Consider the following 144179-nt stretch of genomic DNA (forward strand, 5'->3'; position numbering starts at 1 on the left):
GCTGAGTTGGAAGGATATTCACCAGGATAGGATCCTTTCTCAGGAGGGACCAATGTTTTTTGAAGATAGCTTCGATTTTTTGTTGATGAGGACCAAATTGGGTGATGAAGGCAAGGTCAGTTCTCCCATTTTTCTCCTCTTTTTCAGGTTTTTCTTCAAACAGGGACTGTCTATCTATGGTGGCAACCTCTTCTTTGGCCCTCTTGATTTGATTGAACTCATAGCCACGGGCTCTGAAATTCGTGGCCATTTCTGTTAGTTGTTCTTCGCATATCTCCTCTTCCGTGCAATTCCTCTTCACACGTAGAAATTGGCTTTTTGGAACACTATTAAGCCACCTCGGGAGGTGTTGACTTGCTTGACTTGCTATATGAATATAGGAATTCGTATCCGTCGGCTTTTTGAAAGTTTTAGTCTGTATTGCATTGTTTTTGATATATATAGTCAAGTCCAAAAAGTGAATTTCTTGTTGGCTCCTCATGAAGGAGAAATGGATGTTCAATGAATTAGTGTTCAGGTAGTTGCAGAAAGCATCGAGTTCTTCTTCTGGTCCCTTCCAAAAGAAGAGTTGCACTAAAATAGTTGGCATGGGTAGTTCACCAGACACACCACTGTCATTAGAATCACCAGTGCCTACTCCGCCTGCCACCGTAGCAGGCCAGTCGAGCACAATTCCAACACATACCCAGTCAACACCTACACAGCCTTCTCAACCCCCCCAGTACCGTCAATTCTACAGTTCTTTACTGATAGAAGATCCAGAGTCTGCTGTTTTTGAGGATCTGTCTTAAAAAATAGGCTATTTTATCATTTACCATCGACATGGTCTCAGCTGCAGGTATGTGATGGCCACTGCTCACATGGCGTATGGCGCACATCAATGGTGCCGGGACCATTGCATCTGCGCCATGTGGGCCGCAGCCTTTACATATCTGCAGCAGACATCCTCTGCCACACAAGGGCCACAGTATGTGATGGCCACTGCTCACATGGCGTATGGCGCACATCAATGGTGCCGGGACCATTGCATCTGCGCCATGCGCCATGTGGGCCGCAGCCTTGACATATCTGCGGCAGACATCCTCTGCCACACAAGGGCCACAATACGTGATGGCCACTGCTCACATGGCATATGGCGCACATCAATGGTGCCGGGACCATTGCATCTGCGCCATGCGCCATGTGGGCCGCAGCCTTTACATATCTGCAGCAGACATCCTCTGCCACACAAGGGCCACAGTGTGTTTTTTTGTTTTTTTATATGCTGCTACCTATACCTGCATTACCAGAGGGAGAACAGGATTCTCCTCAATCTGGATAGCAAACTCCATTTATTGCCCTTTTGTCTTTGCCAATAGTATGGGGTACTGTGCGGCAGACATGGTCTCAGCTGCAGGTATGTGATGGCCACTGCTCACATGGCGTATGGCGCACATCAATGGGGCGGGGGCCATTGCATCTGCGCCATGCGCCATGTGGGCCGCAGCCTTGACATATCTGCAGCAGACATCCTCTGCCACACAGTACCTTATCCCTACTGTTGTAAGTGCCTGTTCCAGAAGTTACCAGAGTGTGTTTTTTGTTTTTTTATATGCTGCTACCTGTACCTGCATTACCAGAGGGAGAACAGGATTCTCCTCAATCTGGATAGCAAACTCCATTTATTGCCCTTTTGTCTTTGCCAATAGTATGGGGTACTGTGCGGCAGACATGGTCTCAGCTGCAGGTATGTGATGGCCACTGCTCACATGCAGGTCTCCGGGATGATGAGGCCCAAAGCTTGGGGGGAGATGAGGGATCCAAACTTTAGGTCAGCAAGAGACCGTCCTGTCACCAGAAACCTCAGGGTCACCACCAGCCGTTCCTCAGCAGGGATAGCCATGCGATACTTGGTATCCTGCTTCTCGATGTGGGGAGTCACCAGACGCAGCAATTCCTGGAATGTGGCATCATCCATCCTCAAGAAGTTACGAAAATAATCTGGGTTATTTTCCCTGATGTCCCTGAGCAGTGGCATGTGCGAACGAGTCTGACGCTGAAGTAGCCACTGCTTTGTCCAGCATGATCTTTCTCTCCTGCGCTGGGCTCTCTGACGTCTGAGCTTCAACACTGCATAATAGAGCAGGTACTGTTGCTGGTGACTACCCATCACTGCATTCTCCATAGTGCAGGGTTAAAAGACACTTTGTAATGGCAGGCAAAACAAAGTAATATGTAAATAGCTATGTCCAGCGTTCAGCAGGTATAAACCAAGCCTCACTAGTAACAAAGCAGAAATACACTGGTTTAAAATGGCTGCTGCTATTCCTATCCCCCTCTGCTAGTCCAGCCCCTTCATTAAAATTTCAAAGGCCAATCTGACGACGGTCGCATGTGTTCTTGCAAAAAAACAAAAACCAGCGATCCGACCGTCTTAACGACCATCGCGGGCGCATCGGGATCGGATCTGGATCGTTCCGCCAAAAAACCACAATTTTTGCTAATCGTTTGCTGGGGACTGCCTGGGAGCTCCCGGGAAGTCCAAGGGAAATCGTTCCATGGTCGTCTATCGGTCGTATACGATGGTGGTCGTCCTGGTGTGTACCCTACATAAGTCATGTTTCCCATAATTTCCCTTCCCAGATACAAGGACTTTTGATTGTTGGGGGCACTTTTTAGCTAAAATCATCCTACAGGGCCTAACTGCATATGCTAAAGCCTGCCTATTTTGAATGGTGTGGTGGCCCCTGCAACCTCCAAAAATATCAGGACTTACTTCCCCAATAACCTGCTATGCAATGGGCAGCTTTCTGATTGGCTGCTGTATTTGATTGACAGATGGAAGCTGGCAGCTGATTGGATGTCTAGCCTAAAGTGCTTTACACACCTCACTGATGGTACCACTGGCTAAGACTCCACCTCAGCTCATTGGGTAATGAAAAATTTAGAACAATTGATGGATGAAAGCAGGAAGGGCCGGCCATTTTGGGACGCTCATTGGACTTGTTTAATGCAATGCACCTTTGTATTTTCACATGCATTCGCTTCATGCTGTAACCACTGTGCATAAAAATTTGGAAACATGGCATACAGTGTATCATTTGGTGTCTAAGTCATGTTTCCCATATTTTCCCTTCCCAGATACAAGCCCGTTTGAGTGTTTGGGGCACTTTTTAGCTAAAATCATCCTACAGGGCCTAACTGCATATGCTAAAGCCTGCCTATTTTGAATGGTCTAGTGGCCCCTGCAACCTCCAAAAATATCAGGATTTACTTCCCCAATAACCTGCTAACTCACCCCTGAAATACATACTTATTCACCCTATTTTGTTCATTGGACTCATTTCTCATTTGAAATGCCCATTTTTGGGGGGCCAGAAATGTGCGTCTTTAAAAGGTGATTTCTACGATACCCCACTTTTGCGCGTCGGACCTCAACTTTTCCCGTAAACGCAGAAAAAACACAATTTTCAGGAGAAACGAGACAGACATCCCCTCCCTCTGCCACCCACCCGCCCAACTGAAAGCCAGCCATTAGACATGCACAGATAGTTCTGAGGGTCTGTCTGTGATGTCATAAAGGGCCTGCTGATCAATGGGCAGCTTTCTGATTGGCTGCTGTGTTTGATTGACAGATGGAAGCTGGCAGCTGATTGGCTGTCTAGCCTAAAGTGCTTTACACACCTCCCTGATGGTACCACTGGCTAAGACTCCACCTCAGCTCATTGGGTAATGAAAAATTTAGAACAATTGATGGATGAAAGCAGGAAGGGCCGGCCATTTTGGGACGCTCATTGGACTTGTTTAATGCAATGCACCTTTGTATTTTCACATGCATTCGCTTCATGCTGTAACCACTGTGCATAAAAATTTGGAAACATGGCATACAGTGTATCATTTGGTGTCTGTCATGTTTCCCATATTTTCCCTTCCCAGATACAAGCCCGTTTGAGTGTTTGGGGCACTTTTTAGCTAAAATCATCCTACAGGGCCTAACTGCATATGCTAAAGCCTGCCTATTTTGAATGGTCTAGTGGCCCCTGCAACCTCCAAAAATATCAGGATTTACTTCCCCAATAACCTGCTAACTCACCCCTGAAATACATACTAATTCACCCTATTTTGTTAATTGGACTCATTTCTCATTTGAAATGCCCATTTTTTGGGGGCCAGAAATGTGCGTCTTTAAAAGGTGATTTCTACGAGACCCCACTTTTGCGCGTCGGACCTCAACTTTTCCCGTAAACGCAGAAAAACCGCAATTTTCAGGAGAAACGAGACAGACATCCCCTCCCTCTGCCACCCACCCGCCCAACTGACAGCCAGCCATTAGACATGCTCAGATAGTTCTGAGGGTCTGTCTGTGATGTCATAAAGGGCCTGCTGATCAATGGGCAACTTTCTGATTAGCTGCTGTATTTGATTGACAGATGGAAGCTGGCAGCTGATTGGCTGTCTAGCCTAAAGTGCTTTACACACCTCCCTGATGGTACCACTGGCTAAGACTCCACCTCAGCTCATTGGGTAATGAAAAATTTAGAACAATTGATGGATGAAAGCAGGAAGGGCCGGCCATTTTGGGACGCTCATTGGACTTGTTTAATGCAATGCACCTTTGTATATTCACATGCATTCGCTTCATGCTGTAACCACTGTGCATAAAAATTTGGAAACATGGCATACAGTGTATCATTTTGTGTCTAAGTCATGTTTCCCATATTTTCCCTTCCCAGATACAAGCCCGTTTGAGTGTTTGGGGCACTTTTTAGCTAAAATCATCCTACAGGGCCTAACTGCATATGCTAAAGCCTGCCTATTTTGAATGGTGTAGTGGCCCCTGCAACCTCCAAAAATATCAGGACTTACTTCCCCAATAACCTGCTAACTCACCCCTGAAATACATACTTATTCACCCTATTTTGTTCATTGGACTCATTTCTCATTTGAAATGCCCATTTTTGGGGAGCCAGAAATGTGCTTCTTTAAAAGGTGATTTCTACGATACCCCACTTTTGCGCGTCAGACCTCAACTTTTCCCGTAAACGCAGAAAAACCGCAATTTTCAGGAGAAACGAGAAAGACATCCCCTCCCTCTGCCACCCACCCGCCCAACTGAAAGCCAGCCATTAGACATGCACAGATAGTTCTGAGGGTCTGTCTGTGATGTCATAAAGGGCCTGCTGATCAATGGGCAGCTTTCTGATTGGCTGCTGTATTTGATTGACAGATGGAAGCTGGCAGCTGATTGGCTGTCTAGCCTAAAGTGCTTTACACACCTCCCTGATGGTACCACTGGCTAAGACTCCACCTCAGCTCATTGGGTAATGAAAAATTTAGAACAATTGATGGATGAAAGAAGGCAGGCCGGCCATTTTGGGACGCTCAGTGGACTTGTTCAATGCAATGCACCTTTGTATATTCACATGCATTCGCTTCATGCTGTAACCACTGTGCATAAAAATTTGGAAACATGGCTTACAGTGTATCATTTGGTGTCTAAGTCATGTTTCCCATAATTTCCCTTTCCAGATACAAGCACTTTTGAGTGTTTGGGGCACTTTTTAGCTAAAATCATCCTACAGGGCCTAACTGCATATGCTAAAGCCTGCCTATTTTGAATGGTGTAGTGGCCCCTGCAACCTCCAAAAATATCAGGACTTACTTCCCCAATAACCTGCTAACTCACCCCTGAAATACATACTTATTCACCCTATTTTGTTCATTGGACTCATTTCTCATTTGAAATGCCCATTTTTGGGGAGCCAGAAATGTGCTTCTTTAAAAGGTGATTTCTACGATACCCCACTTTTGCGCGTCAGACCTCAACTTTTCCCGTAAACGCAGAAAAACCGCAATTTTCAGGAGAAACGAGAAAGACATCCCCTCCCTCTGCCACCCACCCGCCCAACTGAAAGCCAGCCATTAGACATGCACAGATAGTTCTGAGGGTCTGTCTGTGATGTCATAAAGGGCCTGCTGATCAATGGGCAGCTTTCTGATTGGCTGCTGTATTTGATTGACAGATGGAAGCTGGCAGCTGATTGGCTGTCTAGCCTAAAGTGCTTTACACACCTCCCTGATGGTACCACTGGCTAAGACTCCACCTCAGCTCATTGGGTAATGAAAAATTTAGAACAATTGATGGATGAAAGAAGGCAGGCCGGCCATTTTGGGACGCTCAGTGGACTTGTTCAATGCAATGCACCTTTGTATATTCACATGCATTCGCTTCATGCTGTAACCACTGTGCATAAAAATTTGGAAACATGGCTTACAGTGTATCATTTGGTGTCTAAGTCATGTTTCCCATAATTTCCCTTTCCAGATACAAGCACTTTTGAGTGTTTGGGGCACTTTTTAGCTAAAATCATCCTACAGGGCCTAACTGCATATGCTAAAGCCTGCCTATTTTGAATGGTGTAGTGGCCCCTGCAACCTCCAAAAATATCAGGACTTACTTCCCCAATAACCTGCTAACTCACCCCTGAAATACATACTTATTCACCCTATTTTGTTAATTGGACTCATTTCTCATTTGAAATGCCCATTTTTTGGGGGCCAGAAATGTGCGTCTTTAAAAGGTGATTTCTACGAGACCCCACTTTTGCACGTCGGACCTCAACTTTTCCCGTAAACGCAGAAAAACCGCAATTTTTAGGAGAAACGAGACAGACATCCCCTCCCTCTGCCACCCACCCGCCCAACTGACAGCCAGCCATTAGACATGCACAGATAGTTCTGAGGGTCTGTCTGTGATGTCATAAAGGGCCTGCTGATCAATGGGCAGCTTTCTGATTGGCTGCTGTATTTGATTGACAGATGGAAGCTGGCAGCTGATTGGCTGTCTAGCCTAAAGTGCTTTACACACCTCCCTGATGGTACCACTGGCTAAGGGCTGTTTCACACAGTACGGTTCCTGCCGCACGGTGAAATCCCGTACGGTCAGGGAGCCGCGCCGCACTCAGAATTTTATAATGGCAGGGATGGCCACAGCCCGGCAGCCGTCCCTTCCAGTGGGGGGATCCGGCTGCAGCCGTGCGGCCGGGCCGTGGCCGTCCCGTGTGAATGGACACAATAGTGTCCATTCACAACTGCTGAGTGCGGCGCGGCTCCCTGACCGTACGGGATTTCACCGTGCGGCAGGAACCGTACTGTGTGAAACAGCCCTAAGACTCCACCTCAGCTCATTGGGTAATGAAAAATTTAGAACAATTGATGGATGAAAGCAGGCAGGCCGGCCATTTTGGGACGCTCAGTGGACTTGTTTAATGCAATGCACCTTTGTATATTCACATGCATTCGCTTCATGCTGTAACCACTGTGCATAAAAATTTGGAAACATGGCATACAGTGTATCATTTGGTGTCTAAGTCATGTTTCCCATAATTTCCCTTTCCAGATACAAGCACTTTTGAGTGTTTGGGGCACTTTTTAGCTAAAATCATTCTACAGGGCCTAACTGCATATGCTAAAGCCTGCCTATTTTGAATGGTGTAGTGGCCCCTGCAACCTCCAAAAATATCAGGACTTACTTCCCCAATAACCTGCTAACTCACCCCTGAAATACATACTTATTCACCCTATTTTGTTCATTGGACTCATTTCTCATTTGAAATGCCCATTTTTGGGGGGCCAGAAATGTGCGTCTTTAAAAGGTGATTTCTACGATACCCCACTTTTGCGCGTCGGACCTCAACTTTTCCCGTAAACGCAGAAAAACCACAATTTTCAGGAGAAACGAGACAGACATCCCCTCCTTCTGCCACCCACCCGCCCAACTGAAAGCCAGCCATTAGACATGCACAGATAGTTTTGAGGGTCTGTCTGTGACGTCATAAAGGGCCTGCTGATCAATGGGCAGCTTTCTGATTGGCTGCTGTATTTGATTGACAGATGGAAGCTGGCAGCTGATTGGCTGTATAGCCCAAAGTGCTTTACACACCTCCCTGATGGTACCACTGGCTAAGACTCCACCTCAGCTCATTGGGTAATGAAAAATTTAGAACAATTGATGGATGAAAGCAGGCAGGCCGGCCATTTTGGGACGCTCATTGGACTTGTTTAATGCAATGCACCTTTGTATTTTCACATGCATTCGCTTCATGCTGTAACCACTGTGCATAAAAATTTGGAAACATGGCATACAGTGTATCATTTGGTGTCTAAGTCATGTTTCCCATATTTTCCCTTCCCAGATACAAGCCCGTTTGAGTGTTTGGGGCACTTTTTAGCTAAAATCATCCTACAGGGCCTAACTGCATATGCTAAAGCCTGCCTATTTTGAATGGTCTAGTGGCCCCTGCAACCTCCAAAAATATCAGGATTTACTTCCCCAATAGCCTGCTAACTCACCCCTGAAATACATACTTATTCACCCTATTTTGTTCATTGGACTCATTTCTCATTTGAAATGCCCATTTTTTGGGGGCCAGAAATATGCGTCTTTAAAAGGTGATTTCTACGAGACCCCACTTTTGCGCGTCGGACCTCAACTTTTCCCGTAAACGCAGAAAAACCGCAATTTTCAGGAGAAACCAGACAGACATCCCCTCCCTCTGCCACCCACCCGCCCAACTGAAAGCCAGCCATTAGACATGCACAGATAGTTCTGAGGGTCTTTCTGTGATGTCATAAAGGGCCTGCTGATTAATGGGCAGCTTTCTGATTGGCTGCTGTATTTGATTGACAGATGGAAGCTGGCAGCTGATTGGCTGTCTAGCCTAAAGTGCTTTACACACCTCCCTGATGGTACCACTGGCTAAGACTCCACCTCAGCTCATTGGGTAATGAAAAATTTAGAACAATTGAGGGATGAAAGCAGGCAGGCCGGCCATTTTGGGACGCTCATTGGACTTGTTTAATGCAATGCACCTTTGTATTTTCACATGCATTCGCTTCATGCTGTAACCACTGTGCATAAAAATTTGGAAACATGGCATACAGTGTATCATTTGGTGTCTAAGTCATGTTTCCCATATTTTCCCTTCCCAGATACAAGCCCGTTTGAGTGTTTGGGGCACTTTTTAGCTAAAATCATCCTACAGGGCCTAACTGCATATGCTAAAGCCTGCCTATTTTGAATGGTCTAGTGGCCCCTGCAACCTCCAAAAATATCAGGATTTACTTCCCCAATAACCTGCTAACTCACCCCTGAAATACATACTTATTCACCCTATTTTGTTAATTGGACTCATTTCTCATTTGAAATGCCCATTTTTTGGGGGCCAGAAATGTGCGTCTTTAAAAGGTGATTTCTACGAGACCCCACTTTTGCGCGTTGGACCTCAACTTTTCCCGTAAACGCAGAAAAAACGCAATTTTCAGGAGAAACGAGACAGACATCCCCACCCTCTGCCACCCACCCGCCCAACTGACAGCCAGCCATTAGACATGCACAGATAGTTCTGAGGGTCTGTCTGTGATGTCATAAAGGGCCTGCTGATCAATGGGCAGCTTTCTGATTGGCTGCTGTATTTGATTGACAGATGGAAGCTGGCAGCTGATTGGCTGTCTAGCCTAAAGTGCTTTACACACCTCCCTGATGGTACCACTGGCTAAGACTCCACCTCAGCTCATTGGGTAATGAAAAATTTAGAACAATTGATGGATGAAAGCAGGAAGGGCCGGCCATTTTGGGACGCTCATTGGACTTGTTTAATGCAATGCACCTTTGTATTTTCACATGCATTCGCTTCATGCTGTAACCACTGTGCATAAAAATTTGGAAACATGGCATACAGTGTATCATTTGGTGTCTAAGTCATGTTTCCCATATTTTCCCTTCCCAGATACAAGCCCGTTTGAGTGTTTGGGGCACTTTTTAGCTAAAATCATCCTACAGGGCCTAACTGCATATGCTAAAGCCTGCCTATTTTGAATGGTCTAGTGGCCCCTGCAACCTCCAAAAATATCAGGATTTACTTCCCCAATAGCCTGCTAACTCACCCCTGAAATACATACTTATTCACCCTATTTTGTTAATTGGACTCATTTCTCATTTGAAATGCCCATTTTTGGGGAGCCAGAAATATGCGTATTTAAAAGGTGATTTCTACGAGATCCCACTTTTGCGCGTCGGACCTCAACTTTTCCCGTAAACGCAGAAAAACCGCAATTTTCAGGAGAAACGAGACAGACATCCCCTCCCTCTGCCACCCACCCGCCCAACTGACAGCCAGCCATTAGACATGCACAGATAGTTCTGAGGGTCTGTCTGTGATGTCATAAAGGGCCTGCTGATCAATGGGCAGCTTTCTGATTGGCTGCTGTATTTGATTGACAGATGGAAGCTGGCAGCTGATTGGCTGTATAGCCTAAAGTGCTTTACACACCTCCCTGATGGTACCACTGGCTAAGACTCCACCTCAGCTCATTGGGTAATGAAAAATTTAGAACAATTGATGGATGAAAGCAGGCAGGCCAGCCATTTTGGGACGCTCATTGGACTTGTTTAATGCAATGCACCTTTGTATTTTCACATGCATTCGCTTCATGCTGTAACCACTGTGCATAAAAATTTGGAAACATGGCATACAGTGTATCATTTGGTGTCTAAGTCATGTTTCCCATATTTTCCCTTCCCAGATACAAGCCCGTTTGAGTGTTTGGGGCACTTTTTAGCTAAAATCATCCTACAGGGCCTAACTGCATATGCTAAAGCCTGCCTATTTTGAATGGTCTAGTGGCCCCTGCAACCTCCAAAAATATCAGGACTTACTTCCCCAATAACCTGCTAACTCACCCCTGAAATACATACTTATTCACCCTATTTTGTTCATTGGACTCATTTCTCATTTGAAATGCCCGTTTTTGGGGAGCCAGAAATGTGCGTCTTTAAAAGGTGATTTCTACGATACCCACTTTTGCGCGACAGACCTCAACTTTTCCCGTAAACGCAGAAAAACCGCAATTTTCAGGAGAAACGAGACAGACATCCCCTCCCTCTGCCACCCACCCGCCCAACTGAAAGCCAGCCATTAGACATGCACAGATAGTTCTGAGGGTCTGTCTGTGATGTCATAAAGGGCCTGCTGATCAATGGGCAGCTTTCTGATTGGCTGCTGTATTTGATTGACAAATGGAAGCTGGCAGCTGATTGGCTGTCTAGCCTAAAGTGCTTTACACACCTCCCTGATGGTACCACTGGCTAAGACTCCACCTCAGCTCATTGGGTAATGAAAAATTTAGAACAATTGATGAATGAAAGCAGGCAGGCCGGCAATTTTGGGACGCTCAGTGGACTTGTTCAATGCAATGCACCTTTGTATATTCACATGCATTCGCTTCATGCTGTAACCACTGTGCATAAAAATTTGGAAACATGGCATACAGTGTATCATTTGGTGTCTAAGTCATGTTTCCCATAATTTCCCTTCCCAGATACAAGCACTTTTGAGTGTTTGGGGCACTTTTTAGCTAAAATCATCCTACAGGGCCTAACTGCATATGCTAAAGCCTGCCTATTTTGAATGGTGTAGTGGCCCCTGCAACCTCCAAAAATATCAGGACTTACTTCCCCAATAACCTGCTAACTCACCCCTGAAATACATACTTATTCACCCTATTTTGTTCATTGGACTCATTTCTCATTTGAAATGCCCATTTTTGGGGGGCCAGAAATGTGCGTCTTTACAAGGTGATTTCTACGATACCCCACTTTTGCGCGTCGGACCTCAACTTTTCCCGTAAACGCAGAAAAACCACAATTTTCAGGAGAAACGAGACAGACATCCCCTCCCTCTGCCACCCACCCGCCCAACTGAAAGCCAGCCATTAGACATGCACAGATAGTTCTGAGGGTCTGTCTGTGATGTCATAAAGGGCCTGCTGATCAATGGGCAGCTTTCTGATTGGCTGCTGTATTTGATTGACAGATGGAAGCTGGCAGCTGATTGGCTGTCTAGCCTAAAGTGCTTTACACACCTCCCTGATGGTACCACTGGCTAAGACTCCACCTCAGCTCATTGGGTAATGAAAAATTTAGAACAATTGATGGATGAAAGCAGGCAGGCCGGCCATTTTGGGACGCTCATTGGACTTGTTTAATGCAATGCACCTTTGTATTTTCACATGCATTCGCTTCATGCTGTAACCACTGTGCATAAAAATTTGGAAACATGGCATACAGTGTATCATTTGGTGTCTAAGTCATGTTTCCCATATTTTCCCTTCCCAGATACAAGCCCGTTTGAGTGTTTGGGGCACTTTTTAGCTAAAATCATCCTACAGGGCCTAACTGCATATGCTAAAGCCTGCCTATTTTGAATGGTCTAGTGGCCCCTGCAACCTCCAAAAATATCAGGATTTACTTCCCCAATAACCTGCTAACTCACCCCTGAAATACATACTTATTCACCCTATTTTGTTCATTGGACTAATTTCTCATTTGAAATGCCCATTTTTTGGGGGCCAGAAATGTGCGTCTTTAAAAGGTGATTTCTACGAGACCCCACTTTTGCGCGTCGGACCTCAACTTTTCCCGTAAACGCAGAAAAACCGCAATTTTCAGGAGAAACGAGACAGACATCCCCTCCCTCTGCCACCCACCCGCTCAACTGACAGCCAGCCATTAGACATGCACAGATAGTTCTGAGGGTCTGTCTGTGATGTCATAAAGGGCCTGCTGATCAATGGGCAGCTTTCTGATTGGCTGCTGTATTTGATTGACAGATGGAAGCTGGCAGCTGATTGGCTGTCTAGCCTAAAGTGCTTTACACACCTCCCTGATGGTACCACTGGCTAAGACTCCACCTCAGCTCATTGGGTAATGAAAAATTTAGAACAATTGATGGATGAAAGCAGGAAGGGCCGGCCATTTTGGGACGCTCATTGGACTTGTTTAATGCAATGCACCTTTGTATTTTCACATGCATTCGCTTCATGCTGTAACCACTGTGCATAAAAATTTGGAAACATGGCATACAGTGTATCATTTGGTGTCTAAGTCATGTTTCCTATATTTTCCCTTCCCAGATACAAGCCCGTTTGAGTGTTTGGGGCACTTTTTAGCTAAAATCATCCTACAGGGCCTAACTGCATATGCTAAAGCCTGCCTATTTTGAATGGTGTAGTGGCCCCTGCAACCTCCAAAAATATCAGGACTTACTTCCCCAATAACCTGCTAACTCACCCCTGAGATACATACTTATTCACCCTATTTTGTTCATTGGACTCATTTCTCATTTGAAATGCCCATTTTTGGGGGGCCAGAAATGTGCGTCTTTAAAAGGTGATTTCTACGAGACCCCACTTTTGCGCGTCGGACCTCAACTTTTCCCGTAAACGCAGAAAAAACATAATTTTCAGGAGAAACGAGACAGACATCCCCTCCCTCTGCCACCCACCCGCTCAACTGACAGCCAGCCATTAGACATGCACAGATAGTTCTGAGGGTCTGTCTGTGATGTCATAAAGGGCCTGCTGATCAATGGGCAGCTTTCTGATTGGCTGCTGTATTTGATTGACAGATGGAAGCTGGCAGCTGATTGGCTGTCTAGCCTAAAGTGCTTTACACACCTCCCTGATGGTACCACTGGCTAAGACTCCACCTCAGCTCATTGGGTAATGAAAAATTTAGAACAATTGATGGATGAAAGCAGGCAGGCCGGCCATTTTGGGACGCTCATTGGACTTGTTTAATGCAATGCACCTTTGTATTTTCACATGCATTCGCTTCATGCTGTAACCACTGTGCATAAAAATTTGGAAACATGGCATACAGTGTATCATTTGGTGTCTAAGTCATGTTTCCCATGTTTTTCCTTCCCAGATACTAGCCCGTTTGAGTGTTTGGGGCACTTTTTAGCTAAAATCATCCTACGGGGCCTAACTGCATATGCTTAAGCCTGCCTATTTTGAATGGTCTAGTGGCCCCTGCAACCTCCAAAAATATCAGGACTTACTTCCCCAATAACCTGCTAACTCACCCCTGAAATACATACTTATTCACCCTATTTTGTTCATTGGACTCATTTCTCATTTGAAATGCCCATTTTTTGGGGGCCAGAAATGTGCGTCTTTAAAAGGTGATTTCTACGAGACCCCACTTTTGCGCGTCGGACCTCAACTTTTCCCGTAAACGCAGAAAAACCGCAATTTTCAGGAGAAACGAGACAGACATCCCCTCCCTCTGCCACCCACCCGCTCAACTGACAGCCAGCCATTAGACATGCACAGATAGTTCTGAGGGTCTGTCTGTGATGTCATAAAGGGCCTGCTGATCAATGGGCAGCTTTCTGATTGGCTGCTGTATTTGATTGACAGATGGAAGCTGGCAGCTGATTGGCTGTCTAGCCTAAAGTGCTTTACACACCTCCCTGATGGTACCACTGGCTAAGACTCCACCTCAGCTCATTGGGTAATGAAAAATTTAGAACAATTGATGGATGAAAGCAGGAAGGGCCGGCCATTTTGGGACGCTCATTGGACTTGTTTAATGCAATGCACCTTTGTATTTTCACATGCATTCGCTTCATGCTGTAACCACTGTGCATAAAAATTTGGAAACATGGCATACAGTGTATCATTTGGTGTCTAAGTCATGTTTCCTATATTTTCCCTTCCCAGATACAAGCCCGTTTGAGTGTTTGGGGCACTTTTTAGCTAAAATCATCCTACAGGGCCTAACTGCATATGCTAAAGCCTGCCTATTTTGAATGGTGTAGTGGCCCCTGCAACCTCCAAAAATATCAGGACTTACTTCCCCAATAACCTGCTAACTCACCCCTGAGATACATACTTATTCACCCTATTTTGTTCATTGGACTCATTTCTCATTTGAAATGCCCATTTTTGGGGGGCCAGAAATGTGCGTCTTTAAAAGGTGATTTCTACGAGACCCCACTTTTGCGCGTCGGACCTCAACTTTTCCCGTAAACGCAGAAAAACCATAATTTTCAGGAGAAACGAGACAGACATCCCCTCCCTCTGCCACCCACCCGCCCAACTGAAAGCCAGCCATTAGACATGCACAGATAGTTCTGAGGGTCTGTCTGTGATGTCATAAAGGGCCTGCTGATCAATGGGAAGCTTTCTGATTGGCTGCTGTATTTGATTGACAGATGGAAGCTGGCAGCTGATTGGCTGTATAGCCTAAAGTGCTTTACACACCTCCCTGGTGGTACCACTGGCTAAGACTCCACCTCAGCTCATTGGGTAATGAAAAATTTAGAACAATTGATGGATGAAAGCAGGCAGGCCGGCCATTTTGGGACGCTCATTGGACTTGTTTAATGCAATGCACCTTTGTATTTTCACATGCATTCGCTTCATGCTGTAACCACTGTGCATAAAAATTTGGAAACATGGCATACAGTGTATCATTTGGTGTCTAAGTCATGTTTCCCATGTTTTTCCTTCCCAGATACTAGCCCGTTTGAGTGTTTGGGGCACTTTTTAGCTAAAATCATCCTACGGGGCCTAACTGCATATGCTTAAGCCTGCCTATTTTGAATGGTCTAGTGGCCCCTGCAACCTCCAAAAATATCAGGACTTACTTCCCCAATAACCTGCTAACTCACCCCTGAAATACATACTTATTCACTCTATTTTGTTAATTGGACTCATTTCTCATTTGAAATGCCCAATTTTGGGCGGCCAGAAATGTGCGTCTTTAAAAGGTGATTTCTACGATACCCCACTTTTGCGCGTCGGACCTCAACTTTTCCCGTAAACGCAGAAAAAACGCAAGTTTCAGGAGAAACGAGACAGACATCCCCTCCCTCTGCCACCCACCCGCCCAACTGAAAGCCAGCCATTAGACATGCACAGATAGTTCTGAGGGTCTGTCTGTGATGTCATAAAGGGCCTGCTGATCAATGGGCAGCTTTCTGATTGGCTGCTGTATTTGATTGACAGATGGAAGCAGGCAGCTGATTGGCTGTCTAGCCTAAAGTGCTTTACACATCTCCCTGATGGTTCCACTGGCTAAGACTCCACCTCAGCTCATTGGGTAATGAAAATTTTAGAACAATTAATGGATGAAAGCAGGCAGGCCAGCCATTTTGGGACGCTCAGTGGACTTGTTTAATGCAATGCACCTTTGTATATTCACATGCATTCGCTTCATGCTGTAACCACTGTGCATAAAAATTTGGAAACATGGCATACAGTGTATCATTTGGTGTCTAAGTCATGTTTCCCATATTTTCCCTTCCCAGATACAAGCCCGTTTGAGTGTTTGGGGCACTTTTTAGCTAAAATCATCCTACAGGGCCTAACTGCATATGCTAAAGCCTGCCTATTTTGAATGGTCTAGTGGCCCCTGCAACCTCCAAAAATATCAGGATTTACTTCCCCAATAACCTGCTAACTCACCCCTGAAATACATACTTATTCACCCTATTTTGTTCATTGGACTCATTTCTCATTTGAAATGCCCATTTTTTGGGGGCCAGAAATGTGCGTCTTTAAAAGGTGATTTCTACGAGACCCCACTTTTGCGCGTCGGACCTCAACTTTTCCCGTAAACGCAGAAAAACCGCAATTTTCAGGAGAAACGAGACAGACATCCCCTCCCTCTGCCACCCACCCGCTCAACTAACAGCCAGCCATTAGACATGCACAGATAGTTCTGAGGGTCTGTCTGTGATGTCATAAAGGGCCTGCTGATCAATGGGCAGCTTTCTGATTGGCTGCTGTATTTGATTGACAGATGGAAGCTGGCAGCTGATTGGCTGTCTAGCCTAAAGTGCTTTACACACCTCCCTGATGGTACCACTGGCTAAGACTCCACCTCAGCTCATTGGGTAATGAAAAATTTAGAACAATTGATGGATGAAAGCAGGAAGGGCCGGCCATTTTGGGACGCTCATTGGACTTGTTTAATGCAATGCACCTTTGTATTTTCACATGCATTCGCTTCATGCTGTAACCACTGTGCATAAAAATTTGGAAACATGGCATACAGTGTATCATTTGGTGTCTAAGTCATGTTTCCTATATTTTCCCTTCCCAGATACAAGCCCGTTTGAGTGTTTGGGGCACTTTTTAGCTAAAATCATCCTACAGGGCCTAACTGCATATGCTAAAGCCTGCCTATTTTGAATGGTGTAGTGGCCCCTGCAACCTCCAAAAATATCAGGACTTTCTTCCCCAATAACCTGCTAACTCACCCCTGAGATACATACTTATTCACCCTATTTTGTTCATTGGACTCATTTCTCATTTGAAATGCCCATTTTTGGGGGGCCAGAAATGTGCGTCTTTAAAAGGTGATTTCTACGAGACCCCACTTTTGCGCGTCGGACCTCAACTTTTCCCGTAAACGCAGAAAAACCATAATTTTCAGGAGAAACGAGACAGACATCCCCTCCCTCTGCCACCCACCCGCTCAACTGACAGCCAGCCATTAGACATGCACAGATAGTTCTGAGGGTCTGTCTGTGATGTCATAAAGGGCCTGCTGATCAATGGGCAGCTTTCTGATTGGCTGCTGTATTTGATTGACAGATGGAAGCTGGCAGCTGATTGGCTGTCTAGCCTAAAGTGCTTTACACACCTCCCTGATGGTACCACTGGCTAAGACTCCACCTCAGCTCATTGGGTAATGAAAAATTTAGAACAATTGATGGATGAAAGCAGGCAGGCCGGCCATTTTGGGACGCTCATTGGACTTGTTTAATGCAATGCACCTTTGTATTTTCACATGCATTCGCTTCATGCTGTAACCACTGTGCATAAAAATTTGGAAACATGGCATACAGTGTATCATTTGGTGTCTAAGTCATGTTTCCCATGTTTTTCCTTCCCAGATACTAGCCCGTTTGAGTGTTTGGGGCACTTTTTAGCTAAAATCATCCTACGGGGCCTAACTGCATATGCTTAAGCCTGCCTATTTTGAATGGTCTAGTGGCCCCTGCAACCTCCAAAAATATCAGGACTTACTTCCCCAATAACCTGCTAACTCACCCCTGAAATACATACTTATTCACCCTATTTTGTTCATTGGACTCATTTCTCATTTGAAATGCCCATTTTTTGGGGGCCAGAAATGTGCGTCTTTAAAAGGTGATTTCTACGAGACCCCACTTTTGCGCGTCGGACCTCAACTTTTCCCGTAAACGCAGAAAAACCGCAATTTTCAGGAGAAACGAGACAGACATCCCCTCCCTCTGCCACCCACCCGCTCAACTGACAGCCAGCCATTAGACATGCACAGATAGTTCTGAGGGTCTGTCTGTGATGTCATAAAGGGCCTGCTGATCAATGGGCAGCTTTCTGATTGGCTGCTGTATTTGATTGACAGATGGAAGCTGGCAGCTGATTGGCTGTCTAGCCTAAAGTGCTTTACACACCTCCCTGATGGTACCACTGGCTAAGACTCCACCTCAGCTCATTGGGTAATGAAAAATTTAGAACAATTGATGGATGAAAGCAGGAAGGGCCGGCCATTTTGGGACGCTCATTGGACTTGTTTAATGCAATGCACCTTTGTATTTTCACATGCATTCGCTTCATGCTGTAACCACTGTGCATAAAAATTTGGAAACATGGCATACAGTGTATCATTTGGTGTCTAAGTCATGTTTCCTATATTTTCCCTTCCCAGATACAAGCCCGTTTGAGTGTTTGGGGCACTTTTTAGCTAAAATCATCCTACAGGGCCTAACTGCATATGCTAAAGCCTGCCTATTTTGAATGGTGTAGTGGCCCCTGCAACCTCCAAAAATATCAGGACTTACTTCCCCAATAACCTGCTAACTCACCCCTGAGATACATACTTATTCACCCTATTTTGTTCATTGGACTCATTTCTCATTTGAAATGCCCATTTTTGGGGGGCCAGAAATGTGCGTCTTTAAAAGGTGATTTCTACGAGACCCCACTTTTGCGCGTCGGACCTCAACTTTTCCCGTAAACGCAGAAAAACCATAATTTTCAGGAGAAACGAGACAGACATCCCCTCCCTCTGCCACCCACCCGCCCAACTGAAAGCCAGCCATTAGACATGCACAGATAGTTCTGAGGGTCTGTCTGTGATGTCATAAAGGGCCTGCTGATCAATGGGAAGCTTTCTGATTGGCTGCTGTATTTGATTGACAGATGGAAGCTGGCAGCTGATTGGCTGTATAGCCTAAAGTGCTTTACACACCTCCCTGGTGGTACCACTGGCTAAGACTCCACCTCAGCTCATTGGGTAATGAAAAATTTAGAACAATTGATGGATGAAAGCAGGCAGGCCGGCCATTTTGGGACGCTCATTGGACTTGTTTAATGCAATGCACCTTTGTATTTTCACATGCATTCGCTTCATGCTGTAACCACTGTGCATAAAAATTTGGAAACATGGCATACAGTGTATCATTTGGTGTCTAAGTCATGTTTCCCATGTTTTTCCTTCCCAGATACTAGCCCGTTTGAGTGTTTGGGGCACTTTTTAGCTAAAATCATCCTACGGGGCCTAACTGCATATGCTTAAGCCTGCCTATTTTGAATGGTCTAGTGGCCCCTGCAACCTCCAAAAATATCAGGACTTACTTCCCCAATAACCTGCTAACTCACCCCTGAAATACATACTTATTCACTCTATTTTGTTAATTGGACTCATTTCTCATTTGAAATGCCCAATTTTGGGCGGCCAGAAATGTGCGTCTTTAAAAGGTGATTTCTACGATACCCCACTTTTGCGCGTCGGACCTCAACTTTTCCCGTAAACGCAGAAAAAACGCAAGTTTCAGGAGAAACGAGACAGACATCCCCTCCCTCTGCCACCCACCCGCCCAACTGAAAGCCAGCCATTAGACATGCACAGATAGTTCTGAGGGTCTGTCTGTGATGTCATAAAGGGCCTGCTGATCAATGGGCAGCTTTCTGATTGGCTGCTGTATTTGATTGACAGATGGAAGCAGGCAGCTGATTGGCTGTCTAGCCTAAAGTGCTTTACACATCTCCCTGATGGTTCCACTGGCTAAGACTCCACCTCAGCTCATTGGGTAATGAAAATTTTAGAACAATTAATGGATGAAAGCAGGCAGGCCAGCCATTTTGGGACGCTCAGTGGACTTGTTTAATGCAATGCACCTTTGTATATTCACATGCATTCGCTTCATGCTGTAACCACTGTGCATAAAAATTTGGAAACATGGCATACAGTGTATCATTTGGTGTCTAAGTCATGTTTCCCATATTTTCCCTTCCCAGATACAAGCCCGTTTGAGTGTTTGGGGCACTTTTTAGCTAAAATCATCCTACAGGGCCTAACTGCATATGCTAAAGCCTGCCTATTTTGAATGGTGTAGTGGCCCCTGCAACCTCCAAAAATATCAGGACTTACTTCCCCAATAACCTGCTAACTCACCCCTGAAATACATACTTATTCACCCTATTTTGTTCATTGGACTCATTTCTCATTTGAAATGCCCATTTTTGGGGAGCCAGAAATGTGCGTCTTTAAAAGGTGATTTCTGACTTCCGCTTCCGGTCCCGATGTGAGCGGCCGCAGCTAGCGAGATCTCCGCTGCACCCCCGGCGTTTGCTGCCCCCCCAGCTCCCCTAAACAGACCTGGAAGCCATGGGATGATGCACTGCCACTGACGCCATGCCCCGCTGTGCCCAGATCTGACGGCACACAAACAAGCGCTCCCGCAGCCGGACTCCATCGCCGCGCCACGAGGGAGAGAGACCTGCCCGCTACCACGAGCTGCGCCTGACGGACGCGCTGCTGCGTCGGCGCCTGGAAGGAGAGACAGCCGAGCGGAGACTACACCGCTCACCCGCCGGCGGCCTCCCCCACTCCCATACCCACGGAACTGGTGAGTTGGGACATATATCACCGCACACCACCAGCTGAGCTCACGCTCCCACAGAGGCGGCGGCCATCTTAGAGCAGGCACACTAGCGCTGCCAGAACCAGACGCTCACCGCTCTCCCTGTGTCAAGGCACCCCACTTTAATATATCGGAGCTTATCTGCCCCCCCCTCTCCTGTTAGGGGGTACTGCTACAGCCAGGGACACAGGTGAGGAGGAGAGGAAAAAATAAAAAAAATAAAAAAAAAAATCGGCCCCCCCGGACAGCTAAGGGGGAAATACACCGGCGCTGACTCAGCTGAAGCAGACCTTAAAAAGGGCTGGCGGAGAGGACATAGCGGGGCACCTCAGAAATCCTGCAATCCCATACCTGTAAGCTACATTGGTCACTTCTCCACCCCACAGTGTTCAGCTAATATTGGGCACAGTAGACCCTGGCAGAGCCCTGGGCAGTGGAGGGACAGGCTCCCCATTCCACAGATGCCGAGGGGATCACAGAAACACAGCCAAGGGGAACAGAGATCAAAATCTACCACTAGATCACAGTCACAATCCAAATCCAAAATGGCTGCTTCACATACCAAGCAGAGTGACACAGTGTCCTAGATATTGTTTTCCCAGCCTACTGATGTCCCCGAAGGACCTCCGGTCACATACTCTGAAGTAGTGAAAGCCATACAGGAGACCATGGGGCCCCTTATGGAAGCACAAGCAGCTAAATTTAATACGGCTATAAAAGATGTAACAGCCCAGTTAAAACAGGTGGCCACTATGCAACATGCCACTGACAGCAGAGTAGGAGAACTCTTCCATGATGTGGTCACTCTTAAGAACTCCTCTTCTAGTCTTCAACAGACATGCTATGACCTGCAAAATAAGATAGATGATTTGGAAAACAGATCCAGGAGAAACAACTTGAGGATTGTGGGCCTGGACGAGGACATTAGGGGCACTGACCTATACAGATTTCTCCAAGTCTCTCTGCCCGAAATGCTTCAGATCACGGAGCAATGCAAGGACATAGTGATTGAGAGAGCCCACCGACTAGGCCCCACCCGTACCACTAAAGGAAATAGGCCCAGAGTAGTAATCTTCCGATGCCTGAACTACTTACATAAAGAGGCAATTTGGTCAGCATCCAGAAGACATGGTGACCTAAAGTGGAATGACGCCAAGATCTTTATATTCCAAGACTACTCCGCGGAAGTGACGAGGGCTAGAAAGGAATTCGCACCAATATGCACGAAGCTGTTCAATGCTAAGAAGAAATTTGCCCTGCTCTACCCGGCCCGTCTGAGGGTATTTGAAGGAGACAAGTCAAGAGACTTCTCAACAGCGGCTGATGCGGAGGGCTATTTGGCCGACCAGGCACAGGCAGCGGACAACGATCCAGATCACCAGGATACCGCTGATCATGCTAAATGAACTGTATGGGTAATGATCGCATCCCAGGGAGGCTTTCGAGGTGTAAAGTTGTCATATCGCAGCGACTAAAGTACCAAATGTGTAGTTAGTCTATGCCTAATTATAATTGTTAGTTAGGAGAGTTTTTTACTGCTAGGGTTGGAAGAGTTAATTATCTAAATTAGAATAAAAATGGGTAAAATACCGAATATAGGGCCACAGCCTAGTATATAAGATTATAGCTTTGTTTTTTGGGTCCCCTAGTTTAGAGCCATAGGGACAGGTAGACCTTTTGGAGGGGGGACTGACTTTTTCATATGACCTCTAAACCCATGGACTTTGCGGGACTCTATGTTCTTTTTGCTTGTTACGTTCTGAAGGATGGGGAGAGGGGGGGGTGGAGGGGGGGGGTTTAATTAGGGGAATCCACTAGATAGGAGGATGGTGTTTGTGGAAGTTCTGATAGAAGTAGGACTAGTTCTATTCTTCCTGCCTGCTACGGCACAGCAGGAGGTAGCACTGTTTTTTGTTCTATGTGTATGTTTTTGTTTTTATGTTGATTTTCCCCTGTATGTTCACCTTTCCCCCTTGTGTCCACACCCAGGTATGGGACGTACTTCGGAACATATAACAACAGGTTGAGTGATGAGGCTCAGGATAGGCTCGCTGAATGTTGGTGGATTTAACACCCCTGCTAAACGCAGGAAGGTACTTACATACTTGAATAGGATGTCTCTGGACATAGCGCTCCTTCAGGAGACTCACCTCGTCCCCCGTGAAACTGTGAAGCTCAACATGTTGAAATGGTCGGTGATGGCATTGACTTCTTTCAACTCTAAATCGCGGGGGGTGGTGGTCCTCATAGGAAGCGCTATCGACTACAAGGTAATGTCTACTGAAGTTGATGAGGAGGGAAGATTTGTGATAGTAAATGTCTCCATAGATGACATTCCATATTCAATTTGTAATATATATGCTCCCAATGCAAACCCACGTGTGTTCTATACATCCCTGGTCGCCAAATTAGACACATTACAGGCCCATTCCTTGATCCTGGGGGGAGATTTCAATGTTGTAGCATCCCACACACTAGATAGGAATACCATCCTGCCTAATCGCAAACGCCAAGCTGACAACACCATTGCTTCTTTGTGCGACCGTTACCAACTGGTAGATGCTTGGAGGACATGCTACCCAGTGGAGAGGGACTACACGTGCCTCTCCGCTGCACACGGTACTCTTTCCAGGATTGATTACATCCTAATTCCCAGGCACATGTTCCCTAAAGTGACGGAGACCAAGATAGAAACAATTAGCCTCTCAGACCATGCATTGTGTTGGGTTCAACTGGCTGCTCAGGTTGACAGGGGTCCGATACGCCAATGGCGCTTCCCGGCATACCTGGCGAACTCCATCCAGTTCAGATCCATGCTGGAGGCGGCCTGGATGGATTTTAAACACGCACATGCAGACCTAGAAACAACCAATCCCCTGTTGTTCTGGCAGGCCTCTAAGGCTGTGCTGAGAGGGAACATCATGTCTTATTGCGGCAAAAGGGACAAAGACTTAAATAAAAATTACTTAGAAGCTCAGGCTCACCTAACTGCTTCTTATATTACTTTTAAAAACAACCCTACAGCGCTTAACAAAGCTAACTATTATAGGGACAAGACAAACTTTGACAATATATTAATGGGCCTAGAGAAGAAGCTTAGCTTCCTTAAAAATAGCAAATTCCATAGGTTTGGCAATAAAGCCGGAAAACTACTAACACACTTGCTAGCTGGTAGGCGCCCTCCTAATATTATAAGAGCGGTCAGGGACCCACGGGGTACTCTGAAAAAAAATAATGCTGACATAGCGGAGGTGTTCCACCAATTCTACTCTACCCTTTACTCCTCTCCCGTAATAGACAGCACAGTTAAAAAAGACTTTTGGACCAACCTCAATTTACCCAGCTTCACCGATGCCCAGAAGGAATCTCTGATTTCACCTATTACCCCGGAAGAGATTCAGGCCACAATAGCAGGGCTTAAAAATGGGAAATCCCCAGGCCCAGATGGGTTCGCCAACGAATATTATAAGATTCTAGCACCTAAATTAACGTCCCCTTTGGCGGCAATGTTTAATGCAGTCATGTCTGGTGAGGTCATCCCTAAGTATTTCAACTCAGCGATTATTCGACTTCTTCCCAAATCAGGGAGAGACGTCGAGGACCCTAGTTCGTATAGACCAATTTCTCTGTTAAACACAGATTATAAGCTACTTACGAAGGTGATGTCTGACAGGCTCAAAATGTCACTCCCGCACTTGATCCACCCAGATCAATCTGGATTTGTGTGGGGGCGCCAGTCTGTTGTGAACATACGTAAATTATTAGCAGTTATGGAGTGGCTAAGGACACACCCATCCAGGGATCAGAACATAGTTCTCTCCCTGGATGCGGAAAAAGCATTTGATCTGATCACATGGGACCACGTCCTGGAAACACTGCACAGATTTGGGGCCCCTGCACAATTCACCACCTTACTCAAAACCCTTTATACAGAACCCGCCACTCAAATACTTAACAATGGATTTCTTTCCCAACCATTTCACACGCAAAGAGGCACCCGACAGGGATGCCCTTTGTCCCCATTACTATTCGCACTGGCCCTAGAGCCCTTGGCCATAGCCCTAAGATCATCTGCCACCTACAAAGGAATCAAAGTTGGAGGGGAAGAGGCCAAGTTGGCACTCTTCGCTGATGACATGCTGATGTTTGTGTCAAATCCAGAGGAGGCCATACCAGAAATAATATCTATCATTGAGAGATTCGGCTCCTTGTCTGGATTCAAGGTCAATTATGACAAATCCGAGTTAATGGTCCTCACGGGACCTAAACAACTATCTGTTCCAGGATCCCCCCTAACCCAATTTGCAGCAGCAGGCCACAATATGAAATACCTAGGCGTCCGCATCCCTCGGTCCGTGTCTGAAATTTACGCAGTAAACTTTCGTCCAGTGATAGCGGAAATATCAGCGCTCCTACAGAGGTGGTCCTCCCTCCCTATCTCTACGCTGGGCAGGGCAGCGGTTATTAAGAGTATGGTATTTCCTAAGCTGTCATACCTGCTTCAAATGATACCCTTATCCCTCACCAGACATGATTGCTCTATAGTACAAAAGGTCTTCTCCAGATTCCAGTGGGCAGATAAAAAGCCTAAAGTGGCATACGCCAAATTACAACTTCCGAGATCCGAAGGAGGTCTTAATATACCCGATCCTGCAATGTTTAGCAGAGCAGTCTGCTTTAGATACATAACAGACTGGTTCTGGCAACAGTCCACGTTCACTAACCAAGCTCTCGAAGAGGCTTTGTTTACCCCGTACTCCCCGGCAGCACTAATTCACTCCCCTAAAAACATGATCAGAGGCGACATATTGGACAATATTTTATTCAAGGACACATATAAAGCTTGGCACTACACGAATAAGGCATTGGGGCGATCCCCCCGGGTTTCAAGGCATATTACACTCTGGGGCAACCCGGGGTTCACCCCGGGATTGGACAACCCCCAATATTTGGTCTGGAAAAAGGCAGGTCTGGCGGCGATCAGGGATGTGTATGATCCGGGGGGCTCCCTCAGGTCCTTTGCAGATCTGAAAGATAGGTTTGGGTTAACACAGAACCACTTCTTCATGTACTTGCAAGTAAGACATATGATCCAGTCCCTGCCTCCGGCTGGCCCGGGGGGAGGGGACAAGGATCCGATACACAACATCATGGTAATGGCCCACACTGGGACGTATAGGCTAAGGTACTATTACGCAGAGGCGAGGGTCTCGGAGGGGGAGAGGAAATGGCTCAGAACCATGACAGCTTGGAAATCAGATATACCTACGATCCCGAATTGTGGGACGGTCTTGAAGCACTGCCAACAAACTATGAAATACCTTGGCTCAGCGGCCCTCCAGGAGGTACACTGGAAGGTGCTGAACAGAGCATATGTGGCCCCGATACAAAGAGCACACATGCGACCTGGAGAACCTGACTCCTGTGTTAAGTGTAGACAGGGAAGGGCCACTCTGTTCCACAACCTTTGGCAGTGCAGCAAGGTTGCGACATACTGGAACAAACTGTTCGCATTTATAAACTGCACTTTCCACCTGTCATTAACAAAAAAACCCACGGCCTGTTTATTGTTGGAAATGGGCGAATGGGATTGGGGAGGGAAAAAGAAAACACTGCTACCAGTGATAACAACGATACTAGGCATAGCAAAGAAGTTAGTGATGAAACACTGGATAAAAAAATCGGCCCCATCCATATTGGAAACGAAGAGCACACTCTTAAACACTCTCTATATGGAGAGACAAGCCACAATACCAGACATTGAATCCGGGGTGATGAGATTCTATAAAAAATGGGGGCCATACATAGAAACATTACCTAGTGACACCCAATCACAAATATTACGCTTATACGAAAATACCTCATGGTTCTTGGTCCGCCAACTGAACAACGCTTGATTCATTGGAAGAGATTCTAGCCTAAAGCAATCCTAACTATATAAAGTCACACGCCATGGCCACCCCTGTGCCTCTCATGAAAGTTAGACATAGCTGTCCCATTACCTACCCTTCCCCATATCTTTCCCTTGTATTGTCTGTTTCTTTATATACATGTATGTTTACAAATATTGTGTTTCTGGAAAAATTGAAAAATTGGTCACCCTGCGAGGTGCTTTGATGTCAAACAAGGAATGTATTATTGCCTTGACATAACCATGCATATTTGTGACCTTTACAATAAAATGTGTTATAAAAAAAAAAAGGTGATTTCTACGATACCCCACTTTTGCGCGTCGGACCTCAACTTTTCCCGTAAACGCAGAAAAAACGCAATTTTCAGGAGAAACGAGACAGACATCCCCTCCCTCTGCCACCCACCCGCCCAACTGAAAGCCAGCCATTAGACATGCACAGATAGTTCTGAGGGTCTGTCTGTGATGTCATAAAGGGCCTGCTGATCAATGGGCAGCTTTCTGATTGGCTGCTGTATTCGATTGACAGATGGAAGCTGGCAGCTGATTGGCTGTCTAGCCTAAAGTGCTTTACACACCTCCCTGATGGTACCACTGGCTAAGACTCCACCTCAGCTCATTGGGTAATGAAAAATTTAGAACAATTGATGGATGAAAGCAGGCAGGCCGGCCATTTTGGAACGCTCATTGGACTTGTTTAATGCAATGCACCTTTGTATATTCACATGCATTCGCTTCATGCTGTAACCACTGTGCATAAAAATTTGGAAACATGGCATACAGTGTATCATTTGGTGTCTAAGTCATGTTTTCCATATTTTCCCTTCCCAGATACAAGCCCGTTTGAGTGTTTGGGGCACTTTTTAGGTAAAATCATCCTACAGGGCCTAACTGCATATGCTAAAGCCTGCATATATTGAATGGTGTAGTGGCCCCTGCAACCTCCAAAAATATCAGGACTTACTTCCCCAATAACCTGCTAACTCACCCCTGAAATACATACTTATTCACCCTATTTTGTTCATTGGACTCATTTCTCATTTGGAATGCCCATTTTTGGGGAGCCAGAAATGTGCGTCTTTTTTTTTTTTTTCCAAAATATGTTTTATTGAGCCTCATGTATCAACATTGTTATAAACATCAGAATTAGATATTGAACAGTATTTTATGAGGATCAATTCACAATTTTCAAAATTTTCCAAAAATAGTTAACATATAAAATAGGTAAGGGAAAAAAAAATGGTACATGGAACATGGCATGGCAACATTGGTAGCAGTAAAACAGTAGATTGAGCAATGATTGCCAAGAATAATTAGTAAAGCCTTAGCATTCAGATAAAAATGCACGCCACAAAAATAGTAGCAATACTAATTCGATAGTACCTAATAGATATCAACTTCGAGATATCCAAATAACTAACTAAACAAATAAACAAATAACAGCCCGCCTTTAGCACCAGGTCATCTACCCATCCATGGACCGATCCAGCCATCCAGCAGAGGATACATGGGAGAGAGAGAAAAGAATGGGAACAGAATATGGAGTAAAAGTGCACAAGGAGAGGGGGTCTCAGGACGTATGGCGTCTAAATGGTGACAGGGGTCTTATTTTGGAGGAGTTGAAGGTTATACCACGAGGTGGACTGGAAGCATAATTGGATTGCCGATTTGGTCCTAGGTGGTAGGATTTGGATGTATTTATCCCAGCATTGGAATAGGGTTGCGGTCATGGATTCCTTATGAAGGGACGTCTCTAGCCAATCCATGGTAAATAGGAAGAGCAGCCTAGACGTCGCCATCTCTAAGGAGGGGGCCAGGGTGTGTATCCACTGCTGCAGGATGGCTTTTCTGCCAACAGCGGACAGGATCACCAGGAGTTTTTTGTCGTGCTTGGGGACAGAGGATTGGTCTGCAACGTATCCAAACAACGCCCATGCCTCATTACACTGAAAAACCAGTTTCAATGAAGAGGTGGCAAAGTTGTGTAGGGCGTTCCAGAAAGTTTGGATATGTGGGCAGGACCAAAGGCAGTGAAGTAGGTCAGCATCATGGGAGTGACATTTGGGGCAGTCAGAAGAGTCAGCGGTGCCCATCAGGTAACATCGCTTGGGGGAGAAGTAGGCCCTGTGTAAAATTTTGTAAGACATTTCCTGATAGGAACTAGCTGGAATAAGTTTGAGGTTAGATAAAAATGTGTCTAAAATGGTTTCAGGCTCTAGAGTTGTGATCTGCGATGACCATTTGTGAAGTCCCTGGATATCCGAGTCGGGGTCCAATTCAGGGCGTATGCGTGCGTATAATGTGGATATGGAGTGTGTGCCGGTGCGGATGACAGAGTCAAGGGGATTAGTGATATCTTGGGGCCGCAATTTGGTGAGTATGGATTGCAAGTAGTGAGTTGCTTGGAAGTATGCAAATTTATGGTGTGGCAACAGGTGGTAACGTGAGACAGCTTCGTCAAAGGTTAACGGGGTATGTTGGGTGTTTAGTAGGTGTCGTAATGACAGAATGCCATAAGAGCGCCAGGTGGTGAAGGGAGAGGTGGTTTCGCCACTCTGGAACTCCAAATTGCCCACAAGTGGTAGAGATAAGGAGAGGTAACACTGTAGGTGTAATGATTTCCTAGCACATCTCCATGCGTAAATCGTGGAAGATAGAAGAGGGTTATCGTATTGAACTGACTTTAGGTTGGATGGTTTAGCGTGTAGAATATAACTAAGGGAGAGGGGATGGGAGAGCTGGGAGTCTAAAGAAACATCTGTAAATATGTTAGTATTAGCAATCCAATCTACAGCAAAACGAAGGATACATGCCAAGTTGTAATATTTGATATTAGGTAGGTTGACTCCACCTCTCTGAGTAGTTTGCGTTAGCTTGGAAAGGCTAATTCTAGGTTTCTTGGAGTTCCAGATAAACTTGGATATCATAGCATTAAGGGAAGACAGGTCAGATTTGGTGAGCAAGACTGGGGTCATCTGTAAAATATATAAAAGTTTAGGAAAACTAGCCATCTTAAAAAGGTTACAGCGGCCTATGAAATTAAGAGGTAAATTTTGCCATAAGGTAAGTTCCATTTTAATTTTTTGAATAACTGGAGCTATGTTATGTGTATATAGGGTATGTGGGTGTGGGGGAAGAATAATGCCTAAGTAAGTGATGGAGGAGGTGGCCCATTTAAAGGGGAAAGGTGTGGACCATCCATTGCGTGCCTGACCGAAAATGGCGAGAGCTTCAGATTTTTGGAGATTAATTGAAAAGCCAGCAAAGGAGGAGAAGCTATTGATTGTATCAATAAGGAAGGGGACCGAGTGTTTAGGGTTGGAAAGGAAAAGGAGGATATCGTCCGCGAATGCCACTACCCGTATCTCTCTGGTGCCTATGTTTATGCCCTGGATATGAGATGATGAAGTGATGTGGCGGATGAGTGGTTCAAGTGCCAAGTTGAAAAGTAGTGGGGAGAGGGGGCATCCCTGGCGTGTCCCTCTTTCAAGGGAGAAGGTGGCAGAGGCAACATTGTTAACCAATACTTGGGCCTTAGGGTCTGTGTATATAGATGTGATGAAAGCCCTGAAGGATTCTCCAAATAGTTGACTAGCCAATGTCCTGTGAAGATGAGGCCAAGCTATCTGGTCAAAGGCTTTTTCGGCATCTAAGTTAAGGAGGATATTATCATGGGTTTGGTGGAGCCGGGTATGGGTTATTGCGGCAATAGCTGCGCGAATGCCCACCACTGACTGTCTCCCCTTAACAAAGCCGAGCTGGGCAGGTGAAATTAAATGTGGTAGACACTTCTGTAGACGGTTGGCCATTAATTTTGTTAAGATTTTAAAGTCCTGATTCAGGAGGGAAATAGGGCGATAGGAGCCGACCAGGGAGGGGTTCCTTCCAGGCTTCGGGAGGACTATGATTTTGGCTTCATTAAAGTTGGGCGGTAGGGTTTTGGAGGTCAGGATGTGGTTGAAAAGAAGGGTCAGGATTGGGGAGATCTCAGAGCGTAGCAATTTATAGAATTCAGCTCCGAATCCGTCTGGGCCTGGACTTTTGCCGTTAGAGAGGGACTTGATCGTGGTACATACTTCTTCCTCCGTAATGGGGCTATCTAGCATATCCCTTTCCTCCTGTGAGAGTGTGGGTAAATTAGCTGTCTTCAAGAAGGAATCGCTTTCAGCTACGTTATCAGGGCCCGCCGAGTATAAGGACTTGTAGAAGTTCATGAACTCGGTACATATGTCGTTGGGGTCAGTAATGTATGTTCCCGATTGTTTGATAGTGTTTACCCATGTGCGAGAATGTGGCCCCTTAATCAATTTAGCCAAAAGCTTACCAGATTTGTTTCCAAATCTATGCAGTTTGTTTCTAAAAAAATTGTGTTTGGTCTGGGCCTGTTCTGTAAGATAGGTGTCATAAATCAGTTTGGAAGCAAGATACGCTTCTTTGTTAGCAGGGGTGTCAGATTGCTTATAGGTTCTATAAGTCTCAGTCAAGGTTTTACTTAGCTCTTTTAGACGAAGAGCAAATTTTTTACGCGTAGATTGAACATAGGACATGATATGGCCTCTGAGCACCGCCTTAGAGGCGTTCCAGAATAGTGGAGAGTTTTCTACGTGAGCTGAGTTATCAGTGTTGTAGTTTAACCAGGAATGTTTTAGGTGTAGGAGGAAGTCATTGGAGTGGAAGAGGTGAGACGGAAACCGCCAACATCTGGTAAATGTTTGGGGTAGTGATAGTCGGATGGATAATAAAATGGGGGCATGGTCAGAGATAATGATGTCATAAATGGAAGTGTGTGTTACCTTAGGGAGAAGGTGGTCTGAGATAAATAGGTAATCAATTCGAGAATGTGTCGAATGAGGATGGGAGTAGAATGAATAGTCTCTCTGTAAGGGGTGGAAAATGCGCCAGGGGTCAATTAGAGTGAGCTGAGAGCATAGAGGAGAAAGAAGGTGAGAGAGGGCTGGAGGTCGGTTTGTACTCACCCCAGACCTGTCCATGGATGGGTCGACAACTGTGTTAAGGTCACCTCCAAAGATAAGATTGGTATGGCCCCAGGAGAGTAATTTCTGTAAAAGTAAGGCAAAGAAAGAATCATTGGGGCCCGTAGGAGCGTACACATTGAGCATAGTATAGGTGACATTGTCAATAAGCACATCTAGAAGGATAAATCTGCCCTCCGGGTCAATGAATTTCCTAGCTATGGAATATTGTAAGTTGTTACTGAATAAAATGGCAACGCCCCTGGTTTTGGTAGTGAAGGGGGCGGAGACATATTCCCCGAGCCAGGGAGCCCTGAGTGTTGGTTGTGCACCCTCTACCCAATGGGTCTCTTGCAGGAAGACAATATGTGGGGACATTCGCTGCAGATGTGAGAGAACTTTTCTACGTTTCACTGGGTGGTTGAGGCCCTCTACATTCCAAGATAAGATATTGAATGAGAGAAGAGGGATGTCTCTCCCAGAAGAGGTAGATGGGGGAAGCTGGTCAGTTATGCTAACCAACTCCTGTAGGCGGGATCATAAAGAAAGATAAACATGTTATAGGGAGTCCCCCTTTGTCCCAGCGAGCAAAGGGGGGGAATCCCACAGAGGGGATGCGCCTGGGTGCAGAGCGGGCAAAAATTACTAATAACATACAAACTGTCAAGTATAACATTAATAACTAATTTCGAAAGGGCCCAATGGTCGTCTGAACCTAGAACATTATCTTAAGCGCTCACACAATACAGCTATTATTGAGTAAATAGTATTAAACAGTGAAAGGTGGTATATGCAGTGTTAACCTCGAGTTCGCAGTGTGCATCGAGAAAAAAAAAGGGGGAAGGAGATAGATTGTCTCAACTTCACCACTGCCCAGCAAGAGGTAAAAAGGTTGGGTATAACCAATAGAGGAGAGCCTGTGAAAGGAAGGCTGAGCATGTTCAAGTGTCCGGGATGGAAAAATGGGATTTCGCCTCTTCCAGGGTGTCAAAGAAGATTGGTTTTCCATCTACGAACACACGCAGACGGGCCGGGTATAGCAGGGAGAACTTGATGTTAGCGTTGATGAGATGTTTGCAGACAGGTGTGAACTCTTTACGTTTAGCTGCTACCAAAGCGGAGAAGTCCTGAAAGATAAGTACTTGGTCTCCGTTGTAGGAAAGGTTAGCAGTTTTGCGGTAGTGCTCCAAAACTCTGGTTTTATCTGCGTAGTTGAGGATCCTCATTATGACAGGGCGGGGGCGCCCCCCACGGTTTGGTCTTTCCGGGCCTATCCGGTGAGCTCTTTCTATGGCAAGTGGAGCTCCTTTGAGGTCAAGGGCTAGTTGCTCCGGGAGCCAGGTTGACAGAAGGTTTAAGAGCTCGTGGCCCCTCACCGATTCGGGGATGCCCACCACCCTCAGGTTATTGCGACGGCTCCTGTTTTCCAGGTCCTCGATTTTCTCTTGGAGCGCCTTTATATCCCTGGATTGGGAGTCGATGGTGCCCTGGGCCGTGGTGAGATCGTCTTCCACAGTCGAAACTCTTTGCTCTACCTCGTCCAGGCGTTGGGAGTGGTGGGTCAGTTGGGTAAGAGTGGTGTCGATGGCCTCCTTAATACCCGCCAGCTTCTCATCTAGCAGAGGGCCGAGGACCGCAGCAATGTCAGCTGGTTTCATCTTGGGTTTTTGGGGTTTGGTAGTGGATTTACGTTTTTTCTTTGAGGATGATCTGGTAGATGAGTGATCTGAATCAGTGGAATGTCCACACGTGGTAGCCTCAGAGTGGACTAAAGCTGGGTCCACCGCGGACATTGATAGAGGTATCAGGAACCTTTTCATAAACAGAGGTCCCACTGTAATCCAGATATCAGAGGTAGGAGCACGATCAGCGTAGTAGGAGGGCTGTATGTGTGAGATTCAAAACATCAAAGATTGCATATCGATGGTCACATCATAGAGCAGGTTGGAGTATGATGGTGTCAGACCCGTTGGGAGTCATAAGATGCAGGCCTCTTACATTACATCATAACAGCAGGCCATAGTCTGTATAAAGGTGTATATTCAAAACATGAAGGTGCGGAATCAGAGTCCTGGTGGGCCCAAGGCCAAATAAATGTGTGTGCACAGCGGTACTCCCAAAGAGGGACGCTGGTGGTTCAGGTAGGCTGTGTATTGCGAAGGGGGGGCAGCCTTAGACTGTGGGGGGAGGAGGCGGGGTCCAGATGTAGTGCGGCTGGCAGAGGTAGTTATGCCAGGCAGCCAGGGGGGGTATTATATGAAGAGGCTGTTGCAGGGTTGGGAGAGTGGGGTGCAGGACATCCTCTTCCAGGCCTATATCACTGATGTGGTCCCTTCCAGCCCCAGCCTGTAGGTGTGCTGCAGACAGTTGTGGGATTTGAAGGTGCCCCCTTTATCATGGGGAGTCACCTGTGCCCACCAGGTATCCCCCTGTGGGCTCCGGAGTCAGTGGTGGGATGTGTGGGCAGTGGTGGAGTGCGGGGGATGAGTGGCTGAGGGCGGGAGGCGGCTGGGCCCCCCACGGCGCTTCACCCCAGTACCTTAACCGGGGCCCGAATGGCGCCCGCAGCGTGTCTCCTGCAGGTGTCTGGGCGTCAGTGAGGAGTCCGCTGTCCCCCCCGTCCCCAAGCAGCAGCTGGGGCGCGTGCACAGCGCGCCGGCGTCTGATCGCGGCCGCGCGATGTCCCGGGCGCGGCCGAAATTGAGTCCCCGGCTCCGTCCGACGGACCAGGCCGCAGCTCTTAGGGAGAGTCCCCGACCCCGCAGACCACGCCGCCCGTGTCCCGGAGGCAGAGGACACCGGCTGGAGGGCAGCAGGAGGTAGGACTCGCGGTCTCAAGGGGTTTTTAGGAGGATTTAGGCTGGAGCCCCAGGTAGTTGCTGCCGGACAGAATGGCTGCCAGGCCACGCCCCCGAAATGTGCGTCTTTAAAAGGTGATTTCTACGATACCCCACTTTTGCGCGTCGAACCTCAACTTTTCCCGTAAACGCAGAAAAACCGCAATTTTCAGGAGAAACGAGACAGACATCCCCTCCCTCTGCCACCCACCCGCCCAACTGAAAGCCAGCCATTAGACATGCACAGATAGTTCTGAGGGTCTGTCTGTGATGTCATAAAGGGCCTGCTGATCAATGGGCAGCTTTCTGATTGGCTGCTGTATTTGATTGACAGATGGAAGCTGGCAGCTGATTGGCTGTCTAGCCTAAAGTGCTTTACACATCTCCCTGATGGTACCACTGGCTAAGACTCCACCTCAGCTCATTGGGTAATGAAAAATTTAGAACAATTGATGGATGAAAGCAGGCAGGCCAGCCATTTTGGGACGCTCAGTGGACTTGTTTAATGCAATGCACCTTTGTATATTCACATGCATTCGCTTCATGCTGTAACCACTGTGCATAAAAATTTGGAAACATGGCATACAGTGTATCATTTGGTGTCTAAGTCATGTTTCCCATATTTTCCCTTCCCAGATACAAGCCCGTTTGAGTGTTTGGGGCACTTTTTAGCTAAAATCATCCTACAGGGCCTAACTGCATATGCTAAAGCCTGCCTATTTTGAATAGTGTAGTGGCCCCTGCAACCTCCAAAAATATCAGGACTTACTTCCCCAATAACCTGGAGTCTTAGCCAGTGGTACCATCAGGGCCTGATGGTACCACTGGCTAAGACTCCACCTCAGCTCATTGGGTAATGAAAAATTTAGAACAATTGATGGATGAAAGCAGGCAGGCCGGCCATTTTGGGACGCTCATTGGACTTGTTTAATGCAATGCACCTTTGTATTTTCACATGCATTCGCTTCATGCTGTAACCACTGTGCATAAAAATTTGGAAACATGGCATACAGTGTATCATTTGGTGCGAAGTCATGTTTCCCATGTTTTTCCTTCCCAGATACAAGCCCGTTTGAGTGTTTGTGGCACTTTTTAGCTAAAATCATCCTACTGGGCCTAACTGCATATGCTAAAGCCTGCCTATTTTGAATGGTCTAGTGGTCCCTGCAACCTCCAAAAATATCAGGACTTACTTCCCCAATAACCTGCTAACGCACCCCTGAAATACATACTTATTCACCCTATTTTGTTAATTGGACTCATTTCTCATTTGAAATGCCCATTTTTGGGGGGCCAGAAATGTGCATCTTTAACCCCTTCCCGACATTTGACGTACATTTACGTCATGGTCGGGAAGTACTTCCCGACACATGGCATAAATGTACGTCATGCCATTTAACTGCCACCGCGTCATGTCCCTGCATGCCCAGGGGGGGCTGCGATGCCGCCCCCCGTCGGCGATCGCTGTGATTGGCTGTTCAGTGTGAACAGCCATTCACAGCGTTTTCTGTGTCACCGGCGAATAACGTTCGCCGGTGACACAGGGATCGGAGGTGATTGGTGCTGTAAAGTATAGCACCAATCACCGCGGGGTGTAAGGGTGACACTGGTGTCACCCCACCTCACCCCGCCCGCCCCCAAAGGCCGTGATTGGTTCGTCGGACCGACGAACCAATCACAGCCATGGAGGGGGGTTTAAACTAACGGTGACTGCACTGCAGACGCCATTCCGGTCTGGAATTGCGTGCAGTGCGGTCACCGTGCCTAGCTGCCGCAGTATACTGACCTGAACCTTGCAAAATACTTACCTGATCACTGCCTGGATCTTGCTACTTCTTGTGACTTCCTGTGCTGTGTTGTGCTGTGTTGTGCTGCTGCAGTGTCATTGAGTTATAGATAGAGAGATAGAGAGAGAGAGAGAGATAGAGAGAGATAGAGAGGGCTAGTGACAGAGAGTGCTATATTTTGTGCTGCTGCAGTGTGATAGAGTTATAGATAGAGAGATAGAGAGAGATAGAGAGAGATAGAGAGAGATAGAGAGATAGTGACAGATTGTGCTATATATTTTTTATATAACTGACTGCTGCCCCCCCTTTTGTGCTGATCAGTATAAATTAACTGATCAGCAACTTTTTGGGTGCGCAGGTTTTTTTTTTTATATATATATATATACCTGTCAGTGCTGCTGCTGCAGTGTCATAGAGTGATAGATAGTGAGAGATAGAGAGATAGAGAGAGATAGTGACAGAGAGTGATAGAGACTGCTATATTTTGTGTCTGCTGCCCCCCTTTTGTGCACCCCCAGCAACTTTTGGGGGGTGCAGGGGTTATTTTTCATATATATAACTGTCAGTGCTGCTGCTGTAGTGTCATAGAGTGATAGATAGTGAGAGATAGAGAGATAGAGAGAGATAGTGACAGAGAGTGATAGAGAGTGCTATATTTTGTGTCTGCTGCCCCCGCCTTTTGTGCTGATCACTATATCTGAGGTGATCAGCAACTTTTTGGGGGTGCAGAGGTTTTTTTTTTTTATATATACCTGTCAGTTGCTGCCAGTTGCACTGTCAGTTGCACCAAAGGTTGTGCACCTGCTGCCCCTCACTGGTAATCAGTGTCGCATCAGTTTTAATTTTTTTTTTACACACACTGTGATTTTGTGGGTGTCCTGTGGCCACTGTGCGCTGATCAGTGACGTACATCACTGATCAGCTTTTTCGGCACAGGGTTGATCTATTTTTTTTTTTTTTTGACTAAATTCCTGTTGCCTTTGAGCGCTGTTCAGTGACGGACGTTACTGACCAACATCTGTGCTCAATTGTTGGCGCAGGACCTTTTTTTTTTTTTTTAACCCCTTCAATTTTTTTTTTTTTTAACCCCATCAATTTTTTTTTTTTTTATTGGAATCAAATTCCTGTATAAAGTATTTTTTTTTCTGCACTACATACACACTACACACTACATACCCCCCTGGTTGAAATAAAGTTTGTACCCCCCCTACACTATACACGTGTTGAAACATTTCACTACCAGAAACACAAAAATAAAAATGGCATCCCAAATGTCATCCCAAATGTCATCCCAAATGTCATCCCAGTCATCCAGAAGAATGTATTCAGCGGAGGAGGCATATGCCATGCTTGCCTCTGACTCTGACACAGCCAGTGAGGCAAGCGGGGAATTTGAAGGATTCATCTTAAGCTCCTCTTCCTCCTCTAGTGATGAGGGACCCCCTCAAAGACGCCCCCGTAGAGCAGCTGAGACCCCCCCCCCAATAATTGATCTCGTATGGACCCCACCACCAGACAATTTTGAGCCCCAGGTTCCTGAGTTTTTGGCCATCCCAGGAATCCAATTTGATTCCACAGGTCTCAGAGAAATTGACTTTTTCAAATTATTTTTCTCTGATGATTTTATAAATTTAATGGTGGACCAAACTAATTTATATGCCCAGCAGTTTATTGCTCAAAACCCCACGTCATCATTTGCTAGGTGGACCCCTGTAGATGCAGTAGAGATGATGACGTTTTGGGGTCTGGTGTTTCATATGGGCATAGTAAAAAAGCCAGAAATTAGGCAATATTGGAGTACAGATGTTCTGTACAGCACCCCACTTTACCGTATGGCCATGACCCGGACTCGTTTTGAGTTAATCCTTAAATTTTTGCATTACACCGATAATGCACAGTGCCCACCCAGAGATGATCCCACCTTTGACCGGCTATTCAAAGTCAGGCCGGTCATTGATCACTTCAGTGCCAAATTTGAAGAGATGTACATCCCAGATAAATTCATTTGCATAGACGAGTCCCTTATACATTTTAAAGGAAGGGTTAAATTCCGCCAGTACCTTCCCAGTAAGAGGGCAAGGTATGGTATAAAAATGTATAAGCTGTGTGAAAGCACCTCAGGGTACACCCACAGGTTTAGGGTATATGAAGGGAAGGATTCAAGAATTGAACCGCCAGAATGCCCCCCCTCCCTGGTAGGTGTTAGTGGAAAAATTGTCTGGGATTTAGTGCACCCCTTCCTGGATAAAGGTTATCACCTCTATGTGGATAACTTTTACACCAGCATCCCCCTGTTTAAGGCCCTTGGTTCAAGAGGTACAGCAGCTTGTGGTACTGTGCGCAAGAACCAAAGAGGCCTCCCAAAAACGCACATTGCCCAAGTAATGAGAAGGGGTGAAAGCAGGGGAATATGCACCGAAAATATGTTGTTGGTCAAATATAAGGACAAGAGGGATGTCCTTATACTGACAACAATTCACGGAGACAGTACCACCTCCGTCCCTGTACGAGGTACCAGTACCCACACCTCAAAACCTAATTGTATCCTGGATTACAATAGGTACATGGGCGGAGTGGATCTTTCAGATCAGGTACTGAAGCCGTACAGTCCCCTGCGGAAAACAAAAATCTGGTACAAGAAGCTGGCCGTGTATATCATCCAGATGGCACTGTATAACGCTTACGTGCTATTCCGTTCTACCAGCCAGAGGGGGACATTTATGCACTTTCAAGAGGAAGTCATAAAGGGCCTAATATTTGGGAACCAGCAGGCAGAGGGCCCCAGTACTTCTAGTACTGGCCCCCGTATTGTACCAGGGCAGCATTTTCCTAATGAAATCCCCTCCACTGGAAAAAAGGGCAGGACACAAAAAAGGTGCAAAGTTTGCTATAAAAAGGGAATAAGAAAGCAAACTATTTTCCAGTGTGACACTTGCCCCGACAAACCCGGCCTTTGTATAAAGGAGTGTTTTAAAATATACCACACATCTATGGATTATTATTGCCCAGTTGTATCAAAATTGGTGAAACCCCTGGGGGTTTGAAATGTACACTATACGCCTAGATGAATTCCCTGAGGGGTGTTGTTTGCAAAATGGGGTCACTTGTGGGGGGGTTCCACTGTATTGGTGCTTCGGGGGTCTTGCTAATGCGACATAGCACCCACCAAAATTCCACCAGAATCTGAGCTGCAAAATCCAAATATCACTCCTTCCCTTCTGAGTCCTGCCATTTTTTGGTCACACATGAAGCATTGCCGTACTCGGGAGAAATTCGGGCACAGATTTTGGGGTGCTTTTTCTCCTTCATACCTTGTGAAAATGACAAATTTGGAGCCAGAACTGCATTTTTGTGTAAAAAAATGTAATTTTTCATTTTCACTGCCCAGTTGAAACAAAATTGGTGAAACCCCTGGGGGTTTGAAATGTACACTATACCCCTAGATGAATTCCCTGAGGGGTGTAGTTTGCAAAATGGGGTCACTTGTGGGGGGGTTCCACTGTATTGGTGCTTCGGGGGTCTTGCTAATGCGACATAGCACCCACCAAAATTCCACCAGAATCTGAGCTGCAAAATCCAAATATCACTCCTTCCCTTCTGAGTCCTGCCATTTTTTGGTCACACATGAAGCATTGCCGTACTCGGGAGAAATTGGGGCACAGATTTTGGGGTGCTTTTTCTCCTTCATACCTTGTGAAAATGACAAATTTGGAGCCAGAACTGCATTTTTGTGTAAAAAAATGTAATTTTTCATTTTCACTGCCCAGTTGTATCAAAATTGGTGAAACCCCTGGGGGTTTGAAATGTACACTATACCCCTAGATGAATTCCCTGAGGGGTGTAGTTTGCAAAATGGGGTCACTTGTGGGGGGGTTCCACTGTATTGGTGCTTTGGGGGTCTTGTTAATGCGACATAGCACCCACCAAAATTCCACCAGAATCTGTGCTGCAAAATCCAAATATCACTCCTTCCCTTCTGAGTCCTGCCATGCACCCAACTGGTATTTTTTGGTCACATGTGAGGCATTGCCATACTCGGGAGAAATTGGGGCACAGATTTTGGGGTGCTTTGTCTCCTTCATTCCTTGTGAAAATGACAAATTTGGAGCCAGAACTGCATTTTTGTGTAAAAAAATGTAATTTTTCATTTTCACTGCCCAGTTGTATCAAAATTGGTGAAACCCCTGGGGGTTTGAAATGTACACTATACCCCTAGATGAATTCCCTGAGGGGTGTAGTTTGCAAAATGGGGTCACTTGTGGGGGGGTTCCACTGTATTGGTGCTTTGGGGGTCTTGTTAATGCGACATAGCACCCACCAAAATTCCACCAGAATCTGTGCTGCAAAATCCAAATATCACTCCTTCCCTTCTGAGTCCTGCCATGCACCCAACTGGTATTTTTTGGTCACATGTGAGGCATTGCCATACTCGGGAGAAATTGGGGCACAGATTTTGGGGTGCTTTGTCTCCTTCATTCCTTGTGAAAATGAAAAATTTTGAGCCAGAACTGCATTTTTGTGTAAAAAATGTAATTTTTCATTTGCACAGCCCAATTGTATCAAAATTGGTGAAACCCCTGGGGGTTTGAAATGTACACTATACCCCTAGATGAATTCCCTGAGGGGTGTAGTTTGCAAAATGGGGTCACTTGTGGGGGGGTTCCACTGTATTGGTGCTTCGGGGGTCTTGCTAATGCGACATAGCACCCACCAACATTCCACCAGAATCTGAGCTGCAAAATCCAAAAATCACTCCTTCCCTTCTGAGTCCTGCCATGCACCCAACTGGTATTTTTTGGTCACATGTGAGGCATTGCCGTACTCGGGAGAAATTGGGGCACAGATTTTGGGGAGCTTTTTCTCCTTCATATCTTGTGAAAATGACAAATTTGGAGCCAGAACTGCATTTTTGTGTAAAAAAATGTAATTTTTCATTTTCACTGCCCAGTTGTATCAAAATTGGTGAAACAACTGGGGGTTTGAAATGTACACTATACCCCTTGATGAATTCCCTGAGGGGTGTAGTTTGCAAAATGGGGTCACTTGTGGGGGGGTTCCACTGTATTGGTGCTTTGGGGGTCTTGTTAATGCGACATAGCAGCCACCAAAATTCCACCAGAATCTGTGCTGCAAAATCCAAATATCACTCCTTCCCTTCTGAGTCCTGCCATGCACCCAACTGGTATTTTTTGGTCACATGTGAGGCATTGCCATACTCGGGAGAAATTGGGGCACAGATTTTGGGGTGCTTTGTCTCCTTCATTCCTTGTGAAAATGAAAAATTTTGAGCCAGAACTGCATTTTTGTGTAAAAAATGTAATTTTTCATTTGCACAGCCCAGTTTTATCAAAATTGGTGAAACCCCTGGGGGTTTGAAATGTACACTATACCCCTAGATGAATTCCCTGAGGGGTGTAGTTTGCAAAATGGGGTCACTTGTGGGGGGGTTCCACTGTATTGGTGCTTCGGGGGTCTTGCTAATGGGACATAGCACCCACCAACATTCCACCAGAATCTGAGCTGCAAAATCCAAAAATCACTCCTTCCCTTCTGAGTCCTGCCATGCACCCAACTGGTATTTTTTGGTCACATGTGAGGCATTGCCGTACTCGGGAGAAATTGGGGCACAGATTTTGGGGTGCTTTTTCTCCTTCATACCTTGTGAAAATGACACATTTGGAGCCAGAACTGCATTTTTGTGTAAAAAAATGTAATTTTTCATTTGCACAGCCCAGTTGTATCAAAATTGGTGAAACCCCTGGGGGTTTGAAATGTACACTATACCCCTAGATGAATTCCCTGAGGGGTGTAGTTTGCAAAATGGGGTCACTTGTGGGGGGGTTCCACTGTATTGGTGCTTCGGGGGTCTTGTTAATGCGACATAGCACCCACCAACATTCCACCAGAATCTGAGCTGCAAAATCCAAAAATCACTCCTTCCCTTCTGAGTCCTGCCATGCACCCAACTGGTATTTTTTGGTCACATGTGAGGCATTGCCGTACTCGGGAGAAATTGGGGCACAGATTTTGGGGTGCTTTGTCTCCTTCATTCCTTGTGAAAATGACAAATTTGGAGCCAGAACTGCATTTTTGTGTAAAAAAAATAATTTTCCATTTTCACTGCCCAGTTGTACCACAATTGGTGAAACCCCTGGGGGTTTGAAATGTACACTATACCCCTAGATGAATTCCCTGAGGGGTGTAGTTTGCAAAATGGGGTCACTTGTGGGGGGGTTCCTAACTTTTAGCATCTTATGGTGCCTAGAAACCTACATGGTGCCTAAAAAATAATCTCATAAAAAGGAGGCTCCAAAATCAAGTAGGTGCTCCTTCTATTATGAAGCCTGTGGTTTGGTCAACGTGCACACTAGGGCCACATATAGGATATTTATGAAAACAAAAGAATTGGGGAAATCAATTTTTAGTCACAATTCTCTAGTAAAATGTACTGTGTTCCTTAGAAAAATGTATTAAAATTGCAAATCTGCAAAAAAAATGAAATTTTGAAATTTCACCTACACTTTGTTTTAATTCCTGTGAAACACCTAAAGGGTTAACAAACTTCCAAAATGCTGTTTTGAATACTGTGAGGGGTGCAGTTTTTGAAATGGCATCATTTATGGGGGTGTCTCACATACAAGTCCCTCAAAGTCACATCAGAACTGAACTGGTCCCTAAAAAAATCAGTGTTTGAAATTTTCTTGAAAATTTGAAAATTTGCTATTCATATTGTAAGCCTCCTAGTGTCCAAAAAAATTAAAAGGAAGTTGAAATAATGATGGAAACATAAAGTAGACATATGGTCTATGTTAGTTATTAACTATTTTGAGTGGTATGATTATTTGTCTCACAAGCAGATAATTTAACATTTTGCAAATTGCTAAATTTTCCATTTTTTTCCGACATTTTGGTATTTTTCACAAAAAAACACAGACTGTATCGACGAAAATTTACCACTAACTTGAAGTACAATGTGTCACGAAAAAACAATCTCAAAATCACTGGGATAAGTAAAAGCAAAAAAAAGTTATCCCCACTTAAGTGATACATGTCAGATTTGAAAAAAAGGGCTCTGTCAGGAAGGCAAAAACATGCTGTGTCAGGAAGGGGTTAAAAGGTGATTTCTACGATACCCCACTTTTGCGCGTCAAACCTCAACTTTTCCCGTAAACGCAGAAGAACCGCAGTTTTCAGGAGAAACGAGACAGACATTCCCTCCCTCTGCCACCCACCCGCCCAACTGACAGCCAGCCATTAGACATGCACAGATAGTTCTGAGGGTCTGTCTGTGATGTCATAAAGGGCCTGCTGATCAATGGGCAGCTTTCTGATTGGCTGCTGTATTTGATTGACAGATGGAAGCTGGCAGCTGATTGGCTGTCTAGCCTAAAGTGCTTTACACACCTCCCTGATGGTACCACTGGCTAAGACTCCACCTCAGCTCATTGGGTAATGAAAAATTTAGAACAATTGATGGATGAAAGCAGGCAGGCCGGCCATTTTGGGACGCTCATTGGACTTGTTTAATGCAATGCACCTTTGTATATTCACATGCATTCGCTTCATGCTGTAACCACTGTGCATAAAAATTTGGAAACATGGCATACAGTGTATCATTTGGTGTCTAAGTCATGTTTCCCATATTTTCCCTTCCCAGATACAAGCCTGTTTGAGTGTTTGGGGCACTTTTTAGCTAAAATCATCCTACGGGCCTAACTGCATATACTAAAGCCTGCCTATTTTGAATGGTGTAGTGGCCCCTGCAACCTCCAAAAATATCAGGACTTACTTCCCCAATAACCTGCTAACTCACCCCTGAAATACATACTTATTCACACTATTTTGTTCATTGGACTCATTTCTCATTTGAAATGCCCATTTTTGGGGGGGCAGAAATGTGCGTCTTTAAAAGGTGATTTTTACGATACCCCACTTTTGCGCGTCGGACCTCAACTTTTCCCGTAAACGCAGAAAAAACGCAATTTTCAGGAGAAACGAGACAGACATCCCCTCCCTCTGCCACCCACCCGCCCAACTGACAGCCAGCCATTAGACATGCACAGATAGTTCTGAGGGTCTGTCTGTGATGTCATAAAGGGCTGCTGATCAATGGGCAGCTTTCAAATTGGCTGCTGTATTTGATTGACAGATGGAAGCTGGCAGCTGATTGGCTGTCTAGCCTAAAGTGCTTTACACACCTCCCTGATGGTACCACTGGCTAAGACTCCACCTCAGCTCATTGGGTAATGAAAAATTTAGAACAATTGATGGATGAAAGCAGGATGGCCGGCCATTTTGGGACGCTCAGTGGACTTGTTTAATGCAATGCACATTTGTATATTCACATGCATTCGCTTCATGCTGTAACCACTGTGCATAAAAATTTGGAAACATGGCATACAGTGTATCATTTGGTGTCTTAGTCATGTTTCCCATATTTTCCCTTCCCAGATACAAGCCCGTTTGAGTGTTTGGGGCACTTTTTAGCTAAAATCATCCTACAGGGCCTAACTGCATATGCTAAAGCCTGCATATTTTGAATGGTGTAGTGGCCCCTGCAACCTCCAAAAATATCAGGACTTACTTCCCCAATAACCTGCTAACTCACCCCTGAAATACATACTTATTCACTCTATTTTGTTCATTGGACTCATTTCTCATTTGAAATGCCCATTTTTGGGGAGCCAGAAATGTGCGTCTTTAAAAGGTGATTTCTACGATACCCCACTTTTGCGCGTCGGACCTCAACTTTTCCCGTAAACGCAGAAAAACCGCAATTTTCAGGAGAAACGAGACAGACATCCCCTCCCTCTGCCACCCACCCGCCCAACTGAAAGCCAGCCATTAGACATGCACAGATAGTTCTGAGGGTCTGTCTGTGATGTCATAAAGGGCCTGCTGATCAATGGGCAGCTTTCTGATTGGCTGCTGTATTTGATTGACAGATGGAAGCTGGCAGCTGATTGGCTGTCTAGCCTAAAGTGCTTTACACACCTCCCTGATGGTACCACTAGCTAAGACTCCACCTCAGCTCATTGGGTAATGAAAAATTTAGAACAATTGATGGATGAAAGCAGGCAGGCCGGCCATTTTGGGACGCTCATTGGACTTGTTTAATGCAATGCACCTTTGTATATTCACATGCATTCGCTTCATGCTGTAACCACTGTGCATAAAAATTTGGAAACATGGCATACAGTGTATCATTTGGTGTCTAAGTCATGTTTCCCATATTTTCCCTTCCCAGATACAAGCCCGTTTGAGTGTTTGGGGAACTTTTTAGGTAAAATCATCCTACAGGGCCTAACTGCATATGCTAAAGCCTGCATATATTGAATGGTGTAGTGGCCCCGGCAACCTCCAAAAATATCAGGACTTACTTCCCCAATAACCTGCTAACTCACCCCCGAAATACATACTTATTCACCCTATTTTGTTAATTGGACTCATTTCTCATTTGAAATGCCCATTTTTGGGGAGCCAGAAATGTGCGTCTTTAAAAGGTGATTTCTACGATACCCCACTTTTGCGCGTCGAACCTCAACTTTTCCCGTAAACGAAGAAAAACCACAATTTTCAGGAGAAACGAGACAGACTTCCCCTCCCTCTGCCACCCACCCGCCCAACTGAAAGCCAGCCATTAGACATGCACAGATAGTTCTGAGGGTCTGTCTGTGATGTCATAAAGGGCCTGCTGATCAATGGGCAGCTTTCTGATTGGCTGCTGTATTTGATTGACAGATGGAAGCTGGCAGCTGATTGGCTGTCTAGCCTAAAGTGCTTTACACACCTCCCTGATGGTACCACTGGCTAAGACTCCACCTCAGCTCATTTGGGTAATGAAAAATTTAGAACAATTGATGGATGAAAGCAGGCAGGCCGGCCATTTTGGGACGCTCAGTGGACTTGTTTAATGCAATGCACCTTTGTATATTCACATGCATTCGCTTCATGCTGTAACCACTGTGCATAAAAAATTGAAAGCATGGCATACAGTGTATCATTTGGTGTCTAAGTCATGTTTCCCATGTTTTTCCTTCCCAGATACTAGCCCGTTTGAGTGTTTGGGGCACTTTTTAGCTAAAATCATCCTACAGGGCCTAACTGCATATGCTAAAGCCTGCCTATTTTGAATGGTGTAGTGGCCCCTGCAACCTCCAAAAATATCAGGACTTACTTCCCCAATAACCTGCTAACACCCCTGAAATACATACTTATTCACCCTCTTTTGTTAATTGGACTCATTTCTCATTTGAAATGCCCATTTTTGTGGGGCGAGTAATGTGTGTCTTTAAAAGGTGATTTCTACGATACCCCACTTTTGCGCGTCGGACCTCAACTTTTCCCGTAAACGCAGAAAAACCGCATTTTCAGGAGAAACGAGACAGACATCCCCTCCCTCTGCCACCCACCCGCCCAACTGATAGCCAGCCATTAGACATGCACAGATAGTTCTGAGGGTCTGTGTGTGATGTCATAAAGGGCCTGCTGATCAATGGGCAGCTTTCTGATTTGCTGCTGTATTTGATTGACAGATGGAAGCTGGCAGCTGATTGGCTGCCTAGCCTAACGTGCTTTACACATCTCCCTGATGGTACCACTGGCTAAGACTCCACCTCAGCTCATTGGGTAATGAAAAATTTAGAACAATTGATGGATGAAAGCAGGCAGGCCAGCCATTTTGGGACGCTCAGTGGACTTGTTTAATGCAATGCACCTTTGTATATTCACATGCATTCGCTTTATGCTGTAACCACTGTGCATAAAAATTTGGAAACATGGCATACAGTGTATCATTTGGTGTCTAAGTCATGTTTCCCATATTTTCCCTTCCCAGATACAAGCCCGTTTGAGTGTTTGGGGCACTTTTTAGCTAAAATCATCCTACAGGGCCTAACTGCATATGCTAAAGCCTGCCTATTTTGAATGGTGTAGTGGCCCCTCCAACCTCCAAAAATATCAGGACTTACTTCCCCAATAACCTGCTAACTCACCCCTGAAATACATACTTATTCACCCTATTTTGTTCATTGGACTCATTTCTCATTTGAAATGCCCATTTTTGGGGAGCCAGAAATGTGCGTCTTTAAAAGGTGATTTCTACGATACCCCACTTTTGCGCGTCGGACCTCAACTTTTCCAGTAAACGCAGAAAAACCGCAATTTTCAGGAGAAACGAGACAGACATCCCCTCCCTCTGCCACCCACCCGCCCAACTGACAGCTAGCCATTAGACATGCACAGATAGTTCTGAGGGTCTGTCTGTGATGTCATAAAGGGCCTGCTGATCAATGGGCAGCTTTCTGATTGGCTGCTGTATTTGATTGACAGATGGAAGCTGGCAGCTGATTGGCTGTCTAGCCTAAAGTGCTTTACACACCTCCCTGATGGTACCACTGGCTAAGACTCCACCTCAGCTCATTGGGTAATGAAAAATTTAGAACAATTGATGGATGAAAGCAGGCAGGCCGGCCATTTTGGGACGCTCATTGGACTTGTTTAATGCAATGCACCTTTGTATATTTACATGCATTCGCTTCATGCTGTAAACACTGTGCATAAAAATTTGGAAACATGGCATACAGTGTATCATTTGGTGTCTAAGTCATGTTTCCCATATTTTCCCTTCCCAGATACAAGCCTGTTTGAGTGTTTGGGGCACTTTTTAGCTAAAATCATCCTACAGGGCCTAACTGCATATGCTAAAGCCTGCCTATTTTGAATGGTGTAGTGGCCCCTGCAACCTCCAAAAATATCAGGACTTACTTCCCCAATAACCTGCTAACTCACCCCTGAAATACATACTTATTCACCCTATTTTGTTCATTGGACTCATTTCTCATTTGAAATGCCCATTTTTGGGGAGCCAGAAATGTGCGTCTTTAAAAGGTGATTTCTACGATACCCCACTTTTGCGCGTCGGACCTCAACTTTTCCCGTAAACGCAGAAAAACCGCAATTTTCAGGAGAAACGAGATAGACATCCCCTCCCTCTGCCACCCACCCGCCCAACTGAAAGCCAGCCATTAGACATGCACAGATAGTTCTGAGGGTCTGTCTGTGATGTCATAAAGGGCCTGCTGATCAATGGGCAGCTTTCTGATTGGCTGCTGTATTTGATTGACAGAAGAAAGCTGGCAGCTGATTGGCTGTCTAGCCTAAAGTGCTTTACACACCTCCCTGATGGTACCACTGGCTAAGACTCCACCTCAGCTCATTTGGGTAATGAAAAATTTAGAACAATTGATGGATGAAAGCAGGCAGGCCGGCCATTTTGAGACGCTCAGTGGACTTGTTTAATGCAATGCACCTTTGTATATTCACATGCATTCGCTTCATGCTGTAACCACTGTGCATAAAAATTTGGAAACATGGCATACAGTGTATCATTTGGTGTCTAAGTCATGTTTTCCATATTTTCCCTTCCCAGATACAAGCCCGTTTGAATGTTTGGGGCACTTTTTAGCTAAAATCATCCTACAGGGCCTAACTGCATATGCTAAAGCCTGCCTATTTTGAATGGTGTAGTGGCCCCTGCAACCTCCAAAAATATCAGGACTTACTTCCCCAATAACCTGCTAACTCACCCCTGAAATACATACTTATTCACCCTATTTTGTTCATTGGACTCATTTCTCATTTGAAATGCCCAATTTTGGGGAGCCAGAAATGTGCGTCTTTAAAAGGTGATTTCTACGATACCCCACTTTTGCGCGTCGGACCTCAACTTTTCCCGTAAACGCAGAAAAACCGCAATTTTCAGGAGAAACGAGACAGACATCCCCTCCCTCTGCCACCCACCCGCCCAACTGACAGCCAGCCATTAGACATGCACAGATAGTTCTGAGGGTCTGTCTGTGATGTCATAAAGGGCCTGCTGATCAATGGGCAGCTTTCTGATTGGCTGCTGTATTTGATTGACAGATGGAAGCTGGCAGCTGATTGGCTGTCTAGCCTAAAGTGCTTTACACACCTCCCTGATGGTACCACTGGCTAAGACTCCACCTCAGCTCATTGGGTAATGAAAAATTTAGAACAATTGATGGATGAAAGCAGGCAGGCCGGCCATTTTGGGACGCTCATTGGACTTGTTTAATGCAATGCACCTTTGTATATTTACATGCATTCGCTTCATGCTGTAAACACTGTGCATAAAAATTTGGAAACATGGCATACAGTGTATCATTTGGTGTCTAAGTCATGTTTCCCATATTTTCCCTTCCCAGATACAAGCCTGTTTGAGTGTTTGGGGCACTTTTTAGCTAAAATCATCCTACAGGGCCTAACTGCATATGCTAAAGCCTGCCTATTTTGAATGGTGTAGTGGCCCCTGCAACCTCCAAAAATATCAGGACTTACTTCCCCAATAACCTGCTAACTCACCCCTGAAATACATACTTATTCACCCTATTTTGTTCATTGGACTCATTTCTCATTTGAAATGCCCATTTTTGGGGAGCCAGAAATGTGCGTCTTTAAAAGGTGATTTCTACGATACCCCACTTTTGCGCGTCGGACCTCAACTTTTCCCGTAAACGCAGAAAAACCGCAATTTTCAGGAGAAACGAGATAGACATCCCCTCCCTCTGCCACCCACCCGCCCAACTGAAAGCCAGCCATTAGACATGCACAGATAGTTCTGAGGGTCTGTCTGTGATGTCATAAAGGGCCTGCTGATCAATGGGCAGCTTTCTGATTGGCTGCTGTATTTGATTGACAGAAGAAAGCTGGCAGCTGATTGGCTGTCTAGCCTAAAGTGCTTTACACACCTCCCTGATGGTACCACTGGCTAAGACTCCACCTCAGCTCATTTGGGTAATGAAAAATTTAGAACAATTGATGGATGAAAGCAGGCAGGCCGGCCATTTTGAGACGCTCAGTGGACTTGTTTAATGCAATGCACCTTTGTATATTCACATGCATTCGCTTCATGCTGTAACCACTGTGCATAAAAATTTGGAAACATGGCATACAGTGTATCATTTGGTGTCTAAGTCATGTTTTCCATATTTTCCCTTCCCAGATACAAGCCCGTTTGAATGTTTGGGGCACTTTTTAGCTAAAATCATCCTACAGGGCCTAACTGCATATGCTAAAGCCTGCCTATTTTGAATGGTGTAGTGGCCCCTGCAACCTCCAAAAATATCAGGACTTACTTCCCCAATAACCTGCTAACTCACCCCTGAAATACATACTTATTCACCCTATTTTGTTCATTGGACTCATTTCTCATTTGAAATGCCCAATTTTGGGGAGCCAGAAATGTGCGTCTTTAAAAGGTGATTTCTACGATACCCCACTTTTGCGCGTCGGACCTCAACTTTTCCCGTAAACGCAGAAAAACCGCAATTTTCAGGAGAAACGAGACAGACATCCCCTCCCTCTGCCACCCACCCGCCCAACTGAAAGCCAGCCATTAGACATGCACAGATAGTTCTGAGGGTCTGTCTGTGATGTCATAAAGGGCCTGCTGATCAATGGGGAGCTTTCTGATTGGCTGCTGTATTTGATTGACAAATAGAAGCTGGCAGCTGATTGGCTGTCTAGCCTAAAGTGCTTTACACACCTCCCTGATGGTACCACTGGCTAAGACTCCACCTCAGCTCATTTGGGTAATGAAAAATTTAGAACAATTGATGGATGAAAGCAGGCAGGCCGGCCATTTTGGGACGCTCAGTGGACTTGTTTAATGCAATGCACCTTTGTATATTCACATGCATTCGCTTCATGCTGTAACCACTGTGCATAAAAATTTGGAAACATGGTATACAGTGTATCATTTGGTGTCTAAGTCATGTTTCCCATATTTTCCCTTCCCAGATACAAGCCCGTTTGAGCATTTGGGGCACTTTTTAGCTAAAATCATCCTACAGGGCCTAACTGCATATGCTAAAGCCTGCCTATTTTGAATGGTGTAGTGGTCCCTGCAACCTCCAAAAATATCAGGACTTACTTCCCCAATAACCTGCTAACTCACCCCTGAAATACATAATTATTCACCCTATTTTGTTCATTGGACTCATTTCTCATTTGAAATGCCCATTTTTGGGGAGCCAGAAATGTGCGTCTTTAAAAGGTGATTTCTACGATACCCCACTTTTGCGCGTCGGACCTCAACTTTTTCCCGTAAACGCAGAAAAACCGCAATTTTCAGGAGAAACGAGACAGACATCCCCTCCCTCTGCCACCCACCCGCCCAACTGAAAGCCAGCCATTAGACATGCACAGATAGTTCTGAGGGTCTGTCTGTGATGTCATAAAGGGCCTGCTGATCAATGGGCAGCTTTCTGATTGGCTGCTGTATTTGATTGACAGATGGAAGCTGGCAGCTGATTGGCTGTCGAGCCTAAAGTGCTTTACACACCTCCCTGATGGTACCACTGGCTAAGACTCCACCTCAGCTCATTGGGTAATGAAAATTTTAAAACAATTAATGGATGAAAGCAGGCAGGCCGGCCATTTTGGGACGCTCATTGGACTTGTTTAATGCAATGCACCTTTGTATTTTCACATGCATTCGCTTTATGCTGTAACCACTGTGCATAAAAATTTGGAAACATGGCATACAGTGTATCATTTGGTGTCTAAGTCATGTTTCCCATGTTTTTCCTTCCCAGATACTAGCCCGTCTGAGTGTTTGGGGCACATTTTAGCTAAAATCATCCTACGGGGCCTAACTGCATATGCTAAAGCCTGCCTATTTTGAATGGTGTAGTGGCCCCTGCAACCTCCCAAAATATCAGGACTTACTTCCCCAATAACCTGCTAACTCACCCCTGAAATACATACTTATTCACCCTATTTTGTTCATTGGACTAATTTCTCATTTGAAATGCCCATTTTTGGGGGGCCAGAAATGTGCGTCTTTAAAAGGTGATTTCTACGATACCCCACTTTTGCGCGTCGGACCTCAACTTTTCCCGTAAACGCAGAAAAACCGCAATTTTCAGGAGAAACGAGACAGACATCCCCTCCTTCTGCCACCCACCCGCCCAACTGAAAGCCAGCCATTAGACATGCACAGATAGTTCTGAGGGTCTGTCTGTGATGTCATAAAGGGCCTGCTGATCAATGGGGAGCTTTCTGATTGGCTGCTGTATTTGATTGACAAATAGAAGCTGGCAGCTGATTGGCTGTCTAGCCTAAAGTGCTTTACACACCTCCCTGATGGTACCACTGGCTAAGACTCCACCTCAGCTCATTTGGGTAATGAAAAATTTAGAACAATTGATGGATGAAAGCAGGCAGGCCGGCCATTTTGGGACGCTCAGTGGACTTGTTTAATTCAATGCACCTTTGTATATTCACATGCATTCGCTTCATGCTGTAACCACTGTGCATAAAAATTTGGAAACATGGCATACAGTGTATCATTTGGTGTCTAAGTCATGTTTCCCATATTTTCCCTTCCCAGATACAAGCCCGTTTGAGTGTTTGGGGCACTTTTTAGCTAAAATCATCCTACAGGGCCTAACTGCATATGCTAAAGCCTGCCTATTTTGAATGGTGTAGTGGCCCCTGCAACCTCCAAAAATATCAGGACTTACTTGCCCAATAACCTGCTAACTCACCCCTGAAATACATACTTATTCACCCTATTATGATCATTGGACTCATTTCTCATTTGAAATGCCCATTTTTGGGGAGCCAGAAATGTGCGTCTTTAAAAGGTGATTTCTACGATACCCCACTTTTGCGCGTCGGACCTCAACTTTTCCCGTAAACGCAGAAATACCGCAATTTTCAGGAGAAACGAGACAGACATCCCCTCCCTCTGCCACCCACCCGCCCAACTGACAGCCAGCCATTAGACATGCACAGATAGTTCTGAGGGTCTGTCTGTGATGTCATAAAGGGCCTGCTGATCAATGGGCAGCTTTCTGATTGGCTGCTGTATTTGATTGACAGATGGAAGCTGGCAGCTGATTGGCTGTCTAGCCTAAAGTGCTTTACACACCTCCCTGATGGTACCACTGGCTAAGACTCCACCTCAGCTCATTGGGTAATGAAAAATTTAGAACAATTGATGGATGAAAGCAGGCAGGCCGGCCATTTTGGGACGCTCATTGGACTTGTTTAATGCAATGCACCTTTGTATATTTACATGCATTCGCTTCATGCTGTAACCGCTGTGCATAAAAATTTGGAAACATGGCATACAGTGTATCATTTGGTGTCTAAGTCATGTTTCCCATATTTTCCCTTCCCAGATACAAGCCCGTTTGAGTGTTTGGGGCACTTTTTAGCTAAAATCATCCTACAGGGCCTAACTGCATATGCTAAAGCCTGCCTATTTTGAATGGTGTAGTGGCCCCTGCAACCTCCAAAAATATCAGGACTTACTTCCCCAATAACCTGCTAACTCACCCCTGAAATACATACTTATTCACCCTATTTTGTTCATTGGACTCATTTCTCATTTGAAATGCCCATTTTTGGGGAGCCAGAAATGTGCATCTTTAAATGGTGATTTCTACGATACCCCACTTTTGCGCGTCGGACCTCAACTTTTCCCGTAAACGCAGAAAAACCGCAATTTTCAGGAGAAACGAGACAGACATCCCCTCCCTCTGCCACCCACCCGCCCAACTGACAGCCAGCCATTAGACATGCACAGATAGTTCTGAGGGTCTGTCTGTGATGTCATAAAGGGCCTGCTGATCAATGGGCAGCTTTCTGATTGGCTGCTGTATTTGATTGACAGATGAAAGCTGGCAGCTGATTGGCTGTCTAGCCTAAAGTGCTTTACACACCTCCCTGATGGTACCACTGGCTAAGACTCCACCTCAGCTCATTTGGGTAATGAAAAATTTAGAACAATTGATGGATGAAAGCAGGCAGGCCGGCCATTTTGGGACGCTCAGTGGACTTGTTTAATGCAATGCACCTTTGTATATTCACATGCATTCGCTTCATGCTGTAACCACTGTGCATAAAAAAGTGGAAACATGGCATACAGTGTATCATTTGGTGTCTAAGTCATGTTTCCCATATTTTCCCTTCCCAGATACAAGCCCGTTTGAATGTTTGGGGCACTTTGTAGCTAAAATCATCCTACAGGGCCTAACTGCATATGCTAAAGCCTGCCTATTTTGAATGGTGTAGTGGCCCCAAGGGTCTGTCCTTGGCCCTCTCCTTTTCTCTCTCTACACCCACCTCTCTGGGCACCCTCATCAGCTCCTATGGTTTTCATTACCACCTTTATGCTGATGATACCCTAATCTATCTCTCTTCCCCCGACCTATCCCCATCACTCCTGTCCAAGGTCTCCGAATGCCTCACGGCCATCTCAGCCTGGATGACCCAACGCTTCCTGAAGCTAAACATGGCTAAAACTGAACTTCTAATCTTCCATCCCCCGAACATCCCATCTTCTCCCACTATCTCCATCAGTATTGGTGAAACCGAGATCACCTCCACCGACCAAACGCGCTGCCTCGGTGTTATCATTGACTCCTCCCTCTCTTTCACCCCCCACATTCGTGCTCTCTCACAGTCTTGCCGCTTTCACCTACGCAACATCTCACGCATCAGACCATTCCTCTCCACTGACGCGACCAAAATTCTCATTCACTCTCTTGTCATCTTCCGCCTTGACTACTGCAACATCCTTCTCTCTGGGCTACCTCTCACCCGCCTCGCACCTCTCCAATCCATTCTTAACGCTGCTGCTAGGCTCATCTTCCTCTCCCGCCGCTCTACCTCCGCCTCCCCCCTCTGTCTATCTCTTCACTGGCTCCCCATTCCTTTCCGAGTTCTCTTTAAACTCCTCACCACCACCTACAAGGCTCTCTCCTCCTCCACAGCTCCCTACCTCTCTTCACTGATCTCTATCCACACTCCCTCCCGTCCTCTTCGCTCCATCACTGACCGCCGACTGACCTCTCACCTAATCACCTCCTCCCACTCCCGTGTCCAAGACTTCTCTCGCGCTGCCCCCCTGCACTGGAACAACCTCCCGCCACCCATCAGGATTTCTGATTCCCTTACCTCCTTCAAGCGCTCCCTTAAAACCCACTTTTTTCAACTAGCCTATCCCTCCTCCTAACCTCTTTTGATCCTCCTATCCTGCCTCCGTTCCCCTCCGTTCCTACTTATCCTATTGTTTTTCGTTCGTCCACCCACCTATTTTTAGTATGTTAACTCTTATGAGTAGGGCCCTCCTTCCTCACGTACTCACCCTACCTCTTTACCTCACCTGTGCTCCTGTCCTGTTCTTCCCTTCCTCTACTTCATCTTCAGTCTCCTCGACAATTTTGACACCTACTTCTGAACTGATGCTGATTTTAGTTCTACCAGCTATACCCCTATTTATACTGTATTTTTCAACACACCCTGTACGTTACCTCGTAATTTTTTTGTTTGCTATGTACGGCGCTGCGGACACTTTGCGGCGCCTTATAAATAAACGTACTACTACTACTGGCCCCTGCAACCTCCAAAAATATGAGGACTTACTTCTCCAATAACCTGCTAACTCACCCCTGAAATACATACTTATTCACACTATTTTGTTCATTGGACTCATTTCTCATTTGAAATGCCCATTTTTGGGGAGCCCGAAATGTGCGTCTTTAAAAGGTGATTTCTACGATACCCCACTTTTGCGCGTCGGACCTCAACTTTTCCCGTAAACGCAGAAAGACCGCAATTTTCAGGAGAAACGAGACAGACATCCCCTCCCTCTGCCACCCACCCGCCCAACTGACAGCCAGCCATTAGACATGCACAGATAGTTCTGAGGGTCTGTCTGTGATGTCATAAAGGGCCTGCTGATCAATGGGCAGCTTTCTGATTGGCTGCTGTATTTGATTGACAGATGGAAGCTGGCAGCTGATTGGCTGTCTAGCCTAAAGTGCTTTACACACCTCCCTGATGGTACCACTGGCTAAGACTCCACCTCAGCTCATTGGGTAATGAAAAATTTAGAACAATTGATGGATGAAAGCAGGCAGGCCGGCCATTTTGGGACGCTCATTGGACTTGTTTAATGCAATGCACCTTTGTATATTTACATGCATTCGCTTCATGCTGTAACAACTGTGCATAAAAATTTGGAAACATGGCATACAGTGTATCATTTGGTGTCTAAGTCATGTTTCCCATATTTTCCCTTCCCAGATACAAGCCCGTTTGAATGTTTGGGGCACTTTTTAGCTAAAATCATCCTACAGGGCCTAACTGCATATGCTAAAGCCTGCCTATTTTGAATGGTGTAGTGGCCCCTGCAACCTCCAAAAATATCAGGACTTACTTCCCCAATAACCTGCTAACTCACCCCTGAAATACATACTTATTCACCCTATTTTGTTAATTGGACTCATTTCTCATTTGAAATGCCAAATTTTGGGGAGCCAGAAATGTGCGTCTTTAAAAGGTGATTTCTACGATACCCCACTTTTGCGCGTCGGACCTCACCTTTTCCCGTAAACGCAGAAAAAACGCAATTTTTCAGGAGAAACGAGACAGACATCCCCTCCCTCTGCCACCCACCCGCCCAACTGAAAGCCAACCATTAGACATGCACAGATAGTTCTGAGGGTCTGTCTGTGATGTCATAAAGGGCCTGCTGATCAATGGGGAGCTTTCTGATTGGCTGCTGTATTTGATTGACAAATAGAAGCTGGCAGCTGATTGGCTGTCTAGCCTAAAGTGCTTTACACACCTCCCTGTTGGTACCACTGGCTAAGACTCCACCTCAGCTCATTTGGGTAATGAAAAATTCAGAACAATTGATGGATGAAAGCAGGCAGGCCGGCCATTTTGGGACGCTCAGTGGACTTGTTTAATGCAATGCACCTTTGTATTTTCACATGCATTCGCTTCATGCTGTAACCACTGTGCATAAAAATTTGGAAACATGGCATACAGTGTATCATTTGGTGTCTAAGTCATGTTTCCCATATTTTCCCTTCCCAGATACAAGCCCGTTTGAGTGTTTGGGGCACTTTTTAGCTAAAATCATCCTACAGGGCCTAACTGCATATGCTAAAGCTTGCCTATTTTGAATGGTGTAGTGACCCCTGCAACCTCCAAAAATATCAGGACTTACTTCCCCAATAACCTGCTAACTCACCCCTGAAATACATACTTATTCACCCTATTTTGTTCATTGGACTCATTTCTCATTTGAAATGCCCATTTTTGGGGAGCCCAAAATGTGCGTCTTTAAAAGGTGATTTCTACGATACCCCACTTTTGCGCGTCGGACCTCAACTTTTCCCGTAAACGCAGAAAAACCGCAATTTTCAGGAGAAACGAGACAGACATCCCCTCCCTCTGCCACCCACCCGCCCAACTGACAGCCAGCCATTAGACATGCACAGATAGTTCTGAGGGTCTGTCTGTGATGTCATAAAGGGCCTGCTGATCAATGGGCAGCTTTCTGATTGGCTGCTGTATTTGATTGACAGAGGGAAGCTGGCAGCTGATTGGCTGTCTAGCCTAAAGTGCTTTACACACCTCCCTGATGGTACCACTGGCTAAGACTCCACCTCAGCTCATTGGGTAATGAAAAATTTAGAACAATTGATGGATGAAAGCAGGAAGGGCCGGCCATTTTGGGACGCTCATTGGACTTGTTTAATGCAATGCACCTTTGTATATTTACATGCATTCGCTTCATGCTGTAACAACTGTGCATAAAAATTTGGAAACATGGCATACAGTGTATCATTTGGTGTCTAAGTCATGTTTCCCATATTTTCCCTTCCCAGATACAAGCCCGTTTGAATGTTTGGGGCACTTTTTAGCTAAAATCATCCTACAGGGCCTAACTGCATATGCTAAAGCCTGCCTATTTTGAATGGTGTAGTGGCCCCTGCAACCTCCAAAAATATCAGGACTTACTTCCCCAATAACCTGCTAACTCACCCCTGAAATACATACTTATTCACCCTATTTTGTTAATTGGACTCATTTCTCATTTGAAATGCCAAATTTTGGGGAGCCAGAAATGTGCGTCTTTAAAAGGTGATTTCTACGATACCCCACTTTTGCGCGTCGGACCTCACCTTTTCCCGTAAACGCAGAAAAAACGCAATTTTTCAGGAGAAACGAGACAGACATCCCCTCCCTCTGCCACCCACCCGCCCAACTGAAAGCCAACCATTAGACATGCACAGATAGTTCTGAGGGTCTGTCTGTGATGTCATAAAGGGCCTGCTGATCAATGGGGAGCTTTCTGATTGGCTGCTGTATTTGATTGACAAATAGAAGCTGGCAGCTGATTGGCTGTCTAGCCTAAAGTGCTTTACACACCTCCCTGTTGGTACCACTGGCTAAGACTCCACCTCAGCTTATTTGGGTAATGAAAAATTCAGAACAATTGATGGATGAAAGCAGGCAGGCCGGCCATTTTGGGACGCTCAGTGGACTTGTTTAATGCAATGCACCTTTGTATTTTCACATGCATTCGCTTCATGCTGTAACCACTGTGCATAAAAATTTGGAAACATGGCATACAGTGTATCATTTGGTGTCTAAGTCATGTTTCCCATATTTTCCCTTCCCAGATACAAGCCCGTTTGAGTGTTTGGGGCACTTTTTAGCTAAAATCATCCTACAGGGCCTAACTGCATATGCTAAAGCCTGCCTATTTTGAATGGTGTAGTGGCCCCTGCAACCTCCAACAATATCAGGACTTACTTCCCCAATAACCTGCTAACTCACCCCTGAAATACATACTTATTCACCCTATTTTGTTCATTGGACTAATTTCTCATTTGAAATGCCCATTTTTGGGGGGCCAGAAATGTGCGTCTTTAAAAGGTGATTTCTACGATACCCCACTATTGCGCGTCGGACCTCAACTTTTCCCGTAAACGCAGAAAAACCGCAATTTTCAGGAGAAACGAGACAGACATCCCCTCCTTCTGCCACCCACCCGCCCAACTGAAAGCCAGCCATTAGACATGCACAGATAGTTCTGAGGGTCTGTCTGTGATGTCATAAAGGGCCTGCTGATCAATGGGGAGCTTTCTGATTGGCTGCTGTATTTGATTGACAAATAGAAGCTGGCAGCTGATTGGCTGTCTAGCCTAAAGTGTTTTACACATCTCCCTGATGGTACCACTGGCTAAGACTCCACCTCAGCTCATTTGGGTAATGAAAAATTTAGAACAATTGATGGATGAAAGCAGGCAGGCCGGCCATTTTGGGACGCTCAGTGGACTTGTTTAATGCAATGCACCTTTGTATATTCACATGCATTCGCTTCATGCTGTAACCACTGTGCATAAAAATTTGGAAACATGGCATACAGTGTATCATTTGGTGTCTAAGTCATGTTTCCCATATTTTCCCTTCCCAGATACAAGCCCGTTTGAGTGTTTGGGGCACTTTTTAGCTAAAATCATCCTACAGGGCCTAACTGCATATGCTAAAGCCTGCCTATTTTGAATGGTGTAGTGGCCCCTGCAACCTCCAAAAATATCAGGACTTACTTCCCCAATAACCTGCTAACTCACCCCTGAAATACATACTTATTTACCCTATTTTGATCATTGGACTCATTTCTCATTTGAAATGCCCATTTTTGGGGAGCCAGAAATGTGCGTCTTTAAAAGGTGATTTCTACGATACCCCACTTTTGCGCGTCGGACCTCAACTTTTCCCGTAAACGCAGAAAAAACGCAATTTTCAGGAGAAACAAGACAGACATCCCCTCCCTCTGCCACCCACCCGCCCAACTGACAGCCAGCCATTAGACATGCACAGATAGTTCTGAGGGTCTGTCTGTGATGTCATAAAGGGCCTGCTGATCAATGGGCAGCTTTCTGATTGGCTGCTGTATTTGATTGACAGATGGAAGCTGGCAGCTGATTGGCTGTCTAGCCTAAAGTGCTTTACACACCTCCCTGATGGTACCACTGGCTAAGACTCCACCTCAGCTCATTGGGTAATGAAAAATTTAGAACAATTGATGGATGAAAGCAGGCAGGCCGGCCATTTTGGGACGCTCATTGGACTTGTTTAATGCAATGCACCTTTGTATATTTACATGCATTCGCTTCATGCTGTAACCACTGTGCATAAAAATTTGGAAACATGGCATACAGTGTATCATTTGGTGTCTAAGTCATGTTTCCCATATTTTCCCTTCCCAGATACAAGCCCGTTTGAGTGTTTGGGGCACTTTTTAGCTAAAATCATCCTACAGGGCCTAACTGCATATGCTAAAGCCTGCCTATTTTGAATGGTGTAGTGGCCCCAATGGTCTGTCCTTGGCCCTCTCCTTTTCTCTCTCTACACCACCTCTCTGGGCACCCTCATCAGCTCCTATGGTTTTCATTACCACCTTTATGCTGATGATACCCTAATCTATCTCTCTTCCCCCGACCTATCCCCATCACTCCTGTCCAAGGTCTCCGAATGCCTCACGGCCATCTCAGCCTGGATGACCCAACGCTTCCTGAAGCTAAACATGGCTAAAACTGAACTTCTAATCTTCCATCCCCCGAACATCCCATCTTCTCCCACTATCTCCATCAGTATTGGTGAAACCGAGATCACCTCCACCGACCAAACGCGCTGCCTCGGTGTTATCATTGACTCCTCCCTCTCTTTCACCCCCCACATTCGTGCTCTCTCACAGTCTTGCCGCTTTCACCTACGCAACATCTCACGCATCAGACCATTCCTCTCCACTGACGCGACCAAAATTCTCATTCACTCTCTTGTCATCTCCCGCCTTGACTACTGCAACATCCTTCTCTCTGGGCTACCTCTCACCCGCCTCGCACCTCTCCAATCCATTCTTAACGCTGCTGCTAGGCTCATCTTCCTCTCCCGCCGCTCTACCTCCGCCTCCCCCCTCTGTCTATCTCTTCACTGGCTCCCCATTCCTTTCCGAGTTCTCTTTAAACTCCTCACCACCACCTACAAGGCTCTCTCCTCCTCCACAGCTCCCTACCTCTCTTCACTGATCTCTATCCACACTCCCTCCCGTCCTCTTCGCTCCATCACTGACCGCCGACTGACCTCTCACCTAATCACCTCCTCCCACTCCCGTGTCCAAGACTTCTCTCGCGCTGCCCCCCTGCACTGGAACAACCTCCCGCCACCCATCAGGATTTCTGATTCCCTTACCTCCTTCAAGCACTCCCTTAAAACCCACTTTTTTCGACTAGCCTATCCCTCCTCCTAACCTCTTTTGATCCTCCTATCCTGCCTCCGTTCCCCTCCGTTCCTACTTATCCTATTGTTTTTCGTTCGTCCACCCACCTATTTTTAGTATGTTAACTCTTATGAGTAGGGCCCTCCTTCTTCACGTACTCACCCTACCTCTTTACCTCACCTGTGCTCCTGTCCTGTTCTTCCCTTCCTCTACTTCATCTTCAGTCTCCTCGACAATTTTGACACCTACTTCTGAACTGATGCTGATTTTAGTTCTACCAGCTATACCATTATTTATACTGTATTCTTCAACACACCCTGTACGTTACCTCGTAATTTTTTTGTTTGCTATGTACGGCGCTGCGGACACTTTGCGGCGCCTTATAAATAAACGTACTACTACTACTACTACTGGCCCCTGCAACCTCCAAAAATATCAGGACTTACTTCCCCAATAACCTGCTAACTCACCCCTGAAATACATACTTATTCACCCTATTTTGTTCATTGGACTCATTTCTCATTTGAAATGCCCATTTTTGGGGAGCCCGAAATGTGCGTCTTTAAAAGGTGATTTCTACGATACCCCACTTTTGCGCGTCGGACCTCAACTTTTCCCGTAAACGCAGAAAGACCGCAATTTTCAGGAGAAACGAGACAGACATCCCCTCCCTCTGCCACCCACCCGCCCAACTGACAGCCAGCCATTAGACATGCACAGATAGTTCTGAGGGTCTGTCTGTGATGTCATAAAGGGCCTGCTGATCAATGGGCAGCTTTCTGATTGGCTGCTGTATTTGATTGACAGATGGAAGCTGGCAGCTGATTGGCTGTCTAGACTAAAGTGCTTTACACACCTCCCTGATGGTACCACTGGCTAAGACTCCACCTCAGCTCATTGGGTAATGAAAAATTTAGAACAATTGATGGATGAAAGCAGGCAGGCCGGCCATTTTGGGACGCTCATTGGACTTGTTTAATGCAATGCACCTTTGTATATTTACATGCATTCGCTTCATGCTGTAACCACTGTGCATAAAAATTTGGAAACATGGCATACAGTGTATCATTTGGTGTCTAAGTCATGTTTCCCATATTTTCCCTTCCCAGATGCAAGTCCGTTTAAGTGTTTGGGGCACTTTTTAGCTAAAATCATCCTACAGGGCCTAACTGCATTAGCTAAAGCCTGCCTATTTTGAATGGTGTAGTGGCCCCTGCAACCTCCAAAAATATCAGGACTTACTTCCCCAATAACCTGCTAACTCACCCCTGAAATACATACTTATTCACCCTATTTTGTTCATTGGACTCATTTCTCATTTGAAATGCCCATTTTTGGGGAGCTAGAAATGTGCGTCTTTAAAAGGTGATTTCTACGATACCCCACTTTTGCGCGTCGGACCTCAACTTTTCCCATAAACGCAGAAAAACCGCAATTTTCAGGAGAAACGATACAGACATCCCCTCCCTCTGCCACCCACCCGCCCAACTGAAAGCCAGCCATTAGACATGCACAGATAGTTCTGAGGGTCTGTCTGTGATGTCATAAAGGGCCTGCTGATCAATGGGCAGCTTTCTGATTGGCTGCTGTATTTGATTGACAGATGAAAGCTGGCAGCTGATTGGCTGTCTAGCCTAAACTGCTTTATACACCTCCCTGATGGTACCACTGGCTAAGACTCCACCTCAGCTCATTTGGGTAATGAAAATTTTAAAACAATTGATGGATGAAAGCAGGCAGGCCGGCCATTTTGGGACGCTCAGTGGACTTGTTTAATGCAATGCACCTTTGTATATTCACATGCATTCGCTTCATGCTGTAACCACTGTGCATAAAAATTTGGAAACATGGCATACAGTGTATCATTTGGTGTCTAAGTCATGTTTCCCATGTTTTTCCTTCCCAGATACTAGCCCGTTTGAGTGTTTGGGGCACTTTTTAGCTAAAATCATCCTACAGGGCCTAACTGCATATGCTAAAGCCTGCCTATTTTGAATGGTCTAGTGGCCCCTGCAACCTCCAAAAATATCAGGACTTACTTCCCCAATAACCTGCTAACTCACCCCTGAAATACATACTTATTCACCCTATTTTGTTCATTGGACTCATTTCTCATTTGAAATGCCCATTTTTGGGGAGCCCGAAATGTGCGTCTTTAAAAGGTAATTTCTACGATACCCCACTTTTGCGCGTCGGACCTCAACTTTTCCCGTAAACGCAGAAAGACCGCAATTTTCAGGAGAAACGAGACAGACATCCCCTCCCTCTGCCACCCACCCGCCCAACTGACAGCCAGCCATTAGACATGCACAGATAGTTCTGAGGGTCTGTCTGTGATGTCATAAAGGGCCTGCTGATCAATGGGCAGCTTTCTGATTGGCTGCTGTATTTGATTGACAGATGGAAGCTGGCAGCTGATTGGCTGTCTAGACTAAAGTGCTTTACACACCTCCCTGATGGTACCACTGGCTAAGACTCCACCTCAGCTCATTGGGTAATGAAAAATTTAGAACAATTGATGGATGAAAGCAGGCAGGCCGGCCATTTTGGGACGCTCATTGGACTTGTTTAATGCAATGCACCTTTGTATATTTACATGCATTCGCTTCATGCTGTAACCACTGTGCATAAAAATTTGGAAACATGGCATACAGTGTATCATTTGGTGTCTAAGTCATGTTTCCCATATTTTCCCTTCCCAGATGCAAGTCCGTTTAAGTGTTTGGGGCACTTTTTAGCTAAAATCATCCTACAGGGCCTAACTGCATTAGCTAAAGCCTGCCTATTTTGAATGGTGTAGTGGCCCCTGCAACCTCCAAAAATATCAGGACTTACTTCCCCAATAACCTGCTAACTCACCCCTGAAATACATACTTATTCACCCTATTTTGTTCATTGGACTCATTTCTCATTTGAAATGCCCATTTTTGGGGAGCTAGAAATGTGCGTCTTTAAAAGGTGATTTCTACGATACCCCACTTTTGCGCGTCGGACCTCAACTTTTTCCCATAAACGCAGAAAAACCGAAATTTTCAGGAGAAACGATACAGACATCCCCTCCCTCTGCCACCCACCCGCCCAACTGAAAGCCAGCCATTAGACATGCACAGATAGTTCTGAGGGTCTGTCTGTGATGTCATAAAGGGCCTGCTGATCAATGGGCAGCTTTCTGATTGGCTGCTGTATTTGATTGACAGATGAAAGCTGGCAGCTGATTGGCTGTCTAGCCTAAACTGCTTTACACACCTCCCTGATGGTACCACTGGCTAAGACTCCACCTCAGCTCATTTGGGTAATGAAAATTTTAAAACAATTGATGGATGAAAGCAGGCAGGCCGGCCATTTTGGGACGCTCAGTGGACTTGTTTAATGCAATGCACCTTTGTATATTCACATGCATTCGCTTCATGCTGTAACCACTGTGCATAAAAATTTGGAAACATGGCATACAGTGTATCATTTGGTGTCTAAGTCATGTTTCCCATGTTTTTCCTTCCCAGATACTAGCCCGTTTGAGTGTTTGGGGCACTTTTTAGCTAAAATCATCCTACAGGGCCTAACTGCATATGCTAAAGCCTGCCTATTTTGAATGGTCTAGTGGCCCCTGCAACCTCCAAAAATATCAGGACTTACTTCCCCAATAACCTGCTAACTCACCCCTGAAATACATACTTATTCACCCTATTTTGTTCATTGGACTCATTTCTCATTTGAAATGCCCATTTTTGGGGGGGCCAGAAATGTGCGTCTTTAAAAGGTGATTTCTACGATACCCCACTTTTGCGCGTCGGACCTCAACTTTTCCCGTAAACGCAGAAAAACCACAATTTTCAGGAGAAACGAGACAGACATCCCCTCCCTCTGCCACCCACCCGCCCAACTGACAGCCAGCCATTAGACATGCACAGATAGTTCTGAGGGTCTGTCTGTGATGTCATAAAGGGCCTGCTGATCAATGGGCAGCTTTCTGATTGGCTGCTGTATTTGATTGACAGATGGAAGCTGGCAGCTGATTGGCTGTCTAGCTTAAAGTGCTTTACACACCTCCCTGATGGTACCACTGGCTAAGACTCCACCTCAGCTCATTGGGTAATGAAAAATTTAGAACAATTGATGGATGAAAGCAGGCAGGCCGGCCATTTTGGGACGCTCATTGGACTTGTTTAATGCAATGCACCTTTGTATATTTACATGCATTCGCTTCATGCTGTAACCACTGTGCATAAAAATTTGGAAACATGGCATACAGTGTATCATTTGGTGTCTAAGTCATGTTTCCCATATTTTCCCTTCCCAGATACAAGCCCGTTTGAGTGTTTGGGGCACTTTTTAGCTAAAATCATCCAACAGGGCCTAACTGCATATGCTAAAGCCTGCCTATTTTGAATGGTGTAGTGGCCCCTGCAACCTCCAAAAATATCAGGACTTACTTCCCCAATAACCTGCTAACTCACCCCTGAAATACATACTTATTCACCCTATTTTGTTCATTGGACTCATTTCTCATTTGAAATGCCCATTTTTGGGGAGCGAGAAATGTGCGTCTTTAAAAGGTGATTTCTACGATACCCCACTTTTGCACGTCGGACCTCAACTTTTCCTGTAAACGCAGAAAAACCGCAATTTTCAGGAGAAACGAGACAGACATCCCCTCCCTCTGCCACCCACCCGCCCAACTGAAAGCCAGCCATTAGACATGCACAGATAGTTCTGAGGGTCTGTCTGTGATGTCATAAAGGGCCTGATGATCAATGGGCAGCTTTCTGATTGGCTGCTGTATTTGATTGACAGATGAAAGCTGGCAGCTGATTGGCTGTCTAGCCTAAAGTGCTTTACACACCTCCCTGATGGTACCACTGGCTAAGACTCCACCTCAGCTCATTTGGGTAATGAAAAATTTAGAACAATTGATGGATGAAAGCAGGCAGGCCGGCCATTTTGGGACGCTCAGTGGACTTGTTTAATGCAATGCACCTTTGTATATTCACATGCATTCGCTTCATGCTGTAACCACTGTGCATAAAAATTTGGAAACATGGCATACAGTGTATCATTTGGTGTCTAAGTCATGTTTCCCATATTTTCCCTTCCCAGATACAAGCCCGTTTGAGTGTTTGGGGCACTTTTTAGCTAAAATCATCCTACAGGGCCTAACTGCATATGCTAAAGCCTGCCTATTTTGAATGGTGTAGTGGCCCCTGCAACCTCCAAAAATATCAGGACTTACTTCCCCAATAACCTGCTAACTCACCCCTGAAATACATACTTATTCACCCTATTTTGTTCATTGGACTCATTTCTCATTTGAAATGCCCATTTTTGGGGAGCCAGAAATGTGCGTCTTTAAAAGGTGATTTCTACGATACCCCACTTTTGCGCGTCGGACCTCAACTTTTTCCCGTAAACGCAGAAAAACCGCAATTTTCAGGAGAAACGATACAGACATCCCCTCCCTCTGCCACCCACCCGCCCAACTGAAAGCCAGCCATTAGACATGCACAGATAGTTCTGAGGGTCTGTCTGTGATGTCATAAAGGGCCTGCTGATCAATGGGCAGCTTTCTGATTGGCTGCTGTATTTGATTGACAGATGGAAGCTGGCAGCTGATTGGCTGTCGAGCCTAAAGTGCTTTACACACCTCCCTGATGGTACCACTGGCTAAGACTCCACCTCAGCTCATTGGGTAATGAAAATTTTAAAACAATTGATGGATGAAAGCAGGCAGGCCGGTTATTTTGGGACGCTCATTGGACTTGTTTAATGCAATGCACCTTTGTATTTTCACATGCATTCGCTTCATGCTGTAACCACTGTGCATAAAAATTTGGAAACATGGCATACAGTGTATCATTTGGTGTCTAAGTCATGTTTCCCATGTTTTTCCTTCCCAGATACTGTACTAGCCCGTTTGAGTGTTTGGGGCACTTTTTAGCTAAAATCATCCTACGGGGCCTAACTGCATATGCTAAAGCCTGCCTATTTTGAATGGTCTAGTGGCCCCTGCAACCTCCAAAAATATCAGGACTTACTTCCCCAATAACCTGCTAACTCACCCCTGAAATACATACTTATTCACCCTATTTTGTTCATTGGACTCATTTCTCATTTGAAATGCCCATTTTTGGGGGGGGGGGCAGAAATGTGCGTCTTTAAAAGGTGATTTCTACGATACCCCACTTTTGCGCGTCGGACCTCAACTTTTCCTGTAAACGCAGAAAAACCACAATTTTCAGGAGAAACGAGACAGACATCCCCTCCCTCTGCCACCCACCCGCCCAACTGACAGCCAGCCATTAGACATGCACAGATAGTTCTGAGGGTCTGTCTGTGATGTCATAAAGGGCCTGCTGATCAATGGGCAGCTTTCTGATTGGCTGCTGTATTTGATTGACAGATGGAAGCTGGCAGCTGATTGGCTGTCTAGCCTAAAGTGCTTTACACACCTCCCTGATGGTACCACTGGCTAAGACTCCACCTCAGCTCATTGGGTAATGAAAAATTTAGAACAATTGATGGATGAAAGCAGGCAGGCCGGCCATTTTGGGACGCTCATTGGACTTGTTTAATGCAATGCACCTTTGTATATTTACATGCATTCGCTTCATGCTGTAACCACTGTGCATAAAAATTTGGAAACATGGCATACAGTGTATCATTTGGTGTCTAAGTCATGTTTCCCATATTTTTCCTTCCCAGATACAAGCCCGTTTGAGTGTTTGGGGCACTTTTTAGCTAAAATCATCCAACAGGGCCTAACTGCATATGCTAAAGCCTGCCTATTTTGAATGGTGTAGTGGCCCCTGCAACCTCCAAAAATATCAGGACTTACTTCCCCAATAACCTGCTAACTCACCCCTGAAATACATACTTATTCACCCTATTTTGTTCATTGGACTCATTTCTCATTTGAAATGCCCATTTTTGGGGAGCGAGAAATGTGCGTCTTTAAAAGGTGATTTCTACGATACCCCACTTTTGCACGTCGGACCTCAACTTTTCCCGTAAACGCAGAAAAACCGCAATTTTCAGGAGAAACGAGACAGACATCCCCTCCCTCTGCCACCCACCCGCCCAACTGAAAGCCAGCCATTAGACATGCACAGAAAGTTCTGAGGGTCTGTCTGTGATGTCATAAAGGGCCTGCTGATCAATGGGCAGCTTTCTGATTGGCTGCTGTATTTGATTGACAGATGAAAGCTGGCAGCTGATTGGCTGTCTAGCCTAAAGTGCTTTACACACCTCCCTGATGGTACCACTGGCTAAGACTCCACCTCAGCTCATTTGGGTAATGAAAAATTTAGAACAATTGATGGATGAAAGCAGGCAGGCCGGCCATTTTGGGACGCTCAGTGGACTTGTTTAATGCAATGCACCTTTGTATATTCACATGCATTCGCTTCATGCTGTAACCACTGTGCATAAAAATTTGGAAACATGGCATACAGTGTATCATTTGGTGTCTAAGTCATGTTTCCCATATTTTCCCTTCCCAGATACAAGCCCGTTTGAGTGTTTGGGGCACTTTTTAGCTAAAATCATCCTACAGGGCCTAACTGCATATGCTAAAGCCTGCCTATTTTGAATGGTGTAGTGGCCCCTACAACCTCCAAAAATATCAGGACTTACTTCCCCAATAACCTGCTAACTCACCCCTGAAATACATATTTATTCACCCTATTTTGTTCATTGGACTCATTTCTCAATTGAAATGCCATTTTTGGGGAGCCAGAAATGTGCTTCTTTAAAAGGTGATTTCTACGATACCCCACTTTTGCGCGTCGGACCTCAACTTTTCCCGTAAACGCAGAAAAACCGCAATTTTCAGGAGAAACGAGACAGACATCCCCTCCCTCTGCCACCCACCCGCCCAACTGAAAGCCAGCCATTAGACATGCACAGATAGTTCTGAGGGTCTGTCTGTGATGTCATAAAGGGCCTGCTGATCAATGGGCAGCTTTCTGATTGGCTGCTGTATTTGATTGACAGATGGAAGCTGGCAGCTGATTGGCTGTCTAGCCTAAAGTGCTTTACACACCTCCCTGATGGTACCACTGGCTAAGACTCCACCTCAGCTCATTGGGTAATGAAAAATTTAGAACAATTGATGGATGAAAGCAGGCAGGCCGGCCATTTTGGGACGCTCATTGGACTTGTTTAATGCAATGCACCTTTGTATATTTACATGCATTCGCTTCATGCTGTAACCACTGTGCATAAAAATTTGGAAACATGGCATACAGTGTATCATTTGGTGTCTAAGTCATGTTTCCCATATTTTCCCTTCCCAGATACAAGCCCGTTTGAGTGTTTGGGGCACTTTTTAGCTAAAATCATCCAACAGGGCCTAACTGCATATGCTAAAGCCTGCCTATTTTGAATGGTGTAGTGGCCCCTGCAACCTCCAAAAATATCAGGACTTACTTCCCCAATAACCTGCTAACTCACCCCTGAAATACATACGTATTCACCCTATTTTGTTCATTGGACTCATTTCTCATTTGAAATGCCCATTTTTGGGGAGGCAGAAATGTGCGTTTTTAAAAGGTGATTTCTACGATACCCCACTTTTGCGCGTCGGACCTCAACTTTTCCCGTAAACGCAGAAAAACCGCAATTTTCAGGAGAAACGAGACAGACATCCCCTCCCTCTGCCACCCACCCGCCCAACTGAAAGCCAGCCATTAGACATGCACAGATAGTTCTGAGGGTCTGTCTGTGATGTCATAAAGGGCCTGCTGATCAATGGGCAGCTTTCTGATTGGCTGCTGTATTTGATTGACAGATGGAAGCTGGCAGCTGATTGGCTGTCGAGCCTAAAGTGCTTTACACACCTCCCTGATGGTACCACTGGCTAAGACTCCACCTCAGCTCATTGGGTAATGAAAAATTTAGAACAATTGATGGATGAAAGCAGGCAGGCCGGCCATTTTGGGACGCTCATTGGACTTGTTTAATGCAATGCACCTTTGTATTTTCACATGCATTCGCTTCATGCTGTAACCACTGTGCATAAAAATTTGGAAACATGGCATACAGTGTATCATTTGGTGTCTAAGTCATGTTTCCCATGTTTTTCCTTCCCAGATACTAGCCCGTTTGAGTGTTTGGGGCACTTTTTAGCTAAAATCATCCTACGGGGCCTAACTGCATATGCTAAAGCCTGCCTATTTTGAATGGTCTAGTGGCCCCTGCAACCTCCAAAAATATCAGGACTTACTTCCCCAATAACCTGCTAACTCACCCCTGAAATACATACTTATTCACCCTATTTTGATAATTGGACTCATTTCTCATTTGAAATGCCCATTTTTGGGTGAGCAGAAATGTGCGTCTTTAAAAGTTGATTTCTACGATACCCCACTTTTGCGCGTCGGACCTCAACTTTTCCCGTAAACGCAGAAAAACCGCAATTTTCAGGAGAAACGAGACAGACATCCCCTCCCTCTGCCACCCACCCGCCCAACTGACAGCCAGCCATTAGACATGCACAGATAGTTCTGAGGGTCTGTCTGTGATGTCATAAAGGGCCTGATGATCAATGGGCAGCTTTCTGATTGGCTGCTGTATTTGATTGACAGATGGAAGCTGGCAGCTGATTGGCTGTCTAGCCTAAAGTGCTTTACACACCTCCCTGATGGTACCACTGGCTAAGACTCCACCTCAGCTCATTGGGTAATGAAAAATTTAGAACAATTGATGGATGAAAGCAGGCAGGCCGGCCATTTTGGGACGCTCATTGGACTTGTTTAATGCAATGCACCTTTGTATATTCACATGCATTCGCTTCATGCTGTAACCACTGTGCATAAAAATTTGGAAACATGGCATACAGTGTATCATTTGGTGTCTAAGTCATGTTTCCCATATTTTCCCTTCCCAGATACAAGCCCGTTTGAGTGTTTGGGGCACTTTTTAGCTGAAATCATCCTACAGGGCCTAACTGCATATGCTAAAGCCTGCCTATTTTGAATGGTGTAGTGGCCCCTGCAACCTCCAAAAATATCAGGACTTACTTCCCCAATAACCTGCTAACTCACCCCTGAAATACATACTCACTCACCCTATTTTGTTCCTTGGACTCATTTCTCATTTGAAATGCCCATTTTTTGGGGGCCAGAAATGTGCGTCTTTAAAAGGTGATTTCTACGAGACCCAACTTTTGCGCGTCGGACCTCAACTTTTCCCGTAAACGCAGAAAAACCACAATTTTCAGGAGAAACGAGACAGACATCCCCTCCCTCTGCCACCCACCCGCCCAACTGAAAGCCAGCCATTAGACATGCACAGATAGTTCTGAGGGTCTGTCTGTGATGTCATAAAGGGCCTGCTGATCAATGGGCAGCTTTCTGATTGCCTACTGTATTTGATTGACAGATGGAAGCTGGCAGCTGATTGGCTGTATAGCCTAAAGTGCTTTACACACCTCCCTGATGGTACCACTGGCTAAGACTCCACCTCAGCTCATTGGGTAATGAAAAATTTAGAACAATTGATGGATGAAAGCAGGCAGGCCGGCCATTTTGGGACGCTCATTGGACTTGTTTAATGCAATGCACCTTTGTATATTCACATGCATTCGCTTCATGCTGTAACCACTGTGCATAAAAATCTGGAAACATGGCATACAGTGTATCATTTGGTGTCTAAGTCATGTTTCCCATATTTTCCCTTCCCAGATACAAGCCTGTTTGAGTGTTTGGGGCTCTTTTTAGCTAAAATCATCCTACAGGGCCTAACTGCATATGCTAAAGCCTGCCTATTTTGAATGGTGTAGTGGCCCCTGCAACCTCCAAAAATATCAGGACTTACTTCCCCAATAACCTGCTAACTCACCCCTGAAATACATACTTATTCACCCTATTTTGTTCATTGGACTCATTTCTCATTTGAAATGCCCATTTTTGGGGAGCCAGAAATGTGCGTCTTTAAAAGGTGATTTCTACGATACCCCACTTTTGCGCGTCGGACCTCAACTTTTCCCGTAAACGCAGAAAAACCGCAATTTTCAGGAGAAACGAGACAGACATCCCCTCCCTCTGCCACCCACCCGCCCAACTGATAGCCAGCCATTAGACATGCACAGATAGTTCTGAGGGTCTGTCTGTGATGTCATAAAGGGCTGCTGATCAATGTGCAGCTTTCAAATTGGCTGCTGTATTTAATTGACAGATGGAAGCTGGCAGCTGATTGGCTGTCTAGCCTAAAGTTCTTTACACACCTCCCTGATGGTACCATTGGCTAAGACTCCACCTCAGCTCATTGGGTAATGAAAAATTTAGAACAATTGATGGATGAAAGCAGGCAGGCCGGCCATTTTGGGACGCTCATTGGACTTGTTTAATGCAATGCACCTTTGTATTTTCACATGCATTCGCTTCATGCTGTAACCACTGTGCATAAAAATTTGGAAACATGGCATACAGTGTATCATGTGGTGTCTAAGTCATGTTTCCCATATTTTCCTTTCCCAGATACAAGCCGGTTTGAGTGTTTGGGGCACTTTTTAGCTAAAATCATCCTACAGGGCCTAACTGCATATGCTAAAGCCTGCCTATTTTGAATGGTGTAGTTGCCCCTGCAACCTCCAAAAATATCAGGATTTACTTCCCCAATAACCTGCTAACTCACCCCTGAAATACATACTTATTCACCCTATTTTGTTAATTGGACTCATTTCTCATTTGAAATGCCCATTTTTGGGTGGCGAGTAATGTGCGTCTTTAAAAGGTGATTTCTACGATACCCCACTTTTGCGCATCGGACCTCAACTTTTCCCGTAAACGCAGAAAAACCGCAATTTTTAGGAGAAACGAGACAGACATCCCCTCCCTCTGCCACCCACCCGCCCAACTGACAGCCAGCCATTAGACATGCATAGATAGTTCTGAGGGTCTGTCTGTGATGTCATAAAGGGCCTGCTGATCAATGGGCAGCTTTCTGATTGGCTGCTGTATTTGATTGACAGATGGAAGCTGGCAGCTGATTGGCTGTCTAGCCTAAAGTGCTTTACACACCTCCCTGATGGTACCACTGGCTAAGACTCCACCTCAGCTCATTGGGTAATGAAAAATTTAGAACAATTGATGGATGAAAGCAGGCAGGCCGGCCATTTTGGGACGCTCAGTGGACTTGTTTAATGCAATGCACCTTTGTATATTCACATGCATTCGCTTCATGTTGTAACCACTGTGCATAAAAATTTGGAAACATGGCATACAGTGTATCATTTGGTGTCTTAGTCATGTTTCCCATATTTTCCCTTCCCAGATACAAGCCCGTTTGAGTGTTTGGGGCACTTTTTAGCTAAAATCATCCTACAGGGCCTAACTGCATATGCTAAAGCCTGCCTATTTTGAATGGTGTAGTGGCCCCTGCAACCTCCAAAAATATCAGGACTTACTTCCCCAATAACCTGCTAACTCACCCCTGAAATACATACTTATTCACCCTATTTTGTTCATTGGACTCATTTCTCATTTGAAATGCCCATTTTTGGGGAGCCAGAAATGTGTGTCTTTAACCCCTTCCCGACATATGACGTACATTTACGTCATATGTCGGTTGAGGGGGAATCAAGCCAGCTCACGGAGTGAGCTGGCTTGAAAGAGAGCAGGTAATGGCTGTATATTACAGCCAGGTCCCTGCTCTCACGGCCACGAGCGGCGAGTTCGCCGATCGTGGCCGTTTAACCCTTTAAGCACCGCGGGCAAAGCGACCGCAGTGCTTAAATAGCTGATCGGAGGGGGGGCGCCCCCCTCCGGCACCGATCGGGGCCCCCCGCAGCGAGATCGGAGGGTGCCGATCGGTTGCCATGGTAGCCAGGGGTCTAATGTAGACCCCTGTGCTGGCCGTGTATGCATACCTATTACATCCTGCCTCAGGCAGGATGTAATAGGAAGTGCATAAAATCACTACGTTCAGCCATAGAGCTCTATGGCTGAACCTAGTACAGGCGATCGCGCCCCCTAGTGGTCAAGTACACTAGGGGGCCTTGTAGTAAAAGTAAAAAAAAAAAAATAAAGTTTAAAAAAAAAAAAAAAATATTAAAAGTTCAAATCACCCCCCTTTCCCCATTTCACAAATAAAAATAAATAAAAAATAAAAAAATAAACATATTTGGTATCGCCGCGTTCCTAAAAGTCCGATCTATTAAAATATAACATTAGTTATTCCGCACGGTTAAAGGCGTAAACGGAAAATAATTCCAAACGCCAAAACTACGTTTTTTGGTCGCATCGCGTACCCAAAAAAAAATAACTAAAAGAGATCAGAAAGTCGCCCATATCCCATAATTAAATTAATTAAAACGTACACTTCAGCCCGCAAAAAATGAGCCCTCACCCAGGTCCGTAGGTGGAAAAATAAAAAAGTTATAAGCCGCAGAACATGGCGACGCAACGCAAATTAGAAAAACCGTAAAAGTTGCGATTTTTTTTTTTAGTGGTAAAACATAACGAAAACTATATAAGTTTGGTATCACCAGAATCGTAACGACCCATAGAATAAAGATAACCCATCATTTTAAACGAACTATGAACTCCAAAAAAACCGTAACCAGCGCAAAATTGTGGAATGGCGTTTTTTTTTTTACCCCACATTGAATTATTTCCTGATTCCCCAGAATATTATACGGTATAGTAAATGGTACCATTACAAAGTACAACTTGTCCCTCAAAAAAAAAGCCCTCATGTGTCTATATAGCCGAAAAACGCAAGGAGGAAAAAACAAAAAAAAAATTAGCATAAAAGGCAATGTCGGGAAGGGGTTAAAAGGTGATTTCTACGATACCCCACTTTTGCGCGTCGGACCTCAACTTTTCCCGTAAACGCAGAAAAAACGCAATTTTCAGGAGAAACGAGACAGACATCCCCTCCCTCTGCCACCCACCCGCCCAACTGAAAGCCAGCCATTAGACATGCACAGATAGTTCTGAGGGTCTGTCTGTGATGTCATAAAGGGCCTGCTGATCAATGGGCAGCTTTCTGATTGGCTGCTGTATTTGATTGACAGATGGAAGCTGGCAGCTGATTGGCTGTCTAGCCTAAAGTGCTTTACACACCTCCCTGATGGTACCACTGGCTAAGACTCCACCTCAGCTCATTGGGTAATGAAAAATTTAGAACAATTGATGGATGAAAGCAGGCAGGCCGGCCATTTTGGGACGCTCAGTGGACTTGTTTAATGCAATGCACCTTTGTATATTCACATGCATTCGCTTCATGCTGTAACCACTGTGCATAAAAATTTGGAAACATGGCATACAGTGTATCATTTGGTGTCTAAGTCATGTTTCCCATGTTTTTCTGTCTCGTTTCTCCTGAAAATTGCGGTTTTTCTGCGTTTACGGGAAAAGTTGAGGTCCGACGCGCAAAAGTGGGGTCTCGTAGAAATCACCTTTTTTTTTTTTTTTAATTCAATAAATTTTTATTGTTTTTTTTATATGCATTAAGAACAATAACAAACAAAAATAAAACGTATACATACAAGCAAGACTTAGTACATAAGTGCAGGATCCCTTATCCGACAGAAGGTTACATTATGTAGACATAGAGAAATGATATCTATATGTCGATAAATATACAGTGGTACAGTACATACATTAGTGTCCCAACAGAGCACGGTTCATGATACTATCGGATAACAAGCATCTTTAAAGTTTAGATTCTTTTCAGGTGTGACATAAGCGCTTTTTTGCGTAGGCAATCTATAGAGGGAATTTCAAGGCATGGATATAAGAGGTGTGTTGGGCTCTTCATGTGGCGGGTCACAATGTTGTAGGAAGTAGTTGTATTTATAAAGGTACAGGGCATCGGTGTTCAGGTAACGGATTGAGTACACATAGAAACTAACGAGAAAGTGTTATTATTATTGGACCCTTCACACTTTAGTTAACCTGCCGTATAGTAGGGCACTGATCCCCAGGCGCTGATTTTAAGGAGTAACTCTTGTTGAATAGGAAGACTCCAACCATTTACACCATATGGAGTGGAATTTTTTCTCACTATTCCTGGACAAGTATACGAATTTTTCATGACTCACTGTTTCATTGACCAGGGAGATCCAATTTGATACACTCGGGGCTTCACCCCTCATCCACAACCTAGCTATGAGCACTTTCGCTAGGGCACATATATTGATCACAAAGCGTCTATCCATAACAGTGAGGGCTTCCTCTTCATAGGCTGATAGCAAACAAGCACCAGGGGTAATCGCATTCCCGGGGATGCCCGCACCCCTCAGAACATCAGTAACAGCTTTCCAGTATGCAGTTATGTTAGGGCATGACCACAGCAAGTGGAAAAAGGTACCCTCTGCTGCATTGCACCTGGGACATACCGAGGATGAGGATCCTCCTATGCGGTGTAATAGTGACGGTGTCATGTACACCCTGTGTAGAATATAATACTGTATCTGTTGGAATCTGATATTAGTTGTGGACAACCTGTGAGCCTCCAGTGCACTAGACCAAATTTCATCTGTCATGGTTCCCAGGTCTGCTTCCCACTTTGACCTAATATGGGGGGGGGGATTCTGAATGCGATTTCTGCTGTATAGCCGAGTATAGTGTGGATACCAGGTGTCCTCCCGGGGTTCCCTGAATCAGTGTCTTAACGGGGGAGTGATTAATAGATGGGCAAGGTGAGGATCCCACTTGTTTGTTGAGGGCATGTCGCATTTGGAGGTATCTATAGAATTGCGAGTTGGGAATGGGGAAATCCACCTGTAGCTCCTGGAGAGTTTTAATTGTATTGTTTTGGTACATGTCTCCCAGATTAGATAAACTCCACCTATTCCATGTGCTGTCCACTTCCAGAGAAGCCAGTTCGGGGAGGGCATTGGTATTAAGTAGGGATATCTCTGGGTCCCAACCTTGGCCCCCCATAACTCCGTGAATCAGTTTCCATACAATAATTGCTTGTCTGACCAAGGGGATTCCTAGTGGTACCACCTAAAAGGATTTGTAGTGGGGAAATTCCCGGGTAGTGTTGGGCGAATAATTGTATGTGGAGGGTAGTAGTGTCCTTTACGTTTAGCCATTCCCATATGAAGCACAGCTGGGCTGCGTAGTAATAGTGCCTGAAATCAGGTAGGGCCAGGCCGCCTAGATTTTTGGGTCTAGTGAGGGTTTGTAGGCTAACCCTAGGGCGCTTACCTGCCCATATTAAGGAGGAGAGTAAGCTTTCTATTTTTTAAAAGTGCTTCTGGGGGATATATATTGGAGCTTGCTGGAGAATGTAAAGAAGTTTCGGTTGGAAGACCATTTTCACCAGATTGATTCTTCCAGTGACCGTTAGTGGTAGTTTGCTCCAAAGTGGCATTTTTGTGCGGAGATAGGTTATTTGTGGGAGAAGATTCAGTGCAACATAAGAGCTGGATTTATTTGATACCCAAATTCCTAGGTATTTAAAGGTGTCTGACCATGGGAGTGGAAGTTGCATGGGGAGAGGGTTTGGAACCGTGCCTCTAAGTGGTGTAATAGATGACTTGGACCAATTGATTAATAGTCCGGAGTATTGACCGAACTCTGTAATGGTACTGAATATTAGGGGCAGAGAGTTGGAGTAGTCCTGAATAAATAGGAGGATGTCGTCGGCATATAAGGCTATTTTGTCTTCCCTGCACCCCACTTTTAAGCCAGCAATATTATTGTTTGCCCTAATCATACAGGCCAATGGTTCAATGGCAATGGCGAATAAGGCGGGGGACAAGGGGCAGCCCTGCCTAGTGCCTCTGAACAGGGGGAATGATTGGGAAATGTATCCATTTACCGAAATCCTAGCCGACGGTGAGGCATATAGTGTTTGGATGAATCCAATAAATTTCGGTCCAAAGCCAAAACAGTCCATTACCTCCCAAAGGTAACTCCACTCAACCGAGTCGAATGCCTTTGCTGCATCTAGGGAGGCAATGGCTGAGGTGGATCGGTCCTCTCCAGGAGTCTGCAGGTGTGTGAACAGTCGGCGGAGGTTGATGGAGGTGGTTTTATTGGGCATGAAGCCCGTCTGGTCTGGGTGGATTATGTGCATTATAACTCGGTTGAGTCTGGCAGCCAATACCTTGGCGAGTATCTTAATATCTGTTGGGAGAAGGGAAATGGGACGGTAGGAGTCTGGATAAGAGGGGTCTTTGCCGGGTTTGGGGAGGACGATAATTATAGCCTCCGACATTGATGTCGGGAGACTACCCTCATCGAATATTTGTTGGGAGATGTCCAATAGGTGAGCTGCAAAGAAGTCTATGTGTTTCTTGTATAATTCAGATGGGATTCCATCAGAACCTGGTGCCTTACCGCCGGGGGAGGCCTGTATAGCAGATTTTATTTCTTCTAGTGTGAAGGGTGAGTCTAACAAGTTGCGGTCTTCAGTGGATAGGGAAGGGAGCGTGATGTTGCGAAGATATGTCCTGAGATCATCTACTTCAGCTAAAGATTTGGAAGTGTAAAGATTTTTATAGTAAGATACAAATTCGTTAGCGATGTCGGGGGTCTGCGCGACTGTTTGTCCGCTAGTTGTATGGAGTTCTACTACTGTACAAGGGCCCCTTTCCCCTCGCTCAAGCCGTGCCATGAAGCTGCCCGGCCTATCACCAAAGGCATAGGTCGAGTGGGAGGTGAACAGTAATTTGTATCTGGTTTTGTCTATGAGATAGGATTTCCATTTTTTTTGGGCGCTCAACCATTCTATTTTGGAGGATTCTAATTTATCTGTGAGGTATTTTAATTCAGTCGCAACACACAGTTCTTCTAGTTCTGACTCTTGTTTCCGGTAAAACTTTTTTAGGTTGGAGACCCTCTGGATCAGGGTCCCCCTGAGGAAGGCCTTGAAGGCATCCCACAGGACTTCCGTAGCTACCGTTCCAGAGTTTTTTTCAAAAAACTCCTTCCATGTCGCCTCGAGGTCCAGTCCTGTACCCATACGGGTCAGCCAGAAGGGGTTAAGTTTCCACAGTGACTGACCCCCTTGGCCATTAAGGTCTAGGTGGAGCGCAACAGGGTAGTGGTCTGAAATGCCTCTGCTCTCATACGTAGTGTGACGGATTCTAGGAATTAGATCCGGTGTAATCAATGCTAGATCAATCCTAGAGAAGGAGGAGTGGGAATGGGAGAAGCACGAGTATTGTTTGGAGGTAGGATGTTTCACCCTCCAAGCATCAATGAGGCCCATTTCTGCTACTACTCCCGGGAAGTGTGACTGTCTGGTTTGAGTGGGAAGAGGTCTCATAGATACCTTATCCATTGTGGGGTCCAATAAGTTATTGAAGTCACCCATACAGATAGTGGCTGTGCTGGGGTACGATGCCATGAATTCGGCCACCTTTTTAAGGACAGAGGGAGAATACGGGGGGGGAATATATACCGCCATCAGTAATATGGGGAGAGAGTTTAGTAGACAATTTATGAAAACATATCTACCCCAGGGGTCCATTTGGACGTCTATTGCAGAGAAGGGAGTAGTTTTCTTAATGAGTATAGATACACCCCTGGAGGAGGGGGTATGGGTAGAGTGGTATGCCCAACCGACCCAGGGCTTTTTGAGGGACATTACTTTACTCCCTACTAAGTGCGTTTCTAAGAGACATACTACATCCGAGTTGTAGTTCTTTAATTGCCTAATTACCAGGGATCTCTTAACCTTGTCATTGAGCCCCCTCACATTCCAGGAGAGGAAATTTAATGTGGCCATGTCATTGTGTTAGTGTGAATGGGAGTGAGGGGAGAGACTAACCATCCGTACCTGTGCTGATCTACAAGGGATTTCTTCACCACTGTAATATTAAATGGAAACCTTATGCACCAATCTTGCTGACAAAACAAAAACATACAGACATTAATATACACATTCCTATTCTCCCCTGGGGAGACAAACACCCTACCCCCTCCCCGCATACCAATACCCAACTGTGGCATACTTGGATCCCAAAAACAAAACACTACTAAACTAAAATATAGGTGAAATTTTTCACCTCAAATTAATACAAAACATAAAGGTAGTAACATTACCCAACTAAACCCTAATTGTTATAGCTGGTGTGAGGGCAAAGAATATAATGACTACCGGTCATAGATCTCCCACCCTAACCTTATCGAGTATCTGGGTGTGTCTGCCCGGGGCACCTGCATAACATTATAGTAAAAAGAGGAGCATCCTAAGGATTATATACTAACATATAGTTACTCATCAAGATATGTATACCCTGCGGCCCTTGGCTACATAGCGCAGGCATAAAAAAAAAAAAAAAAAAAAAAAAAAAAAAGGAAAACACAGCTTTAACGAAATATTTACGTATCACAATGTATTCGGAGGGGTGATGGGCGCCTGATGTCAGTCATTGTTAAGTGCACGCCTCTGTGGTCTGTGCCTGTCAAGCCAGGCCGCAGCCTCTCGTGGAGTTGCAAAGAATTTTGTTTCTCCGTCGGCGATAACTCTCAGTCGTGACGGGAAAAGCATGCTGTATTGTATGTTAAGCTCCTTAAGCCTCCGCTTTATCGGCACGAATTGTGCCCGCTCCCTCTGGACATCCACCGCAAAGTCGGGAAATACTGAAATGGGTGTTCCATTCCACTTGAGTGGTCCCGCCGTGCGGGCCAAACGAAGGATAGTGTCCCGATCTCGGTGCCAGGAACGTGCGTGGCGGAGCTCCAGGTGGGAGCGGGCGCGTTGGGACTCTGTGCGCGCGTTCAACCGCGAACTGGTTAGTGAATTCCTTTGCCCCAAAAGAGTCAGTAAGCCATTTTTCCAGGAATTGTTCTGGGGAATTTCCCTCTTCCCTCTCAGGCAGGCCCACAAAACGGATGTTATTACGCCTAAGGCGACCCTCCATATCAGTCATTTTTTTATGGACTGCCTGCATTTGGGATTCAAGGGTAACTGTACGTCTGTCTAGGGGGGCCACAGTGTCCTCCAACGTGGATGTACGTGCCTCCACCTCGTCCACCCTTTCCCGGACCCGCTGGAGGTTATGATGGATGATGGACAGGTCGGATTGCAGTTGACCTAACTTATCTGCCAGTCTTGTTTCAGTGGCCGTAACTGCATCAAGAACCCTTTGAAAGGGGTCGTCAGGGGTTTCATCAGTAGGGGCTGAGGCAGTGGGTGGGGACGTAGGTTGCGTATCCTCAGATTGTTTAGGTTGAGGGGGTTGCCTGGAAAATTTTTCCAGTCTGGCAGCTGCTGAGTTTTGATTGCCTTTCACCATTGTGATACCAGAAGTGGTCACTAGAGGGCGAGCTGGTATTGAGTAGATAGTTGCTGAAACAGTCACTGCCCTGCTGTTAAAGTAACCTCAGCCAGTTGAGGGGTATATGTGTTAAGAATAGAAAAAAGTAGAAAGGAGTAAGTTCCGTGTCCGGGTAGGGGGAGCTACAAGAGCTTAGGGGAACAACTGGGTGACTTCCACGGGGCACTGAGGAGTGTGATAACCCAATAGCAGGCTCAGTCTAGTGTGTAGATTTGATGCAGTATTTCTAGAGCCTCAAGATTTTCCATGGGAGTATGACCCGCTTCCCCCACCACCTCCTTATTATAGGTCAGTTCCAGGGGGGCGCACAAAGTACCTGATGCAGGAGAAAGGAGCTGCAGGCTGGCTTTTCCTGATTTTCCTCTGTGTGAGGGTTATGCACGGGGTATTGCTTACCCCTGATGTTGCAGGTCTGGGCGTTAATGGGTTCAGACCCTTTTCCTGGCTGCCCTGGGTGTTGTGTGGGGCGCTACAGTTGTGGTCCCACAGGAGGCCGGGTATGGGAAATTCAGGTGGCAGAGGCTCTCTCCCTGGCCGCCCCAGGTAGTGTGTGGGGGGCCGCGGATGTGATCGCGGGGGAGGCCGGACACAGAGGAGTTAGAAGGGAGATGGCCTCTCCCCGACCGCTGCGGGTGCTGTGTGTGGAGCCACAGGTATATTCACGCGGGAGACCGGGCAGAGAGAGCTTAGTATACGGGGGGAAGATGGCGGCTGCTCCCGCCTCGCGGCACACAGCGTCCCCTGAGCGCGCCGTATATTGGCGGCGATGGGGTCTGATCGAGGTCCGGGAGGGACTATACCTTAGCTCCTGGTCTCCGGCTGCAGCAGGCTCCACGGGTGTGCGGGCTGGTGTGCAGGGTGGCACTTGCGCACGGTCCCGTCGCCAGTCGCAAGATGGCGGCGCCGTCCGGTCCCCGCTCACGCGTCCAGGAGATGGAGTGGGAATTACTCGGGCGTCGGGTCGAGCTGGCATGCAGGAGTGAGCGCCTCAGGCCGGGGGGATGCTCCGCAGCAGATGTTGGTATTTATGCCCCGGGCAGGGTCCCTTAGGATGGGTTGTAAGGATTATGGAGGGAGAGATCAAGTGAGATGCGTCTCACTCCATGCCGGTCCTGACAGACATCCCCTCCCTCTGCCACCCACCAGCCCAACTGACAGCCAGCCATTAGACATGCACAGATAGTTCTGAGGGTCTGTCTGTGATGTCATAAAGGGCTGCTGATCAATGGGCAGCTTTCTGATTGGCTGCTGTATTTGATTGACAGATGGAAGCTGGCAGCTGATTGGCTGTCTAGCCTAAAGTGCTTTACACACCTCCCTGATGGTACCACTGGCTAAGACTCCACCTCAGCTCATTGGGTAATGAAAAATTTAGAACAATTGATGGATGAAAGCAGGCAGGCCGGCCATTTTGGGACGCTCAGTGGACTTGTTTAATGCAATGCACCTTTGTATTTTCACATGCATTCGCTTCATGCTGTAACCACTGTGCATAAAAATTTGGAAACATGGCATACAGTGTATCATTTGGTGTCTAAGTCATGTTTCCCATGTTTTTCCTTCCCAGATACTAGCCCGTTTTAGTGTTTGGGGCACTTTTTAGCTAAAATCATCCTACAGGGCCTAACTGCATATGCTAAAGCCTGCCTATTTTGAATGGTGTAGTGGCCCCTGCAACCTCCAAAAATATCAGGACTTACTTCCCCAATAACCTGCTAACTCACCCGTGAAATACATACTTATTCACCCTATTTTGTTCATTGGACTCATTTCTCATTTGAAATGCCCATTTTTGGGGGGCCCGAAATGTGCGTCTTTAAAAGGTGATTTCTACGATACCTCACTTTTGCGCGTCGGACCTCAACTTTTCCGGTAAACGCAGAAAAAACGCAATTTTCAGGAGAAACGAGACAGACATCCCCTCCCTCTGCCACATACCCGCCCAACTGACAGCCAGCCAATAGACATGCACAGATAGTTCTGAGGGTCTGTCTGTGATGTCATAAAGGGCTGCTGATCAATGAGCAGCTTTCAAATTGGCTGCTGTATTTGATTGACAGATGGAAGCTGGCAGCTGATTGGCTGTCTAGCCTAAAGTGCTTTACACACCTCCCTGATGGTACCACTGGCTAAGACTCCACCTCAGCACATTGGTTAATGAAAAATTTAGAACAATTGATGGATGAAAGCAGGCAGGCCGGCCATTTTGGGACGCTCATTGGACTTATTTAATGCAATGCACCTTTGTATTTTCATATGCATTCGCTTCATGCTGTAACCACTGTGCATAAAAATTTGGAAACATGGCATACAGTGTATCATTTGGTGTCTTAGTCATGTTTCCCATATTTTCCCTTCCCAGATACAAGCCTGTTTGAGTGTGTGGGGCACTTTTTAGCTAAAATCATCCTACAGGGCCTAACTGCATATGCTAAAGCCTGCCTATTTGAATGGTGTAGTTGCCCCTGCAACCTCCAAAAATATCAGGATTTACTTCCCCAATAACCTGCTAACTCACCCCTGAAATACATACTTATTCACCCTATTTTGTTAATTGGACTCATTTCTCATTTGAAATGCCCATTTTTGGGGGGCGAGTAATGTGCGTCTTTAAAAGGTGATTTCTACGATACCCCACTTTTGCACGTCGGACCTCAACTTTTCCCGTAAACGCAGAAAAACCGCAATTTTCAGGAGAAACGAGACAGACATCCCCTCCCTCTGCCACCCACCTGCCCAACTGACAGCCAGCCATTAGACATGCACAGATAGTTCTGAGGGTCTGTCTGTGATGTCATAAAGGGCCTGCTGATCAATGGGCAGCTTTCTGATTGGCTGCTGTATTTGATTGACAGATGGAAGCTGGCAGCTGATTGGCTGTCTAGCCTAAAGTGCTTTACACATCTCCCTGATGGTACCACTGGCTAAGACTCCACCTCAGCTCATTGGGTAATGAAAAATTTAGAACAATTGATGGATGAAAGCAGGCAGGCCAGCCATTTTGGGACGCTCATTGGACTTGTTTAATGCAATGCACCTTTGTATATTCACATGCATTCGCTTCATGCTGTAACCACTGTGCATAAAAAATTGGAAACATGGCATACAGTGTATCATTTGGTGTATAAGTCATGTTTCCCATGTTTTTCCTTCCCAGATACTAGCCCGTTTGAGTGTTTGGGGCACTTTTTAGCTAAAATCATCCTACAGGGCCTAACTGCATATGCTAAAGCCTGCCTATTTTGAATGGTGTAGTGGCCCCTGCAACCTCCAAAAATATCAGGACTTACTTCCCCAATAACCTGCTAACTCACCCCTGAAATACATACTTATTCACCCTATTTTGTTCATTGGACTCATTTCTCATTTGAAATGCCCATTTTTGGGGGGCCAGAAATGTGCGTCTTTAAAAGGTGATTTCTACGATACCCCACTTTTGCGCGTCGGACCTCAACTTTTCCGGTAAACGCAGAAAAACCGCAATTTTCAGGAGAAACGAGACAGACATCCCCTCCCTCTGCCACGCACCCGCCCAACTGACAGCCAGCCATTAGACATGCACAGATAGTTCTGAGGGTCTGTCTGTGATGTCATAAAGGGCTGCTGATCAATGGGCAGCTTTAAAATTGGCTGCTGTATTTGATTGACAGATGGAAGCTGGCAGCTGATTGGCTGTCTAGCCTAAAGTGCTTTACACACCACCCTGATGGTACCACTGGCTAAGACTCCACCTCAGCTCATTGGGTAATGAAAAATTTAGAACAATTGATGGATGAAAGCAGGCAGGCCGGCCATTTTGGGACGCTCAGTGGACTTGTTTAATGCAATGCATCTTTGTATATTCACATGCATTCGCTTCATGCTGTAACCACTGGGCATAAAAATTTGGAAACATGGCATACAGTGTATCATTTGGTGTCTTAGTCATGTTTCCCATATTTTCCCTTCCCAGATACAAGCCCGTTTGAGTGTTTGGGGCACTTTTTAGCTAAAATCATCCTACAGGGCCTAACTGCATATGCTAAAGCCTGCCTATTTTGAATGGTTTAGTGGCCCCTGCAACCTCCAAAAATATCAGGACTTACTTCCCCAATAACCTGCTAACTCACCCCTGAAATACATACTTATTCACCCTATTTTGTTAATTGGACTCATTTCTCATTTGAAATGCCCATTTTTGGGGGGCCAGAAATGTGCGTCTTTAAAAGGTGATTTCTACGATACCCCACTTTTGCGCGTCGGACCTCAACTTTTCCCGTAAACACAGAAAAACCGCAATTTTCAGGAGAAACGAGACAGACATTACCCTCCCTCTGCCACCCACCCGCCCAACTGATAGCCAGCCATTAGACATGCACAGATAGTTCTGATGGTCTGTCTGTGATGTCATAAAGGGCCTGCTGATCAATGGGCAGCTTTCTGATTGGCTGCTGTATTTGATTGACAGATGGAAGCTGGCAGCTGATTGGCTGTCTAGCCTAAAGTGCTTTACACATCTCCCTGATGGTACCACTGGCTATGACTCCACCTCAGCTCATTGGGTAATAAAAAATTTAGAACAATTGATGGATGAAAGCAGGCAGGCCAGCCATTTTGGGACGCTCATTGGACTTGTTTAATGCAATGCACCTTTGTATATTCACATGCATTCGCTTCATGCTGTAACCACTGTGCATAAAAATTTGGAAACATGGCATACAGTGTATCATTTGGTGTCTAAGTCATGTTTGCCATATTTTCCCTTCCCAGATACAAGCCCGTTTGAGTGTTTGGGGCACTTTTTAGCTAAAATCATCCTACGGGGCCTAACTGCATATGCTAAAGCCTGCCTATTTTGAATGGTGTAGTGGCCCCTGCAACCTCCAAAAATATCAGGACTTACTTCCCCAATAACCTGCTAACTCACCCCTGAAATACATACTTATTCACCCTATTTTGTTCATTGGACTCATTTCTCATTTGAAATGCCCATTTTTGGGGTGCCAGAAATGTGCGTCTTTAAAAGGTGATTTCTACGATACCCCACTTTTGCGCGTCGGACCTCAATTTTTCCCGTAAACGCAGAATAACCGCAATTTTCAGGAGAAACGAGACAGACATCCCCTCCCTCTGCCACCCACCCGCCCAACTGATAGCCAGCCATTAGACATGCACAGATAGTTCTGAGGGTCTGTCTGTGATGTCATAAAGGGCCTGCTGATCAATGGGCAGCTTTCTGATTGGCTGCTGTATTTGATTGACAGATGGAAGCTGGCAGCTGATTGGCTGTCTAGCCTAACGTGCTTTACACATCTCCCTGATGGTACCACTGGCTAAGACTCCACCTCAGCTCATTGGGTAATGAAAAATTTAGAACAATTGATGGATGAAAGCAGGCAGGCCGGCCATTTTGGGACGCTCAGTGGACTTGTTTAATGCAATGCACCTTTGTATATTCACATGCATTCGCTTCATGCTGTAACCACTGTGCATAAAAATTTGGAAACATGGCATACAGTGTATCATTTGGTGTCTAAGTCATGTTTCCCATATTTTCCCTTCCCAGATACAAGCCCGTTTGAGTGTTTGGGGCACTTTTTAGCTAAAATCATCCTACAGGGCCTAACTGCATATGCTAAAGCCTGCCTATTTCGAATGGTGTAGTTGCTCCTGCAACCTCCAAAAATATCAGGATTTACTTCCCCAATAACCTGCTAACTCACCCCTGAAATACATACTTATTCACCCTATTTTGTTAATTGGACTCATTTCTCATTTGAAATGCCCATTTTTGGGGGCAAGTAATGTGCGTCTTTAAAAGGTGATTTCTACGATACCCCACTTTTGCGCGTCGGACCTCAACTTTTCCCTTAAACGCAGAAAAACCGGAATTTTTCAGGAGAAACGAGACAGACATCCCCTCCCTCTGCCACCCACCCGCCCAACTGATAGCCAGCCATTAGACATGCACAGATAGTTCTGAGGGTCTGTCTGTGATGTCATAAAGGGCCTGCTGATCAATGGGCAGCTTTCTGATTGGCTGCTGTATTTGATTGACAGATGGAAGCTGGCAGCTGATTGGCTGTCTAGCCTAACGTGCTTTACACATCTCCCTGATGGTACCACTGGCTACGACTCCACCTCAGCTCATTGGGTAATGAAAAATTTAGAACAATTGATGGATGAAAGCAGGCAGGCCAGCCATTTTGGGACGCTCAGTGGACTTGTTTAATGCAAAGCACCTTTGTATATTCACATGCATTCGCTTCATGCTGTAACCACTGTGCATAAAAATTTGGAAACATGGCATACAGTGTATCATTTGGTGTCTAAGTCATGTTTCCCATATTTTCCATTCCCAGATACAAGCCCGTTTGAGTGTTTGGGGCACTTTTTAGCTAAAATCATCCTACAGGGCCTAACTGCATATGCTAAAGCCTGCCTATTTTGAATGGTGTAGTGGCCCCTGCAACCTCCAAAAATATCAGGACTTACTTCCCCAATAACCTGCTAACTCATCCCTGAAATACATACTTATTCACCCTATTTTGTTCATTGGACTCATTTCTCATTTGAAATGCCCATTTTTGGGGAGCCAGAAATGTGCGTCTTTAAAAGGTGATTTCTACGATACCCCACTTTTGCGCGTCGGACCTCAACTTTTCCCGTAAACGCAGAAAAACCGCAATTTTCAGGAGAAACGAGACAGACATCCCCTCCCTCTGCCACCCACCCGCCCAACTGAAAGCCAGCCATTAGACATGCACAGATAGTTCTGAGGGTCTGTCTGTGATGTCATAAAGGGCCTGCTGATCAATGGGCAGCTTTCTGATTGGCTGCTGTATTTGATTGACAGATGGAAGCTAGCAGCTGATTGGCTGTCTAGCCTAAAGTGCTTTACACACCTCCCTGATGGTACCACTGGCTAAGACTCCACCTCAGCTCATTGGGTAATGAAAAATTTAGAACAATTGATGGATGAAAGCAGGCAGGCCGGCCATTTTGGGACGCTCATTGGACTTGTTTAATGCAATGCCCCTTTGTATTTTCACATGCATTCGCTTCATGCTGTAACCACTGTGCATAAAAAATTGGAAACATGGCATACAGTGTATCATTTGGTGTCTAAGTCATGTTTCCCATGTTTTTCCTTCCCAGATACTAGCCCGTTTGAGTGTTTGGGGCACTTTTTAGCTAAAATCATCCTACGGGGCCTAACTGCATATGCTAAAGCCTGCCTATTTTGAATGGTCTAGTGGCCCCTGCAACCTCCAAAAATATCAGGACTTACTTCCCCAATAACCTGCTAACTCACCCCTGAAATACATACTTATTCACCCTATTTTGTTAATTGGACTCATTTCTCATTTGAAATGCCCATTTTTGGGGAGCCAGAAATGTGCGTCTTTAAAAGTTGATTTCTACGATACCCCACTTTTGCGCGTCGGACCTCAACTTTTCCCGTAAACGCAGAAAAACCGCAATTTTCAGGAGAAATGAGACAGACATCCCCTCCCTCTGCCACCCACCCGCCCAACTGAAAGCCAGCCATTACACATGCACAGATAGTTCTGAGGGTCTGTCTGTGATGTCATAAAGGGCCTGCTGATCAATGGGCAGCTTTCTGATTGGCTGCTGTATTTGATTGACAGATGGAAGCTGGCAGCTGATTGGCTGTCTAGCCTAAAGTGCTTTACACATCTTCCTGATGTTACCACTGGCTAATACTCCACCTCAGCTCATTGGGTAATGAAAAATGTAGAACAATTGATGGATGAAAGCAGGCAGGCCAGCCATTTTGGGACGCTCATTGGACTTGTTTAATGCAATGCACCTTTGTATATTCACATGCATTCGCTTCATGCTGTAACCACTGTGCATAAAAATTTGGAAACATGGCATACAGTGTATCATTTGGTGTCTAAGTCATGTTTCCCATATTTTCCCTTCCCAGATACAAGCCTGTTTGAGTGTTTGGGGCACTTTTTAGCTAAAATCATCCTACAGGGCCTAACTGCATATACTAAAGCCTGCCTATAATGAATGGTGTAGTGGCCCCTGCAACCTCCAAAAATATCAGGACTTACTTCCCCAATAACCTGCTAACTCACCCCTGAAATACATACTTATTCACCCTATTTTGTTCATTGGACTCATTTCTCATTTGAAAAGCCCATTTTTGGGTGGGGCAGAAATGTGCGTCTTTAAAAGGTGATTTCTACGATACCCCACTTTTGCGCGTCGGACCTCAACTTTTCCCGTAAATGCAGAAAAACCGCAATTTTCAGGAGAAACGAGACAGACATCACCTCCCTCTGCAACCCACCCGCCCAACTGACAGCCAGCCATTAGACATGCACAGATAGTTCTGAGGGTCTGTCTGTGATGTCATAAAGGGCCTGCTGATCAATGGGCAGCTTTCTGATTGGCTGCTGTATTTGATTGACAGATGGAAGCTGGCAGCTGATTTGCTGTCTAGCCTAAAGTGATTTACACACCTCCTTGATTGTACCACTGGCTAAGACTCCACCTCAGCTCATTGGGTAATGAAAAATTTAGAACAATTGATGGATGAAAGCAGGCAGGCCGGCCATTTTGGGACGCTCAATGGACTTGTTTAATGCAATGCACCTTTGTATATTCACATGCATTCGCTTCATGCTGTAACCACTGTGCATAAAAATTTGGAAACATGGCATACAGTGTATCATTTGGTGTCTAAGTCATGTTTCCCATGTTTTTCCTTCCCAGATACTAGCCCGTTTGAGTGTTTGGGGCACTTTTTAGCTAAAATCATCCTACAGGGCCTAACTGCATATGCTAAAGCCTGCCTATTTTGAATGGTGTAGTGGCCCCTGCAACCTCCAAAAATATCAGGACTTACTTCCCCAATAACCTGCTAACTCACCCCTGAAATACATACTTATTCACCCTATTTTGTTCATTGGACTCATTTCTCATTTGAAATGCCCATTTTTGGGGGGCCAGAAATGTGCATCTTTAAAAGGTGATTTCTACGATACCCCACTTTTGCGCGTCGGACCTCAACTTTTCCCGTAAACGCAGAAAAACCGCAATTTTCAGGAGAAACGAGACAGACATCCCCTCCCTCTGCCACCCACCCGCCCAACTGAAAGCCAGCCATTAGACATGCACAGATAGTTCTGAGGGTCTGTCTGTGATGTCATAAAGGGCCTGCTGATCAATGGGCAGCTTTCTGATTGGCTGCTGTATTTGATTGACAGATGGAAGCTAGCAGCTGATTGGCTGTCTAGCCTAAAGTGCTTTACACACCTCCCTGATGGTACCACTGGCTAAGACTCCACCTCAGCTCATTTGGGTAATGAAAAATTTAGAACAATTGATGGATGAAAGCAGGCAGGCCGGCCATTTTGGGACGCTCATTGGACTTGTTTAATGCAATGCCCCTTTGTATTTTCACATGCATTCGCTTCATGCTGTAACCACTGTGCATAAAAAATTGGAAACATGGCATACAGTGTATCATTTGGTGTCTAAGTCATGTTTCCCATGTTTTTCCTTCCCAGATACTAGCCCGTTTGAGTGTTTGGGGCACTTTTTAGCTAAAATCATCCTACGGGGCCTAACTGCATATGCTAAAGCCTGCCTATTTTGAATGGTCTAGTGGCCCCTGCAACCTCCAAAAATATCAGGACTTACTTCCCCAATAACCTGCTAACTCACCCCTGAAATACATACTTATTCACCCTATTTTGTTAATTGGACTAATTTCTCATTTGAAATGCCCATTTTTGGGGGGCCAGAAATGTGCGTCTTTAAAAGTTGATTTCTACGATACCCCACTTTTGCGCGTCGGACCTCAACTTTTCCCGTAAACGCAGAAAAACCGCAATTTTCAGGAGAAATGAGACAGACATCCCCTCCCTCTGCCACCCACCCGCCCAACTGAAAGCCAGCCATTACACATGCACAGATAGTTCTGAGGGTCTGTCTGTGATGTCATAAAGGGCCTTCTGATCAATGGGCAGCTTTCTGATTGGCTGCTGTATTTGATTGACAGATGGAAGCTGGCAGCTGATTGGCTGTCTAGCCTAAAGTGCTTTACACATCTTCCTGATGGTACCACTGGCTAAGACTCCACCTCAGCTCATTGGGTAATGAAAAATTTAGAACAATTGATGGATGAAAGCAGGCAGGCCAGCCATTTTGGGACGCTCATTGGACTTGTTTAATGCAATGCACCTTTGTATATTCACATGCATTCGCTTCATGCTGTAACCACTGTGCATAAAAATTTGGAAACATGGCATACAGTGTATCATTTGGTGTCTAAGTCATGTTTCCCATATTTTCCCTTCCCAGATACAAGCCTGTTTGAGTGTTTGGGGCACTTTTTAGCTAAAATCATCCTACAGGGCCTAACTGCATATACTAAAGCCTGCCTATAATGAATGGTGTAGTGGCCCCTGCAACCTCCAAAAATATCAGGACTTACTTCCCCAATAACCTGCTAACTCACCCCTGAAATACATACTTATTCACCCTATTTTGTTCATTGGACTCATTTCTCATTTGAAAAGCCCATTTTTGGGTGGGGCAGAAATGTGCGTCTTTAAAAGGTGATTTCTACGATACCCCACTTTTGCGCGTCGGACCTCAACTTTTCCCGTAAATGCAGAAAAACCGCAATTTTCAGGAGAAACGAGACAGACATCCCCTCCCTCTGCCACCCACCCGCCCAACTGACAGCCAGCCATTAGACATGCACAGATAGTTCTGAGGGTCTGTCTGTGATGTCATAAAGGGCCTGCTGATCAATGGGCAGCTTTCTGATTGGCTGCTGTATTTGATTGACAGATGGAAGCTGGCAGCTGATTTGCTGTCTAGCCTAAAGTGATTTACACACCTCCTTGATGGTACCACTGGCTAAGACTCCACCTCAGCTCATTGGGTAATGAAAAATTTAGAACAATTGATGGATGAAAGCAGGCAGGCCGGCCATTTTGGGACGCTCAATGGACTTGTTTAATGCAATGCACCTTTGTATATTCACATGCATTCGCTTCATGCTGTAACCACTGTGCATAAAAATTTGGAAACATGGCATACAGTGTATCATTTGGTGTCTAAGTCATGTTTCCCATGTTTTTCCTTCCCAGATACTAGCCCGTTTGAGTGTTTGGGGCACTTTTTAGCTAAAATCATCCTACAGGGCCTAACTGCATATGCTAAAGCCTGCCTATTTTGAATGGTGTAGTGGCCCCTGCAACCTCCAAAAATATCAGGACTTACTTCCCCAATAACCTGCTAACTCACCCCTGAAATACATACTTATTCACCCTATTTTGTTCATTGGACTCATTTCTCATTTGAAATGCCCATTTTTGGGGGGCCAGAAATGTGCATCTTTAAAAGGTGATTTCTACGATACCCCACTTTTGCGCGTCGGACCTCAACTTTTCCCGTAAACGCAGAAAAACCGCAATTTTCAGGAGAAACGAGACAGACATCCCCTCCCTCTGCCACCCACCCGCCCAACTGAAAGCCAGCCATTAGACATGCACAAATAGTTCTGAGGGTCTGTCTGTGATGTCATAAAGGGCCTGCTGATCAATGGGCAGCTTTCTGATTGGCTGCTGTATTTGATTGACAGATGGAAGCTAGCAGCTGATTGGCTGTCTAGCCTAAAGTGCTTTACACACCTCCCTGATGGTACCACTGGCTAAGACTCCACCTCAGCTCATTGGGTAATGAAAAATTTAGAACAATTGATGGATGAAAGCAGGCAGGCCGGCCATTTTGGTACGCTCATTGGACTTGTTTAATGCAATGCCCCTTTGTATTTTCACATGCATTCGCTTCATGCTGTAACCACTGTGCATAAAAAATTGAAAACATGGCATACAGTGTATCATTTGGTGTCTAAGTCATGTTTCCCATGTTTTTCCTTCCCAGATACTAGCCCGTTTGAGTGTTTGGGGCACTTTTTAGCTAAAATCATCCTACGGGGCCTAACTGCTTATGCTAAAGCCTGCCTATTTTGAATGGTCTAGTGGCCCCTGCAACCTCCAAAAATATCAGGACTTACTTCCCCAATAACCTGCTAACTCACCCCTGAAATACATACTTATTCACCCTATTTTGTTAATTGGACTAATGTCTCATTTGAAATGCCCATTTTTGGGGGGCCAGAAATGTGCGTCTTTAAAAGTTGATTTCTACGATACCCCACTTTTGCGCGTCGGACCTCAACTTTTCCCGTAAACGCAGAAAAACCGCAATTTTCAGGAGAAATGAGACAGACATCCCCTCCCTCTGCCACCCACCCGCCCAACTGAAAGCCAGCCATTAGACATGCACAGATAGTTCTGAGGGTCTGTCTGTGATGTCATAAAGGGCCTGCTGATCAATGGGCAGCTTTCTGATTGGCTGCTGTATTTGATTGACAGATGGAAGCTGGCAGCTGATTGGCTGTCTAGCCTAAAGTGCTTTACACATCTTCCTGATGGTACCACTGGCTAAGACTCCACCTCAGCTCATTGGGTAATGAAAAATTTAGAACAATTGATGGATGAAAGCAGGCAGGCCAGCCATTTTGGGACGCTCATTGGACTTGTTTAATGCAATGCACCTTTGTATATTCACATGCATTCGCTTCATGCTGTAACCACTGTGCATAAAAATTTGGAAACATGGCATACAGTGTATCATTTGGTGTCTAAGTCATGTTTCCCATATTTTCCCTTCCCAGATACAAGCCCGTTTGAGTGTTTGGGGCACTTTTTAGCTAAAATCATCCTACAGGGCCTAACTGCATATGCTAAAGCCTGCCTATTTTGAATGGTGTAGTGGCCCCTGCAACCTCCAAAAATATCAGGACTTACTTCCCCAATAACCTGCTAACTCACCCCTGAAATACATACTTATTCACCCTATTTTGTTCATTGGACTCATTTCTCATTTGAAAAGCCCATTTTTGGGTGGGGCAGAAATGTGCGTCTTTAAAAGGTGATTTCTACGATACCCCACTTTTGCGCGTCGGACCTCAACTTTTCCCGTAAATGCAGAAAAACCGCAATTTTCAGGAGAAACGAGACAGACATCCCCTCCCTCTGCCACCCACCCGCCCAACTGACAGCCAGCCATTAGACATGCACAGATAGTTCTGAGGGTCTGTCTGTGATGTCATAAAGGGCCTGCTGATCAATGGGCAGCTTTCTGATTGGCTGCTGTATTTGATTGACAGATGGAAGCTGGCAGCTGATTTGCTGTCTAGCCTAAAGTGATTTACACACCTCCTTGATGGTACCACTGGCTAAGACTCCACCTCAGCTCATTGGGTAATGAAAAATTTAGAACAATTGATGGATGAAAGCAGGCAGGCCGGCCATTTTGGGACGCTCAATGGACTTGTTTAATGCAATGCACCTTTGTATATTCACATGCATTCGCTTCATGCTGTAACCACTGTGCATAAAAATTTGGAAACATGGCATACAGTGTATCATTTGGTGTCTAAGTCATGTTTCCCATGTTTTTCCTTCCCAGATACTAGCCCGTTTGAGTGTTTGGGGCACTTTTTAGCTAAAATCATCCTACAGGGCCTAACTGCATATGCTAAAGCCTGCCTATTTTGAATGGTGTAGTGGCCCCTGCAACCTCCAAAAATATCAGGACTTACTTCCCCAATAACCTGCTAACTCACCCCTGAAATACATACTTATTCACCCTATTTTGTTCATTGGACTCATTTCTCATTTGAAATGCCCATTTTTGGGGGGCCAGAAATGTGCATCTTTAAAAGGTGATTTCTACGATACCCCACTTTTGCGCGTCGGACCTCAACTTTTCCCGTAAACGCAGAAAAACCGCAATTTTCAGGAGAAACGAGACAGACATCCCCTCCCTCTGCCACCCACCCGCCCAACTGAAAGCCAGCCATTAGACATGCACAGATAGTTCTGAGGGTCTGTCTGTGATGTCATAAAGGGCCTGCTGATCAATGGGCAGCTTTCTGATTGGCTGCTGTATTTGATTGACAGATGGAAGCTAGCAGCTGATTGGCTGTCTAGCCTAAAGTGCTTTACACACCTCCCTGATGGTACCACTGGCTAAGACTCCACCTCAGCTCATTTGGGTAATGAAAAATTTAGAACAATTGATGGATGAAAGCAGGCAGGCCGGCCATTTTGGGACGCTCATTGGACTTGTTTAATGCAATGCCCCTTTGTATTTTCACATGCATTCGCTTCATGCTGTAACCACTGTGCATAAAAAATTGGAAACATGGCATACAGTGTATCATTTGGTGTCTAAGTCATGTTTCCCATGTTTTTCCTTCCCAGATACTAGCCCGTTTGAGTGTTTGGGGCACTTTTTAGCTAAAATCATCCTACGGGGCCTAACTGCATATGCTAAAGCCTGCCTATTTTGAATGGTCTAGTGGCCCCTGCAACCTCCAAAAATATCAGGACTTACTTCCCCAATAACCTGCTAACTCACCCCTGAAATACATACTTATTCACCCTATTTTGTTAATTGGACTAATTTCTCATTTGAAATGCCCATTTTTGGGGGGCCAGAAATGTGCGTCTTTAAAAGTTGATTTCTACGATACCCCACTTTTGCGCGTCGGACCTCAACTTTTCCCGTAAACGCAGAAAAACCGCAATTTTCAGGAGAAATGAGACAGACATCCCCTCCCTCTGCCACCCACCCGCCCAACTGAAAGCCAGCCATTACACATGCACAGATAGTTCTGAGGGTCTGTCTGTGATGTCATAAAGGGCCTTCTGATCAATGGGCAGCTTTCTGATTGGCTGCTGTATTTGATTGACAGATGGAAGCTGGCAGCTGATTGGCTGTCTAGCCTAAAGTGCTTTACACATCTTCCTGATGGTACCACTGGCTAAGACTCCAACTCAGCTCATTGGGTAATGAAAAATTTAGAACAATTGATGGATGAAAGCAGGCAGGCCAGCCATTTTGGGACGCTCATTGGACTTGTTTAATGCAATGCACCTTTGTATATTCACATGCATTCGCTTCATGCTGTAACCACTGTGCATAAAAATTTGGAAACATGGCATACAGTGTATCATTTGGTGTCTAAGTCATGTTTCCCATATTTTCCCTTCCCAGATACAAGCCTGTTTGAGTGTTTGGGGCACTTTTTAGCTAAAATCATCCTACAGGGCCTAACTGCATATACTAAAGCCTGCCTATAATGAATGGTGTAGTGGCCCCTGCAACCTCCAAAAATATCAGGACTTACTTCCCCAATAACCTGCTAACTCACCCCTGAAATACATACTTATTCACCCTATTTTGTTCATTGGACTCATTTCTCATTTGAAAAGCCCATTTTTGGGTGGGGCAGAAATGTGCGTCTTTAAAAGGTGATTTCTACGATACCCCACTTTTGCGCGTCGGACCTCAACTTTTCCCGTAAATGCAGAAAAACCGCAATTTTCAGGAGAAACGAGACAGACATCCCCTCCCTCTGCCACCCACCCGCCCAACTGACAGCCAGCCATTAGACATGCACAGATAGTTCTGAGGGTCTGTCTGTGATGTCATAAAGGGCCTGCTGATCAATGGGCAGCTTTCTGATTGGCTGCTGTATTTGATTGACAGATGGAAGCTGGCAGCTGATTTGCTGTCTAGCCTAAAGTGATTTACACACCTCCTTGATGGTACCACTGGCTAAGACTCCACCTCAGCTCATTGGGTAATGAAAAATTTAGAACAATTGATGGATGAAAGCAGGCAGGCCGGCCATTTTGGGACGCTCAATGGACTTGTTTAATGCAATGCACCTTTGTATATTCACATGCATTCGCTTCATGCTGTAACCACTGTGCATAAAAATTTGGAAACATGGCATACAGTGTATCATTTGGTGTCTAAGTCATGTTTCCCATGTTTTTCCTTCCCAGATACTAGCCCGTTTGAGTGTTTGGGGCACTTTTTAGCTAAAATCATCCTACAGGGCCTAACTGCATATGCTAAAGCCTGCCTATTTTGAATGGTGTAGTGGCCCCTGCAACCTCCAAAAATATCAGGACTTACTTCCCCAATAACCTGCTAACTCACCCCTGAAATACATACTTATTCACCCTATTTTGTTCATTGGACTCATTTCTCATTTGAAATGCCCATTTTTGGGGGGCCAGAAATGTGCATCTTTAAAAGGTGATTTCTACGATACCCCACTTTTGCGCGTCGGACCTCAACTTTTCCCGTAAACGCAGAAAAACCGCAATTTTCAGGAGAAACGAGACAGACATCCCCTCCCTCTGCCACCCACCCGCCCAACTGAAAGCCAGCCATTAGACATGCACAGATAGTTCTGAGGGTCTGTCTGTGATGTCATAAAGGGCCTGCTGATCAATGGGCAGCTTTCTGATTGGCTGCTGTATTTGATTGACAGATGGAAGCTAGCAGCTGATTGGCTGTCTAGCCTAAAGTGCTTTACACACCTCCCTGATGGTACCACTGGCTAAGACTCCACCTCAGCTCATTGGGTAATGAAAAATTTAGAACAATTGATGGATGAAAGCAGGCAGGCCGGCCATTTTGGTACGCTCATTGGACTTGTTTAATGCAATGCCCCTTTGTATTTTCACATGCATTCGCTTCATGCTGTAACCACTGTGCATAAAAAATTGAAAACATGGCATACAGTGTATCATTTGGTGTCTAAGTCATGTTTCCCATGTTTTTCCTTCCCAGATACTAGCCCGTTTGAGTGTTTGGGGCACTTTTTAGCTAAAATCATCCTACGGGGCCTAACTGCTTATGCTAAAGCCTGCCTATTTTGAATGGTCTAGTGGCCCCTGCAACCTCCAAAAATATCAGGACTTACTTCCCCAATAACCTGCTAACTCACCCCTGAAATACATACTTATTCACCCTATTTTGTTAATTGGACTAATTTCTCATTTGAAATGCCCATTTTTGGGGGGCCAGAAATGTGCGTCTTTAAAAGTTGATTTCTACGATACCCCACTTTTGCGCGTCGGACCTCAACTTTTCCCGTAAACGCAGAAAAACCGCAATTTTCAGGAGAAATGAGACAGACATCCCCTCCCTCTGCCACCCACCCGCCCAACTGAAAGCCAGCCATTAGACATGCACAGATAGTTCTGAGGGTCTGTCTGTGATGTCATAAAGGGCCTGCTGATCAATGGGCAGCTTTCTGATTGGCTGCTGTATTTGATTGACAGATGGAAGCTGGCAGCTGATTGGCTGTCTAGCCTAAAGTGCTTTACACATCTTCCTGATGGTACCACTGGCTAAGACTCCACCTCAGCTCATTGGGTAATGAAAAATTTAGAACAATTGATGGATGAAAGCAGGCAGGCCAGCCATTTTGGGACGCTCATTGGACTTGTTTAATGCAATGCACCTTTGTATATTCACATGCATTCGCTTCATGCTGTAACCACTGTGCATAAAAATTTGGAAACATGGCATACAGTGTATCATTTGGTGTCTAAGTCATGTTTCCCATATTTTCCCTTCCCAGATACAAGCCCGTTTGAGTGTTTGGGGCACTTTTTAGCTAAAATCATCCTACAGGGCCTAACTGCATATGCTAAAGCCTGCCTATTTTGAATGGTGTAGTGGCCCCTGCAACCTCCAAAAATATCAGGACTTACTTCCCCAATAACCTGCTAACTCACCCCTGAAATACATACTTATTCACCCTATTTTGTTCATTGGACTCATTTCTCATTTGAAATGCCCATTTTTGGGGGGCGAGAAATGTGCGTCTTTAAAAGGTGATTTCTACGATACCCCACTTTTGCGCGTCGGACCTCAACTTTTCCCGTAAACACAGAAAAACCGCAATTTTCAGGAGAAACGAGACAGACATCCCCTCCCTCTGCCACCCACCCGCCCAACTGACAGCCAGCCATTAGACATGCACAGATAGTTCTGAGGGTCTGTCTGTGATGTCATAAAGGGCTGCTGATCAATGGGCAGCTTTCAAATTGGCTGCTGTATTTGATTGACCGATGGAAGCTGGCAGCTGATTGGCTGTCTAGCCTAAAGTGCTTTACACACCTCCCTGATGGTACCACTGGCTAAGACTCCACCTCAGCTCATTGGGTAATGAAAAATTTAGAACAATTGATGGATGAAAGCAGGCAGGCCGGCCATTTTGGGACGCTCAGTGGACTTGTTTAATTCAATGCACCTTTGTATATTCACATGCATTCGCTTCATGCTGTAACCACTGTGCATAAAAATTTGGAAACATGGCATACAGTGTATCATTTGGTGTCTTAGTCATGTTTCCCATATTTTCCCTTCCCAGATACAAGCCCGTTTGAGTGTTTGGGGCACTTTTTAGCTAAAATCATCCTACAGGGCCTAACTACATATGCTAAAGCCTGCCTATTTTTAATGATGTAGTGGCCCCTGCAACCTCCAAAAATATCAGGACTTACTTCCCCAATAACCTCCTAACTCATCCCTGAAATACATACTTATTCACCCTATTTTGTTCATTGGACTCATTTCTCATTTGAAATGCCCATTTTTGGGGAGCCAGAAATGTGCGTCTTTAAAAGGTGATTTCTACGATACCCCACTTTTGCGCGTCGGACCTCAACTTTTCCCGTAAACGCAGAAAAACCGCAATTTTCAGGAGAAACGAGACAGACATCCCCTCCCTCTGCCACCCACCCGCCCAACTGAAAGCCAGCCATTAGACATGCACAGATAGTTCTGAGGGTCTGTCTGTGATGTCATAAAGGGCCTGCTGATCAATGGGCAGCTTTCTGATTGGCTGCTGTATTTGATTGACAGATGGAAGCTAGCAGCTGATTGGCTGTCTAGCCTAAAGTGCTTTACACACCTCCCTGATGGTACCACTGGCTAAGACTCCACCTCAGCTCATTGGGTAATGAAAAATTTAGAACAATTGATGGATGAAAGCAGGCAGGCCGGCCATTTTGGGACGCTCATTGGACTTGTTTAATGCAATGCCCCTTTGTATTTTCACATGCATTCGCTTCATGCTGTAACCACTGTGCATAAAAAATTGAAAACATGGCATACAGTGTATCATTTGGTGTCTAAGTCATGTTTCCCATGTTTTTCCTTCCCAGATACTAGCCCGTTTGAGTGTTTGGGGCATTTTTTAGCTAAAATCATCCTACGGGGCCTAACTGCATATGCTAAAGCCTGCCTATTTTGAATGGTCTAGTGGCCCCTGCAACCTCCAAAAATATCAGGACTTACTTCCCCAATAACCTGCTAACTCACCCCTGAAATACATACTTATTCACCCTATTTTGTTAATTGGACTAATTTCTCATTTGAAATGCCCATTTTTGGGGGGCCAGAAATGTGCGTCTTTAACCCCTTCCTGACAGAGCCAGTTTTTGCGTTTCTGACAGAGCCCTTTTTTTCAAATCTGACATGTATCACTTAAGTGGGGATAACTTTTTTTTGCTTTTACTTATCCCAGTGATTTTGAGATTGTTTTTTCGTGACACATTGTACTTCAAATTAGTGGTAAATTTGGGTCGATACAGTCTGTGTTTTTTTGTGAAAAATACCAAAATGTCGTGAAAAAATGGAAAATTTTGCAATTTGCAAAATGTTAAATTTTCTGCTTGTGAGACAAATAATCATACCACTCAAAATAGTTAATAACTAACATAGACCATATGTCTACTTTATGTTTCCATCATTATTTCAACTTCCTTTTAATTTTTTTGGACACTAGGAGGCTTACAATATGAATAGCAAATTCTCAAATTTTCTAGAAAATTTCAAACACTGATTTTTTTAGGGACCAGTTCAGTTCTGATGTGACTTTGAGGGACTTGTATGTGAGACACCCCCATAAATGATGCCATTTCAAAAACTGCACCCCTCACAGTATACAAAACAGCATTTTGGAAGTTTGTTAACCCTTTAGGTGTTTCACAGGAATTAAAACAAAGTGTAGGTGAAATTTCAAAATGTCATTTTTTTTGCAGATTTGCAATTTTAATACATTTTTCTAAGGAACACAGTACATTTTACTAGAGAAATGTGACTAAAAATTGATTCCCCCAATTCTTTTGTTTTCATAAATATCCTATATGTGGCCCTAGTGTGCACGTTGACCAAACCACAGGCTTCATAATAGAAGGAGCACCTACTTGATTTTGGAGCCTCCTTTTTATGAGATTATTTTTTAGGCACCATGTAGGTTTCTAGGCACCATAAGATGCTAAAATTTAGGAACCCCCCCACAAGTGACCCCATTTTGCAAACTACACCCCTCAGGGAATTCATCTAGGGGTATAGTGTACATTTCAAACCCCCAGGGGTTTCACCAATTGTGGTACAACTGGGCAGTGAAAATGAAAAATTAAATTTTGTACACAAAAATGCAGTTCTGGCTCAAAATTTTTCATTTTCAGAAGGTATGAAGGAGAAAAAGCACCCCAAAATCTGTGCCCCAATTTCTCCCGAGTACGGCAATGCCTCACATGTGACCAAAAAATACCATTTGGGTGCATGGCAGGACTCAGAAAGGAAGGAGTGATTTTTGGATTTTGCAGCTCAGATTCTGGTGGAATGTTGGTGGGTGCTATGTTGCATTAGCAAGACCCCCCAAGCACCAATACAGTGGAACCCCCCCCCCACAAGTGACCCCATTTTGCAAACTACACCCCTCAGGGAATTCATCTAGGGGTATAGTGTACATTTCAAACCCCCAGGGGTTTCACCAATTTTGATACAACTGGGCAGTGAAAATGAAAAATTACATTTTTTTACACAAAAATGCAGTTCTGGCTCAAAATTTTTCATTTTCATAAGGTATGAAGGAGAAAAAGCACCCCAAAATCTGTGCCCCAATTTCTCCCGAGTATGGCAATGCCTCATATGTGACCAAAAAATACCAGTTGGGTGCATGGCAGGACTCAGAAGGGAAGGAGTGATTTTTGGTGGTGGAATGTTGGTGGGTGCTATGTCGCATTAGCAAGACCCCCAAAGCACCAATACAGTGGAACCCCCCCACAAGTGACCCCATTTTGCAAACTACACCCCTCAGGGAATTCATCTAGGGGTATAGTGTACATTTCAAACCCCCAGGGGTTTCACCAATTTTGATACAACTGGGCAGTGAAAATGAAAAATTACATTTTTTTACACAAAAATGCAGTTCTGGCTCAAAATTTTTCATTTTCAGAAGGTATGAAGGAGAAAAAGCACCCCAAAATCTGTGCCCCAATTTCTCCCGAGTACGGCATTCCTCACATGTGACCAAAAAATACCATTTGGGCGCATGGCAGGACTCAGAAGGGAAGGAGTGATTTTTGGATTTTGCAGCTCAGATTCTGGTGGAATTTTGGTGGGTGCTATGTCGCATTAGCAAGACCCCCCAAGCACCAATACAGTGGAACCCCCCCCACAAGTGACCCCATTTTGCAAACTACACCCCTCAGGGAATTCATCTAGGGGTATAGTGTACATTTCAAACCCCCAGGGGTTTCACCAATTTTGATACAACTGGGCTGTGCAAATACAAAATTACATTTTTTACACAAAAATGCAGTTCTGGCTCAAAATTTTTCATTTTCACAAGGAATGAAGGAGACAAAGCACCACAAAATCTGTGCCCCAATTTCTCCCGAGTACGGCAATGCCTTACATGTGACCAAAAAATACCATTTGGGTGCATGGCAGGACTCAGAAAGGAAGGAGTGATTTTTGGATTTTGCAGCTCAGATTCTGGTGGAATGTTGGTGGGTGCTATGTTGCATTAGCAAGACCCCCCAAGCACCAATACAGTGGAACCCCCCCACAAGTGACCCTATTTTGCAAACTACACCCCTCAGGGAATTCATCTAGGGGTATAGTGTACATTTCAAACCCCCAGGGGTTTCACCAATTTTGATACAACTGGGCAGTGAAAATGAAAAATTAAATTTTTTTACACAAAAATGCAGTTCTGGCTCAAAATTTTTCATTTTCAGAAGGTATGAAGGAGAAAAAGCACCCCAAAATCTGTGCCCCAATTTCTCCCGAGTATGGCAATGCCTCATATGTGACCAAAAAATACCAGTTGGGTGCATGGCAGGACTCAGAAGGGAAGGAGTGATTTTTGGTGGTGGAATGTTGGAGGGTGCTATGTCGCATTAGCAAGACCCCCAAAGCACCAATACAGTGGAACCCCCCCACAAGTGACCCCATTTTGCAAACTACACCCCTCAGGGAATTCATCTAGGGGTATAGTGTACATTTCAAACCCCCAGGGGTTTCACCAATTTTGATACAACTGGGCAGTGAAAATGAAAAATTACATTTTTTTACACAAAAATGCAGTTCTGGCTCAAAATTTTTCATTTTCAGAAGGTATGAAGGAGAAAAAGCACCCCAAAATCTGTGCCCCAATTTCTCCCGAGTACGGCAATGCCTCACATGTGACCAAAAAATACCATTTGGGCGCATGGCAGGACTCAGAAGGGAAGGAGTGATTTTTGGATTTTGCGGCTCAGATTCTGGTGGAATGAATGGTGGGTGCTATGTGGCATTAGCAAGACCCCCGAAGCACGGTGAAATGATGAACCTAAAAATCCATAGATGTGTGGTATATTTTAAAACACTCCTTTATACATAGGCCGGGTTTGTCGGGGCAAGTGTCACACTGGAAAATAGTTTGCTTTCTTATTCCCTTTTTATAGCAAACTTTGCACCTTTTTTGTGTCCTGCCCTTTTTTCCAGTGGAGGGGATTTCATCAGGAAAATGCTGCCCTGGTACAATACGGGGGCCAGTACTAGAAGTACTGGGGCCCTCTGCCTGCTGGTTCCCAAATACTAGGCCCTTTATGACTTCCTCTTGAAAGTGCATAAATGTCCCCCTCTGGCCGGTAGAACGGAATAGCACGTAAGCGTTATACAGTGCCATCTGGATGATATACACGGCCAGCTTCTTGTACCAGATTTTTGTTTTCCGCAGGGCACTGTACGGCTTCAGTACCTGATCTGAAAGATCCACTCCGCCCATGTACCTATTGTAATCCAGGATACAATTAGGTTTTGAGGTGTGGGTACTGGTACCTCGTACAGGGACGGAGGTGGTACTGTCTCCGTGAATTGTTGTCAGTATAAGGACATCCCTCTTGTCCTTATATTTGACCAACAACATATTTTCGGTGCATATTCCCCTGCTTTCACCCCTTCTCATTACTTGGGCAATGTGCGTTTTTGGGAGGCCTCTTTGGTTCTTGCGCACAGTACCGCAAGCTGCTGTACCTCTTGAACCAAGGGCCTTAAACAGGGGGATGCTGGTGTAAAAGTTATCCACATAGAGGTGATAACCTTTATCCAGGAAGGGGTGCACTAAATCCCAGACAATTTTTCCACTAACACCTACGAGGGAGGGGGGGCATTCTGGCGGTTCAATTCTTGAATCCTTCCCTTCATATACCCTAAACCTGTGGGTGTACCCTGAGGTGCTTTCACACAGCTTATACATTTTTATGCCATACCTTGCCCTCTTACTGGGAAGGTACTGGCGGAATTTAACCCTTCCTTTAAAATGTATAAGGGACTCGTCTATGCAAATGAATTTATCTGGGATGTACATCTCTTCAAATTTGGCACTGAAATGATCAATGACCGGCCTGACTTTGAATAGCCGGTCAAAGGTGGGATCATCTCTGGGTGGGCACTGTGCATTATCGTTGTAATGCAAAAATTTAAGGATCGTCTCAAATCGAGCCCGGGGCATGGCCATACGGTAAAATGGGGTGCTGTTTAGAACATCTGTACTCCAATATTGCCTAATTTCTGGCTTTTTTACTATGCCCATATGAAACACCAGACCCCAAAACGTCATCATCTCTACTGCATCTACAGGGGTCCACCTAGCAAATGATGACGTGGGGTTTTGAGCAATAAACTGCTGGGCATATAAATTAGTTTGGTCCACAATTAAATTTATAAAATCATCAGAGAAAAATAATTTGAAAAAGTCAATTTCTCTGAGACCTGTGGAATCAAATTGGATTCCTGGCATGGCCAAAAACTCAGGAACCTGGGGCTCAAAATTGTCTGGTGGTGGGGTCCATACGAGATCAATTATTGGGGGGGGGGTCTCAGCTGCTCTACGGGGGCGTCTTTGAGGGGGTCCCTCATCACTAGAGGAGGAAGAGGAGCTTAAGACGAAGCCTTCAAATTCCCCGCTTGCATCACTGGCTGTGTCAGAGTCAGAGGCAAGCATGGCATATGCCTCCTCCGCTGAATACATTCTTCTGGATGACTGGGATGACATTTGGGATGACATTTGGGATGACATTTGGGATGCCATTTTTATTTTTGTGTTACTGGTAGTGAAATGTTTCAACACGTGTATAGTGTAGGGGGGGGGTACAAACTTTATTTCAACCCGGGGGGTATGTAGTGTGTAGTGTGTATGTAGTGCAGAAAAAAAAATACTTTATACAAAAAAAAAAAAATTGAAGGGGTTAAAAAAAAAAAAATTGAAGGGGTTAAAAAAAAAAAAATTGAAGGGGTTAAAAAAAAAAAAAAAGGTCCTGCGCCAAAAATTGAGCACAGATGTTGGTCAGTTACGTCCGTCACTGAACAGCGCTCAAAGGCAACAGGAATTTGATAAAAAAAAAAAAAAAAAAGATCAACCCTGTGCCGAAAAAGCTGATCAGTGATGTACGTCACTGATCAGCGCACAGTGGCCACAGGACACCCACAAAATCACAGTGTGTGTAAAAAAAAAATTAAAAAAAGACCCCACAGCAGCCTCAAAAAAAAAAAAATCTGATCAGTGATGCGACACTGATTACCAGTGAGGGGCAGCAGGTGCACAACCTTTGGTGCAACTGACAGTGCAACTGGCAGCAACTGGCAGGTATATATAAAAAAAAAAAAAACCTCTGCACCCCCAAAAAGTTGCTGATCACCTCAGATATAGTGATCAGCACAAAAGGCGGGGGCAGCAGACACAAAATTTAGCACTCTCTATCACTCTCTGTCACTATCTCTCTCTATCTCTCTATCTCTCACTATCTATCACTCTATGACACTGCAGCAGCAGCACTGACAGTTATATATATGAAAAATAACCCCTGCACCCCCAAAAAGTTGCTGGGGGTGCACAAAATGGGGGCAGCAGACACAAAATATAGCAGTCTCTATCACTCTCTGTCACTATCTCTCTCTATCTCTCTATCTCTCTATCTCTCACTATCTATCACTCTATAACACTGCAGCAGCAGCACTGACAGGTATATATATATATAAAAAAAAACCTGCGCCCCCAAAAAGTTGCTGATCAGTCAATTTATACTGATCAGCACAAAAGGGGGGGCAGCAGTCAGTTATATAAAAAATATATAGCACAATCTGTCACTATCTCTCTATCTCTCTCTATCTCTCTCTCTCTATCTCTCTATCTATAACTATATCACACTGCAGCAGCACAAAATATAGCACTCTCTGACACTATCTCTCTCTATCTCTCTCTATCTATCTCTCTCTATCTAACGCTATTACACTGCAGCAGCACAAGTTCACAACACAGGAAGTCACAAGTAGTAACAGGATCCAGGAAGCATCCAGCACACTACAAGCAGTAATGAAGCAGTGATCAGGTAAGTATTTTGCTCAGTTCAGGTCAGTATACTGCGGCAGCTAGGCACGGTGACCGCACTGCACGCAATTCCAGACCGGAATGGCGTCTGCAGTGCAGTCACCGTTAGTTTAAATCCCCCTCCTTGGCTGTGATTGGTCCGTCGGTCCGACGAACCAATCACGGCCTTTGGGGGCGGGCGGGGTGAGGTGGGGTGACACCAGTGTCACCCTTACACCCCGCGGTGATTGGTGCTGTACTTTACAGCACCAATCACCTCCGATCGCGTGTCACCGGCGAACGTTATTCGCCGGTGACACAGAAAACGCTGTAATTGGCTGTTCACACTGAACAGCCAATCACAGCGATCGCCGACGGGGGGGCGGCATCGCAGCCCCCCCTGGGCATGCAGGGACATGTCTGCTGTCAGGGACAGCAGACATGTTGAAACTGTCACCGCGTCTATAGACGCGGTGACAGTTACACGCCATGACGTACATTCACGCCATGTGTCGGGAAGTACTTCCCGACCATGACGTAAATGTACGTCAAATGTCGGGAAGGGGTTAAAAGTTGATTTCTACGATACCCCACTATTGCGCGTCGGACCTCAACTTTTCCCGTAAACGCAGAAAAACCGCAATTTTCAGGAGAAACGAGACAGACATCCCCTCCCTCTGCCACCCACCCGCCCAACTGAAAGCCAGCCATTAGACATGCACAGATAGTTCTGAGGGTCTGTCTGTGATGTCATAAAGGGCCTGCTGATCAATGGGCAGCTTTCTGATTGGCTGCTGTATTTGATTGACAGATGGAAGCTGGCAGCTGATTGGCTGTCTAGCCTAAAGTGCTTTACACACCTCCCTGATGGTACCACTGGCTAAGACTCCACCTCAGCTCATTGGGTAATGAAAAATTTAGAACAATTGATGGATGAAAGCAGGCAGGCCGGCCATTTTGGGACGCTCAGTGGACTTGTTTAATGCAATGCACCTTTGTATATTCACATGCATTCGCTTCATGCTGTAACCACTGTGCATAAAAATTTGGAAACATGGCATACAGTGTATCATTTGGTGTCTTAGTCATGTTTCCCATATTTTCCCTTCCCAGATACAAGCCCGTTTGAGTGTTTGGGGCACTTTTTAGCTAAAATCATCCTACAGGGCCTAACTACATATGCTAAAGCCTGCCTATTTTGAATGGTGTAGTGGCCCCTGCAACCTCCAAAAATATCAGGACTTACTTCCCCAATAACCTGCTAACTCACCCCTGAAATACATACTTATTCACCCTATTTTGTTCATTGGACTCATTTCTCATTTGAAATGTCCATTTTTTGGGGGGGGGGGGGCAGAAATGTGCGTCTTTAAAAGGTGATTTCTACGATACCCCACTTTTGCGCGTCGGACCTCAACTTTTCCCGTAAACGCAGAAAAACCGCAATTTTCAGGAGAAACGAGACAGACATCCCCTCCCTCTGCCACCCACCCGCCCAACTGACAGCCAGCCATTAGACATGCACAGATAGTTCTGAGGGTCTGTCTGTGATGTCATAAAGGGCTGCTGATCAATGGGCAGCTTTCAAATTGGCTGCTGTATTTGATTGACAGATGGAAGCTGGCAGCTGATTGGCTGTCTAGCCTAAAGTGCTTTACACACCTCCCTGATGGTACCACTGGCTAAGACTCCACCTCAGCTCATTGGGTAATGAAAAATTTAGAACAATTGATGGATGAAAGCAGGCAGGCCGGCCATTTTGGGACTCTCAGTGGACTTGTTTAATGCAATGCACCTTTGTATATTCACATGCATTCGCTTCATGCTGTAACCACTGTGCATAAAAATTTGGAAACATGGCATACAGTGTATCATTTGGTGTCTAAGTCATGTTTCCCATATTTTACCTTCCCAGATACAAGCCCGTTTGAGTGTTTGGGGCACTTTTTAGCTAAAATCATCCTACGGGGCCTAACTGCATATGCTAAAGCCTGCCTATTTTGAATGGTCTAGTGGCCCCTGCAACCTCCAAAAATATCAGGACTTACTTCCCCAATAACCTGCTAACTCACCCCTGAAATACATACTTATTCACCCTATTTTGTTAATTGGACTAATTTCTCATTTGAAATGCCCATTTTTGGGGGGCCAGAAATGTGCGTCTTTAAAAGTTGATTTCTACGATACCCCACTTTTGCGCGTCGGACCTCAACTTTTCCCGTAAACGCAGAAAAACCGCAATTTTCAGGAGAAATGAGACAGACATCCCCTCCCTCTGCCACCCACCCGCCCAACTGAAAGCCAGCCATTACACATGCACAGATAGTTCTGAGGGTCTGTATGTGATGTCATAAAGGGCCTGCTGATCAATGGGCAGCTTTCTGATTGGCTGCTGTATTTGATTGACAGATGGAAGCTGGCAGCTGATTGGCTGTCTAGCCTAAAGTGCTTTACACATCTTCCTGATGGTACCACTGGCTAAGACTCCACCTCAGCTCATTGGGTAATGAAAAATTTAGAACAATTGATGGATGAAAGCAGGCAGGCCAGCCATTTTGGGACGCTCATTGGACTTGTTTAATGCAATGCACCTTTGTATATTCACATGCATTCGCTTCATGCTGTAACCACTGTGCATAAAAATTTGGAAACATGGCATACAGTGTATCATTTGGTGTCTAAGTCATGTTTCCCATATTTTCCCTTCCCAGATACAAGCCTGTTTGAGTGTTTGGGGCACTTTTTAGCTAAAATCATCCTACAGGGCCTAACTGCATATACTAAAGCCTGCCTATTTTGAATGGTGTAGTGGCCCCTGCAACCTCCAAAAATATCAGGACTTACTTCCCCAATAACCTGCTAACTCACCCCTGAAATACATACTAATTCACCCTATTTTGTTCATTGGACTCATTTCTCATTTGAAAAGCCCATTTTTGGGTGGGGCAGAAATGTGCGTCTTTAAAAGGTGATTTCTACGATACCCCACTTTTGCGCGTCGGACCTCAACTTTTCCCGTAAATGCAGAAAAACCGCAATTTTCAGGAGAAACGAGACAGACATCCCCTCCCTCTGCCACCCACCCGCCCAACTGACAGCCAGCCATTAGACATGCACAGATAGTTCTGAGGGTCTGTCTGTGATGTCATAAAGGGCCTGCTGATCAATGGGCAGCTTTCTGATTGGCTGCTGTATTTGATTGACAGATGGAAGCTGGCAGCTGATTTGCTGTCTAGCCTAAAGTGATTTACACACCTCCTTGATGGTACCACTGGCTAAGACTCCACCTCAGCTCATTGGGTAATGAAAAATTTAGAACAATTGATGGATGAAAGCAGGCAGGCCGGCCATTTTGGGACGCTCAATGGACTTGTTTAATGCAATGCACCTTTGTATATTCACATGCATTCGCTTCATGCTGTAACCACTGTGCATAAAAATTTGGAAACATGGCATACAGTGTATCATTTGGTGTCTAAGTCATGTTTCCCATGTTTTTCCTTCCCAGATACTAGCCCATTTGAGTGTTTGGGGCACTTTTTAGCTAAAATCATCCTACAGGGCCTAACTGCATATGCTAAAGCCTGCCTATTTTGAATGGTGTAGTGGCCCCTGCAACCTCCAAAAATATCAGGACTTACTTCCCCAATAACCTGCTAACTCACCCCTGAAATACATACTTATTCACCCTATTTTGTTCATTGGACTCATTTCTCATTTGAAATGCCCATTTTTGGGGGGCCAGAAATGTGCATCTTTAAAAGGTGATTTCTACGATACCCCACTTTTGCGCGTCGGACCTCAACTTTTCCCGTAAACGCAGAAAAACCGCAATTTTCAGGAGAAACGAGACAGACATCCCCTCCCTCTGCCACCCACCCGCCCAACTGAAAGCCAGCCATTAGACATGCACAGATAGTTCTGAGGGTCTGTCTGTGATGTCATAAAGGGCCTGCTGATCAATGGGCAGCTTTCTGATTGGCTGCTGTATTTGATTGACAGATGGAAGCTAGCAGCTGATTGGCTGTCTAGCCTAAAGTGCTTTACACACCTCCCTGATGGTACCACTGGCTAAGACTCCACCTCAGCTCATTGGGTAATGAAAAATTTAGAACAATTGATGGATGAAAGCAGGCAGGCCGGCCATTTTGGGACGCTCATTGGACTTGTTTAATGCAATGCCCCTTTGTATTTTCACATGCATTCGCTTCATGCTGTAACCACTGTGCATACAAAATTGAAAACATGGCATACAGTGTATCATTTGGTGTCTAAGTCATGTTTCCCATGTTTTTCCTTCCCAGATAATAGCCCGTTTGAGTGTTTGGGGCACTTTTTAGCTAAAATCATCCTACGGGGCCTAACTGCATATGCTAAAGCCTGCCTATTTTGAATGGTCTAGTGGCCCCTGCAACCTCCAAAAATATCAGGACTTACTTCCCCAATAACCTGCTAACTCACCCCTGAAATACATACTTATTCACCCTATTTTGTTAATTGGACTAATTTCTCATTTGAAATGCCCATTTTTGGGGGGCCAGAAATGTGCGTCTTTAAAAGTTGATTTCTACGATACCCCACTTTTGCGCGTCGGACCTCAACTTTTCCCGTAAACGCAGAAAATCCGCAATTTTCAGGAGAAATGAGACAGACATCCCCTCCCTCTGCCACCCACCCGCCCAACTGAAAGCCAGCCATTAGACATGCACAGATAGTTCTGAGGGTCTGTCTGTGATGTCATAAAGGGCCTGCTGATCAATGGGCAGCTTTCTGATTGGCTGCTGTATTTGATTGACAGATGGAAGCTGGCAGCTGATTTGCTGTCTAGCCTAAAGTGATTTACACACCTCCTTGATGGTACCACTGGCTAAGACTCCACCTCAGCTCATTGGGTAATGAAAAATTTAGAACAATTGATGGATGAAAGCAGGCAGGCCGGCCATTTTGGGACGCTCAATGGACTTGTTTAATGCAATGCACCTTTGTATATTCACATGCATTCGCTTCATGCTGTAACCACTGTGCATAAAAATTTGGAAACATGGCATACAGTGTATCATTTGGTGTCTAAGTCATGTTTCCCATGTTTTTCCTTCCCAGATACTAGCCCGTTTGAGTGTTTGGGGCACTTTTTAGCTAAAATCATCCTACAGGGCCTAACTGCATATGCTAAAGCCTGCCTATTTTGAATGGTGTAGTGGCCCCTGCAACCTCCAAAAATATCAGGACTTACTTCCCCAATAACCTGCTAACTCACCCCTGAAATACATACTTATTCACCCTATTTTGTTCATTGGACTCATTTCTCATTTGAAATGCCCATTTTTGGGGGGCCAGAAATGTGCATCTTTAAAAGGTGATTTCTACGATACCCCACTTTTGCGCGTCGGACCTCAACTTTTCCCGTAAACGCAGAAAAACCGCAATTTTCAGGAGAAACGAGACAGACATCCCCTCCCTCTGCCACCCACCCGCCCAACTGAAAGCCAGCCATTAGACATGCACAGATAGTTCTGAGGGTCTGTCTGTGATGTCATAAAGGGCCTGCTGATCAATGGGCAGCTTTCTGATTGGCTGCTGTATTTGATTGACAGATGGAAGCTAGCAGCTGATTGGCTGTCTAGCCTAAAGTGCTTTACACACCTCCCTGATGGTACCACTGGCTAAGACTCCACCTCAGCTCATTGGGTAATGAAAAATTTAGAACAATTGATGGATGAAAGCAGGCAGGCCGGCCATTTTGGGACTCTCAGTGGACTTGTTTAATGCAATGCACCTTTGTATATTCACATGCATTCGCTTCATGCTGTAACTACTGTGCATAAAAATTTGGAAACATGGCATACAGTGTATCATTTGGTGTCTTAGTCATGTTTCCCATATTTTCCCTTCCCAGATACAAGCCCGTTTGAGTGTTTGGGGCACTTTTTAGCTAAAATCATCCTACAGGGCCTAACTGCATATGCTAAAGCCTGCCTATTTTGAATGGTGTAATGGCCCCTGCAACCTCCAAAAATATCAGGACTTACTTCCCCAATAACCTGCTAACTCACCCCTGAAATACATACTTATTCACCCTATTTTGTTCATTGGACTCATTTCTCATTTGAAATGCCCATTTTTGGGGGGCGAGTAATGTGCGTCTTTAAAAGGTGATTTCTACGATACCCCACTTTTGCGCGTCGGACCTCAACTTTTCCCTTAAACGCAGAAAAACCGCAATTTTCAGGAGAAACGAGACAGACATCCCCTCCCTCTGCCACCCACCCGCCCAACTGATAGCCAGCCATTAGACATGCACAGATAGTTCTGAGGGTCTGTCTGTGATGTCATAAAGGGCCTGCTGATCAATGGGCAGCTTTCTGATTGGCTGCTGTATTTGATTGACAGATGGAAGCTGGCAGCTGATTGGCTGTCTAGCCTAAAGTGCTTTACACACCTCCCTGATGGTACCACTGGCTAAGACTCCACCTCAGCTCATTGGGTAATGAAAAATTTAGAACAATTGATGGATGAAAGCAGGCAGGCCGGCCATTTTGGGACGCTCAGTGGACTTGTTTAATGCAATGCACCTTTGTATATTCACATGCATTCGCTTCATGCTGTAACCACTGTGCATAAAAATTTGGAAACATGGCATACAGTGTATCATTTGGTATATAAGTCATGTTTCCCATGTTTTTCCTTCCCAGATACTAGCCCGTTTGAGTGTTTGGGGCACTTTTTAGCTAAAATCATCCTACAGGGCCTAACTGCATATGCTAAAGCCTGCCTATTTTGATTGGTGTAGTGGCCCCTGCAACCTCCAAAAATATCAGGACTTACTTCCCCAATAACCTGCTAACTCACCCCTGAAATACATACTTATTCACCCTATTTTGTTCATTGGACTCATTTCTCATTTGAAATGCCCATTTTTGGGGGGCCAGAAATGTGCGTCTTTAAAAGGTGATTTCTACGATACCCCACTTTTGCGCGTCGGACCTCAACTTTTCCGGTAAACGCAGAAAAACCGCAATTTTCAGGAGAAACGAGACAGACATCCCCTCCCTCTGCCACCCACCCGCCCAACTGACAGCCAGCCATTAGACATGCACAGATAGTTCTGAGGGTCTGTCTGTGATGTCATAAAGGGCTGCTGATCAATGAGCAGCTTTCAAATTGGCTGCTGTATTTGATTGACAGATGGAAGCTGGCAGCTGATTGGCTGTCTAGCCTAAAGTGCTTTACACACCTCCCTGATGGTACCATTGGCTAAGACTCCACCTCAGCTCATTGGTTAATGAAAAATTTAGAACAATTGATGGATGAAAGCAGGCAGGCCGGCCATTTTGGGACGCTCATTGGACTTGTTTAATGCAATGCACCTTTGTATTTTCACATGCATTCGCTTCATGCTGTAACCACTGTGCATAAAAATTTGGAAACATGGCATACAGTGTATCATTTGGTGTCTAAGTCATGTTTCCCATATTTTCCCTTCCCAGATACAAGCCCGTTTGAGTGTTTGGGGCACTTTTTAGCTAAAATCATCCTACAGGGCCTAACTACATATGCTAAAGCCTGCCTATTTTGAATGGTGTAGTTGCCCCTGCAACCTCCAAAAATATCAGGATTTACTTCCCCAATAACCTGTTAACTCACCCCTGAAATACATACTTATTCACCCTATTTTGTTAATTGGACTCATTTCTCATTTGAAATGCCCATTTTTGGGGGGCGAGTAATGTGCGTCTTTAAAAGGTGATTTCTACGATACCCCACTTTTGCGCGTCGGACCTCAACTTTTCCCGTAAACGCAGAAAAACCGCAATTTTCAGGAGAAACGAGACAGACATCCCCTCCCTCTGCCACCCACCCGCCCAACTGATAGCCAGCCATTAGACATGCACAGATAGTTCTGAGGGTCTGTCTGTGATGTCATAAAGGGCCTGCTGATCAATGGGCAGCTTTCTGATTGGCTGCTGTATTTGATTGACAGATGGAAGCTGGCAGCTGATTGGCTGTCTAGCCTAAAGTGCTTTACACATCTCCCTGATGGTACCACTGGCTAAGACTCCACCTCAGCTCATTGGGTAATGAAAAATTTAGAACAATTGATGGATGAAAGCAGGCAGGCCAGCCATTTTGGGACGCTCATTGGACTTGTTTAATGCAATGCACTTTTGTATATTCACATGCATTCGCTTCATGCTGTAACCACTGTGCATAAAAATTTGGAAACATGGCATACAGTGTATCATTTGGTGTCTAAGTCATGTTTCCCATATTTTCCCTTCCCAGATACAAGCCCGTTTGAGTGTTTGGGGCACTTTTTAGCTAAAATCATCCTACAGGGCCTAACTGCATATACTAAAGCCTGCCTATTTTGAATGGTGTAGTGGCCCCTGCAACCTCCAAAAATATCAGGACTTACTTCCCCAATAACCTGCTAACTCACCCCTGAAATACATACTTATTCACCATATTTTGTTCATTGGACTCATTTCTCATTTCAAATGCCCATTTTTGGGGGGGGCAGAAATGTGCGTCTTTAAAAGGTGATTTCTACGATACCCCACTTTTGCGCGTCGGACCTCAACTTTTCCCGTAAACGCAGAAAAACCGCAATTTTCAGGAGAAACGAGACAGACATCCCCTCCCTCTGCCACCCACCCGCCCAACTGACAGCCAGCCATTAGACATGCACAGATAGTTCTGAGGGTCTGTCTGTGATGTCATAAAGGGCTGCTGATCAATGGGCAGCTTTCAAATTGGCTGCTGTATTTGACTGACAGATGGAAGCTGGCAGCTGATTGGCTGTCTAGCCTAAAGTGCTTTACACACCTCCCTGATGGTACCACTGGCTAAGACTCCACCTCAGCTCATTGGGTAATGAAAAATTTAGAACAATTGATGGATGAAAGCAGGCAGGCCGGCCATTTTGGGACGCTCAGTGGACTTGTTTAATGCAATGCACCTTTGTATATTCACATGCATTCGCTTCATGCTGTAACCACTGTGCATAAAAATTTGGAAACATGGCATACAGTGTATCATTTGGTGTCTTAGTCATGTTTCCCATATTTTCCCTTCCCAGATACAAGCCCGTTTGAGTGTTTGGGGCACTTTTTAGCTAAAATCATCCTACAGGGCCTAACTGCATATGCTAAAGCCTGCCTATTTTGAATGGTGTAGTGGCCCCTGCAACCTCCAAAAATATCAGGACTTACTTCCCCAATAACCTGCTAACTCACCCCTGAAATACATACTTATTCACCCTATTTTGTTCATTGGACTCATTTTTCATTTGAAATGCCCATTTTTGGGGGGCGAGTAATGTGCGTCTTTAAAAGGTGATTTCTACGATACCCCACTTTTGCGCGTCGGACCTCAACTTTTCCCTTAAACGCAGAAAAACCGCAATTTTCAGGAGAAACGAGACAGACATCCCCTCCCTCTGCCACCCACCCGCCCAACTGATAGCCAGCCATTAGACATGCACAGATAGTTCTGAGGGTCTGTCTGTGATGTCATAAAGGGCCTGCTGATCAATGGGCAGCTTTCTGATTGGCTGCTGTATTTGATTGACAGATGGAAGCTGGCAGCTGATTGGCTGTCTAGCCTAACGTGCTTTACACATCTCCCTGATGGTACCACTGGCTAAGACTCCACCTCAGCTCATTGGGTAATGAAAAATTTAGAACAATTGATGGATGAAAGTAGGCAGGCCAGCCATTTTGGGACGCTTAGTGGACTTGTTTAATGCAATGCATCTTTTATATATTCGCATGCATTCGCTTCATGCCGTAACCACTGTGCATAAAAATTTGGAAACATGGCATACAGTGTATCATTTGGTGTCTAAGTCATGTTTCCCATATTTTCCCTTCCCAGATACAAGCCCGTTTGAGTGTTTGGGGCACTTTTTAGCTAAAATCATCCTACAGGGCCTAACTGCATATGCTAAAGCCTGCCTATTTTGAATGGTGTAGTGGCCCCTGCAACCTCCAAAAATATCAGGACTTACTTCCCCAATAACCTGCTAACTCACCCCTGAAATACATACTTATTCACCCTATTTTGTTCATTGGACTCATTTCTCATTTGAAATGCCCATTTTTTGGGGGGCGAGTAATGTGCGTCTTTAAAAGGTGATTTCTACGATACCCCACTTTTGCGCGTCGGACCTCAACTTTTCCCTTAAACGCAGAAAAAACGCAATTTTCAGGAGAAACGAGACAGACATCCCCTCCCTCTGCCACCCACCCGCCCAACTGATAGCCAGCCATTAGACATGCACAGATAGTTCTGAGGGTCTGTCTGTGATGTCATAAAGAGCCTGCTGATCAATGGGCAGCTTTCTGATTGGCTGCTGTATTTGATTGACAGATGGAAGCTGGCAGCTGATTGGCTGTCTAGCCTAACGTGCTTTACACATCTCCCTGATGGTACCACTGGCTAAGACTCCACCTCAGCTCATTGGGTAATGAAAAATTTAGAACAATTGATGGATGAAAGCAGGCAGGCCAGCCATTTTGGGACGCTCAGTGGACTTGTTTAATGCAATGCACCTTTTATATATTCGCATGCATTCGCTTCATGCTGTAACCACTGTGCATAAAAATTTGGAAACATGGCATACAGTGTATCATTTGGTGTCTAAGTCATGTTTCCCATATTTTCCCTTCCCAGATACAAGCCCGTTTGAGTGTTTGGGGCACTTTTTAGCTAAAATCATCCTACAGGGCCTAACTGCATATGCTAAAGCCTGCCTATTTTGAATGGTGTAGTGGCCCCTGCAACCTCCAAAAATATCAGGACTTACTTCCCCAATAACCTGCTAACTCACCCCTGAAATGCATACTTATTCACCCTATTTTGTTCATTGGACTCATTTCTCATTTGAAATGCCCATTTTTGGGGGGCCAGAAATGTGCGTCTTTAAAAGGTGATTTCTACGATACCCCACTTTTGCGCGTCGGACCTCAACTTTTCCTGTAAACGCAGAAAAACCGCAATTTTCAGGAGAAACGAGACAGACATCCCCTCCCTCTGCCACCCACCCGCCCAACTGACAGCCAGCCATTAGACATGCACAGATAGTTCTGAGGGTCTGTCTGTGATGTCATAAAGGGCTGCTGATCAATGAGCAGCTTTCAAATTGGCTGCTGTATTTGATTGACAGATGGAAGCTGGCAGCTGATTGGCTGTCTAGCCTAACGTGCTTTACACATCTCCCTGATGGTACCACTGGCTAAGACTCCACCTCAGCTCATTGGGTAATGAAAAATTTAGAACAATTGATGGATGAAAGCAGGCAGGCCAGCCATTTTGGGACGCTCAGTGGACTTGTTTAATGCAATGCACCTTTTATATATTCGCATGCATTCGCTTCATGCTGTAACCACTGTGCATAAAAATTTGGAAACATGGCATACAGTGTATCATTTGGTGTCTAAGTCATGTTTCCCATATTTTCCCTTCCCAGATACAAGCCCGTTTGAGTGTTTGGGGCAATTTTTAGCTAAAATCATCCTACAGGGCCTAACTACATATGCTAAAGCCTGCCTATTTTGAATGGTGTAGTGGCCCCTGCAACCTCCAAAAATATCAGGACTTACTTCCCCAATAACCTGCTAACTCACCCCTGAAATACATACTTATTCACCCTATTTTGTTCATTGGACTCATTTCTCATTTGAAATGCCCATTTTTGGGGGGCGAGTAATGTGCGTCTTTAAAAGGTGATTTCTACGATACCCCACTTTTGCGCGTCGGACCTCAACTTTTCCCTTAAACGCAGAAAAACCACAATTTTCAGGAGAAACGAGACAGACATCCCCTCCCTCTGCCACCCACCCGCCCAACTGATAGCCAGCCATTAGACATGCACAGATAGTTCTGAGGGTCTGTCTGTGATGTCATAAAGGGCCTGCTGATCAATGGGCAGCTTTCTGATTGGCTGCTGTATTTGATTGACAGATGGAAGCTGGCAGCTGATTGGCTGTCTAGCCTAACGTGCTTTACACATCTCCCTGATGGTACCACTGGCTAAGACTCCACCTCAGCTCATTGGGTAATGAAAAATTTAGAACAATTGATGGATAAAAGCAGGCAGGCCAGCCATTTTGGGACGCTCAGTGGACTTGTTTAATGCAATGCACCTTTTATATATTCGCATGCATTCGCTTCATGCTGTAACCACTGTGCATAAAAATTTGGAAACATGGCATACAGTGTATCATTTGGTGTCTAAGTCATGTTTCCCATATTTTCCCTTCCCAGATACAAGCCCGTTTGACTGTTTGGGGCACTTTTTAGCTAAAATCATCCTACAGGGCCTAACTGCATATGCTAAAGCCTGCCTATTTTGAATGGTGTAGTGGCCCCTGCAACCTCCAAAAATATCAGGACTTACTTCCCCAATAACCTGCTAACTCACCCCTGAAATACATACTTATTCACCCTATTTTGTTCATTGGACTCATTTCTCATTTGAAATGCCCATTTTTGGGGGGCCAGAAATGTGCGTCTTTAAAAGGTGATTTCTACGATACCCCACTTTTGCGCGTCGGACCTCAACTTTTCCTGTAAATGCAGAAAAACCGCAATTTTCAGGAGAAACGAGACAGACATCCCCTCCCTCTGCCACCCACCCGCCCAACTGACAGCCAGCCATTAGACATGCACAGATAGTTCTGAGGGTCTGTCTGTGATGTCATAAAGGGCTGCTGATCAATGAGCAGCTTTCAAATTGGCTGCTGTATTTGATTGACAGATGGAAGCTGGCAGCTGATTGGCTGTCTAGCCTAAAGTGCTTTACACACCTCCCTGATGGTACCATTGGCTAAGACTCCACCTCAGCTCATTGGGTAATGAAAAATTAGAACAATTGATGGATGAAAGCAGGCAGGCCGGCCATTTTGGGACGCTCATTGGACTTGTTTAATGCAATGCACCTTTGTATTTTCACATGCATTCGCTTCATGCTGTAACCACTGTGCATAAAAATTTGGGAACATGGCATACAGTGTATCATTTGGTGTCTAAGTCATGTTTCCCATATTTTCCCTTCCCAGATACAAGCCCGTTTGAGTGTTTGGGGCACTTTTTAGCTAAAATCATTCCACAGGGCCTAACTGCATATGCTAAAGCCTGCCTATTTTGAATGGTGTAGTTGCCCCTGCAACCTCCAAAAATATCAGGATTTACTTCCCCAATAACCTGCTAACTCACCCCTGAAATACATACTTATTCACCCTATTTTGTTCATTGGACTCATTTCTCGTTTGAAATGCCCATTTTTGGGGGGCGAGTAATGTGCGTCTTTAAAAGGTGATTTCTACGATACCCCACTTTTGCGCGTCAGACCTCAACTTTTCCCGTAAACGCAGAAAAACCGCAATTTTCAGGAGAAACGAGACAGACATCCCCTCCCTCTGCCACCCACCCGCCCAACTGATAGCCAGCCATTAGACATGCACAGATAGTTCTGAGGGTCTGTCTGTGATGTCATAAAGGGCCTGCTGATCAATGGGCAGCTTTCTGATTGGCTGCTGTATTTGATTGACAGATGGAAGCTGGCAGCTGATTGGCTGTCTAGCCTAACGTGCTTTACACATCTCCCTGATGGTACCACTGGCTAAGACTCCACCTCAGCTCATTGGGTAATGAAAAATTTAGAACAATTGATGGATGAAAGCAGGCAGGCCAGCCATTTTGGGACGCTCAGTGGACTTGTTTAATGCAATGCACCTTTTATATATTCGCATGCATTCGCTTCATGCTGTAACCACTGTGCATAAAAATTTGGAAACATGGCATACAGTGTATCATTTGGTGTCTAAGTCATGTTTCCCATATTTTCCCTTCCCAGATACAAGCCCGTTTGAGTGTTTGGGGCACTTTTTAGCTAAAATCATCCTACAGGGCCTAACTACATATGCTAAAGCCTGCCTATTTTGAATGGTGTAGTGGCCCCTGCAACCTCCAAAAATATCAGGACTTACTTCCCCAATAACCTGCTAACTCACCCCTGAAATACATACTTATTCACCCTATTTTGTTCATTGGACTCATTTCTCATTTGAAATGCCCATTTTTGGGGGGCTAGTAATGTGCGTCTTTAAAAGGTGATTTCTACGATACCCCACTTTTGCGCGTCGGACCTCAACTTTTCCCTTAAACGCAGAAAAACCACAATTTTCAGGAGAAACGAGACAGACATCCCCTCCCTCTGCCACCCACCCGCCCAACTGATAGCCAGCCATTAGACATGCACAGATAGTTCTGAGGGTCTGTGTGTGATGTCATAAAGGGCCTGCTGATCAATGGGCAGCTTTCTGATTGGCTGCTGTATTTGATTGACAGATGGAAGCTGGCAGCTGATTGGCTGTCTAGCCTAACGTGCTTTACACATCTCCCTGATGGTACCACTGGCTAAGACTCCACCTCAGCTCATTGGGTAATGAAAAATTTAGAACAATTGATGGATAAAAGCAGGCAGGCCAGCCATTTTGGGACGCTCAGTGGACTTGTTTAATGCAATGCACCTTTTATATATTCGCATGCATTCGCTTCATGCTGTAACCACTGTGCATAAAAATTTGGAAACATGGCATACAGTGTATCATTTGGTGTCTAAGTCATGTTTCCCATATTTTCCCTTCCCAGATACAAGCCCGTTTGACTGTTTGGGGCACTTTTTAGCTAAAATCATCCTACAGGGCCTAACTGCATATGCTAAAGCCTGCCTATTTTGAATGGTGTAGTTGCCCCTGCAACCTCCAAAAATATCAGGACTTACTTCCCCAATAACCTGCTAACTCACCCCTGAAATACATACTTATTCACCCTATTTTGTTCATTGGACTCATTTCTCATTTGAAATGCCCATTTTTGGGGTGCCAGAAATGTGCGTCTTTAAAAGGTGATTTCTACGATACCCCACTTTTGCGCGTCGGACCTCAACTTTTCCTGTAAATGCAGAAAAAACGCAATTTTCAGGAGAAACGAGACAGACATCCCCTCCCTCTGCCACCCACCCGCCCAACTGACAGCCAGCCATTAGACATGCACAGATAGTTCTGAGGGTCTGTCTGTGATGTCATAAAGGGCTGCTGATCAATGAGCAGCTTTCAAATTGGCTGCTGTATTTGATTGACAGATGGAAGCTGGCAGCTGATTGGCTGTCTAGCCTAAAGTGCTTTACACACCTCCCTGATGGTACCATTGGCTAAGACTCCACCTCAGCTCATTGGGTAATGAAAAATTAGAACAATTGATGGATGAAAGCAGGCAGGCCGGCCATTTTGGGACGCTCATTGGACTTGTTTAATGCAATGCACCTTTGTATTTTCACATGCATTCGCTTCATGCTGTAACCACTGTGCATAAAAATTTGGGAACATGGCATACAGTGTATCATTTGGTGTCTAAGTCATGTTTCCCATATTTTCCCTTCCCAGATACAAGCCCGTTTGAGTGTTTGGGGCACTTTTTAGCTAAAATCATTCTACAGGGCCTAACTGCATATGCTAAAGCCTGCCTATTTTGAATGGTGTAGTTGCCCCTGCAACCTCCAAAAATATCAGGATTTACTTCCCCAATAACCTGCTAACTCACCCCTGAAATACATACTTATTCACCCTATTTTGTTAATTGGACTCATTTCTCATTTGAAATGCCCATTTTTGGGGGGCGAGTAATGTGCGTCTTTAAAAGGTGATTTCTACGATACCCCACTTTTGCGCGTCGGGCCTCAACTTTTCCCGTAAACGCAGAAAAAACGCAATTTTCAGGAGAAACGAGACAGACATCCCCTCCCTCTGCCACCCACCCGCCCAACTGATAGCCAGCCATTAGTCATGCACAGATAGTTCTGAGGGTCTGTCTGTGATGTCATAAAGGGCCTGCTGATCAATGGGCAGCTTTCTGATTGGCTGCTGTATTTGATTGACAGATGGAAGCTGGCAGCTGATTGGCTGTCTAGCCTAACGTGCTTTACACATCTCCCTGATGGTACCACTGGCTAAGACTCCACCTCAGCTCATTGGGTAATGAAAAATTTAGAACAATTGATGGATGAAAGCAGGCAGGCCAGCCATTTTGGGACGCTCAGTGGACTTGTTTAATGCAATGCACCTTTTATATATTCGCATGCATTCGCTTCATGCTGTAACCACTGTGCATAAAAATTTGGAAACATGGCATACAGTGTATCATTTGGTGTCTAAGTCATGTTTCCCATATTTTCCCTTCCCAGATACAAGCCCGTTTGAGTGTTTGGGGCACTTTTTAGCTAAAATCATCCTACAGGGCCTAACTACATATGCTAAAGCCTGCCTATTTTGAATGGTGTAGTGGCCCCTGCAACCTCCAAAAATATCAGGACTTACTTCCCCAATAAACTGCTAACTCACCCCTGAAATACATACTTATTCACCCTATTTTGTTCATTGGACTCATTTCTCATTTGAAATGCCCATTTTTGGGGGGCGAGTAATGTGCGTCTCTAAAAGGTGATTTCTACGATACCCCACTTTTGCGCGTCGGACCTCAACTTTTCCCTTAAACGCAGAAAAACCACAATTTTCAGGAGAAACGAGACAGACATCCCCTCCCTCTGCCACCCACCCGCCCAACTGATAGCCAGCCATTAGACATGCACAGATAGTTCTGAGGGTCTGTCTGTGATGTCATAAAGGGCCTGCTGATCAATGGGCAGCTTTCTGATTGGCTGCTGTATTTGATTGACAGATGGAAGCTGGCAGCTGATTGGCTGTCTAGCCTAACGTGCTTTACACATCTCCCTGATGGTACCACTGGCTAAGACTCCACCTCAGCTCATTGGGTAATGAAAAATTTAGAACAATTGATGGATAAAAGCAGGCAGGCCAGCCATTTTGGGACGCTCAGTGGACTTGTTTAATGCAATGCACCTTTTATATATTCGCATGCATTCGCTTCATGCTGTAACCACTGTGCATAAAAATTTGGAAACATGGCATACAGTGTATCATTTGGTGTCTAAGTCATGTTTCCCATATTTTCCCTTCCCAGATACAAGCCCGTTTGAGTGTTTGGGGCACTTTTTAGCTAAAATCATCCTACAGGGCCTAACTGCATATGCTAAAGCCTGCCTATTTTGAATGGTGTAGTGGCCCCTGCAACCTCCAAAAATATCAGGACTTACTTCCCCAATAACCTGCTAACTCACCCCTGAAATACATACTTATTCACCCTATTTTGTTCATTGGACTCATTTCTCATTTGAAATGCCCATTTTTGGGGGGCCAGAAATGTGCGTCTTTAAAAGGTGATTTCTACGATACCCCACTTTTGCGCGTCGGACCTCAACTTTTCCTGTAAATGCAGAAAAACCGCAATTTTCAGGAGAAACGAGACAGACATCCCCTCCCTCTGCCACCCACCCGCCCAACTGACAGCCAGCCATTAGACATGCACAGATAGTTCTGAGGGTCTGTCTGTGATGTCATAAAGGGCTGCTGATCAATGAGCAGCTTTCAAATTGGCTGCTGTATTTGATTGACAGATGGAAGCTGGCAGCTGATTGGCTGTCTAGCCTAAAGTGCTTTACACACCTCCCTGATGGTACCATTGGCTAAGACTCCACCTCAGCTCATTGGGTAATGAAAAATTAGAACAATTGATGGATGAAAGCAGGCAGGCCGGCCATTTTAGGACGCTCATTGGACTTGTTTAATGCAATGCACCTTTGTATTTTCACATGCATTCGCTTCATGCTGTAACCACTGTGCATAAAAATTTGGAAACATGGCATACAGTGTATCATTTGGTGTCTAAGTCATGTTTCCCATATTTTCCCTTCCCAGATACAAGCCCGTTTGAGTGTTTGGGGCACTTTTTAGCTAAAATCATTCTACAGGGCCTAACTGCATATGCTAAAGCCTGCCTATTTTGAATGGTGTAGTTGCCCCTGCAACCTCCAAAAATATCAGGATTTACTTCCCCAATAACCTGCTAACTCACCCCTGAAATACATACTTATTCACCCTATTTTGTTAATTGGACTCATTTCTCATTTGAAATGCCCATTTTTGGGGGGCGAGTAATGTGCGTCTTTAAAAGGTGATTTCTACGATACCCCACTTTTGCGCGTCGGACCTCAACTTTTCCCGTAAACGCAGAAAAAACGCAATTTTCAGGAGAAACGAGACAGACATCCCCTCCCTCTGCCACCCACCCGCCCAACTGATAGCCAGCCATTAGACATGCACAGATAGTTCTGAGGGTCTGTCTGTGATGTCATAAAGGGCCTGCTGATCAATGGGCAGCTTTCTGATTGGCTGCTGTATTTGATTGACAGATGGAAGCTGGCAGCTGATTGGCTGTCTAGCCTAACGTGCTTTACACATCTCCCTGATGGTACCACTGGCTAAGACTCCACCTCAGCTCATTGGGTAATGAAAAATTTAGAACAATTGATGGATGAAAGTAGGCAGGCCAGCCATTTTGGGACGCTTAGTGGACTTGTTTAATGCAATGCACCTTTTATATATTCGCATGCATTCGCTTCATGCTGTAACCACTGTGCATAAAAATTTGGAAACATGGCATACAGTGTATCATTTGGTGTCTAAGTCATGTTTCCCATATTTTCCCTTCCCAGATACAAGCCCGTTTGAGTGTTTGGGGCACTTTTTAGCTAAAATCATCCTACAGGGCCTAACTGCATATGCTAAAGCCTGCCTATTTTGAATGGTGTAGTGGCCCCTGCAACCTCCAAAAATATCAGGACTTACTTCCCCAATAACCTGCTAACTCACCCCTGAAATACATACTTATTCACCCTATTTTGTTCATTGGACTCATTTCTCATTTGAAATGCCCATTTTTGGGGGGCGAGTAATGTGCGTCTTTAAAAGGTGATTTCTACGATACCCCACTTTTGCGCGTCGGACCTCAACTTTTCCCTTAAACGCAGAAAAAACGCAATTTTCAGGAGAAACGAGACAGACATCCCCTCCCTCTGCCACCCACCCGCCCAACTGATAGCCAGCCATTAGACATGCACAGATAGTTCTGAGGGTCTGTCTGTGATGTCATAAAGAGCCTGCTGATCAATGGGCAGCTTTCTGATTGGCTGCTGTATTTGATTGACAGATGGAAGCTGGCAGCTGATTGGCTGTCTAGCCTAACGTGCTTTACACATCTCCCTGATGGTACCACTGGCTAAGACTCCACCTCAGCTCATTGGGTAATGAAAAATTTAGAACAATTGATGGATGAAAGCAGGCAGGCCAGCCATTTTGGGACGCTCAGTGGACTTGTTTAATGCAATGCACCTTTTATATATTCGCATGCATTCGCTTCATGCTGTAACCACTGTGCATAAAAATTTGGAAACATGGCATACAGTGTATCATTTGGTGTCTAAGTCATGTTTCCCATATTTTCCCTTCCCAGATACAAGCCCGTTTGAGTGTTTGGGGCACTTTTTAGCTAAAATCATCCTACAGGGCCTAACTGCATATGCTAAAGCCTGCCTATTTTGAATGGTGTAGTGGCCCCTGCAACCTCCAAAAATATCAGGACTTACTTCCCCAATAACCTGCTAACTCACCCCTGAAATGCATACTTATTCACCCTATTTTGTTCATTGGACTCATTTCTCATTTGAAATGCCCATTTTTGGGGGGCCAGAAATGTGCGTCTTTAAAAGGTGATTTCTACGATACCCCACTTTTGCGCGTCGGACCTCAACTTTTCCTGTAAACGCAGAAAAACCGCAATTTTCAGGAGAAACGAGACAGACATCCCCTCCCTCTGCCACCCACCCGCCCAACTGACAGCCAGCCATTAGACATGCACAGATAGTTCTGAGGGTCTGTCTGTGATGTCATAAAGGGCTGCTGATCAATGAGCAGCTTTCAAATTGGCTGCTGTATTTGATTGACAGATGGAAGCTGGCAGCTGATTGGCTGTCTAGCCTAAAGTGCTTTACACACCTCCCTGATGGTACCATTGGCTAAGACTCCACCTCAGCTACATTGGGTAATGAAAAATTAGAACAATTGATGGATGAAAGCAGGCAGGCCGGCCATTTTGGGACGCTCATTGGACTTGTTTAATGCAATGCACCTTTGTATTTTCACATGCATTCGCTTCATGCTGTAACCACTGTGCATAAAAATTTGGAAACATGGCATACAGTGTATCATTTGGTGTCTAAGTCATGTTTCCCATATTTTCCCTTCCCAGATACAAGCCCGTTTGAGTGTTTGGGGCACTTTTTAGCTAAAATCATTCTACAGGGCCTAACTGCATATGCTAAAGCCTGCCTATTTTGAATGGTGTAGTTGCCCCTGCAACCTCCAAAAATATCAGGATTTACTTCCCCAATAACCTGCTAACTCACCCCTGAAATACATGCTTATTCACCCTATTTTGTTAATTGGACTCATTTCTCATTTGAAATGCCCATTTTTGGGGGGCGAGTAATGTGCGTCTTTAAAAGGTGATTTCTACGATACCCCACTTTTGCGCGTCGGACCTCAACTTTTCCCGTAAACGCAGAAAAAACGCAATTTTCAGGAGAAACGAGACAGACATCCCCTCCCTCTGCCACCCACCCGCCCAACTGATAGCCAGCCATTAGACATGCACAGATAGTTCTGAGGGTCTGTCTGTGATGTCATAAAGGGCCTGCTGATCAATGGGCAGCTTTCTGATTGGCTGCTGTATTTGATTGACAGATGGAAGCTGGCAGCTGATTGGCTGTCTAGCCTAACGTGCTTTACACATCTCCCTGATGGTACCACTGGCTAAGACTCCACCTCAGCTCATTGGGTAATGAAAAATTTAGAACAATTGATGGATGAAAGCAGGCAGGCCAGCCATTTTGGGACGCTCAGTGGACTTGTTTAATGCAATGCACCTTTTATATATTCGCATGCATTCGCTTCATGCTGTAACCACTGTGCATAAAAATTTGGAAACATGGCATACAGTGTATCATTTGGTGTCTAAGTCATGTTTCCCATATTTTCCCTTCCCAGATACAAGCCCGTTTGAGTGTTTGGGGCACTTTTTAGCTAAAATCATCCTACAGGGCCTAACTGCATATGCTAAAGCCTGCCTATTTTGAATGGTGTAGTGGCCCCTGCAACCTCCAAAAATATCAGGACTTACTTCCCCAATAACCTGCTAACTCACCCCTGAAATACATACTTATTCACCCTATTTTGTTCATTGGACTCATTTCTCATTTGAAATGCCCATTTTTGGGGGGCGAGTAATGTGCGTCTTTAAAAGGTGATTTCTACGATACCCCACTTTTGCGCGTCGGACCTCAACTTTTCCCTTAAACGCAGAAAAAACGCAATTTTCAGGAGAAACGAGACAGACATCCCCTCCCTCTGCCACCCACCCGCCCAACTGATAGCCAGCCATTAGACATGCACAGATAGTTCTGAGGGTCTGTCTGTGATGTCATAAAGAGCCTGCTGATCAATGGGCAGCTTTCTGATTGGCTGCTGTATTTGATTGATAGATGGAAGCTGGCAGCTGATTGGCTGTCTAGCCTAACGTGCTTTACACATCTCCCTGATGGTACCACTGGCTAAGACTCCACCTCAGCTCATTGGGTAATGAAAAATTTAGAACAATTGATGGATGAAAGCAGGCAGGCCAGCCATTTTGGGACGCTCAGTGGACTTGTTTAATGCAATGCACCTTTTATATATTCGCATGCATTCGCTTCATGCTGTAACCACTGTGCATAAAAATTTGGAAACATGACATACAGTGTATCATTTGGTGTCTAAGTCATGTTTCCCATATTTTCCCTTCCCAGATACAAGCCCGTTTGAGTGTTTGGGGCACTTTTTAGCTAAAATCATCCTACAGGGCCTAACTGCATATGCTAAAGCCTGCCTATTTTGATTTGTGTAGTGGCCCCTGCAACCTCCAAAAATATCAGGACTTACTTCCCCAATAACCTGCTAACTCACCCCTCAAATACATACTTATTCACCCTATTTTGTTCATTGGACTCATTTCTCATTTGAAATGCCCATTTTTGGGGGGCCAGAAATGTGCGTCTTTAAAAGGTGATTTCTACGATACCCCACTTTTGCGCGTCGGACCTCAACTTTTCCTGTAAACGCAGAAAAACCGCAATTTTCAGGAGAAACGAGACAGACATCCCCTCCCTCTGCCACCCACCCGCCCAACTGACAGCCAGCCATTAGACATGCACAGATAGTTCTGAGGGTCTGTCTGTGATGTCATAAAGGGCTGCTGATCAATGAGCAGCTTTCAAATTGGCTGCTGTATTTGATTGACAGATGGAAGCTGGCAGCTGATTGGCTGTCTAGCCTAAAGTGCTTTACACACCTCCCTGATGGTACCATTGGCTAAGACTCCACCTCAGCTCATTGGGTAATGAAAAATTAGAACAATTGATGGATGAAAGCAGGCAGGCCGGCCATTTTGGGACGCTCATTGGACTTGTTTAATGCAATGCACCTTTGTATTTTCACATGCATTCGCTTCATGCTGTAACCACTGTGCATAAAAATTTGGAAACATGGCATACAGTGTATCATTTGGTGTCTAAGTCATGTTTCCCATATTTTCCCTTCCCAGATACAAGCCCGTTTGAGTGTTTGGGGCACTTTTTAGCTAAAATCATCCTACAGGGCCTAACTGCATATGCTAAAGCCTGCCTATTTTGAATGGTGTAGTGGCCCCTGCAACCTCCAAAAATATCAGGACTTACTTCCCCAATAACCTGCTAACTCACCCCTGAAATACATACTTATTCACCCTATTTTGTTTATTGGACTCATTTCTCATTTGAAATGCCCATTTTTGGGGGGCGAGTAATGTGCGTCTTTAAAAGGTGATTTCTACGATACCCCACTTTTGCGCGTCGGACCTCAACTTTTCCCGTAAACGCAGAAAAACCGCAATTTTCAGGAGAAACGAGACAGACATCCCCTCCCTCTGCCACCCACCCGCCCAACTGACAGCCAGCCATTAGACATGCACAGATAGTTCTGAGGGTCTGTCTGTGATGTCATAAAGGGCCTGCTGATCAATGGGCAGCTTTCTGATTGGCTGCTGTATTTGATTGACAGATGGAAGCTGGCATCTGATTGGCTGTCTAGCCTAAAGTGCTTTACACACCTCCCTGATGGTACCACTGGCTAAGACTCCACCTCAGCTCATTGGGTAATGAAAAATTTAGAACAATTGATGGATGAAAGCAGGCAGGCCGGCCATTTTGGGATGCTCATTGGACTTGTTTAATGCAATGCACCTTTGTATATTCACATGCATTCGCTTCATGCTGTAACCACTGTGCATACAAATTTGGAAACATGGCATACAGTGTATCATTTGGTGTGTAAGTCATGTTTCCCATATTTTCCCTTCCCAGATACAAGCCCGTTTGAGTGTTTGGGGCACTTTTTAGCTAAAATCATCCTACAGGGCCTAACTGCATATGCTAAGGCCTGCCTATTTTGAATGGTGTAGTGGCCCCTGCAACCTCCAAAAATATCAGGACTTACTTCCCCAATAACCTGCTAACTCTCCCCTGAAATACATACTTATTCACCCTATTTTGTTAATTGGACTCATTTCTCATTTGAAATGCCCATTTTTGGGGGGCCAGAAATGTGCGTCTTTAAAAGCTGATTTCGACGATACCCCACTTTTGCGCGTCGGACCTCAACTTTTCCCGTAAACGCAGAAAAACCGCAATTTTCAGGAGAAACAAGACAGACATCCCCTCCCTCTGCCACCCACCCGCCCAACTGACAGCCAGCCATTAGACATGCACAGATAGTTCTGAGGGTCTGTCTGTGATGTCTTAAAGGGCCTGCTGATCAATGGGCAGCTTTCTGATTGGCTGCTGTATTTGATTGACAGATGGAAGCTGGCAGCTGATTGGCTGTCTAGCCTAAAGTGCTTTACACACCTCCCTGATGGTACCACTGGCTAAGACTCCACCTCAGCTCATTGGGTAATGAAAAATTTAGAACAATTGATGGATGAAAGCAGGCAGGCCGGCCATTTTGGGACGCTCATTGGACTTGTTTAATGCAATGCACCTTTGTATATTCACATGCATTCGCTTCATGCTGTAACCACTGTGCATAAAAATTTGGAAACATGGCATACAGTGTATCATTTGGTGTCTAAGTCATGTTTCCCATATTTTCCCTTCCCAGATACAAGCCCGTTTGAGTGTTTGGGACACTTTTTAGCTAAAATCATCCTACAGGGCCTAACTGCATATGCTAAAGCCTGCCTATTTTGAATGGTGTAGTGGCCCCTGCAACCTCCAAAAATATCAGGACTTACTTCCCCAATAACCTGCTAACTCTCCCCTGAAATACATACTTATTCACCCTATTTTGTTAATTGGACTCATTTCTCATTTAAAATGCCCATTTTGGGGGGGCCAGAAATGTGCGTCTTTAAAAGGTGATTTCTACGATACCCCACTTTTGCGCGTCGGACCTCAACTTTTCCTGTAAACGCAGAAAAACCGCAATTTTCAGGAGAAACGAGACAGACATCCCCTCCCTCTGCCACCCACCCGCCCAACTGACAGCCAGCCATTAGACATGCACAGATAGTTCTGAGGGTCTGTCTGTGATGTCATAAAGGGCTGCTGATCAATGAGCAGCTTTCAAATTGGCTGCTGTATTTGATTGACAGATGGAAGCTGGCAGCTGATTGGCTGTCTAGCCTAACGTGCTTTACACATCTCCCTGATGGTACCACTGGCTAAGACTCCACGTCAGCTCATTGGGTAATGAAAAATTTAGAACAATTGATGGATGAAAGCAGGCAGGCCGGCCATTTTGGGACGCTCAGTGGACTTGTTTAATGCAATGCACCTTTTATATATTCGCATGCATTCGCTTCATGCTGTAACCACTGTGCATAAAAATTTGGAAACATGGCATACAGTGTATCATTTGGTGTCTAAGTCATGTTTCCCATATTTTCCCTTCCCAGATACAAGCCCGTTTGAGTGTTTGGGGCACTTTTTAGCTAAAATCATCCTACAGGGCCTAACTGCATATGCTAAAGCCTGCCTATTTTCAATGGTGTAGTGGCCCCTGCAACCTCCAAAAATATCAGGACTTACTTCCCCAATAACCTGCTAACTCACCCCTGAAATACATACTTATTCACCCTATTTTGTTCATTGGACTAATTTCTCATTTGAAATGCCCACTTTTGGGGAGCCAGAAATGTGCGTCTTAAAAAGGTGATTTCTACGATACCCCACTTTTGCGCGTCGGACCTCAACTTTTCCCGTAAACGCAGAAAAACCGCAATTTTCAGGAGAAACGAGACAGACATCCCCTCCCTCTGCCACCCACCCACCCAACTGACAGCCAGCCATTAGACATGCACAGATAGTTCTGAGGGTCTGTCTGTGATGGCATAAAGGGCCTGCTGATCAATGGGCAGCTTTCTGATTGGCTGCTGTATTTGATTGACAGATGGAAGCTGGCAGCTGATTGGCTGTCTAGCCTAAAGTGCTTTACACACCTCCCTGATGGTAACACTGGCTAAGACTCCACCTCAGCTCATTGGGTAATGAAAATTTAGAACAATTGATGGATGAAAGCAGGCAGGCCGGCCATTTTGGGACGCTCATTGGACTTGTTTAATGCAATGCACCTTTGTATTTTCACATGCATTCGCTTCATGCTGTAACCACTGTGCATAAAAATTTGGAAACATGGCATACAGTGTATCATTTGGTGTCTAAGTCATGTTTCCCATATTTTCCCTTCCCAGATACAAGCCCGTTTGAGTGTTTGGGGCACTTTTTAGCTAAAATCATCCTACGGGGCCTAACTGCATATGCTAAAGCCTGCCTATTTTGAATGGTGTAGTGGCCCCTGCAACCTCCAAAAATATCAGGACTTACTTCCCCAATAACCTGCTAACTCACCCCTGAAATACATACTTATTCACCCTATTTTGTTTATTGGACTCATTTCTCATTTGAAATGCCCATTTTTGGGGGGCCAGAAATGTGCGTCTTTAAAAGGTGATTTCTACGATACCCCACTTTTGCGCGTCGGACCTCAACTTTTCCCGTAAACGCAGAAAAACCGCAATTTTCAGGAGAAACGAGACAGACATTCCATCCCTCTGCCACCCACCCGCCCAACTGACAGCCAGCCATTAGACATGCACAGATAGTTCTGAGGGTCTGTCTGTGATGTCATAAAGGGCCTGCTGATCAATGGGCAGCTTTCTGATTGGCTGCTGTATTTGATTGACAGATGGAAGCTGGCATCTGATTGGCTGTCTAGCCTAAAGTGCTTTACACACCTCCCTGATGGTACCACTGGCTAAGACTCCACCTCAGCTCATTGGGTAATGAAAAATTTAGAACAATTGATGGATGAAAGCAGGCAGGCCGGCCATTTTGGGATGCTCATTGGACTTGTTTAATGCAATGCACCTTTGTATATTCACATGCATTCGCTTCATGCTGTAACCACTGTGCATAGAAATTTGGAAACATGGCATACAGTGTATCATTTGGTGTGTAAGTCATGTTTCCCATATTTTCCCTTCCCAGATACAAGCCCGTTTGAGTGTTTGGGGCACTTTTTAGCTAAAATCATCCTACAGGGCCTAACTGCATATGCTAAGGCCTGCCTATTTTGAATGGTGTAGTGGCCCCTGCAACCTCCAAAAATATCAGGACTTACTTCCCCAATAACCTGCTAACTCTCCCCTGAAATACATACTTATTCACCCTATTTTGTTAATTGGACTCATTTCTCATTTGAAATGCCCATTTTTGGGGGGCCAGAAATGTGCGTCTTTAAAAGGTGATTTCGACGATACCCCACTTTTGCGCGTCGGACCTCAAATTTTCCCGTAAACGCAGAAAAACCGCAATTTTCAGGAGAAACAAGACAGACATCCCCTCCCTCTGCCACCCACCCGCCCAACTGACAGCCAGCCATTAGACATGCACAGATAGTTCTGAGGGTCTGTCTGTGATGTCTTAAAGGGCCTGCTGATCAATGGGCAGCTTTCTGATTGGCTGCTGTATTTGATTGACAGATGGAAGCTGGCAGCTGATTGGCTGTCTAGCCTAAAGTGCTTTACACACCTCCCTGATGGTACCACTGGCTAAGACTCCACCTCAGCTCATTGGGTAATGAAAAATTTAGAACAATTGATGGATGAAAGCAGGCAGGCCGGCCATTTTGGGACGCTCATTGGACTTGTTTAATGCAATGCACCTTTGTATATTCACATGCATTCGCTTCATGCTGTAACCACTGTGCATAAAAATTTGGAAACATGGCATACAGTGTATCATTTGGTGTCTAAGTCATGTTTCCCATATTTTCCCTTCCCAGATACAAGCCCGTTTGAGTGTTTGGGACACTTTTTAGCTAAAATCATCCTACAGGGCCTAACTGCATATGCTAAAGCCTGCCTATTTTGAATGGTGTTTTGGCCCCTGCAACCTCCAAAAATATCAGGACTTACTTCCCCAATAACCTGCTAACTCTCCCCTGAAATACATACTTATTCACCCTATTTTGTTAATTGGACTCATTTCTCATTTGAAATGCCCATTTTGGGGGGGCCAGAAATGTGCGTCTTTAAAAGGTGATTTCTACGATACCCCACTTTTGCGCGTCGGACCTCAACTTTTCCTGTAAACGCAGAAAAACCGCAATTTTCAGGAGAAACGAGACAGACATCCCCTCCCTCTGCCACCCACCCGCCCAACTGACAGCCAGCCATTAGACATGCACAGATAGTTCTGAGGGTCTGTCTGTGATGTCATAAAGGGCTGCTGATCAATGAGCAGCTTTCAAATTGGCTGCTGTATTTGATTGACAGATGGAAGCTGGCAGCTGATTGGCTGTCTAGCCTAACGTGCTTTACACATCTCCCTGATGGTACCACTGGCTAAGACTCCACGTCAGCTCATTGGGTAATGAAAAATTTAGAACAATTGATGGATGAAAGCAGGCAGGCCAGCCATTTTGGGACGCTCAGTGGACTTGTTTAATGCAATGCACCTTTTATATATTCGCATGCATTCGCTTCATGCTGTAACCACTGTGCATAAAAATTTGGAAAAATGGCATACAGTGTATCATTTGGTGTCTAAGTCATGTTTCCCATATTTTCCCTTCCCAGATACAAGCCCGTTTGAGTGTTTGGGGCACTTTTTAGCTAAAATCATCCTACAGGGCCTAACTGCATATGCTAAAGCCTGCCTATTTTGAATGGTGTAGTGGCCCCTGCAACCTCCAAAAATATCAGGACTTACTTCCCCAATAACCTGCTAACTCACCCCTGAAATACATACTTATTCACCCTATTTTGTTCATTGGACTAATTTCTCATTTGAAATGCCCACTTTTGGGGAGCCAGAAATGTGCGTCTTAAAAAGGTGATTTCTACGATACCCCACTTTTGCGCGTCGGACCTCAACTTTTCCCGTAAACGCAGAAAAACCGCAATTTTCAGGAGAAACGAGACAGACATCCCCTCCCTCTGCCACCCACCCACCCAACTGACAGCCAGCCATTAGACATGCACAGATAGTTCTGAGGGTCTGTCTGTGATGTCATAAAGGGCCTGCTGATCAATGGGCAGCTTTCTGATTGGCTGCTGTATTTGATTGACAGATGGAAGCTGGCAGCTGATTGGCTGTCTAGCCTAAAGTGCTTTACACACCTCCCTGATGGTAACACTGGCTAAGACTCCACCTCAGCTCATTGGGTAATGAAAATTTAGAACAATTGATGGATGAAAGCAGGCAGGCCGGCCATTTTGGGACGCTCATTGGACTTGTTTAATGCAATGCACCTTTGTATTTTCACATGCATTCGCTTCATGCTGTAACCACTGTGCATAAAAATTTGGAAACATGGCATACAGTGTATCATTTGGTGTCTAAGTCATGTTTCCCATATTTTCCCTTCCCAGATACAAGCCCGTTTGAGTGTTTGGGGCACTTTTTAGCTAAAATCATCCTACGGGGCCTAACTGCATATGCTAAAGCCTGCCTATTTTGAATGGTGTAGTGGCCCCTGCAACCTCCAAAAATATCAGGACTTACTTCCCCAATAACCTGCTAACTCACCCCTGAAATACATACTTATTCACCCTATTTTGTTCATTGGACTCATTTCTCATTTGAAATGCCCATTTTTGGGGAGCCAGAAATGTGCGTCTTTAAAAGGTGATTTCTATGATGCCCCATTTTTGCGCGTCGGACCTCAACTTTTCCCGTAAACGCAGAAAAACCGCAATTTTCAGGAGAAACGAGACAGACATCCCCTCCCTCTGCCACCCACCCGCCCAACTGAAAGCCAGCCATTAGACATGCACAGATAGTTCTGAGGGTCTGTCTGTGATGTCATAAAGGGCCTGCTGATCAATGGGCAGCTTTCTGATTGGCTGCTGTATTTGATTGACAGATGGAAGCTGGCAGCTGATTGGCTGTCTAGCCTAAAGTGCTTTACACACCTCCCTGATGGTACCACTGGCTAAGACTCCACCTCAGCTCATTGGGTAATGAAAAATTTTGAACAATTGATGGATGAAAGCAGGCAGGCCGGCCATTTTGGGACGCTCATTGGACTTGTTTAATGCAATGCACCTTTGTATTTTCACATGCATTCGCTTCATGCTGTAACCACTGTGCATAAAAATTTGGAAACATGGCATACAGTGTATCATTTGGTGTCTAAGTCATGTTTCCCATATTTTCCCTTCCCAGATACAAGCCCGTTTGAGTGTTTGGGGCACTTTTTAGCTAAAATCATCCTACAGGGCCTAACTGCATATGCTAAAGCCTGCCTATTTTGAATGGTGTAGTGGCCCCTGCAACCTCCAAAAATATCAGGACTTACTTCCCCAATAACCTGCTAACTCACCCCTGAAATACATACTTATTCACCCTATTTTGTTCATTGGACTAATTTCTCATTTGAAATGCCCACTTTTGGGGAGCCAGAAATGTGCGTCTTAAAAAGGTGATTTCTACGATACCCCACTTTTGCGCGTCGGACCTCAACTTTTCCCGTAAACGCAGAAAAACCGAAATTTTCAGGAGAAACGAGACAGACATCCCCTCCCTCTGCCACCCACCCACCCAACTGACAGCCAGCCATTAGACATGCACAGATAGTTCTGAGGGTCTGTCTGTGATGGCATAAAGGGCCTGCTGATCAATGGGCAGCTTTCTGATTGGCTGCTGTATTTGATTGACAGATGGAAGCTGGCAGCTGATTGGCTGTCTAGCCTAAAGTGCTTTACACACCTCCCTGATGGTAACACTGGCTAAGACTCCACCTCAGCTCATTGGGTAATGAAAATTTAGAACAATTGATGGATGAAAGCAGACAGGCCGGCCATTTTGGGACGCTCATTGGACTTGTTTAATGCAATGCACCTTTGTATTTTCACATGCATTCGCTTCATGCTGTAACCACTGTGCATAAAAATTTGGAAACATGGCATACAGTGTATCATTTGGTGTCTAAGTCATGTTTCCCATATTTTCCCTTCCCAGATACAAGCCCGTTTGAGTGTTTAGGGCACTTTTTAGCTAAAATCATCCTACGGGGCCTAACTGCATATGCTAAAGCCTGCCTATTTTGAATGGTGTAGTGGCCCCTGCAACCTCCAAAAATATCAGGACTTACTTCCCCAATAACCTGCTAACTCACCCCTGAAATACATACTTATTCACCCTATTTTGTTCATTGGACTCATTTCTCATTTGAAATGCCCATTTTTGGGGAGCCAGAAATGTGCGTCTTTAAAAGGTGATTTCTATGATGCCCCATTTTTGCGCGTCGGACCTCAACTTTTCCCGTAAACGCAGAAAAACCGCAATTTTCAGGAGAAACGAGACAGACATCCCCTCCCTCTGCCACCCACCCGCCCAACTGAAAGCCAGCCATTAGACATGCACAGATAGTTCTGAGGGTCTGTCTGTGATGTCATAAAGGGCCTGCTGATCAATGGGCAGCTTTCTGATTGGCTGCTGTATTTGATTGACAGATGGAAGCTGGCAGCTGATTGGCTGTCTAGCCTAAAGTGCTTTACACACCTCCCTGATGGTACCACTGGCTAAGACTCCACCTCAGCTCATTGGGTAATGAAAAATTTAGAACAATTGATGGATGAAAGCAGGCAGGCCGGCCATTTTGGGACGCTCATTGGACTTGTTTAATGCAATGCACCTTTGTATTTTCACATGCATTCGCTTCATGCTGTAACCACTGTGCATAAAAATTTGGAAACATGGCATACAGTGTATCATTTGGTGTCTAAGTCATGTTTCCCATATTTTCCCTTCCCAGATACAAGCCCGTTTGAGTGTTTGGGGCACTTTTTAGCTAAAATCATCCTACAGGGCCTAACTGCATATGCTAAAGCCTGCCTATTTTGAATTGTGTAGTTGCCCCTGCAACCTCCAAAAATATCAGGATTTACTTCCCCAATAACCTGCTAACTCACCCCTGAAATACATACTTATTCACCCTATTTTGTTAATTGGACTCATTTCTCATTTGAAATGCCCACTTTTGGGGGGCCAGAAATGTGCGTCTTAAAAAGGTGATTTCTACGATACCCCACTTTTGCGCGTCGGACCTCAACTTTTCCCGTAAACGCAGAAAAACCGCAATTTTCAGGAGAAACGAGACAGACATCCCCTCCCTCTGCCACCCACCCACCCAACTGACAGCCAGCCATTAGACATGCACAGATAGTTCTGAGGGTATGTCTTTGATGGCATAAAGGGCCTGCTGATCAATGGGCAGCTTTCTGATTGGCTGCTGTATTTGATTGACAGATGGAAGCTGGCAGCTGATTGGCTGTCTAGCCTAAAGTGCTTTACACACCTCCCTGATGGTAACACTGGCTAAGACTCCACCTCAGCTCATTGGGTAATGAAAAATTTAGAACAATTGATGGATGAAAGCAGGCAGGCCGGCCATTTTGGGACGCTCATTGGACTTGTTTAATGCAATGCACCTTTGTATTTTCACATGCATTCGCTTCATGCTGTAACCACTGTGCATAAAAATTTGGAAACATGGCATACAGTGTATCATTTGGTGTCTAAGTCATGTTTCCCATGTTTTTCCTTCCCAGATACTAGCCCGTTTGAGTGTTTGGGGCACTTTTTAGCTAAAATCATCCTACGGGGCCTAACTGCATATGCTAAAGCCTGCCTATTTTGAATGGTGTAGTGGCCCCTGCAACCTCCAAAAATATCAGAACTTACTTCCCCAATAACCTGCTAACTCACCCCTGAAATACATACTTATTCACCCTATTTTGTTCATTGGACTCATTTCTCATTTGAAATGCCCATTTTTGGGGAGCCAGAAATGTGCGTCTTTAAAAGGTGATTTCTATGATGCCCCATTTTTGCGCGTCGGACCTCAACTTTTCCCGTAAACGCAGAAAAACCGCAATTTTCAGGAGAAACGAGACAGACATCCCCTCCCTCTGCCACCCACCCGCCCAACTGAAAGCCAGCCATTAGACATGCACAGATAGTTCTGAGGGTCTGTCTGTGATGTCATAAAGGGCCTGCTGATCAATGGGCAGCTTTCTGATTGGCTGCTGTATTTGATTGACAGATGGAAGCTGGCAGCTGATTGGCTGTCTAGCCTAAAGTGCTTTACACACCTCCCTGATGGTACCACTGGCTAAGACTCCACCTCAGCTCATTGGGTAATGAAAAATTTAGAACAATTGATGGATGAAAGCAGGCAGGCCGGCCATTTTGGGACGCTCATTGGACTTGTTTAATGCAATGCACCTTTGTATTTTCACATGCATTCGCTTCATGCTGTAACCACTGTGCATAAAAATTTGGAAACATGGCATACAGTGTATCATTTGGTGTCTAAGTCATGTTTCCCATATTTTCCCTTCCCAGATACAAGCCCGTTTGAGTGTTTGGGGCACTTTTTAGCTAAAATCATCCTACAGGGCCTAACTGCATATGCTAAAGCCTGCCTATTTTGAATTGTGTAGTTGCCCCTGCAACCTCCAAAAATATCAGGATTTACTTCCCCAATAACCTGCTAACTCACCCCTGAAATACATACTTATTCACCCTATTTTGTTAATTGGACTCATTTCTCATTTGAAATGCCCACTTTTGGGGGGCCAGAAATGTGCGTCTTAAAAAGGTGATTTCTACGATACCCCACTTTTGCGCGTCGGACCTCAACTTTTCCCGTAAACGCAGAAAAACCGCAATTTTCAGGAGAAACGAGACAGACATCCCCTCCCTCTGCCACCCACCCACCCAACTGACAGCCAGCCATTAGACATGCACAGATAGTTCTGAGGGTATGTCTTTGATGGCATAAAGGGCCTGCTGATCAATGGGCAGCTTTCTGATTGGCTGCTGTATTTGATTGACAGATGGAAGCTGGCAGCTGATTGGCTGTCTAGCCTAAAGTGCTTTACACACCTCCCTGATGGTAACACTGGCTAAGACTCCACCTCAGCTCATTGGGTAATGAAAAATTTAGAACAATTGATGGATGAAAGCAGGCAGGCCGGCCATTTTGGGACGCTCATTGGACTTGTTTAATGCAATGCACCTTTGTATTTTCACATGCATTCGCTTCATGCTGTAACCACTGTGCATAAAAATTTGGAAACATGGCATACAGTGTATCATTTGGTGTCTAAGTCATGTTTCCCATGTTTTTCCTTCCCAGATACTAGCCCGTTTGAGTGTTTGGGGCACTTTTTAGCTAAAATCATCCTACGGGGCCTAACTGCATATGCTAAAGCCTGCCTATTTTGAATGGTGTAGTGGCCCCTGCAACCTCCAAAAATATCAGGACTTACTTCCCCAATAACCTGCTAACTCACCCCTGAAATACATACTTATTCACCCTATTTTGTTCATTGGACTCATTTCTCATTTGAAATGCCCATTTTTGGGGAGCCAGAAATGTGCGTCTTTAAAAGGTGATTTCTACGATACCCCACTTTTGCGCATCGGACCTCAACTTTTCCCGTAAACGCAGAAAAACCGCAATTTTCAGGAGAAACGAGACAGACATCCCCTCCCTCTGCCACCCACCCGCCCAACTGAAAGCCAGCCATTAGACATGCACAGATAGTTCTGAGGGTCTGTCTGTGATGTCATAAAGGGCCTGCTGATCAATGGGCAGCTTTCTGATTGGCTGCTGTATTTGATTGACAGATGGAAGCTGGCAGCTGATTGGCTGTCTAGCCTAAAGTGCTTTACACACCTCCCTGATGGTACCACTGGCTAAGACTCCACCTCAGCTCATTGGGTAATGAAAAATTTAGAACAATTGATGGATGAAAGCAGGCAGGCCGGCCATTTTGGGACGCTTATTGGACTTGTTTAATGCAATGCACCTTTGTATTTTCACATGCATTCGCTTCATGCTGTAACCACTGTGCATAAAAATTTGGAAACATGGCATACAGTGTATCATTTGGTGTTAAGTCATGTTTCCCATATTTTCCCTTCCCAGATACAAGCCCGTTTGAGTGTTTGGGGCACTTTTTAGCTAAAATCATCCTACAGGGCCTAACTGCATATGCTAAAGCCTGCCTATTTTGAATTGTGTAGTTGCCCCTGCAACCTCCAAAAATATCAGGATTTACTTCCCCAATAACCTGCTAACTCACCCCTGAAATACATACTTATTCACTCTATTTTGTTAATTGGACTCATTTCTCATTTGATATGCCCACTTTTGGGGGGCCAGAAATGTGCGTCTTAAAAAGGTGATTTCTACGATACCCCACTTTTGCGCGTCGGACCTCAACTTTTCCCGTAAACGCAGAAAAACCGCAATTTTCAGGAGAAACGAGACAGACATCCCCTCCCTCTGCCACCCACCCACCCAACTGACAGCCAGCCATTAGACATGCACAGATAGTTCTGAGGGTCTGTCTGTGATGGCATAAAGGGCCTGCTGATCAATGGGCAGCTTTCTGATTGGCTGCTGTATTTGATTGACAGATGGAAGCTGGCAGCTGATTGGCTGTCTAGCCTAAAGTGCTTTACACACCTCCCTGATGGTAACACTGGCTAAGACTCCACCTCAGCTCATTGGGTAATGAAAAATTTAGAACAATTGATGGATGAAAGCAGGCAGGCCGGCCATTTTGGGACGCTCATTGGACTTGTTTAATGCAATGCACCTTTGTATTTTCACATGCATTCGCTTCATGCTGTAACCACTGTGCATAAAAATTTGGAAACATGGCATACAGTGTATCATTTGGTGTCTAAGTCATGTTTCCCATGTTTTTCCTTCCCAGATACAAGCCCGTTTGAGTGTTTGGGGCACTTTTTAGCTAAAATCATCCTACGGGGCCTAACTGCATATGCTAAAGCCTGCCTATTTTGAATTGTGTAGTTGCCCCTGCAACCTCCAAAAATATCAGGATTTACTTCCTCAATAACCTGCTAACTCACCCCTGAAATACATACTTATTCACCCTATTTTGTTAATTGGACTCATTTCTCATTTGAAATGCCCACTTTTGGGGGGCCAGAAATGTGCGTCTTAAAAAGGTGATTTCTACGATACCCCACTTTTGCGCGTCGGACCTCAACTTTTCCCGTAAACGCAGAAAAACCGCAATTTTCAGGAGAAACGAGACAGACATCCCCTCCCTCTGCCACCCACCCACCCAACTGACAGCCAGCCATTAGACATGCACAGATAGTTCTGAGGGTCTGTCTGTGATGGCATAAAGGGCCTGCTGATCAATGGGCAGCTTTCTGATTGGCTGCTGTATTTGATTGACAGATGGAAGCTGGCAGCTGATTGGCTGTCTAGCCTAAAGTGCTTTACACACCTCCCTGATGGTAACACTGGCTAAGACTCCACCTCAGCTCATTGGGTAATGAAAATTTAGAACAATTGATGGATGAAAGCAGGCAGGCCGGCCATTTTGGGACGCTCATTGGACTTGTTTAATGCAATGCACCTTTGTATTTTCACATGCATTCGCTTCATGCTGTAACCACTGTGCATAAAAATTTGGAAACATGGCATACAGTGTATCATTTGGTGTCTAAGTCATGTTTCCCATATTTTCCCTTCCCAGATACAAGCCCGTTTGAGTGTTTGGGGCACTTTTTAGCTAAAATCATCCTACAAGGCCTAACTGCATATGCTAAAGCCTGCCTATTTTGAATGGTGTAGTGGCCCCTGCAACCTCCAAAAATATCAGGACTTACTTCCCCAATAACCTGCTAACTCACCCCTGAAATACATACTTATTCACCCTATTTTGTTCATTGGACTCATTTCTCATTTGAAATGCCCATTTTTGGGGAGCCAGAAATGTGCGTCTTTAAAAGGTGATTTCTACGATGCCCCATTTTTGCGCGTCGGACCTCAACTTTTCCCGTAAACGCAGAAAAAACGCAATTTTCAGGAGAAACGAGATAGACATCCCCTCCCTCTGCCACCCACCCGCCCAACTGAAAGCAAGCCATTAGACATGCACAGATAGTTCTAAGGGTCTGTCTGTGATGTCATAAAGGGCCTGCTGATCAATGGGCAGCTTTCTGATTGGCTGCTGTATTTGATTGACAGATGGAAGCTGGCAGCTGATTGGCTGTCTAGCCTAAAGTGCTTTACACACCTCCCTGATGGTACCACTGGCTAAGACTCCACCTCAGCTCATTGGGTAATGAAAAATTTAGAACAATTGATGGATGAAAGCAGGCAGGCCGGCCATTTTGGGACGCTCATTGGACTTGTTTAATGCAATGCACCTTTGTATTTTCACATGCATTCGCTTCATGCTGTAACCACTGTGCATAAAAATTTGGAAACATGGCATACAGTGTATCATTTGGTGTCTAAGTCATGTTTCCCATATTTTCCCTTCCCAGATACAAGCCCGTTTGAGTGTTTGGGGCACTTTTTAGCTAAAATCATCCTACAGGGCCTAACTGCATATGCTAA

This window comes from Crinia signifera, chromosome 6 (assembly GCF_055691185.1).
Source record: "Crinia signifera chromosome 6, ASM5569118v1, whole genome shotgun sequence".
Taxonomy (NCBI): Eukaryota; Metazoa; Chordata; class Amphibia; order Anura; family Myobatrachidae; genus Crinia; species Crinia signifera.